Source organism: Adiantum capillus-veneris, chromosome 1, assembly GCF_014529385.1.
Source record: "Adiantum capillus-veneris isolate H3 chromosome 1, ASM1452938v2, whole genome shotgun sequence".
Taxonomy (NCBI): domain Eukaryota; kingdom Viridiplantae; phylum Streptophyta; class Polypodiopsida; order Polypodiales; family Pteridaceae; genus Adiantum; species Adiantum capillus-veneris.
Genome location: NC_140931.1, coordinates 115,396,240 through 115,540,418, shown reverse-complemented (window position 1 = coordinate 115,540,418; position 144,179 = coordinate 115,396,240). Strand labels below are relative to the sequence as shown.

Genomic DNA, 144,179 nt, shown 5'->3' with positions numbered 1-144,179 from the left:
TTCTACTTCCAACGGTGCAGCTCGGACTTTGAGTATCCCAGATTTTGGCATCATAACCATTCATCATTGCTACCTTGTAGCGGTGGGAACTCGGAGTTTGAGTTTTTTCACCAATGCATAATTAATGAAATTGTGAGTAGCACCATCATCTACCAAGATGCACACCTTGTGCCCTTGCAAAGATCCGTGCATACGTACTAACTCATGTGGTCCGAAGGTCGGTTACCACATGGAAGCTGTGATACAGCATTCATGCACCACCTCGGTGTGTGCTACTTCCACCGTAGAGAATCGTGAGGAAGAGTCAAGTGGCAGCAGTTGCACTGTGTGCACTGCTTTCTCCTTGCAATGAGCAGCAAATTTCCCCTTGGGACAATCCTTTTTGCCATGGCTGCTTCCCAAGCATTGAAAACATAACTTCTCTTTTTTAGCCTTATCGAAGTCCTCAAGAGTGAGAGGACCACGGGACCCCTTGGGTTTTTTAAATCCTTCAAAATTGGCTACTATAAATTTCATTTTATTGTGCCCATATTATGTGATTTCTTTTCATTTGGATCATCATGAATGTGTGCTTTCACTATGGCCTCCTCAAGTGTTTTAGGGTCCTAAGTCTTGATGTACTTCTTAAGCTCTGGCGTCAGACCGCGGATAAACCCACGTACTTGCTGAAAGATGTCCAGTCCTTCCAACTTGAGGATAACATCTCGATAGTGAGAGATATATTCAAGTAATGATGGGTGTTGGCGCATGGAATACGTGTCCCAAACATTCCAATTTTGATTTGCCTCATTTGTAGGCAAAAATTCTTTTCAAAACATGGCCTCAAAGGCTGCCCAACTCTGTGGTATGAGATTCTTCTCCTTGAGAGACATCCACCATTTGTAGGCCTTGCCCTCCAGAGTCAGACTTGTTTGCAGTGCTCTGATTGCATCCGGAGTACGCGTAAGGCGTGAATTTCATCCCACTTACTGAGAAAGATATTCACTGCATCCTTATCGCGATCTCGATCTTCCCCCTTAGAGGTCGGTGGTTTGGTGTTTTTCAACAACTCATCCACCTCCTTGGCAGTGAGAGTGTGCAAAGAATCTGGATATGGACCTTGTCCATGATCAGAAGGGCCTTGCCCTTGAGTAGCAGTGTGCTCATACAGGGCCCTTGGCCGGCTGCTGCATAAATTGTATCACTAACGTAGATAATTTAGTGACATTTTCATTTAAAGATGCAAAAATTCCTTCCATTACTGATATGCGTGTCTGAAATGCACGAAATTCCTGAATATCAAGCAATTCATAAGCGTCATCACCTCCCATAGCGTCGTGGGCACCCTTCGTGAAAGCATCCAGCAGTGAGCCATCATGGGCAGGATCAGGTGTATGGTGCTCGAAATCAAAGGTCATATTGATATCTGAATCCATGGCAACACCGTGCATTGTAAGGAAGAGAAAGAAGAATACCTTGAATCGAAAAATAATCTCGTAGTCGTAGTATGTACTGCAAACGGTAATTAGCCGTGCTAATTACATTGGATGTCCACTTTAATCAATCCGTAGATCCACCCGTGCACATACCCTGCTTGGACACGTTGTAGTCGAGTCGATTAAAAATGGTAATTTCTTTAGTGCAATCGGTTTTATGGACACTGTCGCCAATGGATCAAATTTCAAAATTCTCAACTCTGCAGGGAAATATTTGACTTGCTGAGTGCTATACGCAGGGAAGTTGCAATTGATAATTGCCCAGCCCGTTGCCAATGAAGACCGAATACCCTCGAAGGTTGCAGCCACCACAGGCCCCGTGGGCACTTGCCCTAAATATTTTTTCAAGTGGTATGCCCTAAAGTTGGGTGGCCTAATCTGGGAAGGGCGAGATTTGCAAGGGTTGGCTATGGCGGCAGAGAACGCCAATGGCGAGCAAGAGGAAGAGAGAGATGCCGACCGTTGTGGTGCGCAAAACCGGCGGCGTCTGTGTGACGGGTTCTGCTCAACTGGACCACGTGCAACTGTCGAAGGGGGTGGACCTCGCTTCTGCTCACCCCCTTCGATAGGGTCGGATCCCGTGGTGCTAATGACCTTGACACTCTTGCTAAGCGGCCATGCCTACTTGTCAGCCTCTTTTGGCTTGCATGACATGTAAAGAGTGTATCCCTCCACACCTGTGAGTCCCAAAAAAGTGGCTCTTAATATCAATGTAAAGGCCTCGGTGACTAGACTTAGGATCCTCCTCCCAACCTCCCAATATAAAGGCAGGCTCCTAGCCTCTTGCCCTAGACGGATCCGCTTGTCCACACTACCTAGCCTGGCTCCTAGCCCAGTCCGTGACTCCCTGGCCTTGCCCTTGTCCTGACTCTCTCTCTCTCTCTCTCTCTCTCTCTCTCTCTCTCTCTCTCATATAGATTGTACACACACACACACACACACACATACATATAGATATATACGTAGATATACATATATATATATATATATATGTATATCTACGTATATATCTATATGTATGTGTGTGTGTGTGTGTGTACAATCTATATGAGAGAGAGAGAGAGACACACATAGAGAGAGAGAGAGAGAGATTGTATATATACATATGTGTGTGTGTGTATAGACAGAGATAGACACACACACACACACACACACACACACACACACACACACACACAGAGAAAAGGGGGGGGGATGGAGAGAGAGAGAGAGAGAGAGAGAGAGAGAGAGAGAGATGGAGGGGAGGGAGGGACAGAGAGAGAGAGAGAGAGAGAGAGAGAGAGAGAAAGATATAGATAGAGAGATGGAGGGCAAGGAGGGAGAGAGAGAGAGAGAGAGAGAGAGAGAAGGGAGAAAAGCTCTCTCCACGAGGGAGCATTTGAGGGAGCTTTTTTTAATTTTTGCTACTGCAAGTAAAAACCAGGAAAAGCTCCCTCAAAAAGCTCTCTCCATACCTCTACTCCCTCATTGGAACTTACATTCACATTTTCACCATTGAAAAGAGGCAAAAAATGTCATAATGTCCTGTGAGCTTACATTATATCTTTAGTACATAACAACGGCTAAACAGAATCTTCCATAAACACAATATCCCGTGAAAACCAAGATAGGTTTTGTTTGCAGATGGTACAACCTGTGACCTTTGCTTTCAATAATATAACCAACAAAAATGAATTTGACAACCTTATCATCCAATTTTCAACATTGCGTTTGTGGCACCAAAGCATAAACCAAACAACCAAACTCGTGCATGTGATTAATAGATTACTTTATCATACCATGCTTCATAAGGATTCATAGATTGTAAAGCTTTCGTAGGAAATTAGTTAAGTACATAAGTGGCACACATGATAGCCTCAAGCCAAACAGAATGTGGCAAAGCTTGACTTTTGACCATACATCGTGCCTTTTTCGTAAGCGACCTATTTTTCCTTTCAACAACACCGTTTTGCTGAGGTATATACGGCATTGTACATTGGTGTTTTATCCCATGGAAAGTGTGTTAACTTTAAGTTTCAATTCTGCACTTATTAAATTTTGCAGGATTTTTTACACTACCAACTTTGACAAGCAAATGTTGCTCTGATCAAGTAGAGTTTGACATTTGATGGCTAGCTTTTAGGAGCTATCTCTTTCAATATTGAGCAATCGCATGATTCTCAATACGATGCATGGTTTGCCAAGGCCATTTTTCTATGCAAGCTCGACTCTCCTTGACATTTGTGTGTCAATAGAAGTATTTGTTTGCTATAAGCACTCAAGGCAATTATGTCTCATCTTTCTGATGGACTTCTAGGAAGCAAGGCTTCATACTAAGATATATTGCATAGCAGTTTCCAAAGTTTGGAATATGCCATCAGCATATGAACTTGGGGAAACTTTGCAACATGCATGTTTTTTCAATAGAGATCGTAATGACCCGAGCCAAATGACCCGAGCCAAGAGGGCATGCAAGAGACGTCTGACAGCTCTAAATGTATCAGCATACATGTCTAGGAACAAGCTAAGGGCTTATTATTCTATTTTTTGCTTTGTATGCATGGCATACTAGTACAATGGACGTACAACACCCATCATTGCATACGCTTAGGCTATATTACTACTCTATCAAGGACGAGCTCAGTTATTGATATTTTAAAACATTTTGTGTTTATGTTTATTCACAGGCAAAGTGCCATACATATGCACCCTGATACAGTCATGATCACATACAAGGTAAGTCAGTCAAGATGTGGCTTATGGTACCTCTCTATGAGGGCGTGGTACAAGTACATTGTTGTACGCTTATATGATCGACACTAGATCATATACAAGGGACATACAACACATTCAAATAAGGAGTTTTCATCAACCCAGGATTCTCTCTCTCTCTCTCTCTCTCTCTCTCTCTCTCTCTCTCTCTCTCTCTCTCTCTCTCTCTCCAACTTCTATGAGGGAAAGTTGAAACTAGTCATGATTTTATTGACATCTTTCTATGTCAATACAGTAATAGGAACGGCTAAGAGTCAACAGGAAGGGCTAAGCGCCATCTATTGCCACCTCTTTCAAAATGGCTAAGCGCCATATGTTTGTAATCCATCACTGATTGCTTTCAAGATCCAACAAATCTATACATTTGAGTACCCATCGATTATAATAGAGTCTTGCCATTAACATTTTTTTGGGCATTATTTTAAGACTATACACTTTAAGTGTGAAAGTCACGTGAAGTTTTTGAACGTCTACCAAGGTGTATAGATGAAGCCAGAGTTTCAAACAGCACGGCTGTTCACAAAAGCCCAAGATTATGGATTTTTGGGTATGGCAAAGATCTAGTTGTGAATACGCCAACTTCAGTGGATCTCCTCTTTTATCTATAGCACTAAGAGTGTCTATATGAGTACACTTTTTGGGATAAGACCCAACTCATGGTTATTAAATCACTTATTAAGTGTTGATGGTCAATTCTTGGAACCTTCACACTTGCACCTTCAAGGCAAGAAGTCCACAAACTGCCAAGGGAAAGTGGACAATTTTAACTTCCAAACTAATAAGGGCAAACCCAAGGGGGGTTGCGGACATAGGCCAAGGGCCGGCTGCTAGTTGAGCAATTTTCCTGTAAAGTTTAATGAAGGGGTTTTACAATGTCGATTTTAACCAAGTGGTTTGGATTGCAAAGGCAACACCCAAGGTTACATGTGCAATACTACTTGCATTTCACTATTTTTTAATTAGTGTTCGTAGGCCTTTGCGAGCAAGAAATTTGGGCAGGTGCCTTTGAGTACAAGTAAGTGAACACTATGTTCAACCTCCATGTACACATCTGATTTGGTTATTATCACTTTTTTTAATATGTTTTTGTTTATCTTTCCAAGTCGGATGCCTAAACTTCTATGCCTTCATTCATTTTTGCTCTTAACAGAGATGCCAAGGTTAGGTAAGAGCCAAGAAAGTTGGGATGTAGTGTACAACATAAGTTTCTGCATTATGCAGTTATAGAGCCACTTGTAGGGTTTATTTGGCACATGTTGTCACATGGGATACAACATGATCTAGGAACTCAAGGAGTTCGGTTTAGCCAATGTGGAGCAAGGCTAATGACGGTCCCTCTCACTCCCATCATAGAGTGTTTGCAATTACCTCCACGCACAAGTACATCTTGTACTTGAAGGATGTTCTTTTTTTAGACACCCTTACATGAGATATATTCCACATGTGCAGAATATGTGTCTCTCGGACTGACACTAGTGCCCACTATTTCAAGTATGTGTCAAGACAAAGTCCCTAGGGTGTTGGTGCTGGTCAAATCCTTTTTATAGACCGTTATGTCAGGAACAATTTCAGTCGCCAGAAGTTGTCGGATACTCAGAATGACTTGTTAAGGTACAAGTGATGCTCAACAACATTAACGGATGGTTGTTTATGTATATATCAAGGCTATGAGTTGTTAATGAAAAGGTTTCATTGTTTGTACCTAGAAGTGATTGATGTTTCACCTTCTATTATGGTTCAAAAGTTTCATCAAGGCTTGCAAATGATTGCAGCAGAAAGTATTTAATTTCTCTTCAGAATTATTTATATTACTCTTTAATGTGTGCTATGAGCATCACATTCTCCATCAATATTGGCAAGGATGATCATGGATATACAGGTTTTGATCTATTTTTTGTTAAATGCATGCACACTAGGTGTTATGGGCCCTAGTGTTTAGCAAAGGCTGATTTGGAGCGGCATGCATATTCATCACATTAGTGCTCTGAAGCATTTTGCATTCTCTTTGTAGTAGCTTTGGATCTACCAATCACCAATAAAGGTCATGGGTGGGTTTGGGTGCTTGTGGATCTTTCAAGTTAACCAAGATGGCTATGCATGTCATTGTTGATTCCTCAACAATTTTGTACGACATTGTGTCCCCGTTTACCAGTCATTTTGGATGATTGTCTGTAAACCGTGGGAAACACACCTCAGTACTGTCAGTTATCCAAAGAGGATAGACAGATTACAAGTGTAATCCTGTGCTAAAGGATATGCAAAGTACGTACGTTAGCACCAAGCAATCCAATTAGCAAGAATGTATCGCTCTAGTTGGAGTTTGCTTACAATAAGGTAAAGCATGTTTGTGACTCAGTTTAGTCCCTTCATGTTTAAGTCAGGTTCTCAACCTTGAACACTAGTTATGGTGGGGTTGTCTACTAATGAAAATTGAGAACAAGTCAAGGACTTATATTTTGCTCATAAGTTACATCAGCCAGTTACTTTTATGAAAAGTGACAAGAGGTACTCTTTTGGATACATCTTTGTTGTGATAACTCGTTTAGCATGCTCGTATGCGTTCTAAATGCTACACACTATGTTCAATAGGAGCCGGTAACACATGACGGTTGCAAATGGACAACAATCTGGAAAATCAAGATGTTAATCTTGGTTTCATTGAACCTCCTACTAAACCGTGTTTCGGTCAAGCAAAAAGTTGGCTCCATGAAGGATGCCACTGTGGAAAACATTAGTGTATCACCACTCTTATTTTTTAGGATGAAAACGCTTCTCCAAGGGGGAGTAATGTCATGCCAAGGGTAGGACCGGGCAGGGCCAAGGGCCAGGATGGACATGCAATCAACGGGGTCCTTATGTTTAGCAGGCCAAGGGCCTATATAGGGCATGGCTAGGTGGTGATAAGCATGCTCCAGTCCCCTGTGTCTTACAAGAATGATGGGCACATATACAATGCACGAAGGAAAACCCCTCCTAGTGAGGGAAAAAATGCCCCTAGGGTCCAACGTATATTCACACACATCACTACCACATATGTATGGTAACATATGAAGTTGAAGATGCTACAACTGAAAACCTGGATGCCCTGCATAATACCCGAAATAGCACACTGCAAACCATAAAACATAATAATCGACATACCTGGCAGATCTCGTAGCACAAAATCAAAGCCGTAAGCAAACAGAGAGAGCGAGAGAGCAAGAGTGAGAGAGCGAGACAGCACACGTGCAGACGCACCTCCTAGAGCGGAGTGCTATGCCGACAGGGCGAGAGAGAGAAGAGAGGAGAGGAGAATAACACAGACACTGGGTGCAATCTCCCCCCGTGAGTGACCATTTTCCTCTTGCACGTATTTGATTTATAGATTTCTTGAATGGTCAAAGTGAGTACAAATTGGTCAGCCGGTCATAAATGGCCAAAGCCCATATAAGAGCACTTGAATAATACAATGTATAATAAATGTCCTCAATTGCAAAGCTAAGAATCTGCAAACAATACTTGTCGAAAACAGTGATTAGTATTTTGTGTTAGGAACATGTTATAATAAAAGGAAGAAATTATGAAACTAAACAACATTGTTTATGCCTGCCGTCATCCACATACTACCGTCATCCACATACTGCCTCTTCTAGTGTCCCATACCACTAGAATAAGCAGTGTATGTCATACCCTGATGAATCAGGATATCATTGGTCGCACTCATCATCATTACTTGCAACCAGTAGCCCCAATAATACAACCGGTTATTACAAGCACCAATCTTACAGCTAGTAGTGCTCAACCTACAGCAGCGGCGGCTGAAAACAGAGCCATAACAACCAGTAGCTACAAACCTGCCATGGCTTGAAATAGAGCTAGTACAACAACCAATATTAAACCACAATCTGCCCACGTTTTCTACAGCAACTCAACCCCCCTTTTTTTTCATGCATAAGAGGTCTCAAGGTACAAGCTGAACATGCCCCGGCACAGTATTTTAATTTCAAGATCAATTAATAGTATTTACACCAACCAGCTCTCACTCGGATCCAACCATGCATAGTACCATAACTGAAAAAGCTAAAGCAGGTAAAACAAGGCACCTGAGATGTTTGAGCAGCAAGCTCCATTGCTCAACAAGTTCAGACAGTAACGATACAGAGCAGAGAGAAAAAAACCTAATCCAAGGCTAAGTGAGGGCCAAGGTGTGCCCTCACCTCTGTTTAAATATGTAGGTGTGCACGTTTCCAGAGAGGTGGGGATGAATGCGCCTAGCCGCCCCTTAATGTGCAAATCCCACATTCGGCCTGTGATTGCCATTGCCTGGGAAGTCCATAGTCAGAGAGTAGAAGAGAGTAGACAGGGCCGCCTACCCCTTATAATGATATCAAAATTTTCACTTTTCGATTATGCAAGGGCCTAGCCCCACTACAAGGAAAGTATGGCAGAGCAAAGAAAGCTCTATAGTCCCAATAGGGGGAAAAAACCAAAGTGGGGAGAGATAGTTGAACTAAAGCAAGCATAGACCAGTAGTTTAGTGTGTGTGTGTGTGTGTGTGTGTGTGTGTGTGTGTGTGTGTGTGTGTGTGTGTGTGGAGAGAGAGACAAGTAGGAGAGGGCTGGCACTATCAAATTTGCATCAAATTATAGTTAACAAATAAAGGTGTCAATTTTGTGGCAATAATCTGCTATGTGATAAAAAACAATGTGTCATCCTGCCTACTGGAAATCAAATTATGTCAAATAAATTACGTAAAGAAGAATAGCAGTGCCACTTAATGTTTAGAGTGGTACAATTGTATATAGTTAAAAAAAGCTCAAAACTATTAAGCAAGGGAGACTTTTATGACTGTTTATACTAATTTAGAAATTGAAAGGATTATAGACACTTGCAAACATATCCTATCACTGATGAAGCACTAAAATAATATGAATCTGGTTGAATACATGGGAAGATGTTAATGAGATGTATTAGGATTAGATAATGTTCTCGATAGTCGTCACATAGGATGATGAAAATCATTTTGAGTGGATAAACCCTGTTTGAGATTGTATTGGTCCTACATTATACTTGTAAATAGTTGGCTTTGAAAACAAGTAAGTTTTTCACAAGGCTCATCAAAAGGGGATTAATCTTCAAAACTTGAGTTCCTCACTGTTCACTATGGTAGGATTTCACATTTTGTTGATCCTAGTTGCTTTGTGGAGCTTGGGGGCTGTATGATCGAAGGGAGGGGTTATGTATGTGTCAAAGACGAGCACCCATACGATTGCTAGTGCAAGAGTCTTACCATACACCGAGCGATATTTTTCGAGCGAACCAAAATTCAAGCAAATATTTATTTGACATGTCTGAGCCCTATCCTCAACATCAAGGGTGAAGCAGAAGGGGACATGCGACTTAGGGACCATGTCTAAAGTTTTCTTCTACTCACTCTCTCTCTCTCTCTCTCTCTCTCTCTCTCTCTCTCCATAGAATATGTAGAACCACCTTCAAAGCCTAATACGACAGTGATCAATGTGTGCTAATTCTTGTCTTCACATACTTATTCAAGAGATGTGAATCGTGAGGCTTTGACTCCAAGAGTTGTAGGGTAGATACATGTTGCATGCTCTTCGTCTCTCCTCTCACATCCCCTCGCTCTTACTCTCATGCTGCAAATATACTTTCTTCTCTCTTTGAACATAGCGCACAAGATTGTGCCTCCTCTCACATTCTCTCTCTCTCTCTCTCTCTCTCTCTCTCTCTCTCTCTCTCTCATACTACACATGTGCTCATGAATGTAGGCTCAAGTGGAAGCTACTAGAAAAGTAAGACAAGACCAAAGATGCAGTGTTGCACATGCTAGGAAAGGCATATGTGTGGGCGAGGATTATTAGTTAGGCAAAAAAATGAGGGGGAGAGAATATTTATAATATGTATAGTATCTAACTCTTACAATTGAGAGAGACAAGTAATCAAGGCATCCCGAAGAGGGACAATGAGGGCCTCACAAGAGCCGTGTGTCAGAAGCTTGATTATTGAGAAATTTTGAAATTTCAAAATTGATAAAAGAATAGCATTCCTTGGATGGCATCTATCATCTTTCAAACTCTTAATAGTAAGAAGCCTAATTGTTGATCCCTCTTCTCCATGAGAGAGAGAGAGAGAGAGAGAGAGAGAGAGAGAGAGAGAGAGAGAGATCATAGTACACTTGAATGAGAAGAGCAATTTATCTTAGGCCCATGTCACACTAGGGCAAGGAAGCATGGGCCATGAGGACGTGCTAGCCTCAACCCCTTATTAGAGGGATGGCTTCACATCGTCGACCAAGTTCTTCAAGCCGCAACTAGCTCCCAAAAGTGCATACGGGGGTTCAAATGAATGGACCCTTTTTTCTCCGACTCTTTGATATGTAGTTTTTTTATATAAAGTCATACTCTCTCTCTCTCTCTCTCTCTCTCTCTCTCTCTCTCTCTCTCTTTGTGTGTGTGTGTGTGTGTGTGTGTAGTATTTGTTTTTCTCAAAGGGTTTGCATAGGGCGAAGGGGCGGAACGGTGGGTGCTTTGGTGGACATAGAATTTTTTTTTTTAAACACATTGAAGAACTTCAAAAGAAAAGTTTTTTGACTTTTGCATTCCATACAAAAAGAGAGAGAGAGAGAGAGAGAGAGAGAATTGCTTGTTGACTTTTGTTTTCACTCCCAAAAAGGAGAGAGAGTTTAAAAAAACCCCTCAAAGGATCTGCGTTGACGCAGATCCTTTGAGGATTTTTTTTAAAAAAACTCTCTTTCCTTTTTGGAGTGATCCTTTGAGGGTTTTGTTTTTTAAAAACTCTCTCTCCTTTTTTGGCAGTGAAAACAAAAGTCAATTAGCATTTTTTTTACTCTCTTAAAAGAATGAAAAATTCAATAGACTTTTCTTTTTGAGGTCTTTCAATGTGTTTTAAAAGAATAAATCTCCACCCAATACACCCTTCGTCCCTCCCCCCCTCGTCCACACCCTTTGAGAAAAAAAACTTAGTAGAGAGAGAGAGAGAGAGAGAGAGAGAGAGAGTCTCAATTTTTTTTAAATAAATTACACATAGAAGAGTTTTTTTTTTGAAGATCTATTCATTTTTATATTTTAGAATGGCTAAAAATCTTTCAAAGTGTTTGCATCGATGCAACAAGCGTAACAGTTTGAGGGAAATTTTTTATTTTACAATGAGAGAGAGAGAGAGAGAGAGAGCACAGAAGTTGGATGAAACGACTACATCTCTTGCCAATGCAAATTTGTGATTAACAATTTTGATTCTCACCTTGTCTTTCACTAATAGTATCTCGCGAACAGCAAGACCTCACCATGTCTTGCGCACAACAAAAATCTCACCATGCCTCTCCAGTAAGGCCACACACCATTACGAGTTGGGTGAAAATACTTCCCGCCAACTACTCATCACAGGTTTTTTAGAAGCAAGCTGGCTATGAGAGAGAGAAAGAGAGAGAGAGAGAGAGAGAGAGAGAGAGAGAGAGAGAGAAAGAGATGCCTCTATAAAAAAAAGTCCTTGTCCCCAACAATCTTTTCACTTGAGGATGGTGGCGGCACTACTTGATGTGGACGTGGTGGCGGGCATGCTTGCTGAGAAGAGATAGGGTCTTTTTGTGTGCAGGATACATCACATGAATTGCCATAGAGTCATCAAAGATGTGATGCACAATTTGAGAGAGAGAGAGAGAGAGAGAGAGAGAGAGAGAGATAGAGGGAGAGGTTTTTGTAATGCAAATAGAGGGTCTAGACTTAGGAGTCTTTGTTTATTGCATGCATGATGAGAGAGAGAGAGGGGAGGGGAGGGACTAGAAAAAGTGGAAAATAAAATCTTATGGATATTATTAAGATTCTCCCTTTCAAGAAAGGCGAGGAGACAAGCATACAGTAATCGATGCAACACAAACTTCTTGCTTGCAATCAACCTTCATTTATGTCTTTTGAGATCTTGGTAGATTCTTCATAAAAAGATAAATAAAACTCAATGCATATACTCATAGTATACTCATGTTGGTCAACAAATAGCAACAAAAAGTTTGATAGCCTTAGTCTAAACACCCTAAAATATTTATGATAGTCGGCTAATAACGTTGTCCCATGAGCAAAGAGTTGAAAAATACTAAGGTCTACTATAATTAAGCAAATATAGTGCAAAAATAAAGAGGGGGGAGGATTGCGTGCAAGATCGAGTGCTAATGCACAGGAAGGCCTATAGATAGCATGTCAGCAATCTTAGACTAGTATTCAAGAAAAATGACTTTTAAGAACTTACAAAATTCCTTTGGACAACGAAAAAGCTACGATGTTTCTTTTACTTGATAGCATAAAACAGAGGAGGAGAACAAGCTAAAGAGTTATCCAATGTCAGGTTTGCTAGCACCTACCTATTGCTTAGCATATCCATTCTTAAACTTAACCGCCATCTTTAGGAGGTCTAGGGATAATTTATTAGTCTCTCAAGTGAAGGAATGAATGACTTACATGAACCCTTGGCTATGTGTGTTTTGATAAAATGCTTCTCACTAACTCGCTTGATTTTATCCTCGCTCAAAAAAGTTTGCTCGGAGTTTGGGATTCCTCCTAATGCAAAAAAATGCTTTAAAAAGGGATCAAAATCTATGGAATAAGAGCCATACCATGACTTGGGAATAAAGTTCACGTTGGTGTTATTTTTCGCGCATCAGTATGTCAGTTGCTTCAATTACCTTCACATCTAATGCATCAATTGATTCTGCACCTAGGAATTTGTAAAAATTGTGCTTGCTAGTTGATTCTTTAAAGTCCTAATTTTGTTTGGCAGCTTGTACATGCATGTTTAAATTGCATAGTTACTAAATGTATGTGTCACAGCCAGGCAAGCTAGTAGTATACTTTGGTTCTAATTGGCCTACTCTATTTATTTATTTATTTATTTATTTATTTATTTATTTATTATTACTATTTTATATGCCCTCTACAATCTAAGTCAAAGAGTCCTCCACACCAAAGAACTATGCCATGATATACATTGATTATGGTCCTAATAAAACTTTGTTTTGGCCTCGAGCAGCCAATAGGCAGTCGCTGAGATAAGAAGGGTTTGTATATACATTGGCAACTATTGAAATGCTTCAACATGTAGTGGTTCAAGAGCTCATTCAGAAGGCACATTTTTTAAACTCCTTTGTCTGCCGCATTGTGGTTTCCAAAAGTGTTCACTAGTGTCCCTTCCTCGTAGTTCCAAATTCTGATAACCTCCTTGTGATCAAATGCACACACAATGGGTAGAAAAGGACATAAGAGAACGGCCCAAACACGTCATTGAGTTTATGTCCCAGCTTGCAATCTGTCCACTCATTCTTGAGACATTCGAATGTTGGCATTTGAAAATGCCATCCCGAGCCTATTTCTCCCTTGCTTCCCTTCGAGCAGAACCCTCGTCATCCTCTTCGTGGGAAGGTTCAAGAAGTGGATTTGAATAATGTCCAAACTCCACCCATACAAGTTTGAGGAAGGTATGTTAACGCTTTCCAGCACAGATGAAGTTGGTCCACCACCAACTAGAGTTGTATCTTCCAAACTTGTGCCTATACTTGTCCGCATGTGAGGACTGAATTCCAAAGAGCATACACGCCTCATTCCATTTCCAACAGCTAAGAAGCTTTGTCCTGTTGGCAGACTAGCCGGTGGATCAGTGTGAAAATTCATGAAAAATTTTCCTAAAGGTGAATCTATCCAAGAAAATGAACGTAGAAGTCCTGATAAAAGAGGCAGAGGATTTTTGTATGCTTCTAGAGAAGTATCTTCTATCAAGGTGTGGAATTTTAGTCAAGCGATGGTGGATTACAACATTGAGTCACAGGCAGACAGTAGTGTATTAGCTTTGTCTGCATCTCAAGGACAGTGCCCATTGAAGGTGTTTGATTTAAGGAGTCAAAACCTGGTGTGTACGTCAACCCTTCACAAAAAAAAGGTTGTAAATGAGAAAACTCCTGACTTGGAGCAACCAGTTGGAATGGCATTGGAGTTTGCAATAGGTATGGGATCTTGAAGGGTTGAAGATGGGGTCCCATATTTGAAAGCTGCATTCTAGGCAGGGCTCGTATTGGACCCATGTGATCTCCTGCCAGTGTCGATGATTACAGCGATCTTGGAGGTTGGGATCCAAGCTGCAAAGTACTCTCCAAAGGGATCATGCAACATGATAAAGTGAGAGAAATGGATGGCAAGCTAGGAGGGGGAAGAGAGATAAACTGGCACTATTTTGCGTTGCTTCTAAGTTTGATTAGTTGATGGGGGGTGTGAGAGAGGGTTAGCAACTGGTATGAGTGGCTTGGAACAACGTGGTTAATTGTAGGCCGCTCGTGGATGGTTGTAGGTGTGTGGGGGTTGCGTAGCCTGTTGTAGTTGGCCGAGAGAGAGTCAGAATGAATTGCATGGTAGTTGGTGATTCGTGCAGTTGAGAGCAACCGGTTGCCAGCCTACTTCTTTTGCAAGTGGTCGAGTGTAGGGGAGCCACGAAATGTTGTGGTCGCTATGGTGTGCCAACTAAGACGGAAACGGTGCAACAACGATAGTTTACATGCTGGCGAAAGTAGCAGAATAAGATAAAAAATAAAATTTTGTGGACCTGGCTCGCCAGGCAATGGCTGGAAACAACCTCAGTGGCTAGAGCTTGTGGATGAGTAATTCGTTTGCATGGGCAGTTATCCTCGTGGTGGTTGAGAGTTGTGTGGCTCTGCGAGGCTACATGAAGCAAGAAGGAGGGCTACAAGGTATGCAGTTGCAACCGTAGGCTTGCAAGGCCCCAATTTTGTTGGTAATAGGAGCGCTCCATTGCCAAACTGATATTGTAGGGGCTTACAGGAGGGCACGCCAGGTAGGTTTTCCTAGCCTAACGCTGGTCGTTTTTGTGATGAGTGGTGGCTAGGGAGGGTGGGCAACAGATGGAGCATCCTCTGGAACATCGATATCAAATTGCATAGCACTCATCATTTGACGCCACTAAATGACAACTCCAATCACACGTCCTTGTTGACATCCACACTCACTCCCAAGATCAGCATGCAAGTGCTGCTGCTAGCCATTGAATGCAACTATGCTTGCTTGTTGTGTGTGTGCACCTTATAGAGCGGAGTGCTATGCTGGCACGACGAGAGAGAGAGAGAGAGAGAGAGAGAGAGAGAGAGAGAGAGAGAGAGAGAGAGAGAGAGAGAGAAGAGAGGAGAGGAGAATAACACAGACACTGGGTGCAATCTCCCCCCGTGCAAGAGTGACCATTTCCCTCTTGCACGTATTTGATTTATAGATTTCTTGAATGGTCAAAGTGAGTACAAATTGGCCGGCCGGTCATAAATGGCCAAAGCTCATATAAGAGCACTTGAATAATACAATGTACAATATATATATTTGTTTGCATTGTCCTAGATCGGTCAAGCCTTTCCACCTGTAAGCTGCAATGAATAGTAAAATATCAATTCCATAACAGAAGAAGAAAAACAAGACCAAGAGGATAAAGCTGGGGTGAGTCATCACAATGATGATGATGATGATGACGACGACGACCAACCTCTAGCACCAGGCTCAACAACTGGTGTGCGCCATAGAAACACTAACAACAGACCAAAGGGGAGGAAGGATGGAGGAGCTTGGACTCAGCAGCAACAAAAGGATCAGACTCAGTCTAAGTACATTAGCAGAAAACCCAATAAGGCACACACCAACCACCGGACAACAAAGGTTAGCAAATCAGCACAAAACCAAAGGCAAAGAGATTGTAGTCGAGTCAAGTTCCAATTCAGATTTCAATCCAACTTACTCCATTGAGCTTCTAACACTAAGTAAGAGACTAAGAAAGCAAATGGCAACCCACATTTAGGATTTTCTACATGATGAAACTATGTATTCTAATTTGCGGAGATTTCAAATGTTGATTGTCAGAGCCACTGAGGATTGGAAGTTGATTAGCTATCATGATCAGACTGTCTGCCAACCTCATCCAGTTGTGTCCAAGTACTGGATCGAGTACCAGCGTGGCTCCTGACCAATGTTGATGTCATTGTGAACCCACATATAAAAGACCCGTCCATAGTCAATCTTAGGAGCCTAGGTTACATTTAGATATGCTACTAGGAGACAAGCCTACATAGAGGTGTATGAAAGATATAAGGACTCAGATTAAGGATATGGTAGTCAAAGTGCAAATTGCTAGAGGAGTCCTTGATTAGAAGGTGAAGATATTATTAGAGAGCATTCCTACCAGTAACAAAGGACCCAAGATCAAGATGCCTCTCAGACTAAACCTCAAAAGTCTTTACCATTTGGTTTGAATTACTAGAAAGATGATGCAGTAGGAGAACTAGATTGTAATGAACTTTAGAGAGTTTTGTACCAAATCCTAGTCCTAGGTATGCAGTGCCTACTAAAGAAGCATAATTTCCTCGCTTCTTTTGAGCCTTGTACCCAAAGTACACTGAGCCAGCTGATTAGCAACGATATATTAAGATAGTCGATGACTTGAGGGACTAGTATGAGAGAACCACAACAGAGTGATCGCCTAGAAAGGAATTCTAAATGAAGGTTTGAAGAAGGATCAAATGGATCGCGTGTGAGATGCCTTGCAGACATTTCGGCTAAAGATAGGTCAATGGCAAGTTCATACTGGAGAGCTGGTAAAGATCACTAATGGACTTCTTCAGCTAACAATCAAAGCCTCCAAGATTTCAAAGAAAGACTTGGCAAAGAGGGTAGCTTTGTAACCCCAATTTAGAGAGATAGCTGAAATTCTATTCAAAGCTAGAATCAGAGTCAACCAGCCAATCCTTGAAGGGTGGATTCACGCAGTATCATTTTTTCATAAGCTTGTTGGTGCCAGATTGACCAAAGGTAGACCAACGATGTATGACGCTGACACAAAGACTTGGAATGCTTTAACACCATATAAAATGCAAATGAAGACCGTGTCAAGGAGCAGTTGGAGCAAGAAGCTCTTTAGCGCCTAATCCAAAAGAAAAATCTTGGTTCCAGTGCCCCAACAGATTTCAATGCTCCACCACAAATCTGGAAACCTTCAAAGAAGAAGGCTCCACATAAAAGAAAGACAGTTCGGTGGAACGAGAGTGCTTAATTCATATTGGATTAATAAGAAGACTAGCTGAAATTTTGGAAATATTCCAAAATTCAAAGAAAAGGGGGAAGGAAATGTAGATGGTGAGAACAACCTCTGCACAAGAATCTAGACTAACAGCAAAAGTGGTAATTATCGAGCTCAGTTATTGCAGTAACTGCACATGAGACAGTCAGTCAGAGGTCAACTCGACAACAATAAATGGACCAACTATATTGCAGGTTACACTACTCCATTATGACTGAGTCTAGTGGCTTAGAGCTCGTTATGCTCATGTACTCTTTTTTGTCATTAAACCCACAGCAGACTTTAGCTCATATTGTTGTACTCTAGTTAAAATGATATGAATACATATTCCAATTCTAGTTCCCATTTCAGTTCCAGTCTTGTACTTCATTTCAGTTTGTTTGTTCTGATATCTAAAGTCTCTATCTGATTTTGCTTGCCTCATCTGAACTAACTCTAATTAACCAACCTGGAACAGCTATCGCAAGTGACTAGCTCATTCCAAAGCTCAAGAAAGTAAAAAACCATGTTAGGCTTACCAAGTGAACATGACTATTTATAAACCCAAAGTCTTGGCAAGTACTGAAAATAATATTTTTCTCAAAATAAAAAATACTTCATGCCAAAAATTCTATAGGTGACCTAAGTACTTTTGAAGGTTTTCACAAGAGATATGCGTAACAGGTTCTCTAACCTCTTAACTTGAAATTAAGAGGTGATATTGGCTTTGGCAACCCAAAAGTTGCAAGACTACTTTAGCTTTGTCTTATGGTGGCATAGAGAGTGTTGTACAACCTGCTAATCTCAGTTGGGTAAACCTATCGAGGGCATGACTTTGTTTTCGTAGCCTACTTCACAAGCTCTCTTTGCTTCAACTACACATATTCCTTTCGTATTTGATGAAGCTTTGTGAGCTTGTCCTTGTTGAGCATATGCTGGAATCAACGCGATCCAAGGGACAACATCCTGAACAAAAAAGATTATGAAGAACTTCTTGTGCTTGTGTGCATACTCCCAAGCCCTACCTGGGTATGAATCATATTCTACACATTCCACTAGCAAATGTGCATGTGTGCACCCTTCATGCATGTTCATAAATTCTTGACAAGACTGGTCACTTTGGGTCCATGTGGTCTCAAGCCAACTCTTGTTTGCTATCTCCAAAACTTTGTAAAGTGTGAGCTTTGTCCTAAGGTGTGAGTCAAGGAGAGGAGAGTGGATTTATCCCACATACTGTGGAGCAAGGCTGTAGAGCTACTTAAAGCTCATTTCTTGAATCAATAAACAACAACTCATTTTGCACTACATGCTTGTCTATGGTGAGCTTGTGCTAAGCTAAGTCAATACTCAAGATTGTGTTTATGAGTCCAAGCTAATCCTATATTGGAACCTAATTCACTTGAGTGATAACCTTGCTTACACACACTCACACACTTGCACCATGTTTCTCTTTCATCCACCATAGCTAGCACGATCCAAATCCTAACATTTGGTATCAGAGCTACGGTGTGCTAGCTAGGATTGTTGTTGTAATTTTGTGTGTTAGTTTGATTGGCATCTCCTAATCATCATTAGGATCCTTGGTATTTCTCTTCTTCTCTTCCCATTGCATACCTTGTGACTAATTAGCATCAATTAGTCAATGTGAGCACGTTCTTGGGTTTGATTCCCTTGGGCCACTACTCTCCTGGCTAATCATGAGGATAATTAGTATTATGCTTAATCATTAGGTGTTTCTCTCAATATTTTTCCTACCATTTTTGTGTTCCATTACTCCCAAGTACTCCACTACCTTGCTTTATCACTATGAGCATCCATAGCCAGTGTCATGAGCTTCGCAATGCATTCTCCCATGCTCAAATTGGACATCTCATGTGAAAATAATCGCTTAGTTAATTTTGAACCTTTTTTGAGAGTTTATGCTACCATTTCCCTGTGTTCTGCAGCAGCAGGGAAGTGTGTTTAGGTGTGTGTGTTGTGTGTGGTGCATTCAATGCCAAAGAGGAACTTTCTCCCTCTTGGGAAGGCAAATCGGTGATCAAAATCGTGTAAACTCTCTATTTTATAGGAGTTGACCGCCCGTTTTGAAGGGCCATACCACAAAAGTCATGGGCACCCACGGCGGACCTGAAGCCAGCGGTGTGAATTGCGTTGAAGTGAAAATTTCGGGTCCGAACGGACCCCGGCCGGCTGCCCGCACCCGTTCATGCTCCGTCCGCGCCCGCGCCCGCACCCGCGCCTGCCTGATCGGCTGCAACTGCCTGCCCGATCTTTCCGGTCACGGACCCCAACCGACGCGCTCAAGTCCCTTTTAAAGGGTTTTCGGGTCCGCGGTCCCCCCTTCACACGTTGCCTCAAGGGCTCCAAACCCCGCCCCTCTCAGGCCCCCCTTCCCGCACTGCTCCCGGCCTCAAGAGCCCCAAAAGACCTTCTCCCTCAAGGGGGCAGTCCCGCGAGGATACTACCTCAAGACCTCAAAGCTCCCAAGCTCAAGGCCTTGTTCCCACTGTATGGCCATCCCTCTCAAGTCATTTTAACCCCCTCAAACCTCAAAGATTTTCAAAGCTTCTACACCGCACTTCAAAGGGGATCATCAAACAAAGCACCTTCAAGCTTTTAAAAGGGAGCTCCACAGGTATCCAAATCCAATTTCAAAGGCTCATTCCAGTCATCAAAGAAGAACTCAAAGGTGTATGTGAAGGGTGACTTCACCTCGAGTGAAGAGGTACTTCACATTTTATTAAGAAGACATTAAAATTAAAATTATTGCAACCAAGCACAAAATTTTGCAAATAAATTTTCTATCATCGATTGTGCTCATGTAAAGAGGCAGATACTGGCTAGGAGAGTCTCCTAAGCTAAGACCCCTCTATTGGCACAAATGGGGGACAAGGGAATAGAGAAATTCAATGGGGAGGGATTTCACACTTGGCAAACGAAATTAAGAGGCTATCTTATGAAAAAATGTTTGTGGTCTGTCATTAGCATTGTCCTCGAGCAACAAGTTGAACCCGATGGAGTGCACACTAGGGCATCTACACTCATAGCAAGTGCACAGAATTTGGCCAAAGACGAACAAGCATTGGGAATTATCATCACTTCTTTGCATGATAACTATGTGCATTTCATAGATGAATGTAAGCATGCACATGAAGCCTGGCATGTCCTAGAAAGTAATTTTGGAGCTAGAGCCAAAAGAAGCAAAGTTAGTCTTAAAATACAGCTTTACAAAGTTGCTATGCTTCAAGGGGAGGACATTGCTAGCCTAGTGAACAGGCTTAAGAGCATTGTCACGCAGCTCACTTACATCCAAGTTGAAGTACCAGAAGATGACAAAGTGGCTATATTTATAAGTGCACTTCCACCTTCTTATGACCACTTAGTCACAATTCTTGAAGAAAAAGAACCAGCACCACCATTTCAAGATGTAATCAACTCAGTCCAAGCAGAAGAAAGAAATTAAAGAGGTTCACTCACCCCATCAGGAGGAGTTTTCATCGCAACATCTTCAAGGGGAAGATATTCACCATCAACATCAACAAACGGAAGGAAGTGTTATGAATGTGGAAGAATGGGACACGTAGCGAAAGATTGCTACACAAACAAATCTTGCAACAAATGTGGTAGGAAGGGACACCCTCCTTCTCGGTGCTACTCAAGTGGAGGCAGTAGCAGTGGAGAAAGCAGCAGCAGTAGAAGCAACAGCAGAAGCAACAAAGGCAAGAGACCTGACAGAGGATTAGCTCACATAGTAGAAGACAAAGGACGAAGACGAAGGCAGCGTTTGGGAAGACCCATTTTGAAGATGTAGACTCTCTACTTGTAGGGGAGGACTTTTTCCTGTGTGGATACCAGCTTATCATCCTGTGTGGACATCACCATCCTTTGTGGATCTTTCTTGACAGGATTTTACCATCCTGTGTGGATATCACCATCCTTTGTGGACTTTATTTTCCTGTGTGGATACCACCATCCTATGTGGATTTTGTTAGCCTGTGTGGATCATGCATCTTCAATATCTTGTCTTAGTCCAAACCTCAAGGGGAGGATTGTAAAGTGTGAGCTTTGTCTTAAGGTGTGAGTCAAGGAGAGGAGAGTGGATTTATCCCACATACTGTGGAGCAAGACTGTAGAGCTACTTAAAGCTCATTTCTTGAATCAATAAACAACAACTCATTTTGTACTACATGCTTGTCTATGGTGAGATTGTGCTAAGCTAAGTCAATACTCAAGATTGTGTTTATGAGTCCACGCTAATCCTATCTTGGAACCTAATTCACTTGAGTGATAACCTTGCTTACACACACTCACACACTTGCACCATGTTTCTCTTTCATCCACCATAGCTAGCACGATCCAAATCCTAACAAACTTTTGTGACAAAGAATGACTCTCGCTTTATAAATGCCATTGTTGAGACATAGCAATCATCCTCCCACATTAGTGAAATCATAGCAATCTACTCGCGACACAAGAATCTATCGACTGTGTATAAACCCAATTGGTCGCTTTTGGAGTACCTACCTTTCTTATTGGAGACACATGGATAGCCTAGCCTTTAAGAATGGCCTAAAATCTTCGTGAATCTAGAAAGATTCTCTCTCTTTGGAAAGCAAACTCCCTAAGATCTCGTCTGTTAGCATGCCTACACTACAATGTGTGCTTTTGCTTGAGACTCTCTCTCTCTCTCTCTCTCTCTCTCTCTCTCTCTCTCTCTCTCTCTCTCTCTCTCTCTCTACACAAAGACACTAGTCCAATGCCGTGCATAAATTTCTCAATCAACGTCCTATCCAGGATGAGTGCATGCACGAGGGGGGTAGCAACCTTTGTTGGAATTAGGGTTGCAAGAAAACACACATAGCTTGGAGAAGACGAAGGAAGCTCAAGGCACACAAAGAAAAGAGTGTATTACTTAGTGTGCAATGGAAGATAAGTTAGCCCTAGAGAGATGGGCCTATATGCAATGCACGGGGGAAAAAACCTCCTAGTGAGGGAAAAATGCCCCAGGGGTCCTAAGTGTATTCACACACATCACTACCACATGTATATGGTAACAAACCCCCCCTAGGAGTGATGCGGTGAATGACAACTGGCACATAGAGTATAGGGAAGTGCCATGCGTAGAGGACATGATTACCTGTGAACACTACTATGTACTCAGTCTCACAACTGGAAGTGGCCTTGATAGGTTGCTTTTTACTCAACCATGAGATACATGAATTGCCGAGCATGAAACGAAAACCACTTGTGGACACTCGCGTGTCAAAACAACCAACACAATCTAAGTATGAAAAATGTATGTAAATCTGGCAGCAATGATCCCCCTTGGGATAAAACAAGCCAAGATGTAAAGTACCATTGAAGTAGCGAAAAATCCTCTTGACATCCTACCAATGCTTAGACCCTGGGCTATGCATAAATCTGCTGAATTGTGAGACTGCAAACTGAATATCCGGCCTGATGTAGCATACATAAATGAGGCAGGCAACAGCAGTTTGGTAAAGAATGATATCGGCAAGATTGATTTCAAACCTGTTTCCATGGGAGTGGCAATAAATTTGCAATCCTCATGTCCAAAATTACATAGCAATGTCTCTATGTAAGTTGTCTGAAACAAGGCAATACCACCATCATACTACTTAAACTATAAACCCAAGTAATGATGCAGCACCCCAAAATCTTTCATCTTGAAAGTAGCATTCAAATCAGCCTTAAATTCAACAATATGTCTCTCATTTTGTCCAATGATCAACAAATCAACCACATAGAGAAAAAACAATGAGAAGTACATCACCCCCACGCTTTACAAACAATGTGCTTTCTGTTGAACTGTTACTAAAGCCTTGTTTGGCCAAATGAGTGTCAGCCTTCTCATACCAAGCACAATGAGATTACTTCAACCCATACAAAGCTTTCTTACATTTGGAGTTAGATCTTCGAGCGAGCTCAATGGAGCGAGCTTTTTTTTTTGGGAGTGCCGCCCTCCCTACCTCCCCTTCCTCCTCTTACCACCCATGTGCTTCCTCATCCTCCTCAGCCTCCTCCTTCAACATCCTTCCTCTCCTCCACCTCCTCTCTCCATCTACTCCTCTAACAACCTTCCCTTCCTCCAGCTCCTCCTCTAGAAACCACCATCCCTTCCCTAAAGTCCTCCTATCTCCTACTCCCTTCTTCCTCTCTCTTTTCTTAGTCACTCTATAACCCCTCTCCCTATCCCCCCCCCCCCCCCGCCCTCTCTCTCTCTCTCTCTCTCTCTCTCTCTCTCTCTCTCTCTCTCTCTCTCTCTCTCCCTTCTTGGAGTGAGCTCCACCTCCCTCCACCCCTCTCTCCCCTACGTCTTCTCTCTCTCTCTCTCTCTCTCTCTCTCTCTCTCTCTCTCTCTCTCTCTCTTCCTGGAGTGAGCTCCACCTCCCTCCACCCCTCTCTCCCCTATGTCTTCTCTCTCTCTCTCTCTCTCTCTCTCTCTCTCTCTCTCACACACACACACACACACACACACACACACACTAGGACGAGAGGGAAGGGTGGCAAGGGTAGACTCTCTCTCTCTCTCTCTCTCTCACACACACACACACACACATAGTAGGACGAGACGGAAGGGTGGCAAGGGTAGAGAGAGAGAGAGAGAGAGAGAGAGAGACAGAGAGAGGGAGGGAGAGAGCTATTTAAAAAACAAAGCACTAACAATATCTCTAGTGCCTCCCTTTTTTTGTAAAAGAGGGAGAGAGGGGGAGAGAAAGAGAGAGTGATAGCTGAAGGAGTACGAGCGGAAGTGCGACGCGAGAGAGAGTGCGAGAAGAAGAGCACGATGATATGGTGAACTCGCTCTACTATAATGTGTAGAGCATAGTGAGTTCTTATTAGGTTTTAACAAAAGAATATGTGTACATACTTGGCGGCCCGCCCACTTACCTGGGCGACCACATTGGGCTTTATACCCCAACAACCTCCCACTTAAAGTCCAATGTGGTACTTTAAGTGTGAGAGAAGCTACTATACAAGCTAATATACAAGAGATGTAGAGAAGTGATGTACTACCCTACACCTAACTGCTTGCGAAAATGCGCAAAGCTCTCTGAGGGAAGTCCTTTTGTAAGTAGATCAGTAGGATTTTCGGTGGTGTGAACTTTGACAAGCTGAAGTTGCTTATCCTCGAGCATTTCCCTGATGAAATGATACTTCACATCCACATGCTTTGTCTTTGAGTGATAAACTGGATTGCGAACCAATTGTATAGCACTTTGACTATCACAATATAACACAGGCATCTCTTCTTTGATTCCCAAATCTGTTACTAGTCGATTAAGCCAAATTGATTCTTTGCATGCCTCTGATGCTGCAACATATTCAGCCTCTGTAGTAGACTGAGTAACACAATCTTGTAATCTAGAAGGCCATGATACTGCTCCACCAGCTAATGTAAAGACATACCCTGGCGTAGACCTTCAGTTGTCTAAGTCACCTGCATAATCTGAGTCTGTAAAACCCTTTACACTTAGCTCCTGACTCCCATAGCATATACGCATACTCTTTGTAGCTTTCAGGTATCTCAATATTCCTTTCACTGCCTCCCAATGTTTCTTGCCTGGGTTTGACATGTATCGACTTACTACTCCCACTGCAAATGCAATGTCTGGGCGAGTAGCAATCATTGCATACATCAAACTACCCACTGCAGACGCATATGGAATCTTATCCATTTCAGCTTGTTCCTCCTCACACACAGGACAATCTTGTTTGCTAAGTTTCACATATGGTGGCAATGGAACACCCAATGCCTTTCCCTTCTCCATATTGAAAAGTTGCAAAACCTTGTCAATATACTCTATTTGAGATAACCAAATCAACTTCTTTGATCTGTCCCTCTCAATGCGCATACCAAGTATATGACTTGCCTCACCCATGTCTTTCATGTCAAACGATTTTGCCATCTTTGACTTCAAAGCTGAAATTTCTTCCAAGTGCTTGCCAGCAATCAACATGTCATTCACATACAAAATAAGGATCAGCCAACTGCCATCCGTAGCCTTCTTTGTATATAGACAGTGATCGAACTCATTACGTTTGTAGCCTTGAGAAAGCATAAACTTGTGGAACTTATGGTAACATGCCCTCGGTGATTGTTTTAAGCCATAACGACTCTTTAACAACTGGCATACCAAATCTTCCTTGCCTTTCTCAAAAAACCCTTCTGGCTGCTGCATGTAAATTTCCACATCTAAATCACCATGCAAGAACATTGTCTTGACATCCATTTGGTGCAACACCAAATCTAATATGGCAACCAATGCAAGAAATCATCTCAATGTAGTCATCTTGACCACCGGAGAGAAGACTTCATCAAAGTCAATGCCTTGTTCTTGCTTAAAGCCCTTGGCAACAAGCCTTGCTTTGTACTTTGGCTGACTATCATGAGCGGTGATCTTATACCTGTATAACCATTTACAAGGTAGAGCCTTTTTGCCCTGTGGTAATTTAACTAGCTTCCATGTTTGGTTTTTATGCAGAGCTGTCATCTCTGACTACATGGACAATTGCCAATTCCCGGAGTCCTTCATTTGCACTGCTTCCTTGTAACATGAAGGCTCATTGCAATCAGTCAACATGACATAGTTCATAGATGGAACAAACCTATCAGGAGGTCGTGTGATACGTCCAGATCTACGCAAAATAGGTGGCTCATGCTCAGCCACAACCTGTGGTTCCACTCTATCCTGTCCTTGCTCCTCTTGAGCGTTGACATTTTGTCTTGCACGTGCAGGTCCATCTTCTTGGAAGACAACTCTTCTAATCGCCTCAACCCTCTCTGGTTTAGAATGATATTTGGCTTCATTAAAGTGAACATCATTGCTGCGGATAACCTTTATGGATTCGGGATCCCAAAGTCTGTACCCCATCTCACCAGAATTACCATAGCCTAGAAAGATGCACTTTCTACTCTTTGGCTCAAGTTTGTTCCTAAATTCCTTTGGAACATGAGTATATGCCTCACAGCCAAAGACTCTGAGATGCTTGTATGAGGGCATTTTGCCTGACCATACAAAACCTTGCTAGGAGATCTATTTATAAGATGAACAGCTGTTGATACAGCTTCAGCCCAAAACCCATTTGGCAGTTGTGCATTTGACAACATACTTCTGACCTTCTCTTGTATGGTCCTATTCATCCTCTCATCAACACCATTTTGAGGAGGATTGTAAGGAGCAGTAAGTTCAGGTTTTATACCTTTTGACTCATAAAAGTCCTGAAAGGCCTTTGAAACATACTCTCCACCATTGTCAGTGCATAAGCATTTAAGCTTCTTGCCACTCTGATTCTCCACAAGTGTCACAAACGTTTTGAAAACACTAAACACTTCATCCTTGTGCTTGAGAAAGTAAACCCATACTTTCCTCAAGTAATCATCTATAAATGTCATAAAGTAAGAAGCTCCCCCTAGAGATAGGTTAGGCATAGGTCCACACAAATCACTATGAACAAGTGCCAATTGTGTATCTCTTCTACTGCTTCTATGCTTATGTGGCTACTGTGTTTGCTTACCATACAGACAATGTTCACAGAATTCAAAATCATTAAATGACAAGCCAGGCAAATAACCAGAACGAGACAAGATTTCCATTCCCTTCTTGGAGATATGTCCTAACCGGCTATGCCACAAAGAAACATTCGACTGCTCGGTTACATTGATTACATTTTTAGAGACATTTGATACATAAATCATGTAAAGTCCTCCAGACTTTACTCCATGTGCTACTGTCATAGAACCCTTGGATATTTTCCACATATTCTGTCCAAAAGTGGTGACGTACGCAGCATCATCAAGTAAACCTGTGTTGATCAAGCTCTTTCTAATTGCGGGAACATGTCTCACATTCTTCAGCGTGAAAGAAGAGCCATTCTGAAACTTCAATTGAACATCTCCAACACCTAAGATCTCACATGTCAGCCCATTGCCTAGCCAAACATGATCTTTAGTGGTCACATAAGAGGTAAACCACTCCTTGTTTGGAGACACATGAAGTGATGCCCCTGAGTCTATAATCCAGTCACTCAGTGCATTTCCATCAGATGTTGTAAGAAGAGCTGAGTCCATTGTATTCTTCAAGAAGTAGATGTCTCCTGACACTAGACTGTCATCCTCTGCAACAGTGTTTGTCACATTTATTTCTTGAATCTTCACTGAGGACTTGTTCTTCTCACCATGGTCTTCAGCTTTCTCTTTGCCTTTTTCTGCTTTCCATTCTCTGCAGTCTCTTTTCATGTGACCCTTCTTGCCACAATGGTAGCATTCTATGTCACTCTTGCCTTTAGCACTGCGGGACTTGCTACGAGACTGATCCCTCTTTCCACCTTTGTACTTTTCTTTGGTCCTTCCCCTGACAACTAAGGCTGTTCCTTTGCCTTTGTCCATTGTCTTTCTGTTGGTTTCTTCAGTAAGCAGACTGCCTTCTACACCTGCTATGGTCAAACCATCTGGAGGTGCAAAATTACTCAAAGCTGTGCAAAAAGTGTCCCAACTTTCCAGCAATGTGATCAACAGGAACATAGCTCTAACAGGTTCATCAAACTTGACACCTTGAGCTGACAATTGACTGTAGATTGTGTTGAATTCATTCAGATGATTGGACATAGGTTTCCCTTCTTTCATCTTCAAGTCAACAAGCTTCTTAAGACAGTATACCTGTGAAGCTGTACTCTGCTTCTCATAAAGATCACTCAGCTTTGTCCATGCTTGATAAGCCGACATCTCGTCTGCTACATTGAAGTAAACGCTTTCTGCCAAAGTCAGCATAATGGTAGAAAGTGCCAATTCATCTTCGTCCATATCTTGTGGTTTTATCCCCTTGAGCTTTATAGGTTTTATCTGCTTCTTTTGTACCAACACGTGCCAAATCTGCTTTTTCCACAATGGGAAATTAGTTCCATCCAGCTTCTTGATATTGTAAAGAGCAGTGTCCTGTGATCCAGCCATAACTACGCTTCACAGTAGTTTACTTTCCTGGGAAAAATTCGGCAGAGTTTCCCCTGTAAACTGTCCTCTGAACCAATATCAACCTATCAAATGAACCAATAAAGCTTCAGATTCTGCAGAAATTTCGACAGAGTCTCCTTTGTATGGCTCTGGTGTACTAAAAAACAGACCAAAAACAGCTCAAAAAATCATTGTCTCTCTAACACTGTAAGCTGTGGGTAAACCTGTCCTGGACCTGTACTGTCTTTCATTGTCATGTCACTGTCCTGTAAGCATAGACTACGACAATGCCTCAACGGCAGTAAAGAAAAGATGCAATCCCAACTGTCTAACTCACAGTCAATACATCCTAGCTGCCTATCTAAGGGTGCTCGAGGGATCGCTCCAAGACCTGTATCACCGAAAGGATCTCAACATTCGAGAATCCCCCAGCTCAATAAAACCTCACTCGACCCTCAACAAAGGCTGCAGTAAATCTGACAGTACATAGACTTCCCACAAAGTCATACATCCACAAATTTTCCACTCTATGCTGTAACCACCAGGACGGTTGTTTGCTGCGTGACTCACAGCCAGCAAACCCTCAACAGACATACATCATCTCTGACAATACATCCCATGTGGAAGTACCTGCAATTTCAGGATGAAATCTGGAATATCAAGCAGCAAACACAAGCTACCTGATGAATTGGTGGATGTCGCCTACAGTCTGTGTGTAGGTGCGCCCGTGTCGTATGTGACACGCCTCCAAGAACTGTAAGCCGTCCTTCGTTGTGTAGATAGCCACAAATCAGCACTCTGGAAGCGCAGATATCCTCAGCACTTGCAGTCATAGGCCGAAACCCCAAAATTGCAGAGTCGGATCTGCACTCGCCGAGACCACGTAGTCGAAAATGGCCTGCGCAGATCTTTGTCGAAGCCGAACGGTGGACGAGATGACCTCAGAATGAAATTCTGAGAACACCAAACCCTTCGGGACCTCCCATAGGAATTGGGGCCGTGTCTTTGCCTGTCGAATCTCACTCCAATCTGAGCAGGTGACTGGCTACCTGCAAATGTTGCCCCGAGCCTCGATCTGAGCTCTAATACCAGTTGAAGGAGTACGAGCGGAAGAGCACGACGATATGGTGAACTCGCTCTACAGTAATGTGTAGAGCATAGTGAGTTCTTATTAGGTTGTAACAAAAGAATATGTGTACATACCTGGCGGCCCGCCCACTTACCTGGGCGACCACATTGGGCTTTATACCCCAACAATAGCGGAGGGGAAGAGAGAGGAGGGGTGATTGGGAGGGAGAGAGATAAAGAGAAGAGGGGTGACAGGTGGAGAGAGGGAGTAGGAGACTGGGAGAGAGAAAGAGAGGGAGCACGGGGGGGGGGGGGGGGGTTGCACAAGGTGAGCCCGTCTTTCTTAAAAAAGAAAACAATACACTTCCCCTCTGTCCCTCACAATTTTGTCTCCCCCTTCTCTCTCTCTCTCTCTCTCTCTCTCTCTCTCTCTCTCCCCCCCCCCCCTTATTGATCTCTCTCCCATTGCATCTTCCTTTTTTCTTTCTCTGCCTCATGTCACACTGTCGCTTGAGTTCCTCCAATCCCAATGAGAAATGAAATGAAATGGAATGAAATGCTATATTAACTGTCTTCAAAAAGCCAAAATGACCCATGTGACCAAAGTGATACAATCTTGGTGGATCTAATACAATGTCTGTGTACAAAATAAAATGAGAGAGAGAGAGAGAGAGAGAGAGAGAGAGAAGGGGGGAGAGGGTCTGTAAAGGAAGGGAAGGGTTGGGCGGGGGGAGATTGTGAGAGGGGGAGAGTGGGGTGTAGTTTTTTTTTTAAAGGAAAAGAAAGGGAGTGCAAGGGTGCTTAAGCCAAAAAAAAAAAAAGTCATCCAAAGCAAGCAATAGAGGATATCGCTATTGCTTGCTTTGAATGACTTTTTTTTTTTTTTTGGCCTAAGCACCCTTGCACTCCCTTTAGATCGCTATTGCTTGCTTTGGATGACTTTTTTTTTTGTCTAAGTACCCTTGTACTCCCTTTCTTTCCCTTTAAAAAAAAAAAGATACTACACTCCCCTCTCCCCCTCTCACCCTCTCTCTCTCTCTCTCCCTTTCCCTTTCACTGCAAGTTCGAGAGTCTAAGTACCACACACTTCTAGAGTGCTCAGCTTTTGGTCACATACGAACTTACTTCCTTTACATTTTAAGCCATGACCTAGACCTATACACTTTCCTCTCTCAGCCATAGTGTGGGCTCTCCATTGCGACTTTCATCACCACAATTTTGGACCATCAAGAATCACTCACATGAGCCACACAAATACTACATCACATGTAACTTTGGTCCCATATGTCATATTTGACGTCCGAGGATGATAATAAAATCTACCTATCTACGTCTCCCTCCCCCGCTGGCCCCTCCCTTCTCTCTCTCTCTCTCTCTCTCTCTCTCTCTCTCTCTCTTTCTCTCTTTTTACTTTGTACCCATGCATTGTATTAGATCCACCAAGACTGTATCACTTTGGTCTCCTAGGTCATTTTTGCCTTATGAAAATTCTTAATATAGCATTTCATTCCATTTTAGTTAATATAACAATTCATTCCATTTTGTTTCATTTCTCTCTAGGGTTGAGGGGACTCGAGGGGTGGTGTGGTGGGAGCAAAGAGATAGAAAGGGAATAGGGGGTGGGGAGAGGGGTGGCAAGTGGAGAGAGAGAGAGAGAGAGAGAGGGATAGGGAGAGCAGGATAGGAGGACACACACACACATACACACACACATATATTATAGAGAGAGAGAGAGAGAGAGGAAGGGGAAGGATCGGAGCTAGGAAAGAGGGAGGGGCGGACGTAGAGCAAGAGGTGGGCTGAAGATGGAGAGAGAGAGAGAGAGAGAGAGAGCAGGGGGCAAGAGAGGGAATGGGTTGGAGGGATCATGAGAGGGAGAAAAGAGGAACATTGAGAGGGTCTAATTTAAAAAAAAAAACGAAGGCACTAGAAAAATTGCAAATGTTTTAGGTTTTTTTAGATAGATAGAGAGAAAGAGAGGAGAATTTTAACGTCATAGAAAAGTAGAGAGAGAGAGAGAGAGAGAGAGAGAGAGAGAGAGAGAGAGAGAGAGAGAGAGGAGGTCCTTGGCTACTCCACTGGTGGGAGGGGCAGCAATGGGCGGTGGTGGTAGGAGTAGGGGCGGCACATGGTGATAGTAAGTTAGCACCACTAACCACCAGTGGTGGGTGGTGATGGGTGCTAAGGGGCGGCAATGGGAGGTAGTGGTGGTGGGATGAAAAAAAAAGCTCACTCTAAAGCTCGCTTTGTCAAGCTTGCTCCGTAAGCGTTCCCTTACATTTGCACACTTATCCTCTTGTCCTTTCTTGACAAAACGCGAGGCTGCGTTACATAAACTTCCTCAAATATGTCACCATTCAAGAAAGCAGTAACAATGTCTGACTGATATACATCCCAACCAAAATGAGCTGCCAATGCACATAGAAAACGTACAGCAGTCATACGGCAAGTGGGAGCAAAAGTCTCTTCATAATCTAGGACTTTTTATTGTGCATAACGCTTTGCAACAAGTCGAGCCTTATAGCGATCAATCTCACCATCCGGCTTGAGTTTCAACTTGTAAACCCACTTCGTACCAATGGCCTTTTTGCCAGGAGGCAAATCACATAAAGTCCATATGTCATTTTCCATAAGTGCATCATATTCTGATTGCATGGCAACCATCCATTTTTCTAGAATTGTGTGCTTCATCAAAAGCAAAAGGCTCCTCAACATCACACAAGCTAGACACAGCCAAAGCATAACAATCTGATACATAAGATGCATGGCGAGAATCTGAACAAGCACGACTAGACAAAGGTGCATCCAATTTACTATCACGCAAAGTATGCACTAGCCATTTAGGCATACCTCTAGCTTGCTCATTCTCAGTCCTTTCCTCGTCAAGTACATCATGTACATCTGCATCAGTAATAGGCTGATCTGCAACATTTTCAGAAACCCCCATAGGCTGTACCTTTGCCTCATTGGAATTTACATTCGAAGTTCCACCACGTCATAAATGTCATATGAGCTTACATTACTGTCTCTAGTACATGACAACAAGGATTGAATAGAATCTCCCACAAACACAACATCCCGTGAGACCAAGGTACGCTTTGTTTGTGGATGATTGTAACCTTTGCTTTCATCACTATAACCAGCAAAAATACATTTGACAACCTTATCATCCCCCAATTTTTGCGCTGCGTTTGTGGCACCATAGTATATGCCAAACAACCAAAAACATGCATGTGCTCAATAGAAGGCTTTCTATCATGCCATGCTTCATATGGAGTCATAGACTGCAAAGCTTTCGTAGGACACCTGTTAAGTACAAAAGTGGCACACATGATGGCCTCAAGCCAAAACAAATGGGACAAAGCTTGACTTTTGACCATACATCGTGCCATTTCCACAAGTGACTTGTTTTTCCTCTCAGCAACACCATTTTGCTGAGGCATATAAGGCACTGTGCATTGGTGTTTTATCCCACGACTAGCTAGAAATGCATTAAATTCATGAGACATATACGCCCCCCCTCGATCTGAACGGAGGGTGCCCATATTACATTTCGAGACATTTTCAACCATAGCTAAAAATTGTTTGAAGCACATAAATACTTCAGACTTTGCTTTAAGTGGATATACCCATGCATGCCTGGAGTAATCAACAATGAAAGTCACAAAGTAAAGGTAATTTCCCAAGGATGGAGTTTGCATGGACCCACAAACATCACTATGCACAAGCTGCAACTTGCATGTGGCCCTAACTGAACCATCCTTTGGAAACTTCAAAATTTGCATCTTACCCAAAATACAGCCTTCACAAACATGTTTGGCAGGTGCTTCAAGAGGTGGCAAAGAAGCAACCATATCAGGTTTTTGCAAACGCAGCAAACTAGCAAAATTCAAAAGTTTAAAACGTGCATGCCAAAGTTTTGCATTTGAAATAGCCTTAGAATCCACAACTGCATTTGCAAAATTCTGTCCACACTTGTCATTCAAAGCGAGCTTATACAAGCCACGACATAAAATTCCAGATGTAACAATTTCATCACCAAAATTGAGATCATAAACTGTACATCTGTCATCCACAAATTTGAGAACAAGACCAAGTCTAGCAAGTGCAAATTTTCTTGATCTTAGGTACATACAATGCATCAACAAGTGCAAAAGAACTTCCATAAAGACTGTTTTGCAGATTTTCGTTGAATAAATATGAGGAGTAATATGCGCTTCACGGACAACGCAATCAATGTATGAGCATGTGCATCTTTTACATCCCAACGAACTTGCTCAACCGCAGGCAAAACAACTTCGACAACAGCAATCCTGTCACCAAAACCTGCAACATCCTCAACATCACCTATATCCTCGGAACCAGGACGTACATCAATGCCCTACACAATGTTCCAGACGCCCTTTGACACAAGGACATGTTGCATCATGTAAGCCCACGTAGGGTAATTGTCCCCATCCAATTTGTCCTCAATAGCAAACATCTTGAACACATTTGTGTTGTTGTCAGCCATGGCAAATGCTGCACCTGATGTAAAAACTGCCCGAAAAGGGGAGAAGTGAAGCGGGAACAACACGTGCTATATAGAACCACCCATAGAAGACTGTAAGGGACCTATTATGTAGAAAACGACACTGACAAAAATTCTGCACAAAATGCCAAAATTACTGCACAATACTGCATGTAGTGGAAACGGAGGCCGAAACGAGCTTGAATCAGAATTCTGAGCAGAGTGAGCTCTACAAGTGATCCCAAAGTATTTGTCGACCTATTGACGCACGCCAAAGCTCACAGAAATCGGAGAAAGTGAACAGGTGTATGCTGGAGCTGTTGGCGACCAAGCCCGGAAGGATGCAATCTGCTCTGATACCAATTGTTGAGATTAGGGTTGCAGAAAAACACACAACTTGGAGAAGACAAAGGAAGCTCAAGGCACACAACAGAGAGTGTATTGCTTAGTGTGCAATGGAAATATAAGATAGCCCTATAGTGATGGGCGTATATACAATGCACTTGGGAAAAAACCTCATAGTGAGGGAAAAAATGCCTCGACGATCCTAAGTGTGTTCACACACATCACCACCACATGTATATGGTAACAACCTTTGAATGGGTAGTGGATAACCTTTGGGTAGGACATCTTGAGAGGATGGCGAGGAGAGAGGGAAAAAGTGCAATGTATATATGCACAAGGGTGCGGAAGGGAGGGGGCGGGGCGGGGGGGGAGGGGGGGGGGGGCGGGATCTACAAATCTTCCATGAATTATAGGTTTAGACTAAGCTAGTAGTAGTCTATAGGTGGGATTACACTAAGCCTAGAGCTGTGGCTCACTCTAGTGTGTGTACATCTGAAATATTTATTAGTGAATTATGAAACAGGTCAAAACATAAAAGTTGACCGACCATGTCCGCCCGCCCATTGACTTGGCTACGTGGTATCCTTACGATAGCGTCCAAAGGGAAGAGATTCGCAGAACGAGAGCAGGGCCGCGTCGCCTCGTGAACTTCATCATCGTTACCAGTTTCGTCAAGGAGCAGGCCTCCTCGCAGAGAGGTAGCCTCACAAAGAGAGATCCAACTCAAACGAGGTTTATCCGAACATATTCTGCAGGACCCCACAATTCTCAAGCATGGTGTCTCTCAGCAGAATCAGGCAGCTGGATGCATTCCCGAAGGTCAATGAGGACTTCTACCGCAGATCCCTGTCCGGCGGTGTCATCACCCTTGTCGCCGCGGTTGTCATGCTGCTTCTCTTCATCACTGAGCTCAGTGAGTAAATTACACTACATTCCTTCCCTTCCTTACACACACTAAACATAAGACACACACAGAGAGGTTTTTGTCCACATTTTATCTTACTATCTAGCTGTCGGGCTGGTCATGTGCCATACATGAGGAAAAGCAATGGGGCTATGTGTACTGCATCTGGCAGAAATGAAGGTTGTCAATCTGAAAGTGCACGGTAGACTTCTGAATATGATTTGGACAGAGCTTTATGTCCGGGACTTGCTTTTGTCCTAAATGAGAACTTGGACATGTGGCAAGTCTTAGAGAGCTTACTTTCATGGGTTTGAGTGGCGACCCCATTTTGGGGGACTAGAAAATTTGATTTTTCACCATTTGTTGCACTTTGAAGCTTTCCATATCCATAGATAGCGTTGATGGGTCTCTTTTTATTTTTTTATACCTTTTTTTTCAATGTGTATGGCTGTCTTTCAACCAAACAGTCCATCGGCTTGCTAATTTTTGTGCTTTTCAGCATTTTTCTCTCAATTTCAGCCATCCTTATTTGATTCAGAACATGGGGAAGCTCGTTTTTCAACCTGTGTTGCAAAAAATTCGCGAATTTATCATTCAAGATGTTATGTTACGCTAATTCCACATTGGTTTTCTGATACTAATGTAGTGGTTGTTGCTATTTTCCAATGCTTGATTTTAGAATAGTTGATTTTTAAAGGCGGCTAATGCTGCACCTTCTTCAAGACTTTTTATCATTAGAATGATGCACCAAGCCCACCTTCAAGGCCTATTGATGCATGAGGAGAGAGTCGGAATTTGATGTCGATGGCAACATCCTCACAATGACAAAAGTGTTTTGCGAATTTGTAATTAATAGGCAATCACTTTTGCAAGAAAATTCTAATTTCTAAATTTTGATTTTGCATGCTTTAAAAGTGTGCTGAGTGTATTACGTTCCATAGAGAGTCGCACACATGCCTCACATATATATGGTATTGTATTTAACGTATTCTAAGGTTCAGTATCGGACAATGTTTTTTTTTTTGTACTTAACGTATCGTATTCGACGCCTCTATCCACCTTGGAACGAAGATTTAAGGTTTAGTATCGGGCAATGTTTTTTCTTGTGTATTCTTTATCAAGTTCAGACATATTTGTCCAATCCTCATCACTTAACTCTTTTAAGATCGAGTAAACAAACAGACTGGATTTCATTAACTTTGAAATGGCCGAAGCCTATACAATAGGGACATACTCGCCCTTAAGTTTAATGTCAAGTACAATGGTTCTGTCCTTCTCTGTAGTCAATGTCGCTTTCCTTGCCCGATAGTCGACCACGACGTTGTTCTTGTGGTGCTAGGGAATTCCCAGGAGAACATCACAACCTTCCAAAGGCTCATGCCCCAAATACCTCTGACAATGAAACCGAAGTTTGCCAATGACAGGTGTAATGGCTACGTCCCTTCCGGGTGCCGCTAGAACTGCCTCCGCAAGTGGTCCTGTCTGATCGGGAGTGATCTCGAGCTGCACCGCCAATTCCGCTGAGATGAAGTTGGCCCATCAAAGAGGGCTTCTTGATCTTTCACTTTGCCCCAAGCTCGACAAAGTTCTGTACTCTCATCCACTGTGTTGGGATCGGTACCCATGCAATCTGGAACCAGTCCTGTTTTCATCTTGCCTTTTCATCCACGTTCCTCAGCTGCTCTCGAACTCTCGGGCCTTTCGTCGTCCTTGTCATTCCGGCCTTTTTGTGCCTTTTTAGGGCACTTCGCAGAGATATGTCCAGTTTCTCCACATCCAAAGCACTTCCCTTTCTTGATGAAGCGAGCCCGCTCCTGAGGAGTAAGCTTGGGTCGTGCATCTTTCTTTTCTGAGTTGCTCTTTCTCTTTCTGCTTTCATTTGTTGAAGTCTGTTCAGCTCTTTGTGTCATGATCTCATCGGTGGGGTAAGTAAGACTGCCAGAGTGGATGGCAAAACCCCGTTTCGCATGACTCATCAACTCCTGAATAGAAGTTGACTTCTGTTCCAAGCAGTGATCTTGGATCTTTGTAGATAGACCCAAGGTAAACTGCTCAATCTGTTCCTTGAACGAGATCTTCTTAAATGAAGAGGCGGGTAGAAAAGAGCTCCAGAATCTCTCGCAATAAGCGTCCACTGTATCTTTCTTGGTCATCCGAAGATGGTTCCAAGCAGTTCGTATATCACATTCATACTCTCGAGCAACCAAGAAGAAATAAAAAGCCTCTTGAATTTCAACCATTTAACTTGCGCAGTCTTGCTTAATAGAAGCGTGGACTACCAAGTTCGAGCATTCCCCTTAAAGTAAGAGGCAGCTCTCCGAATCTTAGAGTGCTCTGAGTAACGTCCTCCCGCGAAAGCGATGTCAAACTGATGTACAAAAGACAAAGCCTTTGAAGCATCTCTATATCCTAAAAACGTGTCAAATTTAATTGACTGTCCACCTTCCTTAAACTCTCCGACTTTCTTGCTTTTGTCTTCCAGAAAGTCATACTGGTTGGCTTTATAAAAATTCTTCTTCTTTGCATAAAAGTTGCTGTTGTCGGAGTCTGAACTGTCTGTAGATGAGTCCTTTGTAGAACTGTCACTCACGGGGCGAGATTTAGGCTTCTTTGCCTTTTTCTTGTCCTTTTCGAAGCGTTGCTTCTTGCTTCGCTTTTTGCCTTTTCGGTCTTCTTTGCTCGAGTCAAATGAGCTAGAAGAACTGTCAGAAGAAGAAGAAGAAGAACTGGGTACTTCCTCAAATCGAACACGCTTCTTGTGTTTCTTTGCCTTTTTAAAAGTCGACTGACGACCCAAATAGCCCGGGAAGTCAGTGCCTTTCTTCTGCTTTTTTTCGTGCTTTTTAGCTTTGTTCTGCACGTCAAAAAGCTGAGCAATTCGTGCATCAACCACCTCTTCTAATTCCTTCTTTGTATATTTCTTGCGAGCAGAAGGTTTCTTGAGAGCGGGTTTTGGAGGTGGTGTTGTGATTTTCTGCCACTGCGCGTGCACCTCCTGGAAAGAAGTCTCGCTCATATATTTTGCAAATTTTGGGTCCTTCGCAAAATTGAGCATCATCTTTGTTGCATCGCCGATCAATTGACGACGCTCCATCTCTCGACGCTCCGCCTGAGTAGGCTGAGGCGGGCCATATTCCTTGCCGGAATCTTCGTTGTGATCCCTTCTCGCATCTCCCGATGCAGAGGGAGTCGACTGATCCTTGCTTGAAGCCATAGGTGCCGCTGAAAAAAATTTGGGATCGGATTTTCCGTAGTAGAGAAATCGGCCGTGCTCTGATACCTCTGTAACAGACTTGGACACTCCCAAGTCAAGAATCTATCACGACAGCAACAAATAACCACTTTAAAACAGTTCAAAGTTCACAATTTGTTTGGCACTGGTCCGACGGAGTTCCGCGCCTAGAGATATTGGCCCCAAAGACTGGCACCCCTTTCGGTATTTCTTTTTGTATTAATCTGAGTTCAAAGTACAAGAGTGCGGGCAGGCGCTCACACTCAGACTCTGCGTCCAGATGCTCTGAGTTGTGAGAGGCCTGCTCACATATATAAAGTTACAAGGGATGCCAAAAGCAGAGCCCCAAAAACTGAAATCAAAAGCTCTCAATAATAAAGCAAGTCTCTTTTTTTCTCTCTCTCACAAGCCTTCTTTCTAAATTAAAGCAGAGCTTTTAGCTCTCTCTCTCTCTCTCTCTCTCTCTCTCTCTCTCTCTTTATGCTTTTATGAAAATAAAGCAAAAGAATTCCCTCTCTTTCTCATCTTGCGTAGAAAATAAAGCACAAAAGCAATGCCAAAAATCTGCCGCTGGTTCTGCCCTGCGACCGGAAATCACGCCGCAATTCACGGGGGTCCGTACAGCCTGCCACATGTCAGCTTTACCACGTCAGCAAATTAGGGTTTACTGCCACGTCAACAAATTAGGGTTCTCTGCAGTGTGACAAAAAAACGCGTTTCATGCAGATGAAACCTCGAAACCCCGAAACCTATGAAACGTTTTGCCGAAACGCATGAAACGGACAGGCTTTTTTTATGAAACGTTTAAAATTGGGACTTTTTTTCCATTTTTTTGAGGTCTAGCTCCAGCTAACAGATGATTGTGGTCCCTAAAACTTATGGTTTGTGACATTGAATTAAGTTTGAACTTTGTTCAATAGAAGTACTTTGCTAATGAATCAATGATGCATCAGTTATGATTCATGAAACTAGTGGCTGTGTTTTAGCTTTCATCAATACTGAACATCTCTTTGATTGTGCTCGCTTGAAGTCGCTTCTAAGCAGTGAGTACTGAGCAGTGAGCACGTCTCTCTCTCTCTCTCTCTCTCTCTCTCGTGGACATTAAAGTCTAGAGTCATGTGTGCTACATTGTATACATATTTATCATATTTTATTAATATATAATTTAATGTCGTTTATGAAACCTGTTTCATGTTTTTGATGCTATGAAACGAAACGTTTCAAAACCTCGAAACCCCGAAACGATCGAAACCACGAAACGTTTCATGTCACACTGGTTCCCTGCCAGTCAGGGTTTCCTACAGCCGTGGATAGCCACGTCACAGTTTGCCAGTTAGGGTTTCCTGCAGCCCCGAACAGCCACCGTCACAGTTACCGGGACGCTCATCGAGCCCTTGAGTTTATATAGCAGTTTGACGTCGCTTTCTCAGGAGAGGTCGATTCTCGGAACACTCCAAGGTGCGAAGGGAGGCATCTTACTTGAAAGAAAATGCACAGACATGGTGGTCTACTCTACTGCTACACAGAGAAGCACCTACGATGTGGGTAAAATTCAAGGAAAGTTTCACGTGAACTTGGATACCAGACGAATATGAAGAAGATGTCATCATGGCTTGGCATCATTTGAGGATGACTAAGAAAGACACGTTGGATGACTACTGCCTGAGGTTTTTTGGATACTTTTTTACGAGTGTCCTCATTTTGGAAGATTATTTTGAGGGACCAGAGTGAGCGGTTGGTTTGCCAAAAGAGATTTGGTAGTATTGTTTGGAACAGAAGTCTGACTCTATATAGAGACTTATGGGACATGCTAAGCAAGGATTTGAAATGCATGCCGGCTCATTGACGTACTGTTAGGTGGAGCGGAATGAATGTTGTATTTTCTCAAGATTAGTGATCTTTATTGCTCAAGGTTCCTTTTAGTTCTTAGGGAAAGAGAGAGCTTTCCGCCTTATGGAGAGTGCTATGATCACGAACAAAGTGAGTGGATTGTGCGTGCAAGTGAATGAGACTGAGAGAAGGAGAGAGAAGAGATATGACACCCGAGAGGTTGTAAAACCCTCCTCCAAAGGCCCCACTCTCGTCGGCGAGAGTGGTCTACTTCGATTGCACAAATGTGTACAATGCGAATGCAATGGATTGATGCAACTTGGACTATGCCGATGACGACGACGGTGGTGACGACGACGACTTGATGGCTCAAATCTGTGATCTTCTAATCGCTGAATTCGGGGACTGTTTTGGTGGCTGAAAATGACCGTTTTGGCTGCGTTTTCTTGGGGCTAAACTTGGGGGGAACTTCTGCAACCAATCTGGGATGTATCTGCTACCTTGCTAAAGGCTGAAAATGCTGTGTATCTGCGACAGGTTGGGGCTGAAAGTCAAAACGCTGCAGCAAGGCAAAAACGCTAGCTTGGCTGAAATTGCTGATGTCGAAACGCTGATTCTGCTGATGCTTTGCAATCCCAAAAACGCTGGCTTTGGGGGCTGCCTGAAGGGGGAACAAACGCCAGAAGAGGGAAACTTCAAGGCGGTGGTTCTGCTGGGAATCCCCGCGAAGGAGGTCCAAAAACGCTGGGGGGTTCTGGGGGGTACTGCTGAGAAGTTGCCTGTTGAGCGGGAAGCTCCTGCTGCCTCTTCTGCCAGAAAGTGCTAACTTGGGTTTACTTATATATTAACTTAGCAAAATTGCCCTACCTACTTTTGTTGGAAAGTCACTTAAAAATAATAAGTGAAAATAACCAATAAATAGGAAAATAGGCTAAATGCACTGGAAAATTCCCCTAACTGATGCTAATGAATTCTGATGGGAATTCCGATGATCATGCTGTGTGCAATCGGAGGATATGCATCTATACTGAGTGACTGGGCATGCACGGTCTACGAATAGACTCACAAAAGTGCCAGATCACTGCGAATCTAAACTTGACTTGACTGACTGAACCCTGCTGTGGTGTAGCTTGTCCACGGACACATAGGGTTGGGATGTGTCACGTGACACGTACCCTACGGACAAGACAATATCCACCTCTACAAGGCAAGAGTCTTCCAGTGAAGAGAATGAATTAGAGAACCGGATGACAAGTCATCACAAGATTCCGAGGAAGATTGGGAATCAAATGATAGTGTCTCAGGGTTATGACGATTGAGACTGACTTGCCAACGGATAGGGGAGGCTAGCGAGGCTACCCACAGGTCCCGTCACACAAGGACAGAAAGTAAAGGGAATCATCTGGTAGATCAGAGAATTCCACAGATCCAGATTGAGGTGCCAAGGACATGGAAGCAGCCAACAGGGCTACCAACAGGTCAAAGGGCACAAGCAAAAAGGTAAGCTAGGTCCACCGGATAATTTGGTCAAGGGTACTTTTTGGCCCTCGATGCAAAGTGGATGGAGGAGGAGAACATCGCAAATTCTTTTCAAAGAGTTGTACCTTGAAGCTTTTGGGCTATTAGCAATGTCTATGCCAAAAGTTACTGATGAATCAACATGTTGAATCTGGTGCGGAGCGGACTACACAACAGGTGAGCCACTCAACTGCTTTGTCACAGATTGCCTAGATTGAATAAAGTCACTAATTTCTCGTTGAGATTTTAGGGTACTGACAGACTGACAATATTTTGCGGAATGACTTTATGAATAGATGTGCACTGAATTGGAAATTTCTTTAATTTAATTGAAAACATGTGCTCTTTCATGTGTGTATTGTTAGAGACATTTAGAGAAAGATGAATGTCTGCAGCATTTTGTCTAATGAACGATTTGAACTTAGTGCATCTAGACATCTGTTAGAGATGAGTGAGATCTGAATGTGATGGCCAAGTGAATAAGAATTGAATGAACTTTTAGTGCATCAAGATGTCATTTGGATGAGATGACTGTATACAGTTGTGAGTGCATCAAGAGTTCTAGAAGGATGAGATGGCTGTATAGCGATCTAGGTGCATCAAGAGTTTTGGACGGAATGAGATGGCTAGATTGAATGATTGAAACAGCTAGTGCACCCCCTCCACAAGCAAAGAGAGGAGCAGACGAAGCAAGCGAGAGCAAGTAGCCGCATTCCCAAAAATGCCTAAAAGAGGATGCCAAGTGGACCAGTCAGGCGGCAATTTCCAAAGTTGAAGGCCCCCCATATAAAATGTCTTTTTTTAATCAAATGAAGGGCTTTTTTGGTGCCGTTTGAAGCTTACAGAGTGGAGATTTTTGACAGAGGAGTGTGTCTGTTAACCCCCTTTGTATTTTCTCATGAAAATGGCCTTTGTGATGGCAATGCAAGCCTTGTACGTGCCTCTTGAAGTGTAATCAAGCCACTATTGCCCAGTTTTTGGTGCCGTTTCCCTTCCCCCCTTCTCTTTCTCCTGCTCTTGTGTTTCTTCCCTTTCCCCCATTGTGGATGTGTGTGTGTGAGATTGAGCGGCTGTGTGCGTGTGTAAGGGTCGAGACCAACTGTGGTAGTGGGTGTGCGTTGTGTTGTGGTCTTGTGGTCTTGTGATGTGTGTGAGCATTGGGAAGTGAGTAGGCGGTGGTCTGCTAGTGCAAAGTGAGTTTTTTGAAGGTGTTTTTGAGAGGATAGGGGTGTTGTGGATACCCTGAGCTATAGAGAGGCCTTGTGTTGTGGACTAGGTGTGTTCCCCCATTCCCCCTCTCCATCGTTGGTCAAATGCTTCCTTGGTTGGGGCACAGGTAATTGGAGCTACTTTAGGGATCCACAAAGGGGATGCTGTCCGTATGAGAGATTGATGAGGCTATTCCACTCGACTGACACGCCCTCATCGGGGGACAAACTTTTTGATATTCTCATCACAGATGGTGGGTGTACTTTGATCTCGACTTGGGAGACCCGATTGTTGATCGGCACGAGACTCGTCTTTAGCATTGCGGAGACTAGCCATCATGGAGGTCACATCAGACTGGAGTTTCACGGTGAGGTTTCGTCTGATCAGCAATTGATTGACTATTGGCAACCTGTTAGAGTGGTAGACTCTTTCTAGAGGAGGTCTTGTGTTGACCTTGTTTTTACTACTCAGGAGTCACCACTTTGGAGATTGTGGGTTTGGTAGGGAAAGCCACTTGTTCAGTTGGATTGGGATCTTGGTGAGTGGCAGTGACCTTCGTTGAGCGATGATGGATCTGTCTCCCTTGGGAGGAGACTTCTTTTGCAGACTTGGCACCAGTCAAAGGTATTGCAGGATTAGCGCATCCTCCCCGCTTTCCAGAGATAGGTTTGGTCATGCGTATGGACCCTCTAGATTAGCGGCATGATATATTTTTTCATGTGGATAATAGCACATGCGAGATTGCCTGTCGATACTTGGTCGGCAATCACTGGTTATGATCTGACTTGTCAGAGATGTACTTCAGATTAGTCCTTGAGGCATCGTTTCTGGGTTTGTCCTTATGCACAACCAATGTGGATGGCAGTTTGTTGTTTGTGAATTAGAGTGGGGCATCCATGATGGGTTTGTGATGTGGGGGAAGCTGCACGACGTTTGCAATTTTTAGGGTCACGCACCTTTTTAGGACTCGATGACATATCCGGTCTTGCTGCATAATTCCTTGGGTTATAGACTGGGCACTCCACATGTGATCCTAGATGCATGTCATCGGTCAAAATTCTGCTAGCAAGACACAATTTTCACCACGATATGTAGCATCAAGCTTTGGACGATGTGGAAGGCTCGATGTGTCCACATTCTAGGCTTACAGTCCACCCCTACGTCCACCATTTTGAGAGCCATCTGGACGGAGCTGCTGCGTGGTGTTCGCAGTGAGAGGGATTCTTCAGCAGGCTTCTCCAGGGTAGTGGAGCAATGTCGATGCGTCTTTCTTCACACATGGGTGCGGTCGTTAGCTCTTTTCTGTCGGGATCAGGGTCACATCATGTCACAAAACGGGAGCGTACACGAGCACTTGAAAATCTGAAAATTAAAATACTTTGCAAATGTGAGAGAAGGGAGAAGATCGACACAGTATTGGGGACTAGAAGATGGGCTGGTCCCCCCCCATTAAGAGTATTCTTTTATTCAGGGAGAATTCGTATACAAGCACGAGAACCCAGGAAACCCCTCCGTTCTGTAATCTTAGACCCGAAGGTCGTGCTTTCCCGTAAAGGGCTTGGGCGCAAGGCCGTTCCTTCCCGTAAGGGACTTAGGCGCGAAGCAATACTTTCCCGTAAGTGACTTAGGCGTGAAGCCGTACTTCCCGTGAAGGGCCTTCCCGTAAGACGGGAGATTCCTGCAAAACAAACCACACAAACAGGTGACAACAATTCGTATGGCGAATCCACAATAGATACCTGTCGCTCTTGCGTGGGAAAAGCGACTTCCGTGCTTTGTAGTCTCGCGATCTCTTGCGGCAGAGTCTTCTCTTGCTGACGTTGGTACCCCCTTTGAGTGAGGGCATGTGGTGCTTTTATAGCTCCCTGGCCACGGCACGAATAGCTGCTCGTGTAGAGATCGCGGCCGTTTTTTTTTTTTTTTTTTTCGCGCTGTTCTACCCGAAATAGGGAGAGAGAATTCGCTGGCTGGTTTTGTTGCTTTATCTTCTAAGTGGCTGCCCACTTATTAAGTGGGTGGCCGGCATATTTTAAAATTGGTCTGAACCTGCCCAAAAACTCAATAAAACCTTATAAGTTAAAACCAATGCATTTCACAACACTTCCCAGGCGTCCCTGGATGCAACCACATGCACGAATGCAATGCAAACATAGATTCCTCGCGGGAAAGCGTTTGCCTTTCCGCGATTGTTCTTGCTTTTCGTAAAAAGCTTCATTGAACCCATCTTTATTCTTGTGCTTGCGTTCTTACGGGTATTTTCTTACTCAGTTCGGATTTCCTCCTTAGCCTACGGGATGCCCCCTTATTGATGCACCCGTCACCCATCATGTGACGCATTAGGGGCACTCGTAACTTGGCCCTTTCCACCGAACATACGGAAACTCCTTCGCGATGTTTACCGTCACCCATCAAATGACACATCAGAGTTGTCCGTTCCTGTTGGCAGTTCCTGTAGCTACTGTCACGAGGACGTGGCAGTTATTAACCATGTCACAGAGATGTGGCAACTGCTAACCTTGGTTGTTGGTTTCTTTCCAATGGGGTTTATTTTATTTGTTTTGAGACCCTCTTTTTGAAGTAGCAAACGGTCGGACATTGTATGGCCAATGTGAACGGTAGATTCACCCGCAGATGGGAAGTGGTCGGCACTGGAATTCGTATGGTAAGAGGATGTATAGGCTCAGAGCAAGATCATATAGGTCCCCCCGTCGCACTTAGCAAGTTGGTGGATACTAGGAAGTGAACTCAATTAAGGCGTAAAGTCAAGGTGGGACTACCAACAAAAAGTATGCGACAGTTGGGCCACATTGCATTTTTGGATGCGGTCCCAATGAGGATAGATGGTCAGAAGACCAGTGGGAGCCCAACGGAAGCATCTCCTAAAATTTAGGGAACTGCTATTTTGGGCCGTGAAATGTGTTCGCGTCATTACCTCCGGTATGACTAGGGGAACACTTTATAACTCTGCCGCGAAGTCAACTGACGCGTCGGTTGGGATATTTTTAAGCGGCGAACCCGAAACGGGAAAATGCTTGAAAATGCGCCAAGTGTCACATTTTGGTGAACTTTCCTCTTGCAGAAAAATGGGCGCTGATTTTTATGCTGGGAGAGGCCTCATTTGCAACCTGTCACAGGTTAAGAGCTATGGAGTGCTTTCTTTCCCTCTCATGTACAGTGTGGTGCTAGGAGTGATGCCCTGCACACTACACACTGCTCTCTCTCTCCCCTACGTGCAGTTATGTGATGCCCCACAAGAGGGCTACTCATTTGACTGATGTACAGTTGTGTGGGTTCATGCTTTTGTGCTGAGGCAAGAGCCTCCTTGAGCAGGAACAGGGGTAGCTAACTGCTACTCCAAAGCAGGCACTGGTGAGGGTCATAACCTCACCGTACAGGTGCAAAATCAGCGCTGTGTATGTGCTGTAAATTCTCTGTTTTTCAGCCGTACGGACGCCAGGATCATTGGGAATCGTGCCCCACTGGCAAAGGACAGTTAGGGGACTGTTTGGGGCTGAAAACAGGGCAAAAACCAGTAAATACAGCGTGCTGAATTTACTGTTTTTGGACAGGAATCAGAGGGTATACGACAGTGCAAGCGAGTTCCAGCAGGGGAATTGGTTTTGCGCAAGTTTTGGGGCTGTTATGCTGCCGAAATTTGGCCAAATCAAATGGTATCTAGGTGGATACACGTGAAGGATTCCCAGGACCTTACCTTGTAATTTACCCTCCTAAAGAATAAAGAAATACCGAAAGGGGCGCCAATTTTGGGGCCTACAGGTTGTCGGCGTCTGCTCGGAGTATTCTAGCTTCCGAGCCGTGTGTGTGTTTAAGTGTTAACTCCCGTTACAGGTCTTCTTTGCAAAGTGCTCTGTGTGTGTGTATAAAGTAAAGAATTTCGGGTGAAAGCCAACGCCTACCGCCCTACGGGCCGGTTTCAGCTACAATCTTTTAACAGTTCTTAGTGCACATAATAAAATATCCTAAAAAAGAAATTAATCATTAAAAATAAGAAAATAGTCCAATTAGCTATGGCTTCTAAACAGTTGACCTCAACTGTAGTGCTTGGACATATACCTCCAGTATCTCGGGATAAGCTGCTAATTCCTCTTGCGTTATCCACTGAGCATCTAGATTCGAATAGTTCTTAAACTTAACCAAATACTTCCGTGTTATCTTTCCGGATTTGAGAGACCGCTCTTGATGACTTACTATCTGCTCCGGTTGGAGTATTTCTTCTGTTTCCTCAACCTCAGGAGGTTCCTCAGCGCTAGACTGGCTCGGAGGCTGTCCCACATACGGCCGGAGTAAACTCACATGGAAAGCATTATGGATCTTCTAATTAGGCGGTAGCTCTAATCGGAAAGCGACATCATTCACTCGCTCAGTAATCTTAAACGGCCCATAATAACGGGTAGAAAGTTTTACCACTTTCCCCTTATGAGACGCTTGTTTCTTAAGTCTTGCCTTCTCAAACTTGAGTAAGACTAACTGTCCGACTGTTAAGTCTAGATTCCTTCTGTGCTTGTCTGCAACTTTCTTATGCTTTTCCTGAGAGCGTAGAATAGCCCTCCTAACTTGCCCGTAGGCGGTGTCCAAATCCCGGACAAATTCATCTGCTGCAAAGATCTTATCCTTAGTTAAAAGGATGGGTGGAAGCAAAGGCTTACCATAGAGAATCTCAAAAGGTGCTTTCCCCGTCGATGAGTGTATGGTATTGTTATACGCATACTCGACAAGAGGCAAATATTTCTCCCAATCAGATTGCCGGTCTGACACATAAGCTTTTAACATATCCAATACTGTGGAATTGGCTATCTCACTTTGCCCGTCCGTTTGAGGATGGTAGGCAGATGAAAAATTCAGCTTTGTACCAAGATTATCCATCAGGGCACGCCAAAAATTTCCTGTCATGCGAGGATCTCGATCACTCACAATTGACTTAGGCATTCCATGATGCTTAAAGATCTGTGCCAGGAAGACCCTAGCCATATGATCTGCTTTGATCGTTTTCTTGACTGGTATAAAGTGTGCTTGCTTGCTAAACCTATCCACAATGGTCCAGATCGCGTCATTTCCAGTCTGAGTTCTAGGGAGGTCCATGATGAAGTCCATGGCAATACTTTTCCAAGGTTCGTTAGGCACAGGCAAAGGCTGCAACAACCCAGGCGTCTTATGCCGATCATACTTCACTTTTTGGCAAACCAAGCATTCCCTGACATACTTATCAATGTCTGCTTTAAGGCTAGGCCAAAAGAAATATCTTTCCATTGCTAAGGTCGTAGAGAGAATACCCCGATGACCCGCATAAGGCGAAGCGTGTGCTTCATCCATGATCTTCTTCCTTAATGGTTCCGCCACACATATGGCCTGATGGTGGTAGAGAACCGTCCCGAATGGAATAGGGAAACTCATTCTCTCCACAATGTAGCTTTTCCCAAATGGTGGAGAAGTCTGGATCATTCGGATACAAATCCGGTAGTGCTTCTAATTCTTGGTGATACACTGAAGTGATAGCGTTCACCCTTGGCCGCCTAGACAACGCGTCTGCGACCACATTCTTACTCCCAGCCGTGTGAAGGATCTGGAAGTGAAACATAGACAAAAAGTTTGCCCATCTCATCTGCTTCTCAGATAGTTTCCTTTGCGTAAGAAAATACCGCAAACTCTGGTGATCAGTCTTGATCACAAAATCCGCTCCTAGAAGATAGTGCTTCCAGTTGGATAAGGCGTGAATCATAGCCGTGAGTTCCTTTTCGTAGATTGATGCATGCAACTCTGCATCCTTAAGCCGTCTGCTTTCGTAGGCCACTGCATGGCCTTCTTGGTTTAACACTGCTCTGATGCAATCGCCTGAAGCATCGCAGTGAACCTCAAATGGTTTTCTTAAGTAAGGCACTATCAAAATAGGCCCATGGCTTAGCAAGTACTTGAGCCGATCAAAAGCTCCTTGTTGTCTCGATCCCCATCTGAAAGGAATCTTCTTCTTTGTCAAGTCATGAAGTGGTCCTGCTACATGAGCAAATCCTCGGACAAACCTTCGATAATATGAACATAATCCCAGGAAACTACGTACATCATGTACCGTAGTGGGAATAGGCCAATCGGATAACCCGGCCCTCTCCTTCGCGATGTTTACCGTCACCCATCAAATGACACATCAGAGTTGTCCGTTCCTGATGGCAGTTCCTGTAGCTACAATCTTTTAACAGTTCTTAGTGCACATAATAAAATATCCTAAAAAAGAAATTAATCATTAAAAATAAGAAAATAGTCCAATTAGCAACACATCACATGGCATTATGCACCCCTATAGTGGTGCATTTTACATTCATCGTACAGACCACCTTAATGTTTACATAGCCTACACATTGTAACTCCTCTTTTGTGCTTCCTCTAGGTATAGGCCATCGAGTATCTTCTGAGGTGTCTTATGTACAAAGAATAAAGGGGAGAGAGAGAGAGAGAGAGAGAGAGAGAGAGAGAGAGCAGTACGCATAGATTGAAGTGCCGAAAAATGATACTCGGGCTAAAAAATAATCAATTGAGATCAAAAAGTGAAATTCGGATACATAAAAATAATGGTGGCTTGTGCTGGGCTGCAATGACACTTGTGATTCGGGATCAACAGCATTAATGCTTGACTTTAAGGGATTGGTTCCTTTGTCACAGTTCCCTCACCTATCTTGGCAGCCTATTCAAGTTGTTGGCTCTTGTGGCAGGTGGTCGATCCAGTTTCTGTGGAGCCAGGTTATGGAAGGTCTAGAGACAGACCTTTTAAAAGTGGCGAAACTTAATCGGACTATTTTGACCTGTCCAGAGTCAATCAATAGGTGCACTACACGTGCTTAACATATGATTTTTGGCAACCTTGGATGGACTTTTATCGACTCTGTGGCAGATTCACTACACATGCTTTACATAGGATTTAGTTTCATAAGGACTTCCTGCAAAAGCACATCTATATTTTACTCTAGTTGTGTTTTATGGGGTAAGTACACATGCTTAACATAGGATTTAGTTTCATAAGGACTTCCTGCAAAAGCACATCTATATTTTACTCTAGTTGTGTTTTATCTTCAGTCACGTGCTGTACTAGTGTGCAAACTATTTTTGAACTCTATCTGCTATTAACCTATCTAGACTACAGGCTATCTTGATTATGGGATGTTTCTTCAGTGATGCTCTATCCAGTACGTCGCACAAGGAATAGCTGAACTAAAACTGTTGAATTTATAAACAGAATATTACTTTTAAGAGTCGCAATCTGAAGTGTGATCAGCACAGTGTAAAAGTAAAAGCATGATCATTTGCTTTATTTTCGACGTAGGACTAACTCAAAATAGGGAATTGACAGAGCTCTTAAAGGTCGGTCTTAAGCATGATAGCAAGTTTGTGTATAATACGTTTTAATGCTTTTAAACTTCTGACATAATATCTATGACCATGTCCAGCTAGTGTCTTTTTAGAGTCTTACATGCTTTGCTTGCTGTTTTGTGATCAGAAATTTATCTTCACCCTGTCACAACTACGGAGCTCACGGTGGATACTTCCAGAGGTGAAACACTGCAAATTTATGTAAGTAGCTTGTTCATTTCAAGCCTCGATGTTTGTACCCTTTAGCTGCCTGTTTTTTTATACAATCAGGCTGTCAATATGATGAAAACACAAGCAATGGAGATGAAAGTTTTTGATGGCAATGGATTTCATTCATACCTTCACCCATTTACAAAATTGTTTTAAAATGTTTCATTTCTTTTCCCACAACATGAGAGAATTTCCAGCTCATGGATGCATGCACGCGCACACACGTGCGCGCACACATGCTGCTGTTTTTACGCAGTTTAACTCCTTTTGGTATATAGGAGTGGCTTGTTGCCACTTCCTAGGTATAATTAGTAACTAGTATTGGCCTGGGAATTTTTTGTGAAAAATGGTTTGAATTCTCTAGGTGAAATTCTAAATGGGAAATTTAGTGGGTCGATTCTTAATGTACGGTACCTAACACTATAGGAGTTCAGTGGGATACTGGGGTTTTGGGCGGGTTGGCCTGACTCTGTATACCTTGTCCTCATCTGTTTGATGACGCAGTGGCTCCCTCTTGCCGGCATCTGCTCTACAGCGCCTTCTCTAGCGCGCTCTCTCTCTCTCTCTCTCTCTCTCTCTCTCTCTCTCTCTCTCGGTGTGTGTGTGTGTGTGTGTGTGTGTACAAGGCGGCGTTGGTGGTTTTTCTCCCTCATGAAGTCGAACCCGCCATACTGTTGTGGAAGGAATGTGGCTACTGGCACCGAACCCTATAAAAGGTGAGATTCTATTCTCACTTAGCATTGGTACCTATGTACTTCTGTGGTGTGTGTGTGTACTAGTGAAAGGTTGTCTGTACCTTGGGATTATGAGGGTTTTGCTGCAAGGGTGTGTATTGTTAGAGTGGTTGGCTCTATGGCAAAAGGCAAAGACAAGCAGGCTATTGTGGAGCTAGCTGCTTCGACTCAATTCAGGTGACTTAAGACACTAATGTGGGACTACTATCCGAGCTGCTTGGATGTGTTGTGATTCACTTTTTGATATAGTAATAGACCTCGTGCATGTCTTGGCTATACTAAGTGAAAATATGAATGTTATATGGTTATCAACTTCCACTGACCCTTTGGTATCTGTGGCACTGGTCTTTTACTCGCCTTTCGAGTTTAGGGAATGCTTTTAATATATGATTGGTTTGTCATAGGCGTGTATATGAGCACCCTTTGGTATCTGCGGCACTAGTTTTTACTCTCCTTTCGAGTTTAGGGAATTCTTTCAATATATGTCTACTGACCTGTCATAGGCGTGTATATGAGCAGTGAAAAACATTGAAAGGTTGTACCCTTCCTTCAATATTGGATAACGGTTGCCTTGAGATTTTTTTAGCTAAAAAAGTAATGATAGAAGTTTTTTCTTATAACTTGGTAAATGACCCTATATTATATGGTCGGTATTGGCTTACTTTTGAGGTTTAAGATAAGTGGCCTGGACTATTTTTACCGAGGTTGCTGTTACGGTTATCTTTCTGATGAGGTGCCGCTGGGGTTTGTTATTGAGCTTGCCTTTCTTGCTCAAATACGGTCTATGTCTATTGATTGTTGTGTGACAGATCTTTGACAAAGCTGCTCATATGGCCAATTATGGTTGTGAATGGTTGGTTGTGAATATGGTTAAGAATGGTTGTGGCCGAATATGGTTGAGAAGGGTTGTGAAATATGGCCAAATATGGTTGTAAATGGTTACCTTATAGCTGATCATGTGGCCGTATATGGTTGTTTATTGCATCAATTTTATGTTATTTAATGGGGCTTGGCAGCACACTCGCTTGGCCTTTGGAACAACTGGGGGATTCTTGAATATCCCACCTCTACGTGTTATGATTAAGGGGAATTTGTTGGGTTAAAGGTTTAAAGAACCCTTTTTTGTACATTTTTATACTTTGTCTAGGTTCATATTGAACTTGGACACATTTTTTAAAGGTCACTTATAATAAAAGTGGGAAAACCCAAAACTCACTTATTGAGTTTTTTCCAAAAACGTGAGCCCTCTCTCTTCTGCTAGGGCTTCCTCTTCTGTTGGCCTTCGCCTCCCCTCTCTGCACACACACTTCACTTCCTCACGTGCTCTTTCACTTGCACACACCGCCGTGCGCTCATCAACTGGTATCAGAGCCTCGATTAGGGTTTGCCCCAAACCTGCAAACGCTGAATTTCAGCCAAGAAGGTCAACTTTCACGCGAGATTTTGCAATTTCGTCGCCAGAGGACTCGTCCCCGGACACTAGAGAGCTCCCGGCAACCCAAATTGACCCAAAACAGGCTGAAATTAGGTCAAAAACAGGAAATTACAGGTTATGACAGCAAAATACAGGTTTTGCAAATGATGTATTAAGATGTGGGAATACTTTTGCTAAGTCCCCGCTACCCGAAAACACTGAAATTGCCGAAAAACAAGCCCTAATACAGGTGTTTTAAGCAAATTTCAGATTTGCGCAGGTTTTTGCAAGTGTTTTTATGGTGCGATTACATTGGGGAAAGTGCAAATTGATGCAATCTACGCACATTTGACAAATTTTGTCGATGTATGACCATTTGTGGCTCAATTTCATGCAATTTTGATGCTACAAATTGGGGCTTTTGCGCTTACATGCTCCAAAAGGCTGTGTATTAGCTTTATGTATGTTTTCTGAGGCTAAAAACAACTAAATTTGTTGTTTTCGACCACAAATTTGCTTGCTGAAATTTTTTGCGCATAAATTTCAGAAATTGAATTTTGTGTCCAAATCGACTTATTTTGTCTCAAATTGCTCTTGTGACCATTTGGAGCTGTAGTGCACATCTCTGTGAGGCTATACTCCGATTTTTGCGCATTTTGCCCAAAAATTCAGCGTATTATCCCTCTTATTTCGTGCAACTATGGCCTCATCTTCTTCGGATGTGAAGAACTCTTCGAGATTAGGAGGTTCGATGGTATAGGTTTTGATCTTTGGAAAGACAGGATTCAAGGAATCCTATTTCTTAAGGATTGCGAAGGGGCACTTGAACAGGTGAAGCCACAGAATATGACGGATGAAGCATGGGTTAGCATGAACAGGAAGGCCGTTACATACATTAAAATGGCCATGACAGATGAGACGGTCATTGATGTGAAAGGTCTCACGACTACTTTTGATGTGTGGGAGAAGTCAAAGGGAATGTATGAAAATACAACGCGTGTCAACCAGGTCCACTTGATGCGAAAGCTTGTTGGCATGCAACTAGATGAGTCAAAGAGCGCGGCAGAGCACTTGTCATTATTCGGAGGTACTTTGTCGCAGTTACAGGATTCTGGCTTGCCCTCTTTTGATGATAAGCTGAAAGCTATCTTCTTGCTTATGACCTTACCTGAGTCATGGGAAACTTTGGTGGTTTCGTTGTCCAATAACCCCAATTTGACCTTTGATGGTGTTAGGGGTTCTATCTTGAATGAAGAAATCAGGAGGAAAGCAAGTGGAGAGGGAGGCAGCTCTGCCAACATGGTTAGAGGCAGGATAGAAAAGAAGAATGCTTATGCACAAAGGAGTAAGAGTAAGAGTAAAGAAAGGGGAAATGCAAGCAAAGACAAGGGTGATGTGACTTGCTATCAATGTGGCAGGAAAGGTCACAAGAAACCCGATTGCAGGTACTATAAAGCTAAGTTAGAAAGGAAAAAGAATGGTGGAGACAAAAAGAAAGAGAAGAAGGAAGTCAAGGCAGATGCACAGGATAGCTCAAAGGACAAAGAGAAGGCCAATGTGGCTTCTATTGTTGTGATTGAGGAGCTGTCAGATGCAGAGGACATCTTGTGTGCCACTTTGTAAGATGATGATGCTTATGACTTTGATGCCTCTCTAAATGTTCATTCACAGGACATGCAGATCACCAAGAGTGATCTTATTGATGCTTTGTTGACTGTCAATGATGCATTATCCCAGACTTGGATTGTTGATTCCGGTGCTTCATTTCATGTGACTCCTATCAATCAGTGTTTCTCTACTTTTGATGCGGGCAAGCGTGGCCATGTATACCTTGGAAACAATCATGCATGTTCCATTGAGGGTATTGGCACTGTGCATCTCTCCATAGATGGCACAAATGAGCTTGTCTTGCATGATGTTCGATATGTGCCGGGAATCAAGAAGAGTCTGCTTTCTGTTGGTCAGATGGATATGCATGGTTACATCATCTTTTTGAGAGAGGGTCATGGAAAATGACTAAAGGCTCAAGGCCGATTGTAAAGGGCACAAAGAAAGGGACACTTTACTGCATGCATGGAAAGGCCGTGTTGGGCAAGTTTATTGCATTGGCTGAAATTAACTCTCACATGGAGTTGTGGCACAAGAGGCTTGGCCATATGAGCCAAAAGGGCCTTTCTAAGCTTTGTACTTTGAACAAGCTTGATGCTAAAGGCACAAAGCTTGACTTTTGTAATGAATGTCAATATGGCAAGCAAGTAAAGCGTTCTTATTACTCTGGTGTCTCTCGTAAATCTTGTGTGCTTGATCTTGTACATTCCGATGTATGTAGCATGCCTACTAAGTCTATGGGTGGTGCATGCTATTTTGTCTCCTTTGTTGATAATCATTCTAGGAAAATTTGGGTTTATTTGCTTAAGTCTAAGGATGAAGCCTTTGCTGCGTTTAAGAGATTTCATGCATTTGTGACCACCCAAACAGTTAGAAAGGTAAAATGCTTGCGTATAGACAATGGGGGGGAGTACACAAGTGCTGAATTTAACAAGTTTTGTGAAAATTTGGGCATTAAGAGGGAGCTTACTGTACCATACAGCCCCTCTTCTAATGGTGTGGCTGAAAGATTCAATAGGACACTTTGTGAGAGGGTGAGATGCATGCTGTCCACAGCTAATCTCTGTCATGGATTGGGTAGAAGCTTTGAAAATTGCAATGCATATATGCAATCGATCCCCTCACATGTCTTTGAAAGGTGACATCTCTGAAGAGGTTTGGTCTGGCAAGCCTGCTTCATATGATCACTTACGCATTTTTGGTTGCGAAGCTTTTGTGCATGTTAGACCTGAGTTGAGGAGTAAACTAGATGCGAAGTCCATTAAAGGCCTCTTCATGGGATATGGTGAAGAAGGCGAAATGGGTTACAGGATTTGGTTACCTCAGCTCAAAAGGGTTGTACGCAGCCGGGATGTTGTTTTTAATGAGGCAAGGCTGCTTCAAAACAATTGTGTCTCAAAGCATGACCATAAAATGGTGAAATTTCAGCATGACCAGCCACCTGTTAGGCCTATTTTGACCCTCAGGATGCATCACAAATGGTTAAAAGTTTGAGCCAGATGATGTTGGACAGCAAATTGAGGCTCCTGAAGGGCATGCCAAGAAACAATGCTGAAAATGGTGCTGAAAATGATGTACAGCAGCCCATTGTTGATGATTTTGTAGTTCCACCTGATGTAAACCCATTGCCGGATAATGTGGATCATTGGGTGAGGCGGTCTACTCGTCAAAGACGGCCTCTGAGTCGATATGACCTCTCTTTGCATTTCATTATGTTGACAGATGAGGGAGAGCCTCTTACGTATAGAGGCAAAGACATGTGAGCATAGCGACAAGTGGGAACTTGCTATGCAGGAAGAGATTAAAGCTTTGCATGCTAATCATACTTGGGATTTGGTTGAATTGCCCAAAGGAAGGAAGGCTATTCCTAACAAATGGGTGTATAAAATCAAAACTGTTGATGCAAAACCCAAGTATAAGGCAAGGCTTGTGGCAAAGGGATATGTTCAAACCACGGGCATAGACTTTCAGGAAGTGTTCTCTCCTGTTGTGAAGATGACCTCTTTGTGTGTATTGTTTGCCATTGTGGCTGCTCTTGATTTGGAAATGGACCAAATGGATGTACATACCGCTTTCTTGCATGGTGATTTGGAAGAAGAGCTTTACATGAAGCAACCCGAGGGTTTTGTTATCCCTGGCAAGGAACATTTGGTATGTATGCTCAATAGAAGCTTGTATGAGCTGAAACAATCATGTAGACAGTGGTACAAGAAGTTTGATCGCTTCATGCTTAAACATGGTTACAAAAGAAGCCATGCAGACCATTGTTTGTATACCAAACGTGATGAGGATGGCAGCCCTATCATTCTTGTGCTCTATGTAGACGATATGTTGATAGCTGCAAAGAAAAGAAGCACTGTAGATGCTCTTAAAGGACAGCTGAAATCTGCGTTTTCAATGAAAGACCTTTGGGCAGCTGAACATATACTTGGAGTGCGTGTTACACGGCAAAGAGACAAGTGCCTATTGTATTTGTTGCAAGAAAAGTACATTGAAAAGGTGTTGGACAGATTTAACATGGCTGAAGCAAAGCCTCTTGGTGTGCCATTATAGCCATATGTTAAAATCTCCAAGGATGATTGTCCCAAGTCAAAGGAAGAAGCCAATGACATGCAAAGTGTGCCTTATGCTTCAGCTTGTGGTTCACTTATGTATGCTATGGTTGCTACTAGGCCTAACATAGCCCATGCAGTGGGAGTTGTGAGCCGGTTTATGGCTATCCAGGTAGGTTGCATTGGGATGCAGTGAAGTCCATTATGAGGTACTTGAAAGGGACTAAAAACAGATGCCTCTGCTATGGTAAAGGACCAATGGAGTTGAAGGGATTTTGTGACTCTGACATGGCTGGTGATGTGGATACACGGAAATCCACAAGTGGCTATGTATTTACTCTTGCGGGAGGTGTTGTTTCATGGTGTTCTAGATTGCAAAAGATTGTTGCATTGTCTACTACAGAGGCTGAATATATTTCAGCCATTGAGGCTTCCAAAGAAGCTATTTGGTTAGGATGCCTATGCAGTGAGTTTGACTTGCCTGCCAAGGCACCTATGCTTGGTTGTGATAGCCAGAGTTCTATATGTATGGCAAAGAACGCCATGTTTCATGCACGCACAAAGCATATTGATATGTGGTATCACTTCATACGAGAAGTGCTTGAGGATGGCCTTATTACATTGGTTAAGGTCCATACATCACAAAATCCAGCCGATGCTCTCACTAAGTGCTTACCCAAAGCACAACATCATCTATGCATAGAGATGGTGGGAGTCACGTAGCTTAAAGGCGCCATTTATGCCTTTAAGTGGGAGGTTGTTGGGTTAAAGGCCTAAATAACCCCTTTTTGTACATTTTTATACTTTGTTTAGGTTCATATTGAACCTGAACACATTTTTAAAAGGTCACTTATAATAAAAGTGGGAAAACCCAAAACTCACTTATTGAGTTTTCCCCAAAAACGTGAGCCCTCTCTCTTTTAGCGCTTCCTCTCTTGCTGGTCTTTGCCTCCCCTCTCTGCACACACTGCACTTCCTCGCGTGCTCTTTCACTTGCACACACCGCCGCGCGCTCATGAGAATTGAGCACTCATACTTACTACCTTTTATGTGGTTTTTTCGATTCCATTTAGGAAGGTGTAGTACACGTACACACACACACACGCATGCGCGTACACAGACTCTAGCAAGCCGGAACTTTGTGGGGAATTCCATTGGGTCACATGCTTGAGTTTCTGTGGTGTTTTTGACACTGTTCATCAAAGGTGAGCCTCCTTCGTCATTGTGGATTTTGATGGTATGTCCATTGGAGTGCGACTCTCACCGGATACACTCATCTCCATTCACAGATCATTGGCCACATTAGAGGCATGTTGCTTGGTGTGCAAAGTTGTAGGAGAAAGGTTGTCAGCAAGACACGTTTTGGACTTCCAAAAACAGGTGGCCCCAAAAGCTACAGCCTCCAAAAGCTACCTCTTGAGAAAAGCTCATGCCACAGAGGTTGCTGTTTTGCGTATGGACTGCCACGTGGTGGTCTATGATTTCCAACGTGATTTATTGAAATATGTGTTAGATTTTGGTCCATGTGATTTGATAGCCTTGCTTTAATTTTTAATGCTTGGTCCCTTCTAGTGGCCCTAGGCAGTCCATTGTAGGGTGAAAACATCATCACACTTGTGACATACCCCCCTTCTTGAGAAGACTAAATCGTCCTCGATTACATTTGCAAAATAGACATTAGGAATAAAACTACCTCAGTAGACACTGGCTCTATGTACCCATGCACCAAATTGCGCACATTCAACACTTGCACAAAGACGATAGTCACTGAACATTCACATCAATATCCCCGTGGATATCTTAAATGAGAATAATGATCATTGTAACTTATTTAGCAATCACATCCTAACCGTGCTGACCTTTTCATGTCTTAATCTTCTGAATCTTGTTACTATCACATTCACAAACCCATCAAGTGAAAGATATAGAAATGTTGCAGTCATTTCATCTTTTTGACACATAAACAATACACACATGAGAGAAGACATGTAACAAGTTCATTTTAGGAATTCCTATTTCAATGTACATCGTTTCATAAAGTCATCTAAAACAATACCATCAGCTTATCAGTATCCTTAAAATTTCACGTAGAAATTAGTGAATTTATGTATTTTAGGCAATCTGTGACAAAGGAGTGGAGTGGATCCCCTCTTGTGCATCATGCACTGCACCCGATTCAAACCGTTGATTGATCGTGCACTTTCGGAATAGTGGGTGCTAAACCAAAAGCCTCAAGGTATAGCTCTACTAACTGAGAAGAATCTATAAGTCGTCCTCCTCCTCCATCCACATCCACTTTGCATCAAGAGCTAGATAGTTTCTGAACTTGACTAAATATTGGGAGACCAGCTTACCCTTTACTTTCCTTTCCTTGTGCACTAGGACCTGTGAAGCTGGCCCGTGGGGCGGTAGGCTTTGGCTTTCACCCGAAATTCTTTACTTTAGACACACACAGAGAGAACGTGCAAAGGAAACCTGCGACGGGAATTAACACTTAATCACACACAGCTCGGAAGCTAGAATGCTCCGAGCAGACGCCGACAACCTGTAGGCCCCAAAATTGGTGCCCCTTTCGGTATTTCTTTATTCTGTAGGAGGGTAAGTTACAAAGAAGAGTCCTGGGAATCCTTTATCTGTATCGAGCTAGATACCACCTGTTTTGGCCAAATTTCGGTAGCATAACAGCCCCAAAACTTGCGCGAAACCAATTCCCTTGCTGGAACTCTCTTCCACCGGCATAAACCCTCTGATTCCTGCCCAAAAACAGTAAATTCAGCACGCTGTATTTACTGGTTTTTGCCCCGTTTTCAGCCCCAAACAGTCCCCTGAACGTCCTCTGCCAGTGGAGCACGATTCCCAATGGTTTTGGCGTCCGTATGGCTGAAAAACAGTCAATTTACAGCGCATACACAACGCTGAATTTGCACCTGTACGGTGAGGTTATGAACCTCACCGGTGCCTGCTTTGGAGTAGCAACTAGCTACCCCTGTTCTTGCTCAAGGAGGTTCTTGCCTCGGCACAAAAGCATGAACCCACACAGCTGTACATCAATCAAATTAAGAGCCCTCTTGTGGGGCATCACATAACTGCACGTAGGGGAGAGAGAGAGCAGTGTGTAGCGTGTAGGGCATCACTCCTAGCACCACATTGTACATAAGAGGGAAAGAAAGCACTCCATAGCTTTTAACCTGTGGTGATAGGTTCTCAATGAAGTATCCCCCCAAACATAGATCGAGTGCCTAATCTTCTGCCCTTGACCTGTAATGCATCTGTGAACAAATAGATGCAAAAGGGGAAGATTTCCATGGCTGCCAAAACTTGCGTATCGCTGAAAACGCAGCAAAACAGCCTTGTAAGCACGCATCTGATGCCTTCCAATGCTGAAAATGAGCCCCTCGGACCTAGATAAAGTCATGGGAAGCTCAAAAATGGAGAGAAATGGCTGAAAATCACAGTTGTCAGCCTCCAAAAGTGCTCCAAAAAGTCAGTTACGAGTTCTGTTCTCCCAGACTTGGCAAATTGACCAAAAAGTGCCACTTGGCACTTATGCATGTAAATTCCCCGTATTGGGCTTCCTGCTTAAAAATCTCTCAACTGGTGCATCAGTTGACTTTGCAGCAGCGTAATAAAATGTTCCTCTTAGTCATTCCGAAGGTAATGACGCGAACACATTTCATGGCCCAAAATAGCAGTTTTCTAAATTTTAGGAGATGCTTCTGTTGGGCTCCCACTGGTCATCTGACCATCTATCCTCATTGGGACTGCATCCAAAAGTGCAATGTGGCCCAATTGTCGGATACTTTCTGTTGGTGATCCTACCTTGATTTTATGCCTTTATTGAGTTCACTTCCTAGTATCCACCAACTTGCTTAGTGCGACCGGGGAACCTACATGATCTTGTATTGAGCCTAGATATCCTCTTACTATACGAATTTCAGTGCCGACCCACTTCCCATCTGCGGTGAAACTACCGTTCACATTGGCCATACAATGTCCGACCATTTGCAACTTCAAAAAGAGGGTCTCAAAAATAAAACAAAAATCATTGGCAAGAAACCAACAACTAAGGTTAGCAATTGTCACGTCCTCGTGACATACCTCCCTCTTGAAAATTGCAAACGTCCTCGATTGCATACCATAAATACATGCCACTGATGATCTTGTGTTGTTAGCACTCTTTTATCATCGCATGTATCCGCAAGAAAGGTCGTAACACATAGATACAAATGACTTAATGAGACCTTCATACTTTTGTCATTTCCATCTATTACATTGAATTCATATGTACATATGATGTGCTAGCTCTATCATTATCCCTCCTTTGCACACGTTGGGTTGGGGCATAAGTAGGCTGTAACCCAAAGACCTCAAGGGAAAGCTGCAATACATTTGGTGACTTTGACAGTTCATGCTCTTCCATCCACTTTGCATACATAGGTGGATAGTTCTTGAACTTCACCACCTGGCATCTTGCAACCTGTCCCTTAACTTTTTACTGTGTAAGTGGCTCTTGCCTCTGCAAACGAGCATAATTCCACAACGTTGCAGCGTACATCCCATGCCCAAGTAAGCTCAAATTTCAAGATGATTTACCAATGCGTCAAAGAATCCAAGCAATCCCCTCAGAGAATCAACGAGCAGCGTGCCACCTGGCAGACCCACAGCACTCCCGCAGGAGATCTAGTGGCCAATCTACCACCGTGAGACCTCTCCCTATCTCATCTTGGTTCATGCTTGCAAACCTAAAAGTGCAACAGAAAATCAGCCCTAATTTGACCACCTTTCGGCAGGGAGAACATGCGGAATTTCCTGTCTGTCCAGTGAACAGGAACCCTCTTCCATAATACCCTTCCCTTTTTCGGCCATAGTGTAATCCCGCGTTCTTGTACTCTGTGTCTTTACCCAAAACAACCGAGGCTCACTCTTTGAGGAAAAAGTGATTGATGTCCTGGCAACGGAACCTTGAAACCGGCCCGTGGGGCGGTAGGCTTTGGCTTTCACCCGAAATTCTTTACTTTAGACACACACAGAGACAACGTGCAAAGGAAACCTGCGACGGGAATTAACACTTAATCACACACACGGCTCGGAAGCTAGAATGCTATGAGCAGACGCCGATAACCTGTAGGCCCCAAAATTGGCGCCCCTTTCGGTATTTCTTTATTCTTTAGGAGGGTAAGTTACAAAGAAGAGTCTTGGGAATCCTTTATCTATATTGAGCTAGATACCACCTGTTTTGGCCAAATTTCGGCAGCATAACAGTCCCAAAACTTGCGCGAAACCAATTCCCTGCTGGAACTCTCTTCCACTGGTATAAACCCTCTGATTCTTGCCCAAAAACAGTAAATTCAGCACGCTGTATTTACTGGTTTTGCCCTGTTTTCAGCCCCAAACAATCCCCTAACTGTCCTCTGCCAGTGGGGCACGATTCCCAATGGTTTTGGCGTCCGTATGGCTGAAAAACAGTCAATTTACAGCGCATACACAACTCTGAATTTGCACCTGTACGGTGAGGTTATGAACCTCACCGGTGCCTGCTTTGGAGTAGTAACTAGCTACCCCTGTTCCTGCTCAAGGAGGCTCTTGCCTTGGCACAAAAGCATGAACCCACACAGCTGTACATCAGTCAAATTAAGAGCCCTCTTGTGGGGCATCACATAACTGCACGTAGGGGAGAGAGAGAGCAGTGTGTAGCGTGTAGGGCATCACTCCTAGCACCACACTATACATAAGAGGGAAAGAAAGCACTCCATAGCTTTTAACCTGTGGTGACAGGTTCTCAATGAAGTATCCCCCCCAACATAGATCGAGTGCCTCCTCTTCTGTCCTTGACCTGTAATGCATCTGTGAACAAATAGATGCAGAAGGGGAAGATTTCCATGGCTTCCAAAACTTGCGTATCGCTGAAAACGCAGCAAAACAGCTCTGTAAACACGCATTTGATGCCTTCCAATGCTGAAAATGAGCCCCTCGGACCTAGATAAAGTCATGGGAAGCTCAAAAATGGAGAGAAATGGCTGAAAATCACAGTTATCAGCCTCCAAAAGTGCTCCAAAAAGTCAGTTACGAGTTCTCCCAGACTTGGCAAATTGGCCAAAAAGTGCCACTTGGCACTCATGAATGCAAATTCCCCGCATTGGGCTTCCTGCTTAAAAATCTCTCAATTGGTCTATCAGTTGACTTTGCAGCAGCGTAATAAAATGTTCCTCTTAGTCATTCCGAAGGTAATGACGCGAACACATTTCATGGCCCAAAATAGCAGTTTCCTAAATTGTAGGAGAAGCTTCTGTTGGGCTCCCACTGGTCATCTGATCATCTATCCTCATGGGGACCGCATCCAAAAGTGCAATGTGGCCCAATTGTTGGATACTTTCTGTTGGTGATCCTACCTTGACTTTATGCCTTTATTGAGTTCACTTCCTAGTATCCACCAACTTGCTAAGTGCGACGGGGGGACCTATATGATCTTTTGCTCTAAGCCTAGACATCCTCTTACTATACGAATTCCAGTGCCGACCACTTCCCGTCTGCGGGTGAAACTACCGTTCACATTGGCCATACAATGTCCGACCGTTTACTTCAAAAAGAGGGTCTCAAAAATAAAACAAAATCATTGGAAAGAAACCAACAACTAAGGTTAGCATTGCCGCGTCCTTGAAACTGGCCCGTGGGGCGGTAGGCTTTGGCTTTCACTCGAAGTTCTTTACTTTAGACACACACACATAGAACTTGCAAAGGAAACCTGCGAGCCAGGAATTAACACTTAATCACACACGCGGCTCGGAAGCTAGAATGCTCCGAGCAGACGCCAACAACCTGTGACGAAAACCCAAATGAAGCCTCTCCCAGCTTAAAAGTTAACATGCTTTTTTCTGCATGAGGCAAGTTCATGAAAAAGTGACACTTGGCGCATTTACAAGCTTTTGCCCGTTTCGGGGTTGCCGCCTAAAAATCTCTTGACTGGTCACCCAGTTGACTTCGCGGCAGAGTTGTAAAGTGTTCCCCTAGTCATACCGGAGGTAATGACGCGAACACATTTCGTGGCCCAAAATAGCAGTTCCCTAAATTTTAGGAAATGATTCCGTTGGGCTCCCACTGGTCATCTGACCATCTATCCTTATTGGGATTGCATCCAAAAGTGCAATGTGGCCCAACTGTCGGATACTTTCTGTTGGTGATTCTACTTGACTTTATGCCTTTATTGAGTTCACTTCCTAGTATCCACCAACTTGCTAAGTGCGACGGGGGAACCTACATGATCTTGTATTGAGCCTAGATATCCTCTTACTATACGAATTCCAGTGCCGACCCACTTCTCGTCTGTGGTGAAACTACCGTTCACATTGGCCATACAACGTCCGACCATTTGCAACTTCAAAAAGAGGGTCTCAAAAATAAAACAAAAATCATTGGAAAGAAACCAACAACTAAGGTTAGCAATTGTCACGTCCTCGTGACAACCTGTTATGGAACGAAAATCTCTTCTGTCTCTTCCACTTCTGGTTGTTCCTCCAGCTCCTTGTCCTCTGGCACTTCACCTTTGAAAGGTCTCAAGAGACAAACGAAAAGCATTGTTTATCTGGCAACTTTAGTCGAAAGAATACATTGTTTATCTTTTCTCGTCTATGGGCCCTTTTTCTCGTCTCTGGAAGGGCCCATAGTATTGCATACTGAGCTTGGAGAAAAGCCCCTCCTTACCCTTCTTTTTTTGTAGGCATGCTTTCTGAAACCGAAGTAGCTACCCAATCATTCTCGTTCAACTGCAAGTGGCGACGATGCTTGTTTGCTGCCTTCTTATGTCGTGCTTGAGACTTTTGCGAAGCCTCTTTTATCTTGGCAAAAGCAGCGTCCAAATCTTGTGTGTACTGAAATCTTGTCCATGGTGCTCAAACTTTTATGGCACCCTCAACAATCTCAATTGGAGCCTTCCTCGTAGATGTGTGAACAGTGTTGTAAGCAAAGTCTAACAGGGGCAAATACTTTTCCACTGATTTTTGTTGTCAGAGATATAAGACTTTAACAAGCCCAAAACCATTCAGTTGGCTATCTTCGATTGCCCAGTGTTTGTGAATGAAACGACGATGAGAATTTAAGCTGAGTGCCTATATTCTCCCACACTGCTCTCCAAAACAAACTTGTGAATCTAGGGTCTCTATCTGACACATGTAGGTATGCAATGGAGTCTAGAAATTTGTGAGACAAATAGCTTGGCCACATGATCAAAATTTTTTGTCTTCTTCACCGGTACGAAGTGACCTTGCTTGCTGAATATTACTGTCCAAATACCATCATGACCATTGTAAGTCTTCAGAAGGTCAAAGATGAAATCCTTTGCTTTATTCTCCCAAGGTTGGTCAGGAATAGGTAAAGATTGTAGGAGTCTTGCCGATTTGTGCCTGTCAAACTTTACCTTTTACACACCAAGCAAGTGCACACAAACTCGTCCACTTCTTTCTTGAGCTGAGGCCAATAGAAATACTTTTCCACCCTTTCAAAATACTCTCGAACCTTTTACCTCAGACCATGTAACTACCGCCAAATTCTTCTTTTTTGTAACGTGAAAATGTGGAAATGGAACTGTGACAAAATGTTCGCCCATCTCATTGGCTTATCCAAAAGCTTGAGACAAGAAGTATCTCAAACTTTGATGATATTGAAACACTGTGAAATCTGCTCCAATTAAGTGGTGTCTCCATTGAGTCAGGATGTGTATCATTGCTAATAGCTTCTCCTCGTAGATTTATGCAACGCTCTCAGGTCTTGAGAACACTCTACTCTCATAAGCTATGACATGGCCCTCCTGCATGAAGACCGCTCCCAAACTTCTACCACATGCATCACAATAAACATCAAATGGCTTCTGCAAATTTGGCAATATCAAAACAGGACTGGTCATCAACTTCTCTTTGAGTGTGTTGAACTCTGCAATTTTTGGGGATCTCTAAGTGAACGGAACACGTTTCTGAGTCGGGGTATACAAGGGCGAAGCAATCTGTGCAAACTTTCTAATGAACCGCATGAAGTATGAGCACAAACCTAAAAATTTTCAAACTTCACGCACAAGCTTCAAACAGAACACCTTTTTGAGTCAGGGTATGCATGGGCGAAGCAATCTCCGCAAACTTTCTAATGAACCGCATGAAGTACGAGCACAAACCCCAAAAGCGTCAAACTTCTTGAAAAAGCACAAAGAACCGTGTAGTCTGTCAAGTATATCATCGATCCTAGGTATTGAAAACTTGTTCTTGATGGTGGATTTTTTGAGAGCTCCTTAGTCAACGTACATTCTACCAGATCCATCTTTCTTAAAAACAAGAAGCATTGGTGAACAAAAAGGTGATGTACAAGGTTGCTTTTCGAGAAGTTCTTTACTTGGTTTATAATTTCCTCATTTTGGGCTTTGCTCACTCTGTAAGGTGGTTGGTTTGGTGGCGTATTTCTAGGTATCGATTTAATTGTATGATCTTCAGGTCTCTCAAGAGGTGCTCTCAAGGAAAACCCTTAGAGAAACAATCGTCTTGAGCTTCCAAAAATTCTTGGCTTTCTTGTTGTAACTTTTACAAATTTGAATTTTTGTGTCCTTTTAAATCTCTCAAAAAGGTCGAGCAAACAAAAAGAATGGAGTTCATTAATTAGAAATGGCCAAAGTTAATAGTGGGACAGATTCACTTTTTAATTCTACATCTAGGATAGAAAGCATAATTCATTGTTACATCTCCTTGAAAACAAGCTCGCTGCCCCCCCTCCCCCGTCCCCCCGCTCCTCCTCCTTGCGCAGCCCTCCCGCCTTTCTCCCTACTTAGCTTCACCACCACCCCGCCTCGTAGGCTGCAGCTCCTCCCCCCTTGAGCTTCCTGTGGGCTTGAAGTCCCCTTGTCCGACACCACGGAGCCGACCCTTTGACTTGCTCTGTCTCCAAAAGAGCAAGTGAGCTTGATGGCCAAGGTGGAACGGCTTCAAGCCACCTCGGCATCTGCAAGATTGTTGGCACACAGCCTAGCAGAGGCGAGGTTCGGGACTTGCTCCAGGTCTGACTCCTCACCGAAGTGGGCAAGATCATTGATGTGTAGATTCTCGGGAGGAGAGGTTATTACCAGATAGAGTTTGAGTCTCCAGAGATGGCAGCCAAAGTGATCTCAATGAGCGCGCTCCTCGGCATTCGGGCGGCTCGAGCTTACTTCAAACATTGGCACCATGCCGACTTTAGATGTGCTTGAGGAGGAGGCAAATTTTGCTATCTCAGTTTGCTTCTGAGGCTTGAGGCGGGAGTATCTCCCCTTACTTTACATGATTGGTTCCATGATTGGGACGGTCTTGGAGACCCAGCGCACTGTAGCTTTAGTTGTGGCCAAAGGCCGCAAGGTTACCCAATGTGCGGGTTTTTGTTCGTGACACACATACACTTCTAAAGGTGGTTATACAGCTGTGGGTGAATGGTGGCTGGATCAGACAGAATGTGGAGTATTCGGGCCTTTCGAACTAGTGTTACATTTGCAGACAATTGGGTCATCTTGCCAAGGCCTATCGACGCAGGCGAGCTCGGCTAGCTTCGCGGCCACATGCCCCAAGGGCGGGTCCCTCTTCGAGTTCCGAGGTTTTCTCTACCAGGGCTTTAGAGACCCCTAGAGATCTCGCTCCAATAGTGACATATAGCCAGATTGGGGAGGGATGGCATCAAGTCCGTGGCTGCCATCGATAGGGCCAACACCTCGCTTGGGTGGCCGTCCCATGGTTCCTTGCCAGGAGTGAGGTTCCCTCGGGAAACTACCTCGGACCTTTGCAATAGGAGACCGCCTCAGACCCCTCACCCTCCACTTCTTTTGGGCAGGAAAGACCCCCCCCCCCCCCCCCCCCGGGCCGCCCGCGCGCGCACGCACACACACACACACACACACACACACACACTCACACACTTTTGACATTTTCCTTCTTGCCATCTCCCCCTCGCCACCTTCAATTCCCCCTCTCTCTCCTCTTGCTGCTGGGTCTGAGCGCATTCCTGCGGCATGCCGCTCCTTGGGCAGCTTTTTTGTTGCGAGTAGGCTGGCTCGAGAGATGCAGCCCTTTCTTCGACCTCCCCTCTTGGTTGAGACCTCCGCCTTTGGGGCTATTCGAGGGGTCTTGACATGGGTATCCAAAGCGGATAGGATGAGTAAGGATTTCTTTGCACACTTCCGGGAACATCCCAAGGGGACATCCATTAGATCCTTAAGCGATTCTTGCAGACAGGTTACATACGGATATTGATGAGGTGCTCGCCATAGCTTCAAATTATGTTCAACATTTGTTTACTGTTGATCAGCTTATTGATATTATTTTGCGTGCTAGAGATGAGGTTTGGTCTCATGTGAAGATAGTGATTACAGAGGTTATGTGCCATAAGTTACTAGCCCCCTTCTCTATGCAGGAGCTGCATGACGCAGTGCTTGGCCGCGACAGTGCCTCTTGTCTTGGAGAGGATGGGTTGACTAGACAATTGCGTGCCTCTTATGTGTTTAGGACTAATTTCTCTAATACTGAAAGGCGGAGATACGTGGTTCCTACGAGAGTGGAAACCGATCACTCTCATGTCCTCCGTGTATAAGATCCGCATGCGCTTAAAACCCTTAATGCTCGATCTCATCCATGCTTCACAGACAGGAGGCCGCTGTATTTTGGATAACATCTTCACTTTCTATGAGGCAATTGAATGGGCTTGTCAGATAGATCAGCCTATAGCGTTCATGCTTCTTGATTTTTAGAAGGCTTATGATAGAGTAGACTGGGGTTTCTTGGAGGGCACTATTCAGAGGATGGGGTTCCCCTTGCGGTGGATTAGAGGTGTATTTGCATTATACCGTACTGCTTCTAGCGCTGTCACTATCAGAGAAGGCTTATGATAGAGTAGATTAGGGTTTCTTGGAGGGCACTATTCAGAGGATGGGGTTCCCCTTGCGGTGGATAAGAGGTGTATCTGCATTATATCTAGCGCTCATTGGACGACTCTTTCCTCAGACTCGTTAACTACAATAGGGATGTCCTACTTCTTTATGTTTTCTGTTGAGGCCATGTATCTCTTCTTGCATAGTAGAGCACCACAGTTAATAGGCCTTGCTATGCCTTTGGCGGACTTGCAAGATTTGCTGGATCAAGAGGTTGCAGATGATACTATGCTCTTTGTAAGATATGACACACGCAATTTGGACAGTCTACAAGACGCTGTTGCTACCTTTTGCTTAGCCAGTGGTGCTCTCATTATCTTTTGGTTTTCTTGTAGGAGTGGATGCGGATTGTCAGTGGGGTGCACTGGATAATTTCACTTGGCTACCTAGAGGGAAGACTTGCAGATATTTGGGTTTCCATGTTGGCATTGATGTGTCAGTTGAGCAGCAAATTGCATGTTAAGAGTTACACCACTGTTGCTTCGCCATTTTGTACGGCTAGTGATTGTCCCGGGTTGGCCACCCATCGCACATCATGCAGATTGCATGGGCGGACACTTTTAGCACGTGTCCGGGCGGTCACTTTTAGAGCCTGGCTAGGTGCACACATTTTTAGCCATTTTTGGGCTTTTATGTTTTTTGCACCAGTTACACATTTTTGCCCTACCTCAACCTAAATTCTATAAATAGAATGCTTAGGGTCTTGTAGTCATTCACAGATTGTGTATCGAGAACATCATTTGGAGAGCCCTTGCGTTCTCTCTCTCTCTCTCTCTCTCTCTCTCTCTCTCTCTCTCTCTCTCTCTCTCTCTCTCTCTCTCTCTCCAACGTTTTCGACGCGCGTGGCTCACACTCTTTCCGCTGCTCACTCTCACATGGTATCAGTCGCCAACAACGGAGAATCTACATCGATCTCTCCTCCTGAGGCTAGTGCTAGCACTTCTGCCGGTTTCCATCGTGGCGTATCTCAAAACGCTGATCAGCATTTTTCAGCCCTAGCGTTTTCTGCAAGAACATCAGCGTTTTTGCATCTGTAGCCTTGATCTGCATCCCTCTCCCTAGGGCTTCCCTCTTTTAGCAGAATCGCACCAAAACCGGCACCAACATTTGCTGGCGTTTTTGCAAACCGTAGCGTTTTTGGACAGATCTGCGTTTTTTCATGTTTTGCTGGCGTTTTTGGTTATTTGCGGCGTTTTTCACAAAACGCTGATCTTGTGCACCTACGGGAGCGGCCAAGGGACATCCAGGAGTCTTCTACACTGCTTGGAACTTGCAGATCTACACCTTGGACAGGTATCTGCACCCAATCGGCACCATTTTCGGTACTTATTACTTGCTGTTTTTTTTCTCTGTCTTCAGCCCCTCGACGGCTGAAAAGTGCGAGAACTCTCCTCTGACACCCTGCGACGCTCCCACACCGACCGGTGGCGTACATGCACGCTAAAAATCTCTATTACAGCAGCGTTTTCAGCACCCTTTGCAGCGTTTTTTTGGACGGACAGCACGCTGAATTTTTACCTCTTGTGCGGTTGAACCATCCCTCGCTCGTCAGGACACCATCTGGTGGTTGTCCGTGCGGTTATCTTGGACTGCTACAGCCTTGGGAACGGTACCTTCATCGACAACTTGCGATCTTATCGATCTACCTTTGGGACTTCTGTCTGAGCACGCGACATGTCGACTCCGAAGTAGAAGGGACAACAACAACAGTCCCAGAAGAGGGCCGCTACGTCTTCTGCGACTACGACCACTTCCACTTCTGTGACTACGTCGGCATCTGCCAACGCTACATCCAACAATTATGCCCTCACCCAGTTTGCTGAGGAGAAGAAGTTGGATTACACAACTATTCTGTGTGGAGGACACGAGTCCACACAATTATTGCCTACCATCGACTTTGGGAATGGTTGAATGATTTCACCCATTCGGCTACTCAGCCTTCCCTTCCCACCACTCAGGCCCAGATCGACGAGTGGGTGGATCGAGACATATGAGTCTTCACCTTTCTAATGATGAACCTCTTAGACTGCATCACGAAGGAAGTTTCCAAAGAGGAGCATGCACATCCCTTGTGGAGACGGATTCTTGACCAGTTTGAGGAGACCTCGTTTGCCAGACAGATCGCACTTGAACGGGAGTTGTACAACCTCCAGCTCAAGGTTTTCAACTCACTTGATGGGTTGACCCGTCGCATGTGGGAACTCTGGGACGACCTTGTCTCTGCTTGAGGCGACATCACCTCGGCACGCATGGCTGGCCTCTTACTATTCAAGCTTCCCCCACGCTTTGATCCCTACTGTCAGAGTTTGCTCACATATGGACGTACCTCTTTTCCCACTTGGGACGAGATTCTCCCTTTCCTTAGATAGAATGAGGGGCACTCCGCATTCCGAGCCGGAGGTGCTATTGATGTAGAAGGAGCTTTGATAGCTGAAGGAGGTAACAAGAAAAGTAAAGGTAAGAAGAAGAAGAAGAACAAGGACATCGAATGTTACCATTGCCACAAGAAAGGGCACAGAGAATTAGAATGCAGAAAGAAGAAGCGAGACGAGGCCAATAGGGAGAAACAGACAGCCTCGACTGCAGTTGTAGCCTCTCACGATACGGCGGGGACCGCTCTTGTCGCGATGATGGACCATGCTCTTGCTACATTGCAGTCAGGTACTTGGGTTGTTGACAGTGGAGCCACCACTCACATGACTCCCCAACAGTCATGGTTTAGCTCTCTTAGAGAGACTCACGGGCAGACCGTCACTATGGGTGACAACCATGAGATTCCAATGTCCGGCACATGCCATATTACCCTCTTTCGTTCTACCTCAGACTAGAAGTTCAGTTCAGTGGAGGCGCTTTACGTTCCGAACATGGCCTTCAACCTCCTCTCTGTGTCGAGTTTGGACTCTCAGGGGGCTGACATACACTTTGGGAGTGTCACAGCCACCATTTCTGATTCTACGACAGGTACTTTCCTTGCACGAGCGCAATGGTTCCCTATACTGCCTCACTGCTCTTCTGTCTAGGACCACGAAGTCTTCTTCTTCATGGCATGCACGATTTGGACATCTATGTTATCAACAACTTCAACAGGTTGCTAGGACCTCTACGGTGGAGGGTTCACCAGTGATACGCTCCTCATCAAGCATATGCGAGGCTTGCCAAATGGGCAAGCAACACAGGGTTGCCTTTCCGAAGCAGGCATCCAACAGGCTTCGACACACCTTGCACTAGTTCACATTGATCTATGTGGCCCAATGAGCACTCCTTCATTTTCTGGCTCACAGTTTTTGCTTGTGCTTGTGGATGATTTCAGGAGGTACACTTGGGCTTGGTTCCTAAAGCTCAAGTCGGAGGTTTCAATTTCATTCGAAATTGGAAGAAGATGGTTGAAAAGGAGGAGGACTTGCACGTCAAATGTATTCACTCAGACAGAGGGGGCGAGTTCACCTCGAAGGACTTTGCACAGTGGTGCAAGTCTAAGGGCATCTAGCGCCAGCTGACTACTCCTTACACTCCTTTCCAGAACGGAGTTGTTGAGCGGAAGAATCGAGCTATCATGGAGAGAGCTCGTGCGATGCTTGTGCATGCTTCTTTGCCCCGGGTTTACTGGGCAGAGGCGTGCAACACGGCGGTTTACGTCTAGAACCGTTCTCCTACCCATGCTTTGTAGGACATGACTCCTTATCAGGCTTACTACGGGCGCAAGCCCTCGGTCTCACACTTCCGAGTTTTTGGGTGTTTGGCCTTTGTCCATGTGCCAGAGGAGAAGCGATAGAAGTTAGACTTCAAGGCGAAGAAGCTCATCCTCCTGGGCTATTCACGAGAGTCTAACGGATACCGGCTTTATAATCCTGACACCAAGACCACCACAGGTAGCCGTGATGTGACTTTCATGGAGCTCTTCAACACACTTGCAGAGGGGGCAACATCCAATCCTATACCTCCTTCTTGTCCACCTCCTACACCTGATCCTATTCCCGTTCCCTCTACACCGTAGCCAGTTACTTCACCCGATCATGCCATGTCAGATTCTGATTGTGATATGGATGATGGTTCTCCTTCGGTCGAGGCGGACCCACCTCGCAAGGAGAAGTTAGTTCCTGGTTGGCTCTACTCTACGGTTTCTTCCTCTAGAGTTACGAAGTTACCAAACTCGCCAAACCCTGGACAGCCTCGACGTTCTGCACGCCTCAAGGACATGCAAGTTTATGATGGCATAGAGTTCGTGAACTTTGCCCTCATGTCTCAGATTCAGGCTTCACCAGTTGAGCCTTCCTCGGCGGTGGAAGCACTCCAGCATGATTGTTGGAAACGTACCATGCAGACAGAGATGGATGCTATTGAGTGGAATAAAACTTGGAATGTGGTTCACATGCCCAACAAGCGGAAGGTGGTTTCTACGAAATTGATTTTCAAGACGAAGTACAAGGCCAATGGTTCCCTTGACAAACACAAGGCGAGACTTGTTGCTCGGGGTTTCACACAGCAACCAGGCATGGACTTTGACGAGACCTTTGCTCCCACCGCTTGCATGACTACCATACGCACAATGTTTGCTCTCGCAGCCAACTTTGGTTGGTCTATCTACCACATGGATGTCAAAAGTGCGTTTTTGAATGGAGATTTGGATAAAGAAGTTTATGTGGAGCAACCTCCTGGGTTTCGTATACCAGGCAAGGAGGATTGGGTCTATCAGTTGTGGAAAGCATTGTATGGACTAAGGCAGGCTGGACGACAGTGGTACCTCACACTTGACCAGTTTCTCGTGAAGCTGGGGTTACGAGACGTACCTCATCAGATTCCAACTGTTATGTTGTCTCTATTGGCTCTTTGGTTGCGATAGTGATTGTCTATGTGGACGATCTCAGTTTCACAGGCTCTTGGACCAGTAGGATCAAGTTGATCATGAAAGCTATGGAGACGCGTGTCGAGATGATTGATCTTGGGCTTCTTCACTATTTTCTTGGATTCCAGATTTTTCAGACACCGGACGTCATCTTCTTTCCTCAGTAGAAGGATGCGAATGCTATCCTGGAGAGATTCCAGATGACAGGCTGCAGACCAATTGACACTCCTCTTGAGCCCGGAGAGAACGCATCGCTTCATGATCCTTCCCCACGGATTGACTTGGAGCAATACAGGGTTGTTGGCTGCCTTGTATGGCTGACTTATTCCCGACCAGACATCTGTTTACCTCAATTCCTTCAACACCCGACCTCGGTCAGCGACATTGGCAGTGTGCCCAACGTACTTTGCGGTACATCAGCGGCACCTTGGACCATGGTGTGTTCTATGGTCGCTCCAAGGGTTGCACCTTACTTGGTTGGTGCGATTCAGATTGGGCATGAAACCGAGATTCTCGGCGCTCTACTACAGGAGTAGTTAGTTTTCACACTCGGCTCGGGACCCATTTCATGGAGTAGTAACAACAACCCACCGTTGCGCTATCTTCTACAGAGGCGGAGTACAGAGCAGCTTGCTATGCTGCTTGTGAGGCCATATGGCTACGGAGATTACTTGGAGAGTTGTGTTTTCCCCAGAGTGCTACTACTCGTCTTTTGTGCGACAATCAGAGTTGCATTGCTAATGCCAAGAACCCTATCTTTCATGCTCGGACAAAGCACATTGAGGTGCAGTACCACTATGTTCGGGAGCGGGTTTTGGCTAGAGATCTTCACTTGGAGTATGTTCCTACAACGGACAATGCAACAGACATCTTCACGAAGGTTGTACCTCAACGGACTTTGGCTTCTCACCTTCGACTCCTCTGTGTTCTCTCAGCATCCGGTGCTGAGAGGGGGTGTTAGAGTTACACCATCGTTGCTTCGCCATTTTGTACGGCTAGTGATTGTCCCGGGTTGGCCACCCATCGCACATCATGTAGATTGCATGGGCGAACACTTTTAGCACGTGTCCGGCCGGTCATTTTCTGAGCCTGGCTAGGTGCACACATTTTTAGCCATTTTTGGGCTTTTATGTTTTTTGCACCAGCTACACATTTTTGCCCTACCTCAACCTAAGATTCTATAAATAGAATGCTTAGGGTCTTGTAGTCATTCACAGATTATGTATCGAGAGCATCATTTGCAGAGCCCTTGCGTTTTCTCTCTCTCTCTCTCTCTCTCCCCCCCCCCCCCCCCCCCCCCCCCCCCTCCCTCCAACGTTTTCGGCGCTCGTGGCTCACACTCTTTCCATTGCTCACTCTCACATTGCACCCGTGCTGCATTCTATCAGGAAGAAACTTTGCCATTGGTCGTCCTTGCATTTATCTCTGACTGGCAAAGCCCTTTTGGTGAATTAGGTTCTTCTTGCGATGGCTTGATTCACCACAGCTTGCATGAATCTTCACTCAGGCATCATGGCACGTTTGAAGCGCCTTGTACGCAACTTCTTGTGGGGTGACCTAGATGGCTTTCGACACTCGGCCACGGGTCCGTTGGGACACAATCAATTTTCCTAGAGAGAAGGGAGGATTGGGGATTATTGATCGAGAGATGCAAAGCAAGGCATTGCTTGCAAAGATGATAGTTCGCAGATCGTTTGAAGCGCCTTGTACGCAACTTCTTGTGGGGTGGCCTAGATGGCTTTTGACACTCGGCCACGAGTCCATTGGGACACAATCATTTTTCCTAGAGAGAAGGGAGGATTGGGGATTATCGATCAAGAGATGCAAAGCAAGGCATTGCTTGCAAAGCTGATAGTTTTCGGATTGTTTCTAGGGGCAGAGCCTCGGAAACAGTTTCTACACCATGCTTTGTTACATACCTCTCCTCTTTTTGGATCTCTAGATACTACAGGTGTTTTGCGCCCGACCATCAAATTCATCTTTATAGATGCACCCTTGGATACATGTCATTTGTCATCATTTATGCATTGCTTGTTACGGATTTGGAAGGAATTACGTCTTGCTTTGATTCGCCACCCGCCTTCATGTGTTAAGGAGGTAGCAAGGAAACCACTTGTATGGAATGCATATGTGACAGATTTAGAAGGCCGTCAGCTAGGCGAGAGCACACACATTGATTGGGGTAGATGGGATGATGGGCCAGTATGCTCTTTACAACGTTGGTTAGATGCTTCCTTGGTTGGGGCACATGTGCTTGGAGTTACGTACGAAATCCACAGAGGGGTTGCTGCCACGTATGAGAGATTGATGAGGCTATTCCACCTGACTGGCACACCCTCGTCGGGGACAGAGTCCTTTATCTTCTCATCACGGATGGTGTGTGTCCTTCGATCCTCACTCAGGAGACCCGATTGTTACTCAGCAGGAGAATCTCGTCTTTGGCATTGTGGAAGCTGGCCATAATGAACATCACATCAGATTGGAGTTTCAGGGTGAGGTTTCGCCTGATCAACAGTTGGCTCCCATTGGCAGCCTATTAGAGTGGTAGGCTCTTTCTAGAGAAGGTTCTTTGTTGACGGTGTTTTCACTACTGAGGAATCACCACTTTGGAGATTGTGGATTTGGCAAGGGAAGCATGTCACAAACTGCTGACGTGTCAAAGCCTAAAGAATGGAGCCAACTTACAGATGCCGGCCGAGGGGCCTAAACCCTAAGAAGAACAAGTAGCAGAAGAAGAAGAAGTCCTATCAACTTATGGCGACCCCGTCCGTCGATGGGCCCCAAGTGACATAAAGGATTAAAATAAAGCAAGACCCGTACACACACACCAACTGATGACATGGCAGATTTTCAAAAATTGCGATGGCATGATGACGTGGCAAGCTGTACGGATTTTCCACGTTTTGCGTTGAATGCAGCACGAAATGATTTACGCTGGCAACTTTTTGGCATTGCTTTTGGACCAGAAGCTTTTGAGTTTTGAAGGCTTTTCACTGTAACTGCTTTTTAGGCCAAGGGCCTTTAAATAAGAGGCTAGGGCTCATTCTTTGGCATGCTTCCTGGAGAAGGTGTAGAGTTTGGAGTACCGGCTTGTATAGTGTTGATGCAATATAAAGAAATACTGAAAGGGATGCCAAGGTTTGGGGCCAATACTCTCTGGGGTGGAATTCCACCACTCCATGTAGCGTGTCGTCTCTCTTTCTCTCTCTATTCAGTTGTTATTGAAGTGCTAAAAGTCTGTTCAATCTATTCTTTTCTATTGGCACGTGGTGCCCGTCTTGTGATAGAAGCCACTTGTTCAGTTGGAGTGGGATCTTGGTGAGTGGCAGTGGGCTTTAATGAGCAAAGATGGACCCCCTCTATCCTTTTTTGAGTACTTAGTCTCCATTGGGAGGAGACTTCTTTTGCAGACTGGATGCCCCTCCTCACCGTCCACGCCATTCAAAGGTATGGCAGGATCAACGCTATCAAGAAGTACGCAGTGGCTAGGAAAGCGTCGGGTCTTTGACTGTGAGGGTTCAGAGAAAAATCAAGCGAGTCGTAGAACCTTTGAAGCAAAAGACACTCTCAAAAAGACCAAAACTCCTGCCATGAAATCATCACTCTAGAAAACAACCAACATCAACTCAAAACTCTTGTGTGTGATAATTTGGTGTAGCCTCGTTTCCATTTTTGCCTCGATAAAAACCCTAAATTTTCACTTCAATTCTTGGTTGTGATCATTTCATGGGAGCTTTAGAATTTCATTAGGCAAGCCCAAGTGATTATTTGAAGAGGAGAAACCATAATTGGTGGCCTCATAGCCTTGAACATGTAGTGGAAACAACACGGGACTGCACTAGCACCCATCGCCGTATCTCCTTTCTTAGATGTCTAGAGGAGCTCAGTTTTGGCTCTATAAACTCACCCTTAGCTTGAGCAAGGACAATACTGATGTGGCCTTTTCAACTATTTTATGCTAAGTTTGGGCTACTTTTGACCAATTTTAGCCCAAAAATGTCCCCTTTTGCCTGTTAAAAGCCCAAACGAGCTGGGAAAAATATTTGAATTTATGAAAAATTTCCGTTGGGCTCAAATTTCATGTTGAACCTCATTTTTCCACTTGGCAAGCACTTTGGACACATCTTTTACGAGCACGCACGAAACCTGCTTTTGCTGGTTGAGATCGCTTGCATTGAACTTTCTATATAAAATGAGCGTGCCACTTTGAGACACTTGACTTGTGTACATTTTTGAAGAAAATTAGCATGTTTTGAAGTGATAAAACACGCATCAGTGCCACGTCCATGGTCTCGCCTCCCTAGTAAGGTATATACACGACTGCAATTGTGGCATCCGTTTTCATATATATCACACTATGTACATTGTAGCATTTGGTCCCACATAACAAAACACATAAAAAGTGAGGTGAAAATTTTCATTTTACATTATAAACGTGCCATAGCACGACAACGCATCCTCCTCGCTTTCCAGAGACAGTTTTGTTCATGCATTTGGACCCTTTGGATCAGCTGCAGGATAGGTTTTTTCATGTGGATGATAGCCCATGCAGGATTGTCTCTTGGTACTTGATCGGCAATCACTGGTCATGACCCAACTTGTTAGCGATGTTGTAAGGACATGGGTCCTATGGGCAAGGCCACCGGCACGGCCGGACAGTGTGTACGCTAGGGGGAGGCTATAAGATAGCACGGTTGGGTGGAGACTAGCACACGCATTACCAACGCCCTTTCACTGGTATCCGAGCTATTTTTGGGAGGAGGCTAAAAGCGGCTTACATGTGCGTGCGACGCCCTGCTTCTCCTGTCACAAAGTGATGATGTGGCGGACAGCAGAAACCCTAATTTCTGGCTGAAACCCTAAAATCTGCCAGAAACCCTAATTTGCAGCAAACCCTAAATTCTGGCTGAAACCCTGATTTCTGCCGGGGGTGCCACGTGGCAGCAGCACTGTACGATGCTTCCGGAAATTGCGGCGGAAAATGCGCTGGCTTGCTAACGTGGCAGTACGGCAGCCTCCGAAAATTGCGTTGGCTAAATTTTGCAGCTTTTGCTTTCTGGAGTGAGCTTTTTGGCTACGCAATGAGAAAGAGAATAACTTTGCTTTTTTTTAAAAACTCAAAAGAGTTTGTGAGAGAGAAACAAACTGCTTTTGATTTGAAGCTTTTGGGGCTTTGCTTTTGGGCATCCCTTGTACCTTTAAATAAGTGGTGAGGGCTTCACTTCTCAGAGCATCTGGACGCAGAGTCTAAGAGTGAAACCCTAGCCACTCTCTTGTACTTTGATTTGATTAATATAAAAAAGAAATACCGAAAGGGGCGCCAGTCTTTGGGGCCATTATCTCTAGGCACGGAACTCCGCCGGGCCAGTGCAAATCTATTGTGATCTGTGAATTATTTTGAAGTGGTTATTTGGTGCTGTCGCGGTTGATTCTTGACTTGGAGTGTCCAAGTCTGTTACAGTGGTATCAAAGCACGGCCGATTTCTCTTCTACGAGAAATCCGATCTCCGATTTTTTTTTCCGTGGCACCTATGGCTTCAGGCAATGATCAGTTGACTCCCTCTGCATCTAGAGATGCGGGTAGGGATCACAACGAAGATTCTGGCACGGAGTATGACCCGCCTAGGCCTACTCAAGCGGAGCAGCGAGAGATTGAGCGTCATAAATTGATTGATGATGCAACAAAGATGATGCTCAATTTTGCCAGGGACCCGAAGATAGCAAAATATATGAACCAGACCTCTTTGGAAGAGGTACAGACGGAGTGGCAGAGAACCATAACACCACTCCCGAAACCGGCTCTCAAGAAACCTTCTGCCTCCAAGAAATATACGGAGAAGGAACTGGAGAATGTGGTTGATGCACGGATTGCTCAGCTTTTAAAAGAAAGACAAATAGCACGGCAGAAAGCAGAAGAAATGCACTGACTTCCCGGGATATTTGGATTGTTGGTCGACATTCAACAAGGCAAAGAAACTGAAGAAGCGTGTCAAGTTTGAATGCTTACCCAGTTCTTCTTCTTCTTCTTCTGACAGTTCTTCCAGCTCTTCAGACTCGAGCGAAGAAGACAGAAAAAGCAAAAAGCGAAGCAAGAAACAACGCTTCGGAAAGGGCAAGAAAAAGGCAAAGAAGTCTAAGTCTCGCCCACTGAGTGACACTTCTACAGAGGACTCGTCTATGGACAGTTCAGACTCTGACAATAGAAGCTTTAATGCGAACAAGAAGAATTTTTACAAAGCCAACCAGTATGACTTTCTCGAAGATAAAAGAAAGAAAGTCCGAGAGTTTAAGGAAGGTGGCCAAGCACTCAAGTTTGATACTTTTTCGGGATACTCCGATGCTTCGAAGGCTTTGTCTTTTATACAGCAGTTTGACATCGCTTTCGCGGGAGGACGCTATTCAGAGCACTCCAAGATTCGGAGAGCTGCCTCTTATTTTAAGGGGAATGCTCGCACTTGGTGGTCCACGCTTCTATTAAGCAAGACTGTGCCAGTTACATTGCTGAATTTCAAGAGGCTTTTTATTTCTTCTTGGTTGACTCAAGAGTTTGAACGAGATATACGAGCTGCTTGGAACCATCTCCAGATGACCAAGAGCGATACAGTGAATTCTTATTGTGAAAGATTCTGGAGCTCTTCTCTACCCGCCTCTTCATTCAAGAAGATCTCGTTCAGAGAACAGATTGAGCGGTTTACCTTGGGTCTACCTACATAGATCACTGCTTGGAACAGAAGTCAGCTTCTATTCAAGAGTTGATGAGTCATGCGAAGCGGGGCTTTGCAATTTCACTCTGGCAGTCTGACCTACCCCACAGATGAGGTCACCACACAACGAACCGGACAAACTTCTGGGAATGAAAGTAGAAAAAGAAAGAGCAACCCAAAGAGAAAGGATGCACGACCCAAGCTTACTCCTCAGGAGAGAGCTCGCTTCATCAGGGAGGGGAAGTGCTTTGGATGCGGGGAACTTGGACATATCTCCGCGAAGTGCCCTAAAAAGGCACAGAAAGAACGAAATTACAAGGACGGCGAAAGACCTGAGAGTTCGAGAGCAGTTGAGGACCGTGTACGAAAAGGCAAGATGAAAACAAGACTGGTTCCAGATTGTGTGGGTACTGATCCCGACACCATGGATGAGAGTATAGAACTTTGCCGAGCTTGGGGCAAAGTGAAAGATCAAGAGGCCCTGATTTTCTTTGATGGAGGAGCCAAGGCCAACTTCATTTCACCAGAATTGGCAGCGTGGCTCGAGATTACTTCCGATTGGATGGGACCACTTGCAGAGGCAGTTCTAGCGGCACCCGACAGGGACGTAGCCATTACACTCGTCATTGGCAAACTTTGATTGCATTGTCAGGGGTATTTGGGGCATGAGGACTTCTTCATAATGCCTTTGGAGGGTTGTGATGTTCTCTTAGGGATTCCCTGGTACCACAAGAACAACGCCGTGGTCGATTATCGGGCGAGAAAAGCGGCTTTGACTACAGAAAAGGGCAGAACAATTGTACTTGATATTAAACTGAAGGGCGAGTCTGTCCCTATTGTGTCGGCTTCGGCCATTTCAAAATTAATGAAATCCAGTCTGTTTGTTTACTCGATCTTTATGAAAGAGTTGAGTGATGATGATAGGACAAATATGTCTAAACTTCATAAAGAACGCCAAGATTTTCTACACTCGCACGCCGATTGCTTCTCAGAAGGCCTGCCAGGTGAGCTACCACCTGCTCGTCCTGAAGATCATACTATTGATCTGATACCTGGAAGTACACCACTGAACCGCCCACCCTATCGAGTGAGCCGAGCACAGAATGAAGAGATTATAAACCAAGTGAAAGACCTCTTGGAAAAGGGTCTTGTCCAGCCTAGTACTTCACCGTATTGCTCTCCAGTGTTGTTGATTTTGAAGAAAGACGGATCTTGGAGAATGTGCATCAATTATAGAGCTCTCAACAAAATCACCATCAAGAACAGATTTCCGATTCCTAGGATTGATGATATACTCGACAGATTACAGGGATCCTCGTGCTTTTCAGGATAGCGCCGGGAGACGTCTACAAGACAGCTTTTCGGACGACTTTTGGGTTATTTGAGTTTTTGGTGATGCCTTTTGGCTTAACCAATGCTCCTGCGACATTTAACCGGATGATGGACAGGATTTTTCGAGAGTACAGGCTATTTGTTGGCACTTTCTTTGACGACATTATTGTTTTCTCCAAGAATGAGGCAGAACACAGAGATCATCTGCTTCAGGTCTTTCAGGCATTACGAGATCACAAGTTAGTGTTTAATGCAAAGAAAAGTGGATTTTTTCTACCAGAGATACACTTTTTGGGACACATTGTGTCAACATCAGGAGTGCAAATGGATCCGGCCAAGATAGAGACTATCCGTGATTGGCCCGATTTGAGGAATGTCCATGAAGTTCGAAGCTTCTTGGGACTGTGTTCGTACTACAGGCGGTTCATACGAAAGTTTGCAGAGGTTGCTTCCCCTTTGCATATCTTGACATAGAAAGGAGTACCTTTTTCGTGGGGACCCACAGAGGTGACTGCCTTTGAGACATTGAAAGAGCAATTGACTACAGGACCTATTTTGACTTTGCCGGACTTGCAGAAGTCATTTGAAGTATATTGTGATGCTTGTGGTCGTAGTCTGGGTGCGGTCTTAATGCAAGAAGGCCATGTCATAGCTTATGAGAGCTGTCTGTTCTCTAGGCCGGAGATGACAGCACAGATCTATGAGAGAGCTTTTGGCGGTTATCCATGCTCTTACTCAGTGGCGGCATTACCTACTCGGAGCGGATTTTACTGTCTTTACAGATTATCAGAGTTTGTGCTACTTCTTGTCATAGAAGCAGCTTTCGGAAAAGTAGATGCGGTGGGCGAACATCTTGTCACAGTTCCACTTCCAGATTGTCCATGTGCAAGGACAAAAGAATGTGGTGGCAGATGCTTTGTCTCGGAAACCGTTGATTCTGGCTATTTCCGCGATACATCATAGGAGCTTCGAGCATATGGTCGATTAGTATGCCACAGATATAGTTTTGCAGATATTTTCACACGGATACGGGATGGGGAGACAGTAGCTGGATACTCCCTTTGGGAAGGCTACTTGATAAAAAAGACTATGTTGTGCGTTACACAACCGTTGAGGGAAAAAGTTATGACTGAATGCCACTGTCCACCTTTTACGGGTCACCGCGGCATTGCTACCACCATGAAAGGGGTAGAGAGATACTTCTTTTGGCCGAGACTTAGGAAGGATGTGGAAGAATTTGTACGTAGTTGCTTGGTATGCCAGAAGGTCAAGTTTGACAGGCATAAGGCACAGGGATTGTTACAACCATTACCCATACCCACCCGCCCCTTGGAAAGTATAGCGATGGATTTCATTTTTGATCTCCCGAGAACACAGAGTAGTCACGATGGTATCTGGACTGTTATTGACAGATTTAGCAAATAGGCTCATTTCATTCTAGTGAAGAAAACAGTCAAGTCGGATCACTTAGCGAGATTGTTTGTGGCCCAGATTTTCAGATTACATGGCATGCCTGAGATGATTGTCTCCGACAGAGACCCCAGATTTACGAGTTTGTTTTAGAAGGCAATTTGGGAGAACATTGACACGCGGTTGCAGTTCTCGTCATCGTTCCACCCGCAGACTGACGGGCAATCTGAGATTGCCAATTTAGTGGTTCTAGATTTATTGAAGTCTTATATCTCAGATCAGAAGACTCAATGGGAAAGATATTTACCTTTGGTGGAATTTGCCTACAATAACACGATACACTCTTCGACGGGGCAGGCGCCATTTGAGATTGTTGAAGGTGGTGCGAAGGTTCCACCCTTCCTGAGCACGAAAGATAAGATCTTTGAAGTGGATGAGTATACGCGAGATCTGGATACGGCTTTTTGCCAAGGTTCGCGAGACTTTGCAGAAGTCTCAAGAACGACAGAAAAAGGCAGCGGATCGCCATCGTCACGACATGAAATCGAAGGAGGATGATTGGGTGCTCTTACGTTTTGAGAAGGCATGGCTACGAAAGAAAAAGGGAAAGGAGAGGCTTTTTCCAAAAGCTTAGTATGCGATACTACGACCCTTTCCAGACTACTGAAAAGATAAATGATGTGTCCTTCTGATTGAAACTGCCAGATACTTGGAGGATTCACAATGCATTTCATGTGAGTCTCTTGAAACCTTTTAAAGGTGATGTGCCTGATGATGGGGAGCCTGATGAGCAACCCGAAGTGGAAGAAAAGGAGGAGATCCTTGTTCCCGAACAGATTTTGGCACATAAGGATACGAAGAATAAGGGTAAAGTCCGAAGGCGGTTCTTGGTTAAGTTCAAGAATTATCCTGCACTTGATGCGAAGTGGATGGAGGAGGAGGACCTAGCAGATACTCCTTAGATTGTGAAACTTTACCTCGATGCTTTTGGTTTAGCATAGTCTACTCCAAATGGAACCCAGAATTCAGCTTAGCCGGAGATCTGGTGCAGTCGGATGCACAAGAGGGGAGTCACTCCACTCCTTTGTCAACAGATGCCTTGATTTAGATACTAGAGTCATTGATGTCTCTTTGAGCTTCAGGGATACTGAGAGCTGACAGTATGCTGCTGTATGACTTTATGAAATGGAATTCCCGATTATGATACTGATTTGTTCTTGACTTCTTGTGAGTACAGGAGCTGATAGACGAAATGACTGCAGCATTTTGGTCTGATTGATCTCAAATAGACATGGTTGCAATAGGGGTTAGTCAATCGGACATCGATGAGGTCCCGATTGGACCTAGATGTGATTGCTAGCTACATTGCCGATAAATCATGGTCTAAGATCCGAATGAATGTTGAATGTCCTATGATGTCCTGTGATGTCTGGTGATGTCGTGTGATGTGACTGTTGCTTTTGTACATGTGCTAGATGTGTGTTCCTAGTACGTAGGTACTAACAGTCAGTGTCTGCTAAGACTGTTTATGGCTTTTGTCGGTTTTGCAGGCGTAATCGTGGTCGATTACAATGCTTTCAAGAGGGGGGTATGTCACAAAGTGATGACGTGGCGGACAGCAAAAACCCTAATTTTTGGCTGAAACCCTAAAATTTCTGCAAACCCTAAAATCTGCCTGAAACCCTAATTTGCAACAAACTCTAAATTTTGGGTGAAGCCCTAATTTCTGTCAGCAAACCCTAATTTCTGCCGAGGGTGCCACGTGGCAGCAGCAGTGTACGGCGCTTCTGGAAATTGCGGCGGAAAATGTGTTGGCCTGCTGACGTGGCAGTACGGCAACCTCCGAAAATTGTGCTGGCTAAATTTTGCAGCTTTTGCTTTCTGGCGTGAGCTTGTGGCTACGCAATGAGAAAGAGAATAACTTTGCTTTTTTTTAAAAACTCAAAAGAGTTTGTGAGAGAGAAACAAACTGCTTTTGATTTGAAGCTTTTGGGGCTCTGATTTTGGGCATCCCTTGTACCTTTAAATAAGTGGTGAGGGCTTCACTTCTCAGAGCATCTGGACGCAGAGTCTAAGAGTGAAACCCTAGCCACTCTCTTGTACTTTGATCTGATTAATATAAAAAAGAAATACCGAAAGGGGCGCCAGTCTTTGGGTCCAATATCTGTAGGCACGGAACTCGGCCGGGCCAGTGTAAATCTATTGTGATCTGTGAATTGTGTTGAAGTGGTTATTTGGTGCTGTCGCGGTTTATTCTTGACTTGGAGTGTCCAAGTCTGTTACATCTCCCCCACGTTCCGCAGACAGCGACGCCTCCGCTGTGCAGTAAAAAGAAGACAGACGTAGTGTTCTGTGCGAGCAGCGCGTGGACAAACAACGACAGCCGTCCGCGGCCGCCTCACCTACGCTCTCTACAGCGTACGACCAAGGCGGACGACCAAGGCAAACTCGACCGGCAACTCGACAGCACGGAGGCTCCGAAGGCTTTCGTTGGCGCCGTTGGCTGCCCGCGTAGGAAGGCCCGCTTAACCCTTGCATGAAGGAGGGTTGAACCCACCCCATGAGGGTAAGAGGCCAACACTTTACCATCAAGCTATTGGCTCTTGTTGTGTATAACAAGGAAAGATAGTCTACTTGTGTTGAAAGGAAAACTAGAAGGAAAGGGAAAGCTTCAAACTACAAGGAAGTAGCTTTACTCTTCCTTTTCACTTCTTGGAGGAAGGCAAGTTTTCCTCCAAAAATTCTTTTTTCCTCAAGGAGGTAGCTTCAAAGTGAAGAAAAGCCTTCACAAAACCGACGAGTTTTTGTGAAGAATCATCAACGGTGTTCTTACAAGAACGACAAGTGAAGTGCTTAACTTCCCGCAAGGCGAGGTTCGCATGCAACGCAAATCGCGGAGCATACAAAACACAAAGACTTCAATTTCTCAAAGTACAAGTTGTCGTTTCTTTTTCTCTCTTTGCATTAGTGTGTGTTTACCATGGCCAGTGAGGATATCCCACCTACACACACGTTTGATTTTGAGCACGTAGATCAAAATCAGGGCACCACGGGTGCTGCTGACACTAATATGCATGATGATGATGATCTAGGAGATAATGGGCTTGTAGATATGGCTTCTTTCAAGACTTTGGAACATCGCCAAAGCGTACTTGAAAGAAACCTGTCTGCACTCAATGCAAATGTTACCAATCTTATAGAGTTACTTGTGAAATTTATGAATTCACAGACAACTCAAGGAGCCACAGGTGGCACGGTTCAAGGAAACCAAGCTCGCACGACTCAGGAGTCCAAGAGACAAGTGCTGCAGAAGGTAGCAATGCATTACTTAAGAATATCAGCATTCTTGAGTTTCACGAGGAAGAGCGTGATCGCAACAAGGATGCGGTCAATATGTTCTTACACAAATGGAGTGATATTCATAGATTGAGACACACCCCGGATATAAAGATGGCTGTGGAAACAAGTCTCTCTTAAAGGCAAGGCCTATAAGTGGTGGATGACATTTCCAATAGATGCTCGCCCTCCGTCTTGGGTTGCGTTTCAAGCTTCTTTCTCCAAAGAGTTTTTGGACTCCAATGAAGAAGATAAGAATTGGTTAGCATGGGATGCATGCTGCATGTCTGGCCTCTCTCTCACATAGTACCTTTCAAAGTATCGGGAAATCATATTAAAACTAGAAGGTCTAGATGAATTCCAAAAGATACGGGGTTTTAATAGGGGTCTTGACAAAGACTATCGTCTTCATGTCAAGACCTAACATCCAAAAACTTTGGAAGAAGCCATTAGTCATGCACAAAGATATGATGATGACCAAGAGAGGAAAGGAAATGATCCCTACTCTAAGAATACTTTTGCTAAGAGCAATGTGGCTAAGAGCCAATGGCGAGGTAGATCTCCCACACGTTCTAAGAGGAACAAGAGACAATCTACCTCTCCACGTCCACAAGAGGCTAAGAAGCCTAAGCAATCACGAGATACTCCGCGTGGCACTGTTGATTTTGAGTGTGTAAAGAAACACAATTTGTGTTTTAGATGTCTTTCGAACCAACATAACAAGAAATACTGTCCTCTTTTGCAAGGCAAAGAAAAGGCCATGCACAGGGTGCAACGCCTCACATTAGATTCATCTCCTAAATATTGTGCTTTAGAGGTTCTTCATATGGAAGAAAAGCACAAGTGTTGTGTGTCTGCTTCAATGTGGCAGCCTACCTTTGGCCCCCATGATTTGATTCGCATGCATGGCACTATTAACGGACAACGTGTTCATATTTTAGTGGATGATGGTGCAACTCATAACTTCTTGAACTATAAGCTAGTCAAGAAATTGAAGCTTACACAGACTCCCTGCTCTCACAAGTATGTGGTGGAGTAGATGTCTGGGAATGATAAAGAAGTACGGGACACGGTAGTTCAAGGGGTTGAGCTTATTGTTCAAGATCATACGATGAGCCTTGACTTCCAGGTTATGAACATGGACCGTGCTGATGTAGTTTTAGGACGGGAGTGGTTGCATGGTTTAGGAAACACATTGCACACTAGTTATGACACAACTCCTTATCCTTTATGGCCAATGGTAAACATGTGCTTTTGCTTGGTGAGAAAAATATACCATGTACACCTCTTATATGTACAACCGAGCTTTCTATTTTGTAGAAAGCAAATTTAATAGATGAAGTCTTTTTGTGTTACTGCTTGTCTCTAAGTCTTGTGAATTCTCAAGAGCAAAGTGCGGTGAATTCTAGTAATGGTATGCAAAGTGCAATGAATTTTACTGATAAACAAAGCGTTAACAAATCGAATGAGCAAAGTGCTCTCAATTTTAATTCTATAGAGCAACGTGCAACTGTTGTAAAACAAACATTACAGGAATTACAAGATTCTCCATCCCAGTATAACTCTAGTTTACTTTCTCCTTTTGCACGGCAAAAGCTGACTCACTTACTCACGGAGTATAGTGATGTGTTCTCAAGTGATTTACCACCGGGTTTACCCCCTACACGTGATGTGAAGCATGGCATAGATGTCTTGCCAGGCACTAAACCGGTGAGTAAACCACCTTATCGTATGAGTGCTAAAGAAGCCAAGGAGGTTGAGAGTCAGTTGGCTGACTATCTCGCTCGTGGTTTCATTAGACCTAGCACTTCGCCTTGGGTATCACCAATTCTATTGGTTAAAAAGAAAGATGGTACTATGCGCATGTGCGTAGATTATCGCGGATTAAATGTGATAACCATCAAGAACAAGTATCCTCTGCCTCGAGTGGATGAGTTGTTTGATCAACTCCACGGAGCAAGATACTATACAAAGATAGATCTTCGTTCAGGATACCACCAGGTACGTATCCAACTGCAAGATATCTCCAAAACTGCCTTTAGAACACGGTTCGGGCATTTTGAATTTTTGGTTATGCCTTTGGGTCTAACCAATGCTCCAGCTACATTTATGACACTCATGGATAGTGTCTTACGTCCCTATCTTGGAAAATTTGTTGTGGTTTTCCTTGATGATATTCTCATTTATAGTAAGACTGAAGATGAACACATAGAACACTTACGATTAGTGTTTGAACAGCTACGAGCTCACGCGCTGTATGCTAAGCAAAGCAAGTGCGATTTCATTAAAACAGAGATACATTACCTCGGTCATGTGATCTCTTATTTTGGCATTAAGATGGACACTGACAAGGTTGTTGCCATTCTTCGATGGCCACATCCCAACACGGTTGAGGAGCTTCAAATATTTTTAGGCATGGCTGGATTTTATCGACAGTATATCCGTGACTATGCCAAAATCACTGTTCCTATAACGGATCAACTTAAAGCAAAAGGTAAGACCTTTTCTTGGGAAGAAGCCCAAAAACGCAGTTTCGAACAGCTCAAGGTAGCTATAGCCACTGCTCCCATCCTAGCAATCGTCGACCCACTTAAGCCATTTGTGGTTGAGATTGATGCTAGTGATAAAGCCATTGGTGCGGTACTTCTCCAGGAGGGAAGACCTATAGCCTTTGAAAGTAAAAAGTTAGATAGAGCTCAACATAATTACTCTGTCTATGAGAGAGAGCTCTATGCCATAATTCACGCTTTACGAAAGTGGCGACACTATTTATATGGTGCCGAGTTTGAAGTAGTTTTTGATCATGAGAGTATCAAATGGTTTACTACTCAAACAGACTTGAAGGGCCGTAAAGCTAGATGGGTAGAAATCCTTCAAGATTATGATTGTAAGCTACGATATCGCAAGGGGCGATATAATGTAGTAGCGGATGCACTAAGTCGGATGCCTCATATTAATTCACTTGCTTTCACGGAACTAAAGAGTGGATTTTTGGAGTCATTACGTGGCAAGTGTGCACAAGATCACTCATGATAAAGTGTGGAGTGCAGTTTTAAAAAGAGATCCCTCACACTTACATGTCTCTGAACAGCCAGATCAACATGTCTCTGCACGCGCAGATAGAAACTCCAACACACAGAGCTCCACCCCTACTCAAGAAGAGCTTAAGCGATGGAAGAATTTTTCCATTGATGATGGCTACTTACTCCACAAAGGTAGAGTATGTGTGCCAAAGGACTCAGACACTAGGCGCCAAATTTTATTTGAGTGTCACGATAGTCCAAGTGTTGGTCATCCAGGTATCCGTAAGACGTATGCCTTAGTTCAAGAGTAAGTACTAAACTGCCAACAGTGCCAAGTTAATAAGGCAGAGCGCCTCAAGGTAGGTGGCCTTTTATATCCTTTAGAGATTCCACAAGGTAAGTGGGAGAGTATCTCTATGGATTTTGTAGTAGGACTACCTACTACAAATCGTGGCCATGTTGCTATTTGGGTAATTGTATACCGTCTCACAAAGATGGGTCGATTCATTCCCACTAAGACTACGTTAAGACACCGGAATTAGCACGGCTATTTGTAGAGCATATATATAAACTCTATGGTCTTCCAGCTAGTATCATTAGTGACAGAGATCAAAAGTTCGATAATCACTTTTGGAGAGCTGTGTTCCAAAAGTTGGAAACTAAACTTAATCTAAGTACGACTGATCATCTAGAAACGGATGGTCAAATAGAAAGAGTTAATCAAATGCTAGAGGATATACTACGAGCATACGTTAGCAAGAAGCAAACCAATTGGAAAGACTACTTACCTATATTGAAATTTGCTTATAATAGTTCAAAGCATGTGACTACAAGGTTTAGTCCATTTATGCTTTTGTATGGATTTCAACCTAGATCACCCGTTACGGTGGGGTTGGCTAAGTAGAAGATAAAACAAGCGAAGGATTTTCTCCAAGACCATTTTGACATGCTTCGAGTTGCTGGACAGAATGTTAAGCAAGCTCAAGATCGATATAAGAAGTACGCAGATGAGCATCGACGTCTTGCTACTTTCGAAGAAGGAGACAAGGTTTTCCTCAAAGTTCCGGAGCATTTAGAAAGTTTGAAGACGGGAAAAGTTGCTAAACTTTCACCACGCTATTGTGGACCGTTTACCATTCTCAAACGTATAGGTCAAGTGGCCTTTAAGTTAGCTCTTCCAGAGCACTCACGAGTTCATCCTGTTTTCCATGTTAGCCGTTTACGAAAACAACTAGGACAGAATGATAATGTCATTGACACAGGTATGTTGGTTGACCTTATCGAACCGCCAAGCATTCCTCATGAGCCCGAAAAGATTTTGGATTCTCATGAGCTTCGCACCAGACATCATGTCAGACGACAGGTGTTGGTAAAATGGCTAGATAGACCTGAAGAAGGTTCTACATGGGAGAATGTCTCCGCACTTAAGAAACGTTTTCCTACGTTCGTTTTCGAGGACGAAAACGATTCTCCAAGGGGGGGGTAATGTAAGGACATGGGTCCTATGGGCAAGGCCACTGGCACGGTCGGACAGTGTGTACGCTAGGGAGAGGCTATAAGATAGCACGGTTGGGTGGAGACTAGCACACGCATTACCACCGCCCTTTCAGATGTACTTCAGAGCCTGAGTCTTTGAGGCACTGTTTTTGGGTTTGTCCCTTTGCGCAACCAGTGGGGATGGCAATTTGTTGTTTTTCGATCAGAGTGGGCATCCGCGATGGGCTCATGACGTGGGCAGAAATTGCATGGCTTTTACAATTTCCGAGGTCACCCACCTTTTTTGAGGGCTTGCCGATAGATATGGTCTTGGGTTATAGACAAGGCACTCTATAGATGATCCGAGATGCAGGTCATCGGCAGGCTTTCTGTTAGCGAGACACAATATTCTCCACGATATGCAGCATCATGCTTTGGACGATGTGGAAGGCTCGATGTGCCTACATTCTGGGCTCACAATCCTCCCCTATGTCCACCATTTTGACAGCCATCTGGACAGAGCTACTGCATACTCTTTGCTATCAGTGGGGATTCTTCAGCTTGGTCCTCTAGGGCAGCGGAGCAGGGTTGATGCGCCTTTCTTTACACATGGGCACGGGCGTTAGTTCTTTTCTGTCGGGATCATGTTCACATCACATGGCATTATGCACCCCCACAATGGTTCATTCTACATTCATCGTACAAACCACCTTGATGTTTACATAGCCTACACATTGTCACTTCTCTTTTGTACTTCCTCTGGGTGATAGGCCATTGAGCATCTCTTATGTACACAGAATACAATCTCTTTTCCAGAGCGAGAGAGAGAGAGAGAGAGAGAGAGAGAGAGAGAGAGAGAGAGAGAGAGAGAGAGAGAGAGAGAGAGAGAGAGAGAGAGAGAGAGAGAGAGAGAGAGAGAGAGAGAGAGAGATGATGATGTTGTATTTACGTCCTCGGGGGGCCAAAATGACCCATGGGACCACAAAAAAAAATCTACAAGAGGCTCCCCTCATGTGTGTAGAGGGGGTAGTGGGCTAGTAGCTTTCTTGTGTGTTAGTGTTGTGTGATGATCCAATACTTTGGCAAAGTAGATGCCTAAAGCTACTGGGGAGGGGTGTGTCCGAGAGAGAAGCTCCTCAAAGGTGACATCTCCTTGCAATAGCAGTGGGAAATCACCACGGATGTGTGCGTATGCTGGGCACTCGAGGGTGACATGGGCCTCGCTTTCCACTTTGTTTAAATTGCATTGTGTGCATGTCCTTATATTTTCCTTCATATTCAGCCACCCTCCCGTTTCAATCTTGAGCATGTGTGATCGCGTCCGCATCAAAGTAATGGCCCGTCTTACCCGGTGGGACATAGGTGTCCTGATATGCATCTGGGTGTCCCCAATCTTGTAGGTCTCTCAATATCGTGTATTGATGTCTTTGCCGTAGTATTCAAATTTGGACCTGTGTACTACTGTACTCCATCTAGTGTGTAGGGCTTCAAGTATGCTTCTGTCAAAATTCAGCCCATGCTCATGTTCAGTGGCTTCCTCTATGTGCATGTCCACATGGTCTCCCACATTCCATCTAGAGAACCATTTCCGTATGTCTTCTACGAGATTGGATGTGAGAAATTTACTCTTGTAATTCTTTTGCGGTTTACATCCGGCTTGCCATGCCATGTGGGGTAGACGGCTCTCCGGCATCATCTTAACTTTCATGAGGTATCTATGTACCCTCTGTAAGGCTTGCATTTCCAAGGGTCTCTTGCCTGTCTCCAAAAGCATCACTGAGTATGGGGTGGTAGTTTTGATCCCCATGTGTCTACATAAGAATTTTTTCTGTATCTTTTCAATGCCATTCCAAGTGCTAGCGGGGATACTCCCCCCCCATACCTCTACACCGTAAAGTATTGTTTGGACCACGCATACATCAAATGCCAGAGACTTGATTTCCCATCGCCTTGTGACACTTTGCTTGCACATGTTCTCAAATTCATAGTATTTCGCTTGTCCTGCTTCAATTCTGTTTTGCGTGCAACTTCCCCATGCATGGTTGGAAGGTACATAGATGCCCAAGTACTTGAACCTCTCAACCGCTTGGAGTGTTTGCCCATCATACGTGATGATGGGCTGATTCTCATTTCTACATGTGTGGACTGACATAACCTTTGTTTTGGCTACATTGACTGACAAGCCCGTTGCATTGCAAAATGCATGTACTGCATCCAAAAGTTTTTGTAGAAGGAGGGCCTTGTAGGCAAAGAGAACCACATCGTCGGCATATATGAGGAGGAGAAGCGTGAAAGTACCAATGCTAGGGTGATCTCCCCCCTCTCCCATAGCCTTGTTAATGAAATCATCAAGCTCATCTATGCATAGTCCAAAAAGCGTAGGTGACAAAGGGCATCCTTGTTTAACTCCCATAGTGCTCCTGAACTGTTGTGAGAAACCTGTGTTTGTCTTGATTTTACATATGACCTCTTGGTAGAGGCGTCCCACTGCTGCCCTGAGATGCATAGGAACTCCCAGAGTTTCCATACGTGACCATAGCCCTTGACGGGGTACTGTGTCAAACGCTTTCGTGAAGTCCACAAAACAACAATACAGGGTTTTGCCTCTTAGCCTGGTTTCATCCATCAAGACCCGGAGTGTAATAAGGTGGTCTATCGTGCTGTGGCGGGCTCTAAATCTGCTTGTCCAATGGCACGTTTCCTGTTATTTTCAGCCCATGTGCTAAGATCTTTCTCAATGATGCTTCTAAATAGTTTTTCCATACATGAGCTCACCATGATGGTGCGATAATTAGTGAGCAAATTGCGGTCACCTCCTTTAAAGAGCGCTTTCACCCAATTTTCTTGCCAATCTTGGGGTAAGTATTGGTTGATTGCTTGATTCATCATATGGTGTATCCATTTCTTAGCCTCAATACCTGACCATTTCAGCATTTCAGAGGTAAGATGTAATGTGTCAGCTGCTTTCCCATTCGCCAGGCTTTTGAGGCCTTTAATGACTGCTTGGAAGGTGATGGGCTTTGGATGTTCGGCCTGAGCCCCTGTGTATATCGCCTCTTGAGTCCCCGACGGGGCATACAAAGTTTGTACATAAGCATACATTTCGTTTAGGCTGAAATCTCCCATCACATCCCCTTTCTTCCCCTTCATGTTACGCCAAGCCTTCTTTGGCTCTTTCTTGAACCTACTGAGGTCTAGTTGTTCTTTTGAGAGTTCATACATGCGTCTCTTTTTCCTCTTGAGTGTATTGTATTCTCTAGCAGCCCATTCCCATTCAGTTGAGTGTTGTGCTAAGCCTCTCATCTTGCGTTTGGCCTCCTTGCATTCTGCATCAAACCAAGGATTATGAGGTAAACCCTTCCTAGTCTGTTTACCATTTTGATACTTGCCCATAGTAATTTTTGCCGCTTCCTCCATTGCATGTCGGAAGATCTTCCACATCTCTTCAATGTCACAAGGCATGTTCCGGTCAAACAGTAAGCTATCTAAGAGACTAGCATAGTCCTCTTTCTTTGTGAGTTGCATTTTGTATGACCAATTCGGTGTATTCATTGTGTTGACAATAGGCATACTGGGCATGTGTAGGCATATATGAATTGGGGTATGGTCGAAGGTTGGTAGCCTGCTACCCACTTCAAAACTATGGACCAAGTCCAATGCATCGTATCTCACCAAGGCATAATCATTTGTACTCCTCCCATGATTTGCCGTGTAGCAAGTGTACGATCCAGAGTGTACGAACTTATCCACACCATTCATGGCTACAAGTTGCATTGAGTTCATCATACTTATCATGGCTGACCCTTGTGCATTCATGATGTTATCACTTGAACATCTATCCCACATAGAACCAAGTATAAGTTCCCCATTCTTATCTGCAGGGTGCATTGAATGGTCTGTCAATTGTGCCTGTGTGTTTCCAATCCGGGCATTCAAATCCCCAAGAAGGACAACTGCTCCCTCTTGTGCATACATTGCAATGTCTGTACATAGGTCAGCAAAGGGGTCATTTTTGGATAGTTGGTTTGTGTCATAAAAAGGTGACTCTCGATGCGGGATATAGCATCCTGCAACAAAGATCAATCCTTGTGATGAGCAAACCTTAACCCATATATAGCGCTTGTGGTCATTGATCTTGCATACCTCAACCATCTTTTGAAGCTCTTCCTTATACATTACAGCTACACCTCCTTGTCCTCGCATTTTGGTACCATTCCACCATACGGAGTGCTTGATATATCCACTAATGTCCGGCAGCCTGCATGTGTTTTGTTCCCATGTTTCCAACAGGAAGAGTATGTCAGCTTGTGGTAGAATATCCACCAGCCCTTCTCCCTTATGCCATGGGAAACCTCTACAATTCCAGCTTGTAACTTGTATGGTCGTGATCCCATGGGTCGCGAGAGAGAGAGAGAGAGAGAGAGAGAGAGAGAGAGAGAGAGAGAGAGAGAGAGAGAGAGAGAGAGAGAGAGAGAGAGAGAGAGAAATGAAATGTTATATTAACGTCTTCAAAAGGCCATAATGACCTATGAGACCTGAAAGTTACAAAGTGGTGGATCTGATACAAAGTTAGAGTAACAAAATAACCTAACAACAGTACAAAACAAAGATATATACTATGGGGTCCTAAGTTGGTCGATGTGAGCCAAGCAAAAAACTAAGCAAAAAAATGGGCGGCTTGTTGGGATAGATGAATCACAAGAGATCTATCATCGGTCGTTGGCGAATCTCATCAATTTCCTCCATGGTTAGTAGTCTGACCGAGCGTCGTGCATGCCTGGCCAGCGTGCTCCGAATTTTCTGTTGTAGCCTCCGTCGATGCTGTGTAGTTCTTCGCAGTCGCGGGCGCCTGGATTTCCCCAATTCAATTGCTCGGTCAATCAGTGTGCCTCTGGTGTGAGACGAGGGGGAGCTCTGCTGTGGGAGTGGCTCTTGCGGCTGTCCCGTGTCTGCTCTGAAAAAGTCTGTGATCTGTCTTTGAGACTGGCTAGCCTCTCCATTCATCAGGCTATCTCTGTGTCTGCGCAGCTCGAGCAAGAACAAACCCAGACATCTCTGATCTTGGTATCCTATGACTCTTGAGAGTGGTCCAAAACCCTCTCTGAACAAGCAATGGAATCGGCCTCATATCTCGTAGTAGACGGGGCAGCGGCATGTATAGTGTAGCTCTGTCTCAGGTTCCATGTTACACAAGGGGCATGTCCTGTCTTTTGTTGGTACTCCGCTGTATCTCCCAGTTTCAATCCGCAACTGGGGAGAGGATGTGCGTAATTGGCCAATAGCACATCGTATCCCATGAGACAAGTGGGTATCCATGTATTTGGGTCTCGTCACAAAACCATCTTCCGTAAGCTGGAGAAGGTGGTCTCTGTAGAAAGCCATCTTTGTGCCCAATTCCTGTGCTGGTTGTATCCATGTCCTCCTGGTGTCTAGCTGGGTCAGGTCTTGGCGGATGAGCTTGGTGATCTCTGATTGTGTAAGAGTGAGAGATGGTGCATCCAATGAGTAATGGAATGGTGGCAGCCTGTCGATGCTGAACCCATGTGCCTGAAACCATGATGTCATCTCCCCATACCAGCATGTTGTATCTCCTTGTCTGGCTAACTGTCGAGAGGATTCAAGTGCTATGCGAGCATATCTGTTTCTAGGAAGTTCCCATGTGCGGTTTATGAAGGAGACTGATCTGGTGAGCGCCTCCACCACTAGTGGGGGGGCTGCTAGCTTTGCTCTGATAATGGCTCGTGGTACTGATGCCTTGGCTCCAATGAGCCGCGAGATCATAGAGACGAGAGGTTTCTCCATGTTCCCCCATCCATCTGTGCGACCCGGCCTCCCGTGGTGATCCGGTGAAGGTCCCCATATCTCGGTTCCATAGAGCAATGCTAAAGCCACCAAGGTGTCAAAGAGCCAGAGCCTCGTCCGGGGCTCCTGAAACTGAACCTGCGAACACATCCTTTCCAATCTACCCAATGTTGCGTGGGCACCTCCTTCTGAAGTCTGGCTCTAGTCTGGCGGCACGCCTCATCGTACCAGCTGTTCTGAGGCATGCTCCATGATCGGCGGCTCTGCTCAGGCTTGGTGTGTGGGTATGCTTCTGCTGCTGCCTCATGTAATGTTTGTGTCAGTATAGTAGTTAGCTCCTCTAGAGGTCGCCCCGGGTCCTCAGTGCATAGGCGTCTGTAGATTCCGTCCATGTATACAGAATCCGTCTCCCGTGTGAATGTGTAGCGAGTGGGGGTTGCTACTTGTGGCGTGTGTGCTACTCTGAACTGGAAGGAGATGGTTATCGACACCAGAGCATGATCCACTGCCACCTCGACCGGTCTGGGCCCAACTATGAGATCCTGGATACTAGAGATGAGATTCGGCTGTGCCATGACATAGTCCACAGTGTTGGCTCCATGTCTGTGTGGGAAGCATGTAAAACCTCCCGCAACAGGAAATCTCTGTAGGCCGTTCAAGATGGCCAATCCATGTGCAGTGCCCATGTCTATCAAGTGTCGCCCATACTCAGTATATTCCATATTGTGTGATAGTCTGGAAAGGCCCGTCTCTGCTACATCTAGCTCTCTTAGCATCTCCTCTGAAGTATCATAAAACACTGCCTGGTGATGGGCAGTCCTAGCATTGAAGTCCCCTAGGATGATAATGTCACCATCCCTAGAGAACTCCCATATGTCATCATCCAAAATAGAGAAAGGGGATTGTCCTCTGGGTGATGCATAAATTGATGTAGTCGGGGGAAAGTAGCAAATAGCTAGATAGAGGTATCTGCCTGTCTCTGCTTTCAGTCTCACCCACATGTACCTAGCTTGCTCGTCCCTGCGGGCTATTTGTATCAGTGGCTGCAGATCCTCTCTAAATAACACTGCCCCTCCCCCCGAGCCCCGCCCTTTGTGCTCTGAGCGTGTCTCCTGTCTGTAGGCTGTCTCCCACCTGTATCCACTGATGTGGCATGGATTGCCCAGGGGCTTGGTGTGTCTTAGAGTAAAAGATGATGTCTCTTCCAGTAAAGCTATCCTCAAAAGCTCCCATATCAAGACGCATAGATCCAATGCAGTTCCAGTCAGCTACTTTGAGTGTGGTCCCGTAAGTCTCGCACCGTCATGTGGAGCGTCGCTCTAGTATTACCACTTTTCCGTCTCGATAAAAAGCGATCTTGCCTTTTCCCCTTGCCGCTCTAATCTTCGGCATTACTTCCTGCATATGAGCGATCTGCGAGAGGGTGAGATCATCCCCGAGAAAGATGCCAGTCTCTTTGAGAGTTGGTCTTTTCTTCAAGAAGGACTTCTTCGCTTCCATGGAGGGAAAATGGAGGATGAGTGCTCTTTCTTTTGAGGTTTCTCCACTGCTTCCATTTTTCTTTATGTTGCCCACTCTCCATGCCCTTGTGTGCATCGGCTCATGAATCCCCATCAAGGCTGTGAGTTCTTTTACTTCTTCGTCCACATTGCCTTTGTCTTTAAGACCGCAAATTCTCACATGTAAAGCGCACACCCTTCTCCTCTGCTCCTCCTCAAGTGTCTGATTAATGATGTTGTTGGGTGTGGACGTGGGCGTTATCTCCTTGCCTTTCCCTTTCTTGGCCACCTTGATCCATTTCTCGGCTTCGTCCGCCTTCTTTGAGTTTTGGTAAGAACATCCACCCAAGAAGTCGTCATTTCTTAGTGCTGCTCTTCTCCTTCTTGGATGGCCCGTACTTGCTCCTTGATCGTGTTGATTTCTTCGATTACTGAGGGTTGCAGTTCGCCCTCTTCCAGTGTGTTTCTTGATGGTGCTTCGGCGAGATCTTTCTTGAGTGACGCGATCTCTTCCTCTTGGGTCGTCACTCGGTCTTCCAGCGTGCTTATCTTACTCTCTTGGATCAACACGCGTCCTTCGAGCATGTTTATTGTACCCCAGAGATTGCGGTTTATCTTGGTAATGGTCTCCGTCATTTCCTCTTTGCATTTTTGAATGGCATCCTCTAGGGGGTCGGCTTTATCGTTCATCTTCCTCATGCTTGATCGTCGTCCGCAAGGGGGGGATTAGATGTACGTGTGCACCCACACTAGCAGCGGGCGTGGCAGCTGGGCGAGTGGGGGAGCCGTCCGCAAGGGAGAAGACGCGTGTACACCCACACTAGCGGCGGGCGCGGCGAGTGGGGGAGCGTGAGGCGATACGACTAGAGAGGGGCGTCGATAGTTACAGACGAGAGAGAGAGAGAGAGAGAGAGAGAGAGAGAGAGAGAGAGAGAGAGAGAGAGAGAGAGAGAGAGAGAGAGAGAGAGAGAGAGAGAGAGAGAGAGAGAGAGAGGGGTCACATATGACCTATGGGACCGAAATCAAAACATCAAGGGGGTCGTCAGATACATCTCGGTTAAGGACCGAGGGTATACACTCTTACAATGACATTGTAGTTTTTTATCTGTAGTTGGGTCTAGCTTCGTAAAGGTGCATGGAAGTGTTACCTTTTGCATCTTGCTCGACACTTGCATTTTCTATCTGAAAATTGTCTTTCTTTTTTGTTGTGGGAGTACAGCTAGATGTAACATTTCCATCTCTTGCTTGCTCCATCATCAGTCTAGATGCCATGGACATTAGCGGCGAGCAACATCTCGATGTGGTATTGCTCTATTCAAGTTTCAGTATGACTAAATTGTTGCATCTTGATTGTGCTTAAACATTTTTGTTTTTATTTTATTATCAGAAACATAATATCTATAAGAAAAGGCTGGATCCAACGGGAAAGGTGGTTGAACCACCTAAGCAGGAGAATCTTGGAGGTCCTCAGGTTTGTGTTCTTTGCTGAAAGTTTTCAGCGTGTGTAAATTCATTTCAGTTGACGTGTTCACTGTTCCTTTGATGTTGGCAACATGAGTCTCATTTCAGTTCTCAAGAGAACAAGTCGATATTGTCATATAGTTGGCTTATAGATTTACTATTGGGTGTGCTAGTGATTTTGTAAGTAATTGGTCACATAGCTGTACTTTATCTGCTATTTATCGCTTTTCCCCATGAGTAAGGGCAATCTTGCATGGGGAAAGGGTCCAGACTTGTATCTCCAATGATTAAAAGGTTTTGGCATTTACCATAAAGACTTGAACAGGGAAGCTTTTTCCAAGACCCCATATCTGTTATATATATATATATATATATATATATATATATATATATATATATATATATATATATATATATATATATATATATATATATATATAGATAGATAGATAGATAGATAGATAGATAGATAGATAGATAGATAGATAGATAGATAGAGAGAGAGAGAGAGAGAGAGAGAGAGAGAGAGAGAGAGAGAGAGAGAGAGAGAGAGAGAGAGAGAGAGAATGAAATGATATGTTGATGTCTTAAAAAAGGCCCAAATGACATATGAGACCAATCCGTTACAAACATGTGAATCTGGTACCGTGTCTTAGTACAAAAAAGAAATACTAAAATGAATCTAGAAGTACTACTAGCTCGAATTGTGTGGGGTATGTGTGATCACTGATACAACAGGTGCCCAATACAAGAGAAAAATACGATGGGTGATGGATCCATTCTCATCTGTACTCTGGATGTTGAGACAATATGGCTCGAATCCTCTGTTGTAGTCTCCGTTGATGTTGTGAAGCTCCTCTCCTTAGTCATGGGTGTCTCGATCTTCCTTGTTCCAATGCTCGGTCAATGAGAGTACCGCAGATGTGAGTATGAGGTGAGCTTTGCAGTGGTGGCTGCTCCTCTTATCTGTCCAGTGTTTGGTGTGACTGGGATTGTCTCTCTCCGGATCTCCTCAGTAAACTATCTCAGTGTTTGTGTAACTCAAGTAGATACAAGCCTACACATTTGTGGTCCTGATAGCTCATGACTCGCGAGAAGGGTCCGAAGCCTTCTCTGAATAGACAGTGGAAGCGACCCCGTATCTCCAAATACACTATGCACTGACATATATAATGTGTCTCTGTCTTTGGCTCTGTATGGCATAGGCGGCATATCCTGCTAGCTGCTGGTATCCCTTTGAATCTACCAGTCTCAATCTCAAGCTGGTGTGAAGATGTCCGTATTTGACCAATGGCACAGCGTAACCCATGAGATAGATGTGTATCCATATATTTGGGACGAATCACAAACCCATCCCCTGTGAGTTGAAGAGGATGCTCTATATAGAAAGCCATCTTCGTGCCCAACTCCTTTGTCGGCTCTATCCATGTCATCTTGGTGTCCAACCGGGTCAGGTCTTGGCGAATGAGTCTAGTAATCTTCACCTGTGTAAGAGACCACGGTGGTGCATCAAGGGAGTACTGGAAGGGAGGAAAGCTGTCCATGCTGAAGCCATGTATCTGGAACCATGATGACATTTGTGCATATCATGATGTGTCCCCTTGTAAAGCTAACTGTCTGGAGGATTCAAGGGCCAATCTGGCATATCTATCTATGGTAGTATCCCATAAGCTTCAATCTGTTCTTTTCTATTGGCACGTGGTGCCCGTCTTGTGACAGTGGTATCAGAGCATCAGGCGTGTGCTTTTCTGAAAGCATACCGGTCCTACAAAAGAGTAGACATAGACTACTGGAATTTTATTTGAAGCACGTTCGTGCTCTGACCCCGAACTTATTAGCCACTCCCACCCTTCATCGCGCATCGGGCGCGCTTCCGTCTTCATCGCTGTGTCTCATAGGGCATAAGCCATAAAGAGCCCAAGACTTGGAATTTATGGATTCAGCAGAATATTTGCAGTTTCTACTCAACGAACCTCATGACATTCTTTTGCGGCATCCTCAGCAGAATCTTCCGATGCTGCAAAGTTTTCAACAATTTTTGAACTACATGTTACCCCCTCTGATGCCCCAGGTGATACCTCCTCCTCCCGACATCAGAAAGTACGAGAGCTTCCAACCGGCAACCTTCTCAGCTGTTTGTTCCGATCGGGGGAGCTTTTAGGAATAAGGTGCAGTGATCTGACCCTGATCCAGTACAACCCGCCTTTGCCACCGCCATTGCCCCCACCTCCACCACCACCACCACCATCGCCACCAGGCTACAATGGTTGGAGCCCATATGGATACCCTTATTATCCAAATCCGGGATATGCGCCTAACAAACCCAAAGATTTCAAAGATGGTAGCACGACAGTCACATTTCTCGAGCGTGATTTCTTAAAGATAATGCTATGCAATGGTGGAGTTCAATAGCGACACAACCGCATGCTCCAAGGACTTGGCAAGCTTTCAAGACAGTTTTTGCACGGAGTTACACGACTTCTATGTTTGAAGTCTGGATTTTGGCAGAGTGCGACAACTTGAAAATGCTTGCCACCGAAACCATGGACGAATATAACCAAAGGTTTCTCGATGTCTACCTTCCGGTGTCCTTTAGATTTGTTCCCTTGGAGGCCCAATGCGAGCGATATACCATTGGACTACCATCACCATTGCAGGAATATTGTCTATCCAAGCAAGTCTCCACCATGCAAGAACTTATGGACCATGCCGAAGTTGGCTACAAACTGATGAAGGGAAAGCTAGAGTTTACCACAGAAGAATCTCCGGCCACTAACCACAACTCTCGCCAACAAAGAACAAATTCTCGTGAGTCTCGTGAAAGTCAACCACAAAGGCCTCATTTGACACCTCAACAACGAGACACCTTACTACAAGAAGGCCGATGTTTTGGATGCTTTCAAACAGGACATAACTATTTTGGTTGTCCCCAACGCACTGATAGACCCGCGGAGCCGACTCCCGCGTTGATGGTCGATAGAAACCCAAGACTATCTCCAGCCAAACAAGCTAAACCGGCTATTGGATTAGTACGTGACATCTATGGCATACGCCTTGAAAATACAAATGAATTGTGTCGAGCATATGGCAATGTCAATGGCTTCAAAGCCCTTATTTTCTTTGACCCCGGAGCTATAGAGAACTTCATCCATCCAGGATTCTTAAAGCAAACGCACCTTGATTATGATGCAGAGGGTGGAGAAATTGAAGCTGAGCTAGTCACGGGGCAAACTCAGAAAGTGGAACCCCTCATTGGTGCTCTTCCATTGAACGTCAAGATTATCATGGAGAAGCTGATTTCCACATCATGAAGTTGGGCAATTGTGACGTTCTATTAGGCATGCCTTGGCATGACAAGAATGATGCAACTCTCCAGGTTCGGAACCGAACCATCACTGTGATGTAGAAGGGCAAGCCAGTCGTCCTCAAAGTTCGGTTGTCCGAACAAAAGCCTGAATGAACTCTCTAGTTGTTTTATAGTTAGATACTTTTGAACTTTGTTTGAGAAAGTATTGTTTGAAACTTTGTTTGAAATGGATGGTATTTGTTTTGAACCTGTCTTGGTGCCGATTTGAAATGTTTGACTCTGGTTTTAATATTGGTTTCAATGATTGGTGATTTTACTCCCGGGTGGAGGGTGAGAAATGATGTTTGAGAATGCTTGTTCATACTCATGGCCCGGATCCTTGTGGTTATTTATCGAGGGAGTATTGAATGATTGAAAAGTGTTGTTACTCATGGCCGGGACCTGCATGGTTATTTACGGGGGGAGTATTAAGAAGTTTGAGTAGTGGTTACTCTCAGCACCTCCAAATGACGCAGGCTGCGGTCTGGGGGGCGTTCGGTTGTAAAAGGCCTCTATATCTCATGGCCCATACCTTTTTAGGTTACTTGCGGGAGGAGTGATGAGGGAGTCGTTGAACAGCTCATGGCCCGGACCTGGATGGTTATTTGCGGGGGGAGTGTTCATCGGCGGCTTTATGTTTCTATGTCTTGTAACATGCATATGTAAGCATTTGTGTTGCATTGTGATGTGCCAACTACTGAATATTCCTAATTGGATGAGACTGCTTGGATATGTAATTTTAGTGCATCAAGACACCCGTGGAAGATCAGTACGGTCTGGGTGTGATGGCTAATTTTACTACGCCGGAATATCAAGAGTTCGGATCTGGACGAAAGGAGAAGCTAACTCCTTGATCAGAAGAGCTGAAAGGAGAAGCTAACTCCTTAACAAAAAGAGCAAACTGAATGTCCCTAAGAATGACCCTCGTATTTTTTTTTTTTTGGAGCTAACTTGAGTTGTTTTGCAGATATGTTGTAATCGCAGACGATTACTCTCTTTCAAGAAGGGGAGATGTCACAAACTGATGACGTGTCAAAGCCTAAAGAATGGAGCCAACTTACAGATGGCGGCGGAGGGGCCTAAACCCTAAGAAGAACAAGTAGCAACAAAAGAAGAAGTCCTACCAACTTATGGGGACCCCGTCCGATGGGACCCCAAGTGACATAAAGAATTAAAATAAAGCAGGACACACACACACACACACACACACAAAAGAATTGCGAAGCTGGCTGATGACGTGACAGATTTCCGAAAATCACGCTGATTGATGACGTGGCATGCTGTACGGATTTCTGCGTTTTGCGCTGACTACTGACGTAGCAGGTTGTATGGATTTCCGTGATATATGTTGGCAGCTTTTTGGTTTTGCTTTTGGACCAGATGCTTTTGAGTTTGAAGGCTTTTTACTGTAAACTGCTTTTGGGGCCTAGGGCCTTTAAATATGAGGTTAGGGCTCATTCTCTGGCATGCTTCTTAGAGAAGGTGCAGAGTCTGGAGTACCGGCTTGTACTGTGTTGATGCAATATAAAGAAATACCGAAAGGGGCGCCAAGGTTTGGGGCCAATACTCTCTAGGGTGGAATTCTGCCACTCCGTTTCGTGTGTCATCTCTCTCTTTCAGTTCAGTTGTTATTAAAGTGCTAAAAGTCTGTTTAGTCTGTTCTTTTCTATTGGCACGTGGTGCCCGTCTTGTGACAGCTATCCTCAAAGGCACCCACATCCAACCTATAAGATTCATTACAATTCAAGGCTGCCATCTTCAATATGGTCCCATAGGTCTCACACCGTCATGTAGAGCGTCGCTCTTCAATCACCACTCGACCATCTCTGTAGAAGGCAGTCTTTCCCTTCTCCCTTGCTGCCGTAATCGATGGCATCACCTCTCTCATGTGAGCTAGTTGCGAGAGGGCGAGATCATCACCGAGAAAAATACCTGTCTTCTTGAGGGTTGGCCTCTTCTTCAAGAACTCCTCCTCCTCCAAGGAGGGGAAACGTAGTATGAGTGCTCCTCCTTGATGACTTGCACTCGTTCTTTGGTTGTGTTCAGCTCCTCCAGCATGGAAGGCTGAAATTCCTCTTCTTCAAGTCACCCACTTTTGACTTCAAGAAGCTCACCTTGTAGATTTCGGATGATGGAAACTTGGATGACCACTTTCTCCTCGAGCGAAGCGATCCTCCTATGCATGCCATCTCTTTCTTTGGTCCATCTTTGAAGAATAGTGCTCCTCTCCTTCCTCCACTCTTCCACTTCGTTTCTCCATTCTCTCATTTCCTTCGCTATTGCCGACATCCTCTTTGTTGTTCGCGTGAAAGAGGCTTTGTGGGCGGTCGGCGAGATGCGTTTTCTTACACATGGGGGAAGCCGTTTGCACTTCTCTGATGCTTCCCGAGAGAGAGAGAGAGAGAGAGAGAGAGAGAGAGAGAGAGAGAGAGAGAGAGAGAGAAAAACAAAAAATACAAGAAACCCTAAAAAACAGCAAGAAACGCTTGTGAAAGAGAGAGAGAGAGAGAGAGAGAGAGAGAGAGAGAGAGAGAGAGAGTCAGTCTAAAACAACAAAAAATACAAGAAACCCTAAAAAACAGCAAGAAACGCTTGTGAAACCTTAAAAAACAACAAAACACAGATTTGAAACCCTAAAAAACAGCAAGAAATAGTGGCAAAACCCTAAAACACAGCAAAAACAGGTTTCAAAATGTCACAAACTGCTGATGTGTCAAAGCCCTGAAGAAGGGAGCGAACTTGCAGATGTTGGCCGAGGGGCCTAAACCCTAAGAAGAACAAGTAACAAAAGAAGAAGTCCTACCAACTTATGGGGACCCCTTCCGATGGGGCCCCACGTGACAAAGAATTAAATAAAGTAGGATCCACACACACACAAAGAAAGACTTGCATCAATACTGATGTCGTGGCAGCTGTACGGTCAAATTCCGGAAATTGCGCTGACATGATGACGTGGTAGGCTGTACGGATTTCCACGTTTTGCGTTGATTGCTGTACGGAATTCCGTGATTTACGTTGACAGCTGTTTGGCATTGCTTTTGGACCAGAAGCTTTTGAGTTTGAAGGCTTTTCATGTAAAACTGCTTTTGGGGCCTAGGGCCTTTAAATATGAGGCTAGGGCTCATTCTTTAGCATGCTTCCTAGAGAAGGTGCAGAATCTGGAGTACCGGCTTGTACTGAGTTGATGCAATATAAAGAAATACCGAAAGGGGCGCCAAGTTTGGGGCCAATACTCTCTGGGGTGGAATCCTGCCACTTTGTGTCGCGTGTCGTCTCTCTTTCCGTTCAACTGTTATTGAAGTGCTAAAAGTTTGTTCAGTCTGTTTTGTTCTATTGGGACGTGGTGCTCGTCTTGTGATAGTGGTATTAGAGTATTAGGCGTGTGCTTTTCTGAAAGAATACCGGTCCTTCCAAAGAGTAGACAGAGCAAGATCGCACTTCCAAAGCTTATTGGAAATTTTAGCTCCGTGCTCCGACCCCGGACTTATTAGCCACTCCCACCCTTCCTTCATCGCGCATCGGACGTGCTCCCGTCTTTACCGCTCATGTCTTACAGGGCATAAGCCAAAAAGACCACTTGCAAAGAAGGATCCAAGATTTGTTTCGAGTCACTGTTTTTCTCAGAGGCAGTGCCGTGCAGATGTTGATGCTTATAGCTACCAAGCCGCACACTCCAAGGACTTGGCAAGCTTTCAAGAAAAATTTTGCTCGAAGTTATATGGGTTTTGACATCTTCCTTTGGAGTGCAACTTCTGGCAGAGTCGGGTATCCTGAAATGCTTGTCATGGAAACCCTAGCAGATTATAACTTGAAATTTCTCGACATCCGAACGACGCTCGTCGATGCTTGGGGAGCGTTTGGTCGTATGCTTGTAAATTAATTGTTGTTGTGACTCTCGGCCCGGACCTGGATGGTTATGCGGGAGGAGTATTAAGAAGTTTGAGCAGTGGTTACTCTCAGCACCTCCAAAGGACGAGGTTGCGCTCTGGGGGGTGTTTGGTTGTAAAAGGCCTCTATATCTCCCGGCTCAGACCTTTTTAGGTTATGCGGGAGGAGTGATGAAGGAGTCGTTGAATATCTCCCATCCCGGACCTTGTTAGGGTATGAGTGAGGAGTGTTCATCGGTGACTTTATGTTTCTATGTCTTGTAACATGTATATGTGAGCATTTGTGTTGCATTGTGATGTGTGAACAACTGAATATTCCTAATTGCAGGAGATCTCCTGGGTATGTAATTTTAGTGCATCAAGACACCCGTGGAAGATCAGTACAGTCTGGGTGTGATCGCTAATTTTACTACGCAAGAATATCAAGAGTTCCGATCTGGACGAAAGGAGAAGCTAACTCCTTGATCAAAAGAGCCGAAAGGAGAAGCTAACTCCTTAACAAAAAGAGCAAACTGATTGTCCCTCGGAATGACCCTCCGAAATTTTTGAGCTAACTTGAGTTGTTTTGCAGATATGCTGTAATCATGGACGATTACTCTCTTTCAAGAAGGGGAGATGTCACAAACTGTCGATGTGTCAAAGCCTTGAAGAAGGGAGCCAACTTGTAGATGCTGTAAAAGACTTGGACACTTGAAGTCGATAATCTACCACGACACCACAAATAATCACTTCAAACAGTTCACAGTTCACAATTGATTTGACATTGGCCCGGCGGAGTTCCGTGCCTAGAGATATTGGCCCCAAAGACTGGCGCCCCTTTCGGTACTTCTTTTTGTATTAATCTGTGTTCAAAGTACAAGAGTGTGGGCATGCGCTCACACTCAGACTCTGTGTCAAGATGCTCTGAGTTATGAGGCCCTGCCTACATATTTAAAGGATTTACAAGGGATGCTAAAAGCAGAGCCCAAAAGGCTGAAAATCAAAAGCCTTTAGAAATAAAGCAAAGACTCTTTCTCTCTCTTGCTTGTAAAATAAAGCAGAAGGAGTTTATCTCTCTCAAGCTCTCTTGAGCCCCAAAATAAAGCAAAAGCAAAAGCTTCTCTCTCTTTCTCATCTCTTGCACAGAATAAAGCAATATCCAAAAGCTGTCCAAAACTGCCGCTAGCTTTATTCCCAGCTTCCGCAAAACGCGGGCGTCCGTATAGCCAACCACGTCAGCCTGTACGTCAGCATTTTTGCGTGTCTGTAATTTCCCTGGGCGGGCAGAGAGAGTGTGATGCGTAGCCACGTCACCGTTTGTGATAGATGCTGGCCGAGGGGCCTAAACCCTAAGAAGAACAAGTAACAGAAGAAGAAGTCCTACCAACTTATGGGGACCCCGTCCGATGGGGCCCCAAGTGACATAAAGGATTAAAATAAAGCGGGACCCACACACACACACACAAAGAAAGACTTGTGCCAATAATGATGACGTGGCAGTTGTAAGGTCAAATTCTGGAAATTACACTGACATGATGACGTGGCAGGCTGTATGGATTTCCACGTTTTGCGTTGACTGCTGTACGGAATTCCGTGATTTACGCTGGCAGCTTTTTGGCATTGCTTTTGGATTAGAAGCTTTTGAGTTTGAAGACTTTTCATGTAAAACTGCTTTTGGGGCCTAGGGCCTTTAAATATGAGGCTAGGCTCATTCTTTAGCATGCTTCCGGGAGAAGGTGCAAAGTCTGGAGTACCGGCTTGTACTGAGTTGATGCAATATAAAGAAATACAGAAAGGGGCGCCAAGGTTTGGAGCCAATACTCTCTGGGGTGGAATTCTGCCACTCCGTGTCGCGTGTCGTCTCTCTTTCAGTTCAACTGTTATTGAAGTGCCAAAAGTTTGTTTAGTCTGTTCTTTTCTATTGGCACGTGGTGCCTGTCTTGTGACACAAAACCCTAAAAAACAGCAAGAAATAGTGAGGAAACCCTTAAAAAGAGTAACAAAAACAATGACGAAACCCTAAAAATCAGGAAAAAACAGTTTCGAAACCTTGAAAACAATAAAAAAACAGTGACAAAACCCTAAAAACAGCCAAAAAACAATTTTGAAACCCTAAAACCAGCATAGAAGTGGTGACGAAACCCTAAAAACAGTGAGAGACCCATGAGAGAGAGAGAGAGAGAGAGAGAGAGAGAGAGAGAGAGAGAGAGAGAGATTTTATGAACGTCTTTGAAAGGCCAAAGAAAATTGGCCTATGAAACAAATCCATGTATAAGTGTGTATATCCTCTGGATATTATGATAAAACAACTGGCTGGTAATTGATAAAATGATAAACTACACGATCTACCTGGTATGTATACAAAGGTACCAAAAATGTTTGATGGCAGTGAAGGGTAGAGGATAGAGGTACCTCACTAGTTGGGCTGAATGCAAAGCTATATGTTAGATGAGTTACATCATGCTCTATTGCCTAATTAGCTTCATCCAGTTTGTATAGGGGGGATGTAGAATCTGGTACTTCTAAGAGCCTGTCGTGAGAACTCTAGTGATGCTCTCCATATCAGCCTGCCGTGAACTCCTCTGAGTACAAAGTGTATGTCGATGTCGAATCGTCTGAACCTCCCTTCAGTATCGCTGCGATGCTCTATGTCCTGAGACTTTTGGTCTCCTGTGGGTCGTGAGCTCCTCTGCCTGTGATAGTGTCACCCCTTGGCAAGAGGAGGCCTATAACAGAGTAGGTGCCGTGGGCTGGAAGAAACATGTAAGCAGTGATTGTCTACCCTGAGGCTGCGTGTCTGTAGACCTTTATCTTTGTACCGAAGCATATCTGTAATGAGTCTCCCAAGTAATCTCTGATCTAGTGACATCATCACTGACTGGAGTGATACGTCCGGTCTATCAAAATAAATAGGGTATCTAGCTCTGATATTTGTGTAGTGAGGGCATTGGCATATAAAGTGGCTCTCACACTATACTCTTTGGTTTCCTGCCTCTGCTCTGTCTAGATCCCTCCGTGGCACGTCGTTGGAGTCTGTCATCTCGCATGTTTCTGAGTTTGTGGAGGTAGCCCACCATCTGAAAAATGCTTCCACTACACATTGAAGACATAGTGTGAAGGCTGATGACGTGGCAGACAACTGTATGGATGCCCGCAATTCGCGTTGACATGCTGATGTGGCTGAAACCCGCAATTTGTGGAGGTGCTGCTGATGTGGACAGTGCCAACATTGTATGGACCAACCGTGAGGGCGCTAGCTTTTGGAGTCCAGATGCTTTTGAAGCCTACCAAAAGCTTTTTATGTAACTGCTTTTGGTAGGCCAAGGGGCTTATAATATGTACAAGGGCCCACTCTTTAGCATACTACCTATGGGAGATGCCGAGCAGAGCTTTGAGTGTTGTACCATGTTGAAGCAATATAAAGAACTACCGAAAGGGGCACCACAGTTTGGTGCCAGTGCACTCTGGGGGTGGACCTCTGCCACTCCGTGTCTCGTGTGAAGTGTCTCTTTTTCAATTCAGTTGTTTTGAAGTGTCTAAAGTCTTTACTTTGAGTTGGCACGTGGTGCTGTCTCGTTATAGTGGTATCAACGCTCTAGTCGTGTGCTTTTCTGAAAGCATACCGATCCTTACAATAACAGACAAAGCAAAATGGCGTTTCCGGAGTCTACAGAGTACCTGTAGTTTTTCCTTGGCGAGCTCAGCGACATACTCTCGCGGCATCCTCAACAAAATCTCCCAATGCTGCAAAGTTTTCAGTAGTTCATGAATTACATGTTGCCCCCTCTGATGCCTTAGGTTGTACCACCTCTTCTAGCTCCCGAAAGTACAAGAGCCTCTAACCAACAACCCACTCAGCCTCTTGTTCCAATTGGGGGAGTTTTTAAGAACATGGTACAGCCGTCTGACCTTGATCTGGTGCAACCGCCTCTACCACCACCATTGCCACCACCTCCCCCCCCCCCCCCCCCCCTCCCACCTCCTGGGTACAATGGCTGGAGCCCATATGGATATCCCTACTATCCACATCCGGGGTTTGCACCAAACCCACCAAAAGATTTCAAGGATGGTGGAACCACAATAAAGTATTTTACTTTCCTTGGAGTGAAAGATATGAAGAAGCCTTGCAGTTCCTACAACAGTTTGCCAACATCTATGCATTGGGGAACTATATAGAAGAATCAAAGATCTCTCGAGCTGTGGGATTTCTCAAAGATAATGCTATGCAGTGGTGGAATTCAATCGCCACCCAGCCGCATGCTCCAAGGACTTGGCAAGCTTTCTAGACTATTTTGCATGAAGCTACATGACCTCCCTGTTCGAAGTCCAGATTCTGTTAGAATGGGGAAACTTTAAAATGCTTGCCACAGAAACCATGGAAGACTACAACCGAACGTTCCTTTATGTTTACCTTCCGGTGTCTTCCTTGAAGCTGATTCCCTTGGAGGACCAATGCGAGCGATATACAATTGGACTGCCATCACCATTATAGTAATATTGTCTTTGTAAACAAGTATCAACAATGCAAGAACTTATGGACCATGCTACGGTCGGATACAAGCTTATGAAAGGGAAGCTAGAATTTACTATAGAAGATCCCTTGGCAAACGATCAGATTCGTCGGACACAATGAACAAATCCTCGGGATTCTCGTGAAAGTTAACCACAAAGGCCTCGTTTGACGCTACGACAACGAGAAACTCTATTACAAGAAGGCAGATGCTTTGGATGTTTTCAATTTGGGCATAATTTTTATAATTGTCCCCAAAGTACAGATAGACCCGTAGAGCCTACCACCGCTCAGACAGTTGATAGATCCTTGGAAGCAAGCTAGAATTGCGTTTGGACTTGTTCCTGACATTTATGGAATAAGTCTTGAAAGTTCCAATGAATTATGCAGGGCTTGCAGAAAATCAACGGCTTCAAAGCACTTATCTTCTTTTGACCCAGGAGCCACAAAGGAAGACCTTACCTGAGACTCAGAGCAGAGCTGAAACTGGAAAGTGCTGATGTGGCAGCTGTATCGCCTGGGGATCCTGGTGCAAATCCTGGTGGATTTCCTGGCACGATGATGTGGCAGATTGCACGCTGCTGATGTGGCACTGTTTCTACGTAGTCTTTTATGCAGATGCCGTTTTTGGGTTATCTTTGAACTGCTCTTGAGCACAACTGTAAATAGCAGATGTTTTAAGTGCTTTTGGGGGTCTAGTGCTTGTAAATAAAAGCCAAGGGTGCTAGTTTGTAAGGAGATCACGTCATGGTCTGATTCAACGGTTGTAACACAGTTGTGATCAATACGAAATGGAGACTGCCATGGGTGCCTCACTTTGGGGACCAACTCTCTCTGAAGGGGAACCTCCCATCTTCAGTTTTCTTTTTTAGTTGTTTTCAGTCTGTATCCTTGAATATTTGTGTTGGACGTGGTTCCAGCCGGTTACATCGCCTTTATTTTGCTTGTTTGATAGTTTCATTTTTTTTTTTTTTTTGGTTAAAATGGTTATTTGAATGCTGCTTCTTCTGTAGGATGGGATGATAAGAATCACTAACTATTTGGTATCAATACCCTTTCCTAGTCTCATGGGAAATTTTGAGGTGTTTAAGGGCCCTAGGAGTGAGCTTATTATTTACTGTATCATGGTCGTCAGTACTTAACATAACTGCTGTTTATTATACCTGCATGTTTTCTCGCAGATAGAAAAGCCATTACAAAGACACGGCGGTCGCCTTGAACACAATGAAACTTATTGTGGTTCTTGCTTTGGAGCTGAACAGGTTTTGAACTTTTGGTTGCGCTTGGATTATTCAGGGTGGAAAATGTCTAATTTTCTTCTTACATTTGTACTATCTTGCTTGATGTTTGTGTGCAGTCTGATGATGATTGTTGCAACTCTTGTGAGGATGTCAGAGAAGCATACAGAAAGAAAGGATGGGGCTTGTCCAATCCTGACCTTATTGACCAGGTTCATAAACCTCTAGAAGTTGTGGCATTTCTTAAGTGTAGATTTAGTGTAGCTGATTAGTATTTGCCACTGGCATTGACAGAAGTTATTGAGTGATTGCTTGTGCTTTCTCAAGGCCATATGGCTTTGAAAGTTTTTACTTGCTGCCTTTCAATGTGCGAGATGAAGGTTCTGTCTGCTACATCCTGAAAAGATGCTTTATGGTCTCCTCTCTTTTTGGTTCAGTGCAAAAGGGAAGGATGGCTTTCAAAAATCAAGGAAGAAGAGGGTGAAGGATGCAATGTCTATGGGTCTTTGGAGGTGAACAAGGTTGCTGGGAATTTCCATTTTGCTCCTGGGAAGAGTTTTCAACAATCAAACATGCACGTCCATGACTTTTTGGCGTTCCAAAAGGAGAGTTTTAATGTATGTGCAAGTACCTTATTTTGTACGGTCACTGATTTTCTCATGAAAACTTAGAATACAGATGATAATTAGTGTCACAAATTAGTTTCTCCATTATGAGAGAGACTGATGTAGTTATTACAAGTCTGGTCTTACTCTAGACCGCTCCTTCATAAGGAGAATGTTCTTGAAGAGCTAGAATTTTAATTTGTGAAATAGTGCATGAACTTTTCTGTGTTATTCTTCTGTCTATTCTTTTTCAGGTTAGCCACAAGATAAATGAGCTCAGCTTTGGGCCTCATTTTCCAGGGGTTGTCAATCCGTTAGATAAGTAAGTGGAAATGATCATCTGAAGGACCATTACATCAAACTGTTCATTTATGGTCACTTTTTGTATTGGTAGACTGGTAATATTGTGAGTTTTTTTCATTTGTTACTAGGGCCGTGCGAAATCAGACCACCTCCAGTGGGATGTATCAATACTTCATCAAGGTAATTATCGAGGCTCGTCATATTCTGTACATTGTATCTTATGCTTGTATGGGGTAAAGCTACCGAGTTACGTGTAGACAGTAGACTTGGTTACTAGATGAATGGTTGTGGTCCAGGAGGGTGCAGGTCTCTGGTCTGTTGACCCTGCACAAGAGTGTACCTCTGAAGGTAGTTAAAACAATCAGTAAAGATGTATAATCCGCAGTGGCGGGGTGGGGCTTGAGATATAGTAGACTCTGCATCTTTGTTATCTACTCATTGGATCTACTAGGCAATGGCAGTTTCTTTTGTTACATGGGTGGTTCCAAACGGAAAAGTTGACATATATACAGGGAGGCTCAGGTGAAAAATCGTGCCTTTGCCACCAAAAGGGAAATCTGGGGCTAATTTGCACATCCGATGTGATTGGGATCTATGGATGATTTCTTGGCTGCAAAATAACAGATCTGGATATGAGGATATGACTGGGAATTGCAGGTAGGTTCAACGGGGAATGATGATGGAAATGATGGGCAGCCAATGTTGGTAGGTGAGGACTGCTCTATGAGCTGGGGAATGGGCTGAAGATGGATGAGCGATGGCTGTCAAACGCCCTAGAGAGATGGACTGCAAAATGCCAAAAATGCAGGGCTGCTCAAAAAACGCCAAGTAAAGGGTTATCAAACTATGCAATGATAAATGCTCTAGGGCTCTGGGCGGGCTGCTATATACTAGTGAAAAATCTTCCTTGACCTCGAATTTTGTAATTCCCCAAAAATGGGTTAATGTGGAATGTGCTCACATAGTTCAGGGCTATAAATGGACCTCTCTCCCCCAAATGGCTTGCTTGATTGACGCAAGAGGTTTAGCACTTCAAACAATTGAACAGAAAGAAAGAGAGAATCCACACGAGACATGGAGTGGCGGAGTTCCACTCCCAGAGTGGCGGAGACATGGGTTAATGTGGAATGTGCTCACATAGTTCAGGGCTATAAATGGACCTCTCTCCCCCAAATGGCTTGCTTGATTGACGCAAGAGGTTTAGCACTTCAAACAATTGAACAGAAAGAAAGAGAGAATCCACACGAGATATGGAGTGGCGGAGTTCCACTCCCAGAGTGCAATGACCCTAAATGATGGCGCCCCTTTCCGTATTTCTTTATATTGCTTCAACAGGGCACAACTCCGTGGCATTGCTCTGCATCTCCAACGAGGTAGAATGCCAAAGAGGGAGCCCACAACACATATCTAAAGGCCCTAGGGCCATCAAAAGCAGTTACGTGAAAAGCGTGCAAGTCTACAAAAGCATCTGGTCCAAAAGCAGGCAGCACGCCATCATCTTTTAAGCAAGTGAGTGAGTCCTGCTTTATTTTAAGGTTTTAGGAGTCTGGGCCGGTTCTTGGAAGTTGTTGGGGGTTAGGATTATTAATCCTAATCCATTAGTAATTTGGGCCACTCGGTGGAAACCCTGTAAGTTGGTGAGGGCTTCTTTTTTTGCTTCTGCTAGGGTTTAGGCCCCTAGGCCAGGATCTGTAGGTTGGCCAGGGTCAGGCTCAGGGAGTCCTAACCCTTTGGGTCTTCAGTGGCATGACACGTCAGTTTGTGACACCCCCCCTTGAAAGAAGAGTAATCGTTCGTGATTATATCTGCAAAACAACTCGAGTTAGTTCAAAATATCCAAGCGTCAATCTCGAGGGTCATTCGGTTTTCTTATTCCATATCAGAGCTCTTGATATTTTGGCGTAGCATCACACCCAGATCGCGCTGATCTTTAAAGGGGTTTTTGATGCACTAAAGTTACATCCCTGGGCAATCTCACCCAATTAGGAATATGTAGTGGTTGACACATCATGATGCAACACAAAAGCTTACATATGCATGCTACAAGACATAAATACAAACAGCTCCGCTGAGCACTCCTAGACAGACTGTCGTAGGCATGAAGGTACTCTCTCACTCCACCTGCAAATAGCTTAATAAGGTCCGGGCCATCAGCTTAGAGGACTAATACAATCGAACGCTCCCCAGACCGCCGCTTGTGTTGCTTGGAGGCTTCGAATACAACTAAACGCTCCCCAGACACCGACCTGCGTCGTTCAGAGGTTTTTTAGCTTACAACTAAATGCTCCCTAGACCATCGGTCTACGACGTTCAGAGGTTCCACATCTAACATGAATACTCCTCTTAGGAAAGCGTGAGCCGAAGGTATTCAGAAGAGATAGCATAAAAAATTAACCATTCTCAAATCGGCACCAAAACAAGTTCGAAACAATTTATTTCTATTTCAAACAATTTTTCAAGTAGTTTTGTTAAACAAAGTTCAAAGAGTATCTTAATGCAATTCAATCTTAAAATCATTCTGGGTTGGTTACTATTAGTCGAACTTTAAGGACAACTCGCTTGTCGTTCTGCTGCATAGTGATGGTGTGGTTCTGAATCTGGATGGTCGCATCGTTCTTGTGGTGCCAAGGTATACCCAAAAGAGCATCACAATTGCCCAACTTCATGATGTGAAAATCTGCTTTGTCATGGTTGGATAGTGATTTGAAGAGCACCAATGAGAGGTACAACTTTTTGAGTTTGCGTGGTGGCTAGCTTGGCTAGCTCAGCTTCAGGTTCTCCAGCAAGTTGATTGTACTCAAAATCCATCTGTGCCAAGAATTCTGGATGGATAAATTCTTTGGGGGCTCGATGGTCGAACAAGATGAGTGCTTTGAAGCCATTCATCTTTCCATAGGCTTTGCATAGTTCGTTGGAACCTTCCTGAGCGATGTCGTAAATGTCGGGGACAAGTCCCACCACAATTTTGGCTCTCTTTGCAGGTGGTTGTTCAGGAGGTGTATCCCGTGTAGTAGGACAATTGTTGTAAGTATATCCTGTCTGGAAGCATTCAAAGCATCAACCTTCTTGTGGTAGGGCATCTCGTTGACGTTGAGTCAAACGAGGTCTTGCTAATTGAGTCAAGTAGAATCCCGAGTTGTTCGTTGTGGTCGAGGATTCTGAGTGTTGGTCAGTTGCGCTTTCGTTGCAAATTCATAAGTTTGTAACCAACCGCAACATGGTCCATCAATTCTTGCATTGTAGATGCTTGTTTAGATAGACAATATTCTTGTAATGGTGATGGCACCCGATTGTATAGCGCTCCATTTTGCTAGAAGTTGTACTTTGAACATGGAGGTCATGTAGCTTCAAGCAAAAATATTCTTGAAAGCCTGCCAAGTCCTTGGAGCATGTGGCTCTATAGCAATTGAACTCCACCACTGCATGCATTATCTTTGAGAAATCCGGCGGCTCGAGAGATCTTTGATACTTTTGTGTAGTTTCCGAAGGCATTGATAATGTCAAACTGTTGTACTAATTGCAAGGCTGTCCGCCACGTCATCACTTTGTGACAAAATTACCTTTACTTCGTGACTTTAATTGATGATTACTCCAGGTATGCATGGGTGTTTCCGCTTAAAGTGAAGTCCGAAGTTTTTATGTGCTTAATTTTTGGCTTTGGCTGAAAATGTCTCGAAATGTACTATGGGCACCCTCCGTTCCGATTGAGGGGTGGAGTACATGTCTCATGAATTTAATGCATTTCTGGCTAGTTGTGGGATAAAACACCAATGTACAGTGCCTTATACGCTTCAACAAAATGGTGTTGCTGAGAGGAAAAACAGGGCACTTACGGAAATGGCACAATGTATGGTCAAAAGTCAAGCTTTGCCACATTCTTTTTGGCTTAGAGGTCATCATGTGTGCCACTTATGTACTAAATAGGTGTCCTACGAAAGCTTTCTAGTCTATTACTCCATATGAAGCATGGCATGCTTCATATGGAGTAATAGACTATTGAACATATGCGTGTTTTTGGCTGTTTGGCATATGCTTTGTTGCCACAAACACAGTGCAGAAAATTGGATGATAAGGCTGTCAAATGTATTTTTGTTGGTTAAAGTGTTGAAAGCAAAGGTTACAGGTTGTATCATCCACAAACAAAGCGTATTCTAGTTTCACGGGATGTTGTGTTTGTGGAAGATTCTATTCAGCCCTTGCTGTCATGTACTAGAGACAGTATTGTAAGCTCACAGGACATTTATAACACTTTGTTGCCTCTTTTCAGTGGTGGAAGTACGGATGTAAATTCCAATGAGGCAAATGTACAGCCTATGGGGAAATTTGTATGGCATGAAAACACCATAGAAATTGTAGAATCTAGCTAAATCAAGGAGTCGGGAGTTGGGACAGAGGTCAATAGATACTAGAGCAAAGCAAGAGATGGCAAAATATGGAGCCCCCAAAACCAACAAGATTTTAGACTGAAATGACTCCAAATGACTAGAGTCTAGGGCATCGCAACGGGAGGTAGGATCGAAGCGGCTCGTGGGTGAAGAGAGCAATGTAAGGCTTGAGTGAGCACAGGGCTACAGTTGGATGCGGAGGCACCCTCACTCATAATGACCCAAGATCACATTTAAGGCAAAAAAATGTCCACGTGTAAAAATCTTTGCCAAGTGAGAAAAAAACGTTTCTTAAGTCATCCTCACGCGGACGCGCCCGGAAGCCCGGTTGACTTTGGTGACATTTTTTAGGAAGTCTATGTAGTGCAGTCTCGTGGTTTTGTCAAGAAAGGACAAGAGGATAAGGTGTGCAAATGTAACAAAGCTTTGTATGCGTTAAAGCAATCTCCTCGTGCTTGGTATGAGAAGGCTGACACTCACTTGGTCAAACAAGGCTTTCGTAACAATCCAACAGAAAGCACAGTGTATGTCAAGCGTGAGGGCGATGTACTTCTCATTGTTGTTCTTTATGTGGAAGATTGCTGATCACTGGTCCCAATGAGGTACATATTGCTGAATTTAAGGCTGATTTGAATGCTACTTTCAAGATGAAAGATTTGTGGCTGTCGCATTATTGCTTGGGCATACAGTTTAAGTAGTGTGATGGTGGTATTGCCTTGTGTCAAAAAAGTTACATAGAGACATTGCTATGTAAATTTGGACTTGAAGATTGCAAACCTATTGCCACTCCCATGGAAACAGGTTTGAAGTTAAGTCAGCATGATGCTGGTGATCTTGTTGATGTCACTCTTTACCAAACTGCTGTTGGTTGCCTCATTTATGTATGCAACACGAGGCCGGATATTCAGTTTGCAGCCTCACAGGTCAGCAGATTTATGCATAGCCTTGGGTCTAAGCATTGGCAGGCTGACAAAAGGATTTTCCGCTACTTGAGTGGCACTTTACATCTTGGCTTGTTTTATCCCAAGGGGGGGGTCATTGCCGCCAGACTTACATGCTTTTTTGAGACTCAGATTGGGCTGGTTGTTTTGACACGCAAGTGTCCATGAGTGTTTTTTGTTTCATGCTTGGCAGTTCATGTATACTATGGTTGAGCAAGAAGCAAACTACTGTGGCCACTTCTAGTTGTGAGACTGAGTACAAGGCAGTCTTCATAGCTACGGTTGAGTGTGTATGGCTCAGGCGCCTCATGGCTGATTTGGGTGTTGGATAGGACAGTGCCAACACTATCTACACTGACTGTTAGAGCGCATTGGTAGTTGCGAGGAACCCAAGTTTTCATGTTCGCACGAAGCACATTGAGGTGCATTACCACGATGTCAAGGAGAGGCTCTTAGCAAGAGAGATCAGCTTGGCTTATGTGCCAACACAGGACAACCTTGCATATCTTTTCACATAGGCATTGTCTCATGAGAAGTTCGAAGCTTTCCGCAAAGCTTTGGGCTTACTCCCTTTTGTGGACTGATCATGTCCTTAGGGCATAGTTTTTCCATACGTCAATCACACGTCAGACGCACACGGGTACGGAAGTACGGATCAGACCACCCAAAATTCCACACGTCAGTCTTAGGATGCTACATAGTAATTGTAGAAATACTTACTGCACCACCATGTTTAAAACTTTATAAGTTTATAGACAGACAAAAGTTAAAACTTAAAACCATAGAAACTTTAGAAATTAAAAGTGGACTCTGGAGAGTCGAGGCTGGAGAGAATCAAGATAGTGTCTCAGACCTCTAAGTAATGATTCATAAAGTAACCTCCAAACAGAAAGGAGTCAAGAGTCAAGACAATAGAAGCAAGCCAAAAACATTCAGGAATCAGGAGTGTAGTCTCCTAAAGGCTGAATCCAAAACATAAGTAGAGAGGCGAGACTAGAGGCTAGAATCTAAACTGTAGACTCTAGAGTCAACAATGAACAGAACACCATACGGGTAACGGCATGCCGCATAAGTAAATGTCAAAAACCATGGTCCAGACTCCATAAGCAGGCGGCCAGGCACAGTGAGCTCTAACTCTCACCACAGCTCACATCCTCATCGTCATAAGCAGCATCATCCTCCTCCTCGTCCTTGTCCTCGTCCTCATCCTCATCCTCATCACCACCAACTGAGCATGATGCTCCAATATGACTGGTCCCAGCAATGGGAATAGGCTCTATCGCATCTGTAGTACTCTCTGCAATGGCCTCCTGAATCTCTTGCAAGGCAAGCAAGCGGTCCTCATCTTTTTCCTTATTGAGCATTTCCAATGTGACCTCCATTCTCTCATAGCCGCGCTCTTTGATTTTGGATATGAGCCTCAAGTTCGTGTATGTACACAAGCTTCTCTGTATGAGATGGGAGTAGCCTATTTCTTCTCTTGGTATGAATGAGAGAGAAGGTGCTCCAATTTCTCTCACATGGAGAGGCACATGTCCCTTGCGAAAGCACTCTCAAAGCAAGAGCTTGCAAAGCAGGTGTGCAAGCCCCAAAAGTTTCCTACCATTTAACTCCCTCTTGCATCCTCAATGCATCTTTTGCAATTGGATGAGCAAATGACTTGCTTTCAACTTTATAAATGTCAAACTCATCAATTAGGGTGCCTTGCAAGGTCAAATCACCCTTGGTGTACCTGTCCAAGAATGTCATCCATCCTTCATGCACCTCGCCATCACTTTCTTGCCCTCTTCCTCGCCATATGGGATGCAACATGTATCCAACAGCATGTAACGGTGTGTGCAACATATTCCATCTTTTTTTTTTTTTTTCCGAGAAAAAGATCCTTTTATTAGTTAATGAAAACTGCCCATAGGGCTACATCCACCTCTGCAAGAGAGGGCTACAACAAGCATGATGGGGAGACTCTCCCAATGAAAAAACAACATATATACAATGAGGCTAAATCAAGAGATGGGAGGAGGGAAGAGCCACACAGGTGGACAGTAGTGCCATCTGAGCACCCCCTGGACAATGGTGTAGAAAGGCACAGGGCGCTAGAGTCGAAGGAAAGCCTCGCGGCGCTCCCGCATGCGGTCGGAGCTGCCCTGTAGTCCCTCAAGCTGTCCTCTGAGAGTATGGATCAGCTCTAGCCAAAAGTCATGAACAGTCTCTGTTGGTGGCACAGGGCGAGCCTCAAAGATGCGGAAACAGCGGGCCCGCCAGATGAACCAGAGAGCTAGGCCGCTGATGAGCTCCCAACACTCCTCTCTCTCACTGCACCACTCCTGTGGAGTAAGCTCTGTAGCAGGCTGGAGTGTAGGTCGCCCCCCCTGCAGCACTATCATCCTGCTGGTGGAAGATAGCTCAAACTAAAGTGCCGGGCCCGTGAGGGATGACCAAGCCGCTGCCCCCCAAGTGTACTGACGAGCCGCGGAGAGGGTAGGCATCAGCCGAAGAACTCGTAGCCACACCTGCTGGGCCGAGGGACAGTCCCAAAGACAGTGACGCTGACTCTCCGCCAACTGGTCACAGGCTGCACATGCGGCCGAGAGACCACTATGCACAAGCCAGCTCCCTACTGCTGTGGCTCTGTGTGCAACCAGCCATTGGAACAAAGTGACGTGCCTTGGCTGTCTGGAGTCCCACAGCCTCTGCCAAAAAGCTTCCAAGAACTCGACTGTGAGGCCCTCCTCTTGCCAATGACGTGCTGCAGCGGGGCGGGCCTCTCTCTGTGCTGCAAGTATATGACGTCCAAGCCGAACAGTGTACTTAAAGAAGGGGACTCCTGGGCGGTCTGCAGAAGAGAAGGGGTCCCTCCATAGCCACTCACCAGGATCCCACTGTACTCGTGCCAGTGGACAACACTCCCAAGCCCATAGCCTCCAGTGTCCAGTCTCAAGAGCTGCTGGGTCAGGGTCTATGACGCAAGTCCTCCCATAGATGCCCACAACTCGGATCCTCTGGAAACAGCACTCTGCTACCTGCGGGGCCTCTACTGCAACTCGCTGTAATCGTCCCCCACCCTGAAGCTCGAAGAAGAGGGCTGGGACAGTCTCTGAGCAAGCCCTGACTGAAATGAGAACCTCCAGTCGTGTGAAGGCTCCCATCCACCGGGGTGCTACTGGCTCGAGAGGCGTGAGCCACTCAGCTGGAACTGACTCTGAGATGTCTTGACACATGCTCTGCACCCCTCTCATGCCCTGTAGCTGGATTGCCTGCACCTCTGACAAACCTGTGAACTCTAGCCAGTCACCTAGAGAGCACGCTGGACCTGCTGCCATGGGACCCCAAGAAACATGAGGCCGACTCCCAACCAAGTGGCCTCTCTGAGTGCTAACCATGGGGTTAGACGTGGGGCTGCCGCAGGCGCTCCTCCGTGCACGTCGGCTGTCTCTGCTCTAGGCCACGCCGTAAGAGCTCCCAAGATCGAAGCAAACTCACAGCGAATCGGTCCTCCAGTCTCCTGCTCAAACCAACTCGGCGCAACTCTGTAAAGATCCATCTGGTCGAAGGTTGCCAAGGGCCTCCTGATTGAGGCACCCTGGCACGAAGCCTCTGCAGCAAGAACTCCTTCCAGGGCTCCTCGCTTGGAAGAAGTCCTCTGACGACGAACTTCCCAAGAAGGGCTCTGCTGTGCTGTGCTAGATCAATGATCCCAAGCCCTCCCTGAGAACAAGGAAGTGTGATGACCGACCAAGCCACCTTGGCTCGGGCAATCCGAGTGTCGCGACCTGACCAAAGGAAGTCCTGATCAGCCTCTCTACCTGGCTGATACAAGAACTCGAGAAGATCCAGCAAGAAGTGATGTACCACATAGTCGCCAACAACACCTGGGTGGCAACTACTACTCTACCAGCCAGCGAAAGTCGTGCTGAGCTCCAATGTAACAGCTTTCTCCTGATGGACAGGAGAAGAGGAGCAATTTGCTGCTCGGGGGACAAGTCCAAACCAACCTGACAACCCAAGTACCGAACTGTAGTCCTAGGAGGAATCCACCTGAAACCCTCTCTTGGCATCCAATCTGGCACAGGAGCACTGCCAACCGAGAAAGCCACTGTCTTTCTCCAGTTGATCAGTGCGCCCGGTGCACAGCAGAAGGTCTCCAAAGCCTGCTCACATCTGTGAAGATTGGCCTCCTGGCCCTCTAAGTACAAGGCTGAGTCGTCGGCAAACTCAGCGTCCAGAAGCTCATCTCCCCGTATAGGGAGTGCTAAGCCCCTCTGACCAACCTGCTGTGACACCAAAAATCTGCTCATCGCCTCCGCATAGAATAGAAAGAGAAAGGTGGCAAGAGAACAACCCTGTCTGACCGATTGTGTGAGCATGAAGCGCTCACCTCTACCTCCTGCCAAAAGCACCTGACTGTGAGCCTGTCTGTACAAAGTTGACACCCCTCTGATCCAAGCATCTGAGAAGCCCATCCTGCGTAGCGTGCCCTCTAGAAAGTCCTAGTCAACTCTGTCGTATGCCTTCTCAAAATCGAGAAGAAGAATCACAAGATCCTCCCCACGGAGCCGTGCCAGGGCAGAAGCCTCCCAGAAAGTGAAGATGTTGTCAAGGATACTACGTTCCTTGACAAAACCTGTCTGAGTCCCATGTATAAGGCTCTCCAAAAGTGGCTGAATCCTCAAACTCAGAGCCTTGGCAAGAATTTTGTAGGCTGAGTTGAGGATGGTGATGGGGCGCCACTGTCGAATCTCATCCAAGGAGCTACCCTCCTTTGGAATGAGGTAAATCAGGCCCTCACTCATGCTATCCGGCATCACTCTTGTGTGCAGAATGTACTGGAAGGCACTACACAGATCTGGGCCAAGCAGGTCCCAGTACTCCAAGAAGAAGCTGGGAGTCAGCCCATCCTCACCTGGACAGCTACCACGAGGGAGGGCCCTAAGAGCCGTGTGCAGCTCCTCAAGCTGAAGAGGCATCTCTAGCCTCTGGCGCATCTCCTCAGTCACAAGACAAGGCATCTGTGCCCAAACCTGCCCCTGCATGCATCCTGTCGCTCTGACTGGGGCTTAGCCGACTGGGGCTTAGCCGACAGTAACTCACGGTAAAAGTCAGTAGCAACTGCACGCATATCCTCGGGCTCACAAACAACTCACCCATCGGGTCTCCTCAACTGATTGACCTTGGCATGCGAGTGCCGAGGTCCCTCTGTCTCAAAAAAAGCACCTGTCACTCTGTCACCCACATGAGTCCACTGAGATGCCTGTCGGTGAAAGGCAAACTCATGACGCCTCTCCTCTGTGCAAGCAAGCTCCTGTCAAGCCTGCTGTAACTACTCCTCCAACCATGGACTGTCTGGATGCTGGTCCTGCATCCTCTGTAGTGAAGCAATGCCTCGTCTGAGACGCTGCTCCTCCTCTCTCGCTGCAGCCCGTCGAGCCAGAGACTCCTGGAGCTGAGCTAGGCCTAAGGCCACTCTGTCTGCAGGTAGAGAGCCTAGTTGTCCATGCCCTATGTCCAGAGAGCCTCTACCCTCTCTCTGAGTGCTGAGTCCAACAAGATCCGCTCTGGGATGCGAAGCATCGTGCTCCCACTCCTCTGCCTGTCTACCACTGTGAGGATCACTGGTGCATGGTCCGAGAAGGATGTCCCTGCCAGGATGCCCACTGATCCCCCCAAGTCACTGAAGTGGTCACTAGTGTAGAAGCGATCTATCCGCGATAGATTCACTCCTCCCACTCTGCGGTCCGATTTAGAGAAGGCAAGACTCTCTGGAGGCCTCACAAAGCCAGAATGCTGCCATGTATCCGAGACCCTCAAAGTCATACACAACCTCTCCCAAGCTGCCAACTCGACTCCATGCACAATAGCATGGTTGCCTCCGATCCTGTCAGAAGGGTCCTCCAACATGTTGAAGTCCCCTCCTACACACCAATGGTCAACCTGTGGCAAAGACTCAACAATGTGTGATCAAAACTCTGCACGAGCACTCGCCACATTGGGCGCATAGATGTTCAGGAAGCCCACAAGGCCACCCTGAACCTGCATAGTAATCCACTGAGCCCTGCCTGGCACAATAATCCCTCTGCCCACAATGGCCTGCTGCAATGAGTCCGCAATAGTCATACATACCCCACCGTGGATGCCTCCAGGTCCAAAAGCAGCTCACCAAAAGGTATCATAACGTCCACGCAAAATCTGACCACATCGCCGAATGCGGCTCTCAGACAAATGGTGCTCCTGAAGCATAAGGAGATCAATCTCTCCTCCCACAAGGCAACGCTGAAGCTCCTGACGCAATCGGCCCCGCTGTCGCTGAAACTGGGGCCCACCCTAGTCCCTGCACGTTCCACGAGATGATCCTCATGGGGAGCGAGAGAGAACAGATGCTGCCGCAGCAGCAAGACGGGCTATCTTCGAGGCTGGCTTGGATGGGGAGTAATCCGCATCCGAGCGTCCTCTAGATAGGCGAGACTGCAGCGAGTGCCTGGCCCAAGCCCAAGCAGAGCGAGCCGTGCGTAAAGCAACCTCCTCTGTCCAGGAGTCCTCATGAATGTATACATAGCAAGGCAAACACTGCGTATCAGCAAAAAAGTACACCACAATGTGCCTACATCCTGCCGAGTCTAGGGGTGTCACTGCAAACTTGGCCAGTGGCCACAAAGTCTGCAGCAAATCTGTAACTCCAAGTTCTCCCATGTGGTGAGAGAACTCGAGAACCTGTGTATGCAACCATCCCACCACTGAGTCGAGGGACCACTCTGTCTCAGTCCTGCCACAGAGGGGGAAGGAGAAACCAATTGCTGAGTCCAAGGCCTCTGTCCCCCTAGCGGCGAGGAACAAAGCATGGACCCTGAAGCAGGCTGCCTCGTGGTCTGCTGCGGAATCGCCGAGAAAGCGAATGAACCCGTAATCGAAGATATCCCAGCGGCGTCGGAGGTCAATGCTCGTCAGACCAGGAGGGATAGCTGCAAGGGAAGATGTCTGAATGTGCAGAGGGGGCCGCAGGAAGGGCTGACCCTCTCTCGCTAGGCGACTCGTGGCAAAGGCGCTGCCAAGAGATCTCCGCGCCGTCGGCGAGGGACCAGTCTCCTGAGTCGACTGTGGTACTGAAGCAGGAGGAGGGGGAGAAGGAGCTGGGGTGTGGGGGGGGGGCGGAGGAGAAGAGAAGCGGGGTGGGGCGACAGAGACAGGGGGGCGAGGTGGGGAGTGGACGGGAGCAGAGGGCGGGGGGGGGGGGGGGGGGGGGGGGGGGGGGAGCTCTGAAGGTGGGGCGGCTGGCGAGGGTGAAGCGGAGGTGGAGGCTGGCGTAGGGGGCTCCTCCTGCTCAAGAGGACCAAAGCGGTTCCCCGTGGGAACCCACTGCTGATAAGTAGGCACCTGAGGGCCACTCTGAGTGCCTGGCTGTCGCTGTGGCCCCTGGCGTCGACGGCCACGGGCTTGCTGCCACCCCTCCTCCGCTGGAGCCCCAGGCTCGGAGGGTGGCTCTGAATCTGTGCGCTGTGCCGCTGGCTGTGGCTGTGGCTGTGGCCTAGCCTTGGCAGGCTGAGGCTGAGGCTGAGGTGCAGGTCGTGGCCTCCTCCGTGGACAGGCCTTCGCTAGGTGGCCCATCTGTCTGCAAATGAAGCACTGGTTTGGGAGACCCGAGTACTCTACACACTCTGTCTGAACCAACCCCCACTCACCCGAGACAGAAGGATGACCTTCGGGAGCGTGTGGGTATCTCTGACCAAAACTCGAACTGAAGGGATGCCAGCCGCCTTGGCAGCTACTGATGCTACCGTACGAGGTGTCTCCAGGACACTCCCGATGGCGGAGCCAATTCTGGAGAGAAGTGGAAGGTACTCCCTCCGTAAACCCGGAAAGCAGACTGAGATGGGGATGTCTGCCTCCTCTACTAGCACATCCGAATTCGGGTCAAAACCATGTCGCCACTGTCGAAAGTGGGTGCGTGATGCTCGGATGGCCAGTGGACTCATAGCTATGACCTTGGAGGCCATCTCGGAAGTCTCGAACTCGATCTGGTAGTACCCCCGTCCGAGAATCTGGACATCCAAGATCTTGCCCACCTCTGCGAGAAGGCGGGCCTGGAGAAGGTCTCGCAGCTCTCCTCTGCTAGGACGGGTGCCGAGAACCTTGCAGATGACCGAAGTCACTTGCAAACGCTCTATCTCTGCGGCAAGGCTCGCTTGCTCTGTCGGTGAAAGAGCAAGTCGAATGGTGGGCTCAGCGGGGTCGGGGGAGGGGGCTTCAGGCGAGTCCCTCTGTGGCGAAGCTGGAGCCTTCATCTGTGTCTACTGCTGTGGCGTAAGAAAAGGATGGCGGGCGGAAACTGCAACTTGGCACGCCAAGCATTGCCCCAAAACGGAGTCAATGCTGTAAGTACCGATATGCAGGATGCAACTGTGAGGAAAAAGAGCAGGCAGGCCGGGGGGGAGGGGGGGCAACGGGTGGGGACGGCTAATGCGGAAGTGCTAGCAGCAGCGGGCGGGGGCGGCAATGGTGGTAGCGGCTGCAGCAGGGGTCGGCAGCGGATTGTAGCGGCGGCAGTGGCGGCAGTGGCTGCAGCAGCGGCAGTGTCGCGAGCTGCTACAGCTGGGAGGGGCAGCGCGCGGACACGCAGGGCAGCAAGGGGGGCAGTGAGGGCTGGAGGGGGGGGCAGAGAGGGCAGGCGGGCAGCGCTGGGGGGGGGGGGAGGGCGCTGGCGCAGCGTAAGGGAAACAGCAGCAGCGAGCTCAAAAATTATTAGCCTCCGGCTTTCATCACCACTCTGTGGTTAAGAAAGTGTAGCTGCTGAAAGACACAACATCCTTGGCCACTACTTTTACCCATATTCCATCTTTCAATGCATAGATCCCTAATCTCTCTCATCCTTGCAACATCAATGCCTTGCATGTTTTCAATTTGCTCTACCGTGCGATCCGTAAGCTCGTACATAAGCCCCATGGTGGCTCCTTCCCTATCAGCCAAACAGAGAATTTTCAAAATCGGAGCACACATTTTCAAAATCAGCCTTGCCTCTTGCCAAAAGGATGCATTAAACACAATGTTCGAGACCTCAGTAGCCTTTTGAGTCTTGGATCTCTTCATCTTAACAAATTTGTCATCAATCATAAGCTTGTGCATACCTTGCATGCATCTCTCATCCACAAGATTGGCCAACATAATAAAGTAGTACGCAAATCGAGTGGCCTACGGCTTGACCAAGTCCTTCTTGCTAAGTTGCCGAAACAATGCCAACACAGTAGATTTTCTTGTCACAAATGTGACAATCTTTGTTGCATCCTCAAGCACTTTTCCAACCCAACCAATCTGTCCAATGTCCTCGAACAAAAGGTCCAAGCAATGGCAAGCACATCTGGTAAAAAAAAAGTGTTTCCACTCCCTTTCAATCATCTCCCCAGCACCAACACAATTGGTTGCATTGTCCATGCATACCTGCACAACATTTGCTGGGCCAATCTCTCTGATAACCTGTTTGAGATGCTTAAAAATAAATTCCGATGTCTTTGTTTCCCCAGATGTGTCTACAACTTTCAAAAACACTGACCCATGAATAGAGCATGCTAGAAAGTTAATGATAGGCCTGCGCCTAGTGTCAGACCATCCATCACACACAATAGAGCATCCATATCTTTTCCATTTCTCGCGTACACCCATGATCTCAGTCTTTACGCATTTAACCTCCTCATTCAATTCTGTGGTGCGCAAAGCATGATAAGAGGGGGGAACATACGAAGGACCTGCTTGCCCAATAGCTTTCACCATTTGCAAAAGTAAGGGCTCCTTACTTTCCATGTAGGAACATCCTCAGCATAAAAAAACTTGCGCAAGGCTTGGTCTGCTTGCTTCCGTGTTTGCAAGCCAAATGCACTCGCCAAACCCCCTTGAGAAACCTTTCTCTTTGCTTGGAAGAGCCACTTACATTAGTTGTTCCCTTAGCATGCGTACTCATTGAAGCACCTCCTTGAGCTTGAGAGGCATCTCCTTCCAAATCATTGACCAGTGCATCTACAAAAGCAGCTCTGTCTTCTCCCTCTGGCCTTGCATCTGCATGCAATCTTGTGACAATCTCTACAACATCTGCTGGGGCCTCATCACATGGGCCTCCCACACCATGGCCAGCAATGCCCAAAATGTGCACGGATACGCAAAGGACCACCGTCCCATGAATGCCCACAAAAATTACATTTACAAGTCCATCCTTTTGGAAGACTCTTCACTTGCTGCACATACTGCCACTCGGGACGCTTGGTTCGGCCCATCTGCAAACTTGCAAAGAATTCGGCTTGGAAGTTGGAACTTGGAAGATGGTGCAACGAGCTTGAGCCTTGGAGTACTGAGCTGGCTGCTGCGCTATGTGTTGGCGGGAGAGGTTGGAGGCAAGAGAGAGCGCGACCCGAGGGCGGAGACTCGAGAGGATGGGCGGGCTGATGTCCAAATCTCACGTCATACACGCTCTGTGACAGTGTCCGAGTCTTTGCAATCTCTGTATATTCTATGCAGAGACATTCGCCTACAGACTATACGAGCGCGTGGCCAAAAAAGTGCAGCCGAAACCTTTTTGCCCCATATTTTTTGCCACGCTGGCTGCAGGTACGAAATCCCCATCCGTACTTCATCCGTACCCGCACCCGTACGGCAGTACGACAGGCCTTCCGTACGTGAACGAAAAAAACTATGCCTTAGGGCATGGCACTTCCCTCTACTCATGTGCCAACTCTCGTTCACCGCATCACTCCAGGGGGGATTTGTTACCATTTACATGTGGTAGTGATGTGTGTGAACACACTTAGGACCGCCGGGGCATTTTTTCCCCTCTTTAGGAGGTTTTTTCCCCTGTGCATTGCATATACGCCCATTCATTCTAGGGCTACCTATCTTTCCATTGCACACTAGTTAATACAATCTCTGTTGTGTGCCTTGAGCTTCCTTTGTCTTCTCCAAGGTGTGTTTTCCTGCAACCCTAATTCCAACAAGACTTAGAAAGACGTTTAGCACTTCAAAAAATTGAAGAGAAAGAAAGAGAGAACCCACTTGAGACACGAAGTGGAGCGATTCCACTCCTAGACTGCAATGGCCTCAAACAATGGCACCCTTTCGGTGTTTTTGTATATTGCGTCAACGGGGTACAACTTTGTGGCTCTGCTTTGATCTCCCATGCGGTAGAATGCCAGAGAGGGAGCCCACCACATATTTAAAGACCCTAGGCCCATCAAAAGTAGTTACATGAAAAGCATGCAAGTCTAAAAAGCATTTGGTCCAAAAGCAGGCGTTCATCGAGTGCTGTTTGTACTCTGTTGCCACGTCATCATTTGTCAGCGAAAAACGTGCAAGCTTCTGTACAGCCTGCCACGTCATCATCTTTTTACGCAAGTGAGTGAGTCGTGCTTTATTTTAAGGTTTTAGGCCCCAAAATAACTAACTTGCCCAATCCGTGTTACAGCTTACCACTCTTCGTTCTTGTTTGCCAAATGCAACTTGCGCAAAAACAAGTAAAAGTTACAAATAAAAGGGAATTGTTTAAAAGCGTCATAGAAAGACATTTGGGCGGAGACCATTTGTGGCCACATCAACATCACTGGTCAGCATCTGCCCTGTCATGTGCCGGCGGTGACAGCAACTATCTACATGAAATATGTGATCCAATAAGCTACCGGCCTCCCAAACATGTTCCCACAAGTGAGAAAGGAACTCATGGGGGAGGTTTGCATGTAGTCATGGGCCTAAGCCTGTAGGCTGCTTGTATCACCTACCAAGCAGGAACTCTCTGCCCATCTGGGTTAAAGTCAAAAGAGTCCAAGGACAACCAAAACCACTGTATTTTTTCTCAAGAAGCTGATATAAAGGTCAGATCGGTGTGATCCTTTATGTCGAGGGCCAGACTTCATACTGGTTTTGTCACCTGAGGTGGCGTTGGTTGATTGTAGCATGGTTGTGGCATGAGCTAGGCTACCGTCTTCATTTTGAGGAGGAAGATGCAGATGCAGTCTTCATGCTTGGCATTCTCGAGGCACACTCTTAATGGGCTTCCTGACTGCTTCAGATGATTCTTCTCTCCCCTGAGATCCTCAGTTCGCCACTGCTAGCATTTTTTCTGGATGCATTTAGGAAGGCTCGTTGCTGAGTATGAGTGGGAAGCTTTCTTCTGCTGCCGTACTTTCGATCTGGAATTTGTTGCAGATCCCCCTTCACACGTTTTGTGATACACCTTGATGGGCTCCTTGAGAGCATGCTACAGAGTTGTTGATCAGATTCTAAGGTTTTGGAGCTGTAGAGATCTTTATTCTCGTGCTGCATTGCAGGGTGCTTGGGTTGGCCTTGTTCTTTGCACTTCATCTGTCCCACTGTATTCAGATGTCATGTGATTAAAGTATCTTGTCCAGTTTCTGAATAAGTTTCCTATGTATCCAGGTGGTCCCAACAGTTTACAAGGACATACGTGGACAAAAGATTCAGACAAATCAGGTTTGTGAGCACCATTATTCCAAATAAAACAAGGGGAATCTTGCCTACTGTATGTGCCTGTGAATTTTTCTTTTGGATGTAGTTTTCTGTGACAGAACATTTTAAAACAGTGGAAGTGGGTATGGGGCGCTCTCTACCGGGAGTGTTTTTCTTTTATGACTTGTCTCCAATTAAGGTACTGTGATATCTCTCTCCCCAGCTGAGGAGATGAACTGATGCATGTTCACCAGTGCGAGTATACCAAAGCGTGCATTAATTTCTACTCGGCTGTGTATTATTTGCAGGTCAATTTCAATCAAAGAACTACACCATTCCTACATTTCTTAACCAATGTTTGCGCGATTGTTGGAGGTATGGCTAAATACATTTAACAATTTCTGATAGTGAGAATGTTCTGATGATGTGGCTCAATACAAACAGCACGTGTGGATTATTCTCTTTGCAGGTGTGTTCACGGTGTTCGGTATAATAGATGCCTTCGTATATCATGGCCACAGAGTGATCAAGAAGAAAATAGAGATAGGAAAATTCAGTTGATAAGAGAGAGGAGTATTGGCAAGTCAGTTCTTGTTGTAATTCGAAAATAGTGTGAAAAGAACTAGGTGCATCGTAATAGATGCCGCAAACCAAGGCTCATTATGTGGAGAGGGGGAGAGTCAAGGTAGGAAAGTTGTTAATATGATTCTTTTAGGGGAGGGTTAGGAGATTCCAAGTTGTGTCAGATCTATCATCAGCATGTGAGGGTACTTCCAGCTCTTCGACTCTGGTAAATCCGTGCTTTTCCTGGGGCATATCTGGGGGTAGTTCCAGCCCTTCAACTTGCGTGATTTTCCGATGACCTTGACACAAAGTTTTGCCGCCGTCCGTCCGTCTATTCTTGTATCTCGTGTTTACAAGATGTTATCTGATGCTTAAGCTGTATAATCAGCGCAGTTTTTGGGTTGAAGTCTTTGGTTGTATGAATCAAGGGTATTTCTACTTGAATCAAAGTGCCATTATCTTCACTAAGATGGAAAAGAACTCGTACAATTGAGCCTGTTAGATTTGTTAACAAAGAGGGTAATGGGTGGACTCATGTCTTGAGGACTTTTATGATGCAATGAGGGTTGCAAGTTGATGGGGCAGATTTACTCTTATTGCCAATGTTTTGGCCTCTCTCTCTCTCTCTCTCTCTCTCTCTCTCTCTCTCTCTCTCTCGTGCGCGCGCACACGCTCATGCACGCGTGTAGATGTTCCCACGAGTGTTAAAATGTGACTAGTGTATTTTGGTGTTGCAATTATAAGCGTGTATTTGAAGACAAGCTACAAATTGAGTCCCTCCTTTTTTCGCCTTCCGGGGCAAAATGTCCATTGTTTGGTTGTGCCTTTTTAGCGTCGGAGATGATGAAATGATGGCTTGGAGTGGATGCCCATAAATCATTGTTTCTTTTCAACCCCCCCCCCCCCCCCCCCCCCCCCCCCCCCCCCCCCCCAAATTATTATTTCGATGGCAAGATTGGTGGTTATCCACTATCTACAAAGCTGATTTTAGCTCGGAGAAAGCTTGTACAATTTCTTGACTGGACTACATGATTGAATAATGGTTCTAATTTGCCTTGTTTGTAAAGTATTCATTTGTACTATATTTTTTCATGAACCATTGGTTGCTCATCTTTCATAGATGCTTGTGCTAAGTTTGAATGGGTATCATTATTGTCCTTTATGGTGAAAGATTCAAATTTTTTGACTCCTTGGGTGATGAGGGCACTTCAGCGGGCCAAGACGTGTGTAGTTCACAGTTACAAATTGAATAAACACTAAAAGTAAACTCAAGACAAATGATAGAGAGCACCACTAGTAAAGAGACAAGACTATTTGGAGTGTAAAGATTGTGTTGTATTAATCAAATACATCAAGCGATTGGCTTAGCATATGAGCTATTTACACAAGTGTCTTATACAAAGGAAAAAGAGCATGTGATGCGAGACAAACAAAATGACATAAACAAGCTAACAAAATAATAGCTTTGATGCAAAATAATTACACTCACCATGCCAATGATTTTGAAAGTTTACAATTGGATGTTGATATGAATGCATTAGAATGTATGGGGTCAAAGAAGTAAAAAGAGAGCATGAAACGTATGTTTTTGATTCTACATGATATTCGAATCAAAAAACTCGCTTAACATGGCTGGATTACATCATGCAAGGTTTCATACTACACCAAGAACATCCCATTCAAAAAAGTGAAAAAAAAAGTCACATTCTTCTTTAAAATTCAATAAAAAGAGATACAGTTGCACCGTTTTTGAATCATCTAGCTCTAAGTTGATCACAAAATTGATGTGAGAACAAAATTGTGCACACCTTTGAGGTTATAATTAAGGTTTTATAAAGGTGGGCCACTATAAAAGCAAAAAATACAAATTTGGACATGAGTAGCTCAATTATCAAAGCGTTAAATAAGAAAACATAAAAACATACATTTAACCACAATGAATTATGAAACCATAGCAAAAGAACTAACACAAATAACACAAATATGCAGAACAATTGTATGGGTTGGGTCTTGAAAAACTATTAGTAACAAGTGCTCTCTATCATAGTTTTCGAGTGTAAGAGAAAGTGGAAAAGCACATAGATACACGAGAGAGATCTTAATATCTAGGGACATAATAGAGAACCATGCAAAAAGCTATCGCAATAGAGATGGAAAACTACAACATGCATACCTTTCGACTTTTGTTCATCTTTCTCAAATGTTGAGTTGATTCAAGAGAAAAGATAGATGCATAGAATCTTTGCCTGCATGGATAGAATCTTTGCTCCCCATAGTAGAGGCAGAAGAGGGCACACTATGGAGTGAGAGGAGATGATGGAGAAGGTCACAAGCTATTTATAAAGCATACATCCACCTTTTACAAGTCTTTGTACAAAAAGAAATCGTTTGTTTCTATGCCCATAATCATCGTATTTTTGGCCTTAGGGTTTAAAATGGGCATTCATGTAACTAAATTGACTAATTTAGATTAAAAAATAGACATTTTATAATTGAAACAAGCTCTCCATGTGAAACTCAGTTACACTGTAAATTCCGTATTGCGGGACATAATTTTATGGTCATAATCATTAAATTATTCCTTTTGTGATTCTCAAGACTTATGATTTGTAACCTTTCAATCGTCTAAGTTTCAGTTTTGTCTTACGCTTGTATTAAAGGTTCAATTCCTCTTTAGTTTTCAAAGGGAGATCCATTGGCTTTCAATAAAACTGAGATTTTAGGTTTGAGCCTACTTGTTTATTGATTTTTGTAAAGATCATCAAATGTCTAGAGGTAACTCACTATTTGGGTGTCAAAGCTTGATCTCTTAGCCACTTTCTCATATTAAAAGTCTCAACCTCCTTGTAGGTATAACCTCCTATTGCAAACAAGTTGTCCTATTATCATTTGCAAACCAAAATATTTTACACTATATGATTTATCAAAAGAAACCAACCAAAGACAAATTATCAAATAAAGCGTTGTTAATTTGCAAATAAGGCAATACACACCCGTTAAATTATTTAATTTATCATTGATGATATTCTTTACAAAAAATATGCAAGAATGTGTGCAATCTCTTTTATTCTTCTCAGTTTGAGAATTGGGTATGCTTTGATACCAAGTTGCAGATCCTACCACTAGGGGTGTATACAAAAATTCTATATTCATTACCTCACCAAAATATAGCAATTCAAAGATCACTTTCCACAACTTGGGAATCTATTGACTAGAGGAGGATCCCTATGCCCTCTCAACACTAGCTAGATTGCTAACCTTGAGTGGACTACCTCAAGAATAACCAATATATGGTGTTATCCTTGATTAGAGATAAAAAACAGAGACTGAGAAATAAGAAAATATGTAGTAAAGTGTGATGAGATATGACTCCATGTATGATTCATACATTTTTTTGATTAACATAATAGAATTCCTAGACATACAAGAGTGAATCTACTTGTGCATTGGAACTCTGGAACATTTAAGGATCAATTGGGCCACGTACTCGACCCGCTCTCCTATAGACAAGGATAATCTCACTTAGTTGGAAGAGAGCCCATTCCCGCCTATCCTTACTTGGTAATAGGGGCTTCTTTCACTTTCCTCTATGAGCCTGAGACTTGTAAGGTTTCCAATAACCAATAGCCATTAATGGCAAGAATTAATACCTAATGATGAGTTTGTCATCGACCTATTTGAGGATCACCAGGAGTCCAATTGGCATCAGTAGCACAAATCACCCCTTTGCTGTCTTTTGAACAAGATACAACCATATCACTAGCCCGTAGTCATAGACCCACCTCATTGAGGGAACTCATCATAAACCACAAAACACGAGTACTGGGTATCAACACAACCAATATGTTATCTGCATCCAACATTGTGACAACATGACTATATCACCCAATAAAAAAACAATAATACTATGTTCTTTGTGACTAGCAATGTAATAATCAAACCATATAAACCATTCCATATATCTTCATCTACAACTTAGAATATAAATGAACCAATCTTAGCCTATCAATAGCTTTTCACTCATCATTAGAGGTCTTACATCATGACAACCAAGATATAACAATCATTACAAAGCAATCAATAGTCCATCTATTGTAATATTACACCATAACAATCTCACCATGTCAATATCTAATCAAACATGTAAGCCATAAACTAGTTGATCATTATTATCTCATCATAATCCTATGGTGATATCATAATGCTCAAATGTAGCCATAAAATTTTATCTAGCATAACCATAATAGCCAATTCAATGAGTCATAAAATAAATAGAATGAACTCATGAGAGAAGATCCAATTGAAATAATTGTAAACATAACCCAATTTCTCAATTCCAAACTAGTATATCTTTCATAATCCATTTACACAATTTCTCTAGAAACTCAAGTCATAATATATAACCAATGTATTTTCAAGAATATGGTCTAGTGATCCTCAACTAAGGATGCATGTGGTCTTTGACATGCGAATAACCTAAACATGCAAGCAGAATCTTGAGTTTTGATGAAAGCTAGTAAAAATTCATGATGCTAAAATTTTTGAATAGTCATGAAAGGCATAGGGAACTGGAACATGCTCATCCCCACCCCCCTCAGCCATGCCCTATATAGACCCTTGCCCTGCTAAATATAGAGACCCCCTTGACTGCATGTCCGTCCTGGCCCTTGGCCGTGCCTAGTCCTACCCTTGGCATGACATTACTCCCCCCTTGGAGAAGCGTTTTCGTCCTCGAAAACAAGAGTGATGATACACTAATGTTTTCTATAGTGGCATCCTTCATGGATCCAGCTGTTTGGTTGACCGGAACACGGTTCAGTTGGAGGTTCAATGAAACCAAGAGTAACATCTTGATTTTTCACATTGTTGTCCATTTGCAACCATCTTGTGTTACTGATTCCTATCCAATCATACTGTGTAGACTCCATTTAGAACACACATGAGTATGAAAAACGAGTTATCACACAAAGATGTACCTTAAAGAGTACCTCTTTTCACTTTCCATGAAAGTAACTTGCTAATAACTCATCAGCCAAGTTTAATTCCTTGACTTGTTTTCCAATTTCAGCAGTAAACAACCCACCATCACTAGTGTTCAAGGTTGAGAACTTGATTTATACATGAAGAGACTACACCTAGTCGCAAACATGCTTTAACTTATGGTAAGCAAACTCCAAGTACAACAATAAATGCTTACTAATTGGATCGCTTGGTGCTAACGTACGCACTTTGCATATCCTTCAGCACAAGCTTACACTTTGTAATCTGCCTATCCCCTTGGATAACTGACAGTACTGAGATGTTTTCCCCACGATTTACAGACAATCCTCCCAGATGGCCCGTAAACAGGGATCACAATATCATACAACATTGCTGAGCAAACAACAATGTCCTGATGAGTAACCATATTGGTTAACATGAAAAATCCACAAGCACCCAAATTGAGCCATGAAGTCTATTGGTGATTGGTAGATCCAAAAGTAAGCTCAGAGAGATACTACACATAGAGTGCAAAATCCTTCATAAGCAACGGATGTGATGAAATGCATGCTTCTCCAAATCAGCCTTTGCTAAACACTAGGGCCCATAACACTTAGTGTGCATGCATTTAGCAAAAAACAGATTTGAACTTGTATATCCATGATTAGCTTTGCCAATACTTATGGTGAATGTGATGCTCGTAGCACACATTAAAGAGGAATGTAAATCGTTCAAAAAAGAAACTAAATACTGTCTGCTGCAATCATTTGCAAGCCTTGCTAAAACGTTTGAACCATAATAGAAGGTGAAACATTAATCACTTCTAGGGACAAACAATGAAACTTTTTTATTAACAACTTAGAGCCTTTCTATATGTATAAACAAACATTTTTTATGTTGTTTAGCAGTATTTGTACCTGAACAAGTCATTCTAAGTATCAAAAATTTTTTGGCCATCGAAATTGCTCTTGATACGTCATACTGAAAATGGTCTAGAAAACAGACTTGACCAGTACCTACGGACTTTGTCGTGACACATACTTGAAATAATGGGTGCCAGTGTCTGTCTAGAGACTCATATTCTCCACATGTGGAATATGTCTCATGTAAGGATGTTTAAAAAAGGACATCCTTCAAGTACAAGATGTACTTGTTTGTGGAGGTAACTCTAAACACTCCGCTGCAAGAGTGAGAGGGACCCTCATTCATTGCTCCACACTGACTAAACCGAACTCCTTGAGTCCCTAGACCATGTTGTATCCCATGTGACAACATGTGCCAAATTGAATCCAATAAGTGGATTCATAATAGCATAATGTACATTGGACACTACGGCCCAAAATACTTGTTCTGACACGCCCTTGGCATGGCCCTGGGGATTGAACTGAAAGTTCAGTTACCCATATTTAAATGCACAGGAGGACATCTCCCACCTGTGAAAAAACCAAGCAACATTGCACTGAAAACCCTGGGTGTTGCCTTCGCAATCCAAACCCGTTGGGTAGAATCTACGTAGTCAAACCCCTTGGTAAGACCCTTTGTAGAAACTGCTCAACTACCAGGTAACGATAACCAACATAGTTAACCGTGTACACACTGATGAGAATCAACTTGAAAAGTTGAATTTTTTCGCTACCGCGTGGTAGATTGCGGAATTCTTTCCTTGAAAGTATAACGGGAATAGATCAAACTGTGATCCTCAATGCCTATGGGGTGATTTAGTAAGCATCCGCGGGGTCTTAACCCAAAACAATGCGTCCATAGCCACTCGTAGTGCTATAGAGAGAGCAGGAGATCCGCACAAGTGTAAAGCGTAGCTCTTATGGACAGCCATGTGTCGCAACGGTTTGTTGCATCTAAAATTTGTGGTAGAGATCAGCTGAGTTGAGTTTATGGTTATCAAAATATCAACTCGAGTGTCACACAGAAAACATGTCGTGCAAAAATGACACCCTAAACATCCGTAATGACAAGACTCTTGCTTGTCCATTAACATCGTTGTGTAATCCACTGGGTAGATCTGTTTGATCTTAAGAACAATCACCCAAGGAATGCCAATAGTTGGGTCGTACCCGAGATCTAACAATGGGGACTTTTCCATATAGTTATTTTTCAGTTTTTTGCATATTTTTTGTGATGGATCGTGATTTAAGTACCTTCCCAGATGACTACATAACTTGGTAAGATTGTACCCTTAGGTGTTTTAATACCTCTCCTTAAGTTTCGTTGCATTCCGAATTCGTTTGGATGCCGAAAAGGCATGATAACCTAGAGCGGTGAGATCGGACATAAACTGATTTTCTGACTAGGAAGTGGTTGATTTTCTTTTTTCGTAGTGTGAATAGCCTCTGAGTTCACTTTGGTGAGATTGACACTCTCATTAAGACTACGTGCCCCATCTCGAGTCGCTTCCTTGTATATTGACATTATGTTAGTACCAAAAAACTATGCTACATACGTCCGTTACGACAACCCGCTAACAACAAGTATGTGTAGAAACGAGATTCAAAACACCGTATGTATTAATGTGGAAAAAATCCCTATCAATTACAAGCTTTTACAAAAATACATCGCGGAAATAAAACGTTCTCACACAGAAAGCTCTTCTCTTTTTTGGAGCGAACAATCTTTTCATTGATTACAAAGAGATATTGCTTGGGCAAGGTATATTTGAGATTAAGATACTTGCAAAGTTGACTGAGATTCAATTCATTGTTCATCGTTGTGGAGGCATATTTGTAGGTCAATTGATTCTCTAGCAGAAACCTCAGAGTCTAGTGTCTCCCATTCTCCCATCATCAGCTTCCCGTGGAAGACCATTGACAAGCTTTGCTTCACAATATGGTATCGGAACACCACATTGTTAGCAACTACAGAGCACTAGATTCTATCTCCCTAGTGGTTGACCACCTTAGTTTCCCATCCAACTGCAAGAAATCCATTGATCGCACTTCCCCCTTTGCAACTCCACATTGTTGGTGTCATGTGAATACTCTGAAGTCAAAATATAAACACAAACACATGAAAAGACATAAACCATGTTACCGTGGCTTTGTGGGAACCATAGGTGCACTTCATTGTTGCTTGCACATCCACCTCAATTTTCCTTTTGGTTGTTGCACGATCAAGGCACTGTCTGGCTTAGGCCATTCCAAACTCTTCCAAGGTTGGCGAGTGAACCAGAGACTTACCATATCCATTTCGCCTAGGTGTAACATAAGTATGATTATAAAAAACAATGTCACATGAGGCGAACTTGGAGGACTGACAGCGAGCATAGAGCAACCTTGCGAAGCTCAGTATGGATGGCCTCAAAAGTTCTTGTGAAGGACTCTATTGGCTCCCACCCTACAAATCGGATGGAAAAACATCTACAAACATGAACAAGCAATGGAAATCTTATAGTCATCAAAAGCAACACACAAGGCAAAAATACTAAATAGATGATCAAAAAACTTGAAAGAGCAGTAAAAGTTACAATTTGTAGGAAACCTCGATGGAGCCACTGCTGTCTCTACCTTCAGTTTTAAAGCAACATACACATGTTGCACCTTCGCAAGCCTCGCGTTCATGTTGACGCATCAGCCTATGCCATAGGATGCATATTAGCCCAGCCCGAAGAGAAGAAAATGGATTTTCCCATTTGCTACTATAGTCGGCAGCTGAACAACGCGTAGTTTTCCTCTATCAAGTGCAAAAATAAGTTGATGGAAAATTTTCCATCAAAGATAAGTACCAGTTCAAAAGAAGAGATTAAGTGTACTAATAGATGCAGACATTTGATGCCAAATATTATATAAATGTCATGGCATTCCAAGTGTAGGACACCCATGCATAAGGGAGACTGCACTCATGTGAGAACAATTTTACTGTCTAAGCTCACATAGGCATATTGAAGATTATGTCTTGCAGTTTCTCTAAGTAGATGGACTTTTGCAACCCTCAGAGATTCCCAAAGGAAAGTGGGAAAGTATTTTAGGAACTTTATAGTAGGGATCCTTCTTGAAACAAGGTAACAAGGTTGAGGAGCGGTTCAAGGGACATATGGTAAATATATATGCTACATGTGATGAGGATTCTTTGCACTACAAGATAGGTAGTCTAGAGGGTTCATATGATTCGAATACATGACTCAAGATGATAAGAAGAGGAGGATGTTGAGCTTATGCAACTATGGATGAGATATGTGTTGGAATCTATTGTGACTTATTTTCATAAATGGATTAATGGGAATTTATGTGAGAAATCATGAATGTATGGAAATTTATGGTATGAATTTATGTATGGTAGTTTTTGGTATTACTTTATGATCCAAGTGGAGTTGATGGCCATGGTATGATCTATACAGGTTTACCAACGTTGTAGACATTTATTGGTATGATCAAGTATGATGAATAAAGTATTCATCCATGAGGCTTCATGCTACCATGGATTTCCATCTTGAATGTGCCCAATGTTTCAAAATTTTTTGTGTATCCTTATGATTAGGGTTTAGAGTTTATTTCATGTGATGCCATGGGGTTGGGTTATCAATGGATTCATATGGGAAGCTCCAAAGTAGAGGGGGCAAATCTATTTCACCAATGTTTCTTTCACTTCTAAAGTGCAAACACAACAATTATGAATTTTTAGGCACAAATATCTAGAATATTATGAAATCTTATCTTACAAAAAAATTAGAATGATGGTTGTACTTTCAAGTTACCTACGTTGCCGATTTCTTTGAGGAGACTTTAGATGCTAGAAAAAGGATATTGTATGCCTTTACATACTTGATAAATGTGAAACTCTATCAATTTGACACACTCCAAAGGATGTGCATGCTCAAAGGTGGTGGATGTCATGTTGCTTTGCTTCCACGATGCAGAATTTAAAAGAGGCTACTTGAAAACGTGGTTTTAAACAAACCAAATTTTGGTTGTTATGTATTTTGAATTTGGTGTTTGGTTGAGTCTGAGTGACCTCTAGACAATGATTTGGTAAATATGTATGCTAAATGCTATATTTGTATGGAATATTGACCAGTGAGGTTTTATGATTCTGAGATGTATGGGTTTGGTATCGGGGCGGATGTGCCACATTCAAAAATTGTATTCAAATTCACATTGAGACAAAAAGAGGGGACCTTGTGGATTTTTTGGATAGAGCTTGAAGTGGGAATGGGGGAGATTTTCTTCAAATGTATGCCATATGTGGTGCCCATATGATGGCTTTCGAAGCCCTTATTGGAATTTTAACCCTTGGTGCCAAGGTTTTTCACCCTTTATGCGCCAAAAAGAAGCAAAAAAAGATGTTTTTCTTCGAAGGATTTTGGGGGAGGACAAGGAGAAGCACTCGTGGGCTTTCTACCACATGGCCTATGAAATATCCAGTATGCCAAATGGGAAAATCACCATTAAGGGTTTGTATAATGGAAGAGGGCCACTCCCTTAGCACCATAAGGAAGTGAATTTCTCTTGGAGGAGCTCATGATCCTTTGCCATGGTAGCCAGCTACTTTCATAGCATGTTTGTGCATGCATGTGAGCATACACAATGGGCCATCATGTAGCTTTGGCCAATCATTGTCTCATACACAATGTTTTTCATGTGAGCCTATTTAAGCCTTACAATAGCCACCAACAGAATAATTGAGGACCCGCCTGAAATTGAGGATCAAGAAGAGGTGCTCCAACCCAAATCTATCCTTCGACATGAAGACAAGGTACTAAAACATGGTAAGATTATCCGATGGTATCTTATTAAAGTTTAAAAATATCCTTTTGAAGATGCTAGATGGATGCAAGGACATAGCTTAAGGATAGTATGAACCTCGTCAATGCTTACAATGCTACACTAGAGTAAGGAAATGTAAATGTTTTTCTAAAATAAACAATGCTTTTGTCTTATTAGAATAGTTCTCTTTTTATTGTTCACAAATTTAAGTAGTATGCATGCTTAGAATCTTGTTTGTGATGACGACGTCTCCCAAACACCAAGTATAATTTTTCACTCTACTTTGGGAGTATGATATGGACTAAAGAGCAGACACTCTTGCAGCAGCTAAGTCTCCCAAGCACCAAATGGACTAGCCATCCACTTTGGAATGATGTTGTAAGGGAAAAAGGTATCCTCTACCCGCTAAGAAATACAGACTAATGACTAAGGCTTTATCTTCTCTATCTCATGGTCGAGGACGACTATGGTTTCAAGAGAGAGGTAATGTCATAAAATCTAATATCTACCTATCCCAAATGATTTTCTCATATTTAACTAATCATTTAATGTGGGAAAATGAAAGGGAACAAGAGTTAAAATATAGACATGTGCTTTTAGATCTATCTCAGCACGGGATCAAAAAGGAGATAAGGCTACCTCTCATTAAGGGTCCAAAAGTGAGAGGTCTATCAACTAGCAATGAGCATATAATGGAGCTTAAAAGACCTTAGGTATAGCTTCATTCAATACCTCCAAAGGTTAGTGTTAAAAGTCCTTAGACCTAGGACCTTTAGGTACTTTAAACCTTAGGCAAGCTAGGCCTGTGATTGAGGTGCTTGAACTAACTAAGGTGCTTGTCGTGCTTGAACTGACTAAGGTGCTTTAGGTGCTTGTTGTGCTTAATGACCAAGGAGCTTGAGGTACTTCATGATTAAGGTGCTTGAGTTGCTTGATGACCAAGGTGCTTGTGGTGTTCAAAGTCAATCATGACACCTACATAGATGGGGGCAAGCCCTAAGAGTAGGGGATAATAGAGAATGAACACACACACACACACACACACACACACACACACACACACACACACACACACACACACACACACACACACACACACACACACACACACACACACACACACACACACACACACACACACAAGGCAAGCCCTCTCCACAAGAGGCATAAAGGACACATGTCAAGCCCCTACCCATGTTGTCCTCATGGTGTGCCTGAATCCTATTGGATGGCCTTTAGGGAGGTCCAATGAGAATTTAGATGCATTTAATTAATTATCTAATCTCTCTCTCTCAAAGGGGGAAAGAAGGACACTTGTCCAAATGCTACCCCTATTGCTTGAAATGACCATATCTCATGTGATTGGCCAAGCCTGGAAAGGGCCAATAGGGATCAAGCTAGAGTCAAAAGAAGGACACTTGTCCAAATGCTACCCCTATTGCTTGAAATGACCATATCGCATGTGATTGGCCAAGCCTGGCAAGGGCCAATAGGGATCAAGCTAGAGGAGGGAGAGAGAGAGGGGGGGGGGGGGGGGGGGGGGGGGGGGACCAAGGCAAGACTAGGGCTCTCATTTTGGCTCATTCTACCACACTCACACATTATCTCATTGTGTTGATCAAGAACTCCATCTCCTTCTCCAAGCTTGAGAAGTAGAGAGCCTACACCAACACCTCTTGGCTATGGAATGC

General features: G+C 44.4%; 1 protein-coding gene and 1 pseudogene across 1 annotated transcript; one reads left to right on the top strand and one right to left on the bottom strand.

The window, feature by feature from the left end:
* Window positions 1-34,809: 34,809 nt before the first annotated feature.
* Window positions 34,810-132,378, top strand: LOC147465400 (uncharacterized). Its single transcript, XM_086519924.1, has 13 exons — window positions 34,810-35,129; window positions 50,411-50,484; window positions 99,366-99,449; window positions 99,534-99,617; window positions 112,511-112,591; window positions 112,687-112,779; window positions 113,005-113,184; window positions 113,427-113,494; window positions 113,604-113,655; window positions 131,201-131,254; window positions 131,337-131,429; window positions 131,539-131,605; window positions 131,700-132,378. Exons 1-13 carry the CDS (start codon window positions 34,991-34,993, stop codon window positions 131,789-131,791), a joined length of 1,161 nt encoding a protein of 386 aa, XP_086376050.1. The 5' UTR covers window positions 34,810-34,990; the 3' UTR covers window positions 131,792-132,378.
* Window positions 119,808-131,184, bottom strand: LOC147465401 (uncharacterized; annotated as a pseudogene).
* Window positions 132,379-144,179: the final 11,801 nt, after the last annotated feature.

What these genes read in the sequence shown, in the direction of transcription:
- LOC147465400 (XM_086519924.1), top strand. Translation starts at nt 34,991, where the DNA reads ATGGTGTCTCTCAGCAGAATCAGGCAGCTGGATGCATTCCCGAAGGTC. An exon ending in AGAATCTTGGAGGTCCTCAG is followed by an intron (nt 99,618 to 112,510) that starts GTTTGTGTTCTT and finishes GTTTTCTCGCAG; the next exon opens with ATAGAAAAGCCATTACAAAG. An exon ending in GTTGTCAATCCGTTAGATAA is followed by an intron (nt 113,495 to 113,603) that starts GTAAGTGGAAAT and finishes ATTTGTTACTAG; the next exon opens with GGCCGTGCGAAATCAGACCA.